The 144,179-nt window shown below is 35.4% G+C and overlaps 1 protein-coding gene across 1 annotated transcript; it reads left to right on the top strand.

The window, feature by feature from the left end:
- Nucleotides 1–78,113: 78,113 nt before the first annotated feature.
- On the top strand, nt 78,114–143,945 carry LOC108675606 (nephrin-like). Its single transcript, XM_047882211.1, has 15 exons — nt 78,114–78,220; nt 86,415–86,620; nt 108,026–108,136; nt 112,267–112,599; nt 113,797–114,093; nt 118,337–118,563; nt 123,055–123,238; nt 124,339–124,523; nt 132,016–132,124; nt 133,133–133,275; nt 139,648–139,804; nt 141,604–141,867; nt 142,352–142,438; nt 143,298–143,470; nt 143,889–143,945. Exons 1-15 carry the CDS (start codon nt 78,114–78,116, stop codon nt 143,943–143,945), a joined length of 2,640 nt encoding a protein of 879 aa, XP_047738167.1.
- Nucleotides 143,946–144,179: the final 234 nt, after the last annotated feature.

Here is a 144,179-nt window from a genome sequence, read left to right as displayed (position 1 = left end):
TGATGACCGCTTCATTGGCTGCACGCAGCCAAGCGCACGCCTTTGAGCGAGAATCTGCGTTGACACCTGAAACTTTTTACATCACTTGCTTCATCCAAACTTGAAGTGCAAAGTTCCTGGAGAAGTTTGCAGGACTTCACTGGCTTTCCTTTCATGGACTTCAGCAGTGAACATGGGTGTTGAAGCATTTAATGATGAAGCTGGTGAAAATATTCCTTCATTTCAGGCCTTCTGTCGGATACGAATGAATAGACGAAATTTTCTGCCATAGAGAATATGTTTAAATAACAAGTAGGGAATGTAGATCAAAATGATTAGATATGGTTTATTTACGTAATTATTGTCTAATTTCTGAAGCTGTAATAGTATTTTGATACTGTTAACGGCAAACTAATAAATTGATTGAAGACATAATTCAGGAATTATTGAGGAATTTTACGGATGAAATTGAATCTGATATTAATGCCGCTTATAAAAAAAGTATTAATTCTGAGAAGAACATGAATAAACGAAATGCTTTCATTCATTTTCGCACAGAAATTAGCAAATCATATGTTACAAACCAGTAATTTATTTTGCTCAACTTTGTTTCAAGTCTAAATCTAATGCTTCTACTACTTCAAAAATCAGAAATAATTAAATCAGAATTGAAACTAAACACTTGTGGGCTCATAAGCCTGCTTTTTTGAGTAATAATCTGCCTTTTTCATATACAATTTTTATTTACATTTTTCTCAGCTCAAATGTGTTTCTAAATGAGATTTGGGAAAAAATCAGAGGATAAGCATCTTGGCATTCGAACGTTGTCAAAACTCTTGGCTGTTCTGCCTCTTATTCCGAACTTGATGTTGAACTTTTGACAGCAGAAAGAGGCGGCCACTAATAGTTTTTTCTGATAACTTTCAAAAGTTTTTCGGAGTTTTCAAAAATTTTGGACATTATGTCTGGAATCGAATTTTCGATGAGCGGAGCTCGAGTGCGTCTGTGAAATTGGGTTAGTGGAGGATTACATTTTGAAGATGTTAAGCAAGTAAGAGTGAAGAGCAATTATGATAATTGAATGGTTGATGAAGGGTAAGGTTGATGAAGGGTAAGGTTGATGAAGGGTAAGGTTGATGAAGGGTAAGATTGATGAAGGGTAAGGTTGATAAAGGGTAAGGTTGATGAAGGTAATACTAACTGGAATTAAAGCCTTAATAATAATGAATTAAGATATCTTAGAATGACAAGTAACTGCAATGCTTGTGAGATGTTGTAAGGGCTTATCGGGTAATAAGATTTAACAAGAAATTGAATTGGCTTTCTACAATCGGATACCTACTGAATTCGTTCTATTGAATTCGATAATTGTCTATTCGAATGATTTTGAATTCACATTAAAATTTTTGAAAATTGGAATAGTATTCTCAAACCATAGTTGAATCCGATAAAAATGTTTACGATGGGAATTCTTTCTTCTATTTCCGAAGAAATTATCAACAAAGCTCTTTCAATTTCATATGAAATGAACTCGTATGGAGGGAATATCGAGCTCAAGAGCACGTACATATACATAGATACAAAACATGGAATATTGAAAGCACGAAAATTTCTTCGCAAATCGTCTGCCATTTTTTCACTGAACTGAAAAATCACCTAAAACACTAAACAATTTTTTGGGAAACCCTAAAAATATGGCCAAGCGACCCAATCACAGCGGAACGCCCTTGCCCAATTAAGGGGCGTTCATCCATGAAAAAATCAAACGCTTTTTTACAGACGTTTGGTAGCTTCCCCCCAAGATTTTCGTCCACGCTGAAAATTCTCCGTAGTCATCGCTGTATTTTTCACAGAATACGAAACAGTTTTTGCTTAATCACATAAAATATTTTTATCTGCGCATGCAGTGTGAGTCTAGCGTTGGTCGTGTACAGAGCAAACAGATGCCGTTGTTGTCAGCCATGCGTTAATGTCGGTTCGGGGCATCAAACAAGGTCGTTACGTGCAATTGCCTAGTTTGATCGCTCCCCTCAATTTGAATGTAGTTGTAGTCATGAAGGAATAACAAAGAACATTTTTGATGCTTTTCTCACGTAGAAGTAATTTTTTGATATAAGTGTTGATTTTTCTTGATGCACGTAAATGACGTCAATTATCTATTAATTCACTCAGAGTATAGGCCACGATGATGGGAACGAGTTTTTTTTCTGTAGTAGGTATTTTTTATCATCTCGTGGTTGTTACGCTCCTTAGTTTTTAATTTCTAAAGAATAGTTCTTGGTTGTTTTTAACACAAATAAGGCTCATCAATAAATAATATATTAGTTACTGTCTAAACTTGCGGGTGTAACATTATAATTTTTAGTGATATCCAATAACATTGAATTTTTTCTCTATAGTTATTCTAATCAAAATTCCCAGGCCTTGACACTAAAATAATTTAAATCAAGTTTCAGAGTACAATTTTTCATGATGAAAAGTAACATCTCTTTTTCTCATTCTATCATCAACCATTAAATCTCAACAAACTTTGATTCAAGTTGTTAAGTAAGACATAAATTACTGATTGTGGCTAATTGTGTTTGAGGTGTGAAGCATAAAATCTAAGATTTTCAAGCGATTGATCAAGCTCTTCAAAAAAAGCCGTTCAAATATATTAAAAAATAATTAAGGTAATGCGATTCACTATTTACCACGATAAATTGCCTTCTTATGTTATGTGCAAGCAGGCTATTGTACTCAGCGTTAGATTATGCCGTTTCGCATGCATTGTTGCTTTCGAAAGCACCAAGCATGAATTGCGATATTGCAAGGCTTTATAGCTTGCAAAGGAGAACTGATGTATTTTACTGAGCTAATTATATGCAATCTGAAAGCTCATATCTATTATGTAAATCATGGTTTATTGTGTGTGGTTGTATTTGAAGACGGCTAGGGAAAATATATAAGCATGTATCCATGATACCATTGTAATCAGGAGATTATATGAACCTGAAAATTTTTCCCATGAGGGAGAATAGGTAAGGCAATTAGCAACTGGAAAAGGATGATTGCACCATGAAGTTGAAATATGATTCCAAAATTAGTAATCAAAAGGTGCAAAATTTTTTCCATCTTGTTTTAAACGAGTTATTTGGGAGTTCTATGTATATATGTTCTATGTAAAATGTGTATTCCAATTGTTTTTATTTAATAGGCATAGATTAGCTGCAGCATTAAGTGCGAGTTTTGGAATAACGGCATAAAAAATTACTGGGATTTTCGATCCGATTGTATCCCTAACCTGCTTTTTGGAAATGTACGGTATTCACTTCAACGTTGATACCGTGCAAAACACGCTTTCTTCAATTCGTCTTCAGAACCTTTAAAGCGAAAACTGGAGTTGTCCAATAAAAATAAATTTCATAGACAATGTTCTAATTCATTAACAAAATTCTGATTTTCAATCGCGTCGCTGAACTCTTGATCAAGAAAATCCTTGAATAACTGAAAGGAATAACTATAAGAATCCTTGTCTCGATCAAGAAGATACAATTAATTGAACAGAATGAATGTAAAAAATCCTTGAATAACTGTAAGGCCTAAGTCTGGTCACCAAATGGCCTTGTTTAGAAAATCTTTGAGCAAGCGCGTCTGCTTGAATGAGCCTTGGAATCGGCGTTCAAAATCCAATAAACGTCTCGTGTTGACACTCAAGTCGATAAGATGGCCTTGATGTCCGGCAGCGCTCGGCATGATAGCTCCTTAAATTTCCAACATCAGAATGAAGTTGGCGTTAGCAAGCAATCGCACCTTCAATTATTCGTCAGAAGTTTTATGGGCTTGCAGTTATTGAAGGAGAGACTCAATCGTTTGGTGCATTAGCAAACGAGTGAGAATTGATGCTTGGAAATGGAATTTTTAGACACGGGGCCTATGTTTGTTAGTTTCTATGAGTCTATTTGTCGCGAAACCGTCACCTTTTTCAATCTAACGGGAATTGAATCACCAGTACCCAAATAATTATCGCCATAACACAATATATATGGAAACTGAATTAATATGTATTCATTCTAACAGTGAATTAAATTGGTTACACAAATCATTAGTTGAATGTTTTGTCGCTTGATTGTGCACATTGAAACATGATTGAAAAAATATAACTCAGTTTTCACTGCAGTGAGTGACAGAGAGAGCATTTTCTCGTCAACGAAAACGTGAAGTCACGGACAAACAGACGGACGGACGGACATGGCGAGCACAATAGTGCATTTTTGCCAGAAATTAGAAAATGCGCTAAAAAGATTTGAGGTAAGCCTGTTTCCACACTTTTAATTCATCACAATTGTTAATTTTCGATACATTTAAAAATGTAATTGTTTCATTTTTTTACCGTAAAAACACGGCATGATCTAAAAACGAATAGTAATGACCAGCTCGACATTTAATAAATTTTTTATATCTCGTGTAGATATTTTAATTAATCTTTACAATTTTAATTAATCTTCAAAATTTTAATTAATCTTTACCTAGAAGTAATTCTAATTTTCTTCTTAATTTTATTCACTTTTGCTTATTGAATGCAAGGACTTAATTCAAGCTTTTATTTTGATCTGAAGTAGCACTGCTTAAGTAGATATTTTAATTAACCTTTACAATTTTAATTGATCTTTACAATTTTAATTAACTTTACCTAGAAGTAATTCAAATTTTCTTCTTAATTTTATTCACTTTTGCTTATTGAATGCAAGGATTTAATTCAAGCTTTTATTTTGTTCTGAAGTAGCACTGCTTAAGTCCACTCTTTCAGCAGCTTCTGCACATAAACTAAGCTAAGGTCAAAATTCGCGAGCATTGCAGGTCGAGCGGACAGTATTCAGGGCTCATTTTTCTACTCCTTTACGCCAGGCAGAAAAATTTCCATGAATTTATGTCGGGATAATTAAGATCGGCTCGCAAAATCCACGGCAGAATAAAAAGCCGAGAATTTATTGCGACGAGTATTTTTATTGGACGGTTCCGAGCTGAAAAACAAAATATATGAGCGGGAATAAAATGGATGATGAATGAAGACTTTGCCCGCGATTATATGCACTTTGTGGCCTTAAAAAACAGTCATAAATGGCAAGTTTAATAGTATGAGAGAACCCGGAACAGGGGGATATTTTAATATATAATTTAAGTTATTTTAGAGCAATTAAAATTAAATAAAAAGAGGAGCGAACATATGACTCGGACTTCATGGTCACTTATTTAGTTGTTTATTAATTTAACAGCCTTTAAGGGAAGTTCATGAACTAATTTAGAGACAGTTAAATTTTAGAAGGTATAAAAAATTAACTTGAACAAATCGATCTCCACAAACACTTGAAGAAAAAATGGGAAATAATATTCAATGAAATTTTATACTGAATGTGTTTATGAATTAACCGAGAGACAGTTAAAGCTATAAACGAAAAATAACTTTTATTTTTTTTATAAATTTTACTTAATTTAATTAATATTAATGTACTTAATTTAATTAATTTTATAATTTATTTATAAAATTTAAAATATATAAAATTTTTATTTATAAAATTTACTTAAATTTTAAACCGAATGGAAAAAAACATAGCAAATTATGAGGAGAATGTTATTAGTTATGGGGAAATTGGCTCCTCGTTACGTTAGATAATCGGATTGGATTAGCAGACAAAGCTGACAGCTACTGAGATTACTTGAGATTACTTGAGATTACTTGAGATTACTTGAGATTACTTGAGATTACTTGAGATTACTTGAGATTACTTGAGATTACTTCTCCAATACCTCGCTGACTGCAGGTTCTGGTAGTCCAAGTAATCGGAATACGGTAATCTGCGGTAATCTAAGAAATATTCGGAATAATACTTATGTTGATGAATAATATATACATAGAATATGAATTATTTTTCATCATAGATTATTTCTGTGGATTGGGATTCTATGGATATGTTATAATTAATATTGACTCTGTATATGTTATTATTTAACGTGCACTGAGGGTTCTTCAACAAATTTGGTGTATTGATATTTACTGCTGTTTCATTTTGTTTGCTTTAATTTCTTATAATTGTACCGAGAAACGGGGATAATAATTTAATTATGAACCCCTTGTTCTACGTGTTATGACTGAGGGAAACGACTCAGTTCCCTCTGTGCAAAGCGTGTTTTTAAAAGGCTCAATTTTATTTCCTTATTTCCTCACAGTAAAGTGATAACAGCTTCGAATTTCACTCACCGAGAAGCCCTTATTGCAGCGACACCTTCCCTTCATTACGTTTAATGAAGCTCTCGTGTGATGTTCAGGGAAAATATCCCTCCAGTGAATAAAGCCTCAATTCAAATGGGATTTCGATGTAAACAGCGTCACTTCAAAATAAAAAAATATGCTCTCTTCTTCAGATCTCTAGTGCTGGTGTCCGTTGAATGCGGAGGGGAAGACTTGCATGGCAGACCTAGGATTATAGATCAGATATTAACGGTTTACCGTGGAATAAATACTTATTTATATATTTATTTATTTATATGTTTATTTAATTTTTCTGGTAACAAATTGGATACGGTTATTATTGACTCTGGCGGCAAGGTTTAAACAATAAATTTGGTATTTACTGTTCGATGTTTTGCATGACATGGGTTTTATTTTAGTTTTACAAAATAAAAATGAAGCCATTCATAGAAAATTATATTTTGTGTATCGTGATTAATTTCTAAACAATGATACGCATGATTAAACGCTTAAAAAGAGCATTATGAGAAAGTTTATTTTTCTGCTCGTGAGATAATTGGAATTGATGAAGGGTGTCGAACAAATGCAAAAATCAATACGATGTTGATTTTGGTGCCTTTGTCTGGACGCGCAAAATCTTTGCTGAGATGTTATTACTAATTCACTATAAGACGGTTTTCTCTCATAGTAAATACTAGGAAATCAGCCAATGCTTTTCGTCAAGTGATATATTTACATCAGTCAAAGGGTTTTACATAATATCTCGCGTCAGCCTATGTTGCAGACTCTACAGAAATACCACGATTCTTCTGTGTAACGAAAAAAATTTATGGGCCTTTTGATAATAATAACTCGATACCAAGCCAAAGTTTCGCGAACGACAAAATTATTCAAAGATTCTTTAACAAAATATACTAACTTGTCTGTATTTTTATACCAAATAACATCCTCGTACGCTAACGGGAACAGAATTCTTTGCCGACTTTAATGGCGGGTCTTTCTATTATGCAGGAAGAGTTTTTTATTCGGTGCTTATCCAGATTCAAGGAAACGGTGGCCGAAAACAGCTTCGACTTGACTTATTTGCATACAAATTGTTCTAAAATTTTTAAATGAATCTTTTGAAAGAGCGGCGCGTTTCGCTGGCCATTCCTGCGAATTCTTGGAGTTTTAGATGATTTTGCAATGAAATGATTTTATTTCAGTGTTGAAGAAAGATCTTGAAACACTGGTTAACGAATATTTTAATATATATTGGCTCAGCATACTATTGAAAATTCGTAATTACACATACACATGTATCAAAAATCACGTAAAGGAAGGAAAAGTAGCTTTGTTTGAAATTATTTAAATTCTGATCACGCTTTCAGTGGCACACAAGAAAACAATAAATATTTTGGAATCATCTCCTTCAAATCGACATACAATTTTCAACTTAAAAATGTTCAAAATCCAAATAGAACATAACTTGACCTCATTAGCTATGAATTTTTTTTATATTAGATTTGGTTTCTAAAATTTGAATATAATTCTGATCGCACTACCGTTGTCATGAATGAAAGTTTAAACAAGTTTGACCACGTCATTTTAGTTCAAAGTTTAATTTATTCTATTTCATTCGAATTCAGTGAAATTGTTCCCAAAACTGTGAATGTTCGCCATTAAACGGGATTTGTCATGTCATCATTGATGCTACTTGGAGCGCAAACACGTGGTGTCACTGACACTAGTGCAGTTAACGAAAGAAATTTCTAATTCTAGTGCTTCAAAATCGATACATAATAGACTAGTTCCTCAAAAAAATTCAATGCTTAATATCGGGTACTACAGGGGAACACAGTGAGAGGTGGATAAACGCTTAAAAACTTCTGCATATTACACTTTAAATTTTAACCGTTTAGGTCTCTGAAAAATGACTAAAACGTAATAGATTTTGGCCCATACAGGGCCATTTCAATATTAATGTCAACAAGATATAAAGCCATATATGACTCAAAATTTATAACATGAACTTTCAATTCGAATTTCAATTTCAAGTTATGCGAATGATCCGCTGAACTTATCTTGCTGTCAATTTTTGAAGCATATTGTAGCAGCAGAAAGCTTAAGGTTTTCAAAAGACCGGAAATTGAATCCAACGCTGCGTTGAAGGAATCTGGAAATCAATATTGGTTTTGTAACTGAATCTACAAGATATCAAATGCCCACCATCGACTCTGTCAGAAACTCATCATCAAATCTTATTTGAAGATTCATAGGATCAAGTTTCAACGTAAAGTGAACAGAGCGCTTAAATTCACGAATATAATCATGAACTTTAAGAAAATTCTGAAATTTATCTCAAAGTGAAATTTGTACTCGATTGAAAAATTAAAGTCAACGGTAATTTTTTTTAAATTAAACATTGCAATTACACCTTCGAAAAATTATTTTCGGGGTTTAAATACAAGGTTAAAATAAAGAAAATATTACCCAAGTAGTTTGATAGAAAAATTTCCCGTAGTTTCAGAAGCTCAAATTTCTCGACGAATTATGCCGCAGTTATTCGTCCCAATAACTTCTGAAACGCAAAAATTTCACAGAATCGCTATTTGAAATTGTTTTTCGGAAAATTCAATCCCAGGTCTTGAATTTTTTGATGAATTTGAACTCGCAATACATGAAGCTCTAGAATTGATATAGAGCAAAGTTCGAGTCAGGTTCTCTGCAACAGGAAGGTCTGCAGGATTTCTAATTGACGAGGTCACCCTTAGGTCGTGGTGGAAATCACAGAATTTCATCCATACTTTGAAATATCGAAATCTTTATGACGCTTGCGTTTCCGAAGTCCTATGTGTTTATATATTTGTGCTTCGACTCGGAGAATTCAGTGTGGAGAATCCGAGTTTCTGCTCGGGACATGTTTATGATTGCCCGAGGCAAAATGTAGCCGCTGTAGAAATTGCCAGAGTTGTTTGTTGCGTTTCTCACTCTGGCCTCCGTTCACCGAAAATGCCAAGACTTGTAAATGAATTGAGGCGAGTATAAATGCACACACAAATTCAGACTATGAAGGAAAGTTCGTTGCACAAAGATACTTTATACGTGCAATTTAAGCTCAAATGAAGGCTTTCAGTGAATGGTTTTTAGGGCAGGGAGATTTCGTATCGGAAATTTGAGGAATTTGTTGTTTGAAATATAGGGGATTTTGTGTCTTCAACTTTTACATTAAATTTATATTCGTAAACTGAGATTGGTTATCAGTAAAATAGTGAGGCGTGTTGCAAGAAAATGACAAAGAAAATCGTTCTGCAAGAATTTTATTCGTGTTAGATGGTAATTCGATCAAAGAACTACATGCAGGATGTAAGTAATTGGAATTTAGGATTTTTACCTCAAATATTTTACATGCGAGGAAATTAGCGTAAATTGAGATAGATGAGCCGCAGACAGGAGCGTTCATAAAAATACGCTATTCTTTAATCGGTTTAATGAATTTTTATATGGCATTTCGTATACAGAATATTTCGTTCAGCATATTCCTACTCATTAATTTCAGTTTAAAAATTCGACATAAACACGTATTCGAAAAAATTTGACGTCTTTTCCACGTTAATTGGTGAATTAATTATCAAGTTATTGTCAGAGGTTGTACTAATGACTTGAGCTCATAATATCTACCTGAGGATTGGGTTCGTTGACTAAGGTAGCGAAGGTAAGTAAGACACATCTCTCCAGATAACTCATCTTATATACGGGGTGGTAATACAGAGTTACGATACCACAGAGGTATAAACTAAGGCGCCGACCGTAAGGTCGGAGAGCCGAACGACACGTTACATCGCAGAGCGCTTATGAACAACTGCGGGGCCTTACTTACGGCCGCTAGACCTTATATAGGCTGCTGGCTTCCGCCCACTACTGAGGTCTTGATCGCGTGATCTATCACGTGTCTACCAGATGTTGACTCGTCCTCAATCTCTATCAGGTCAAGTGAATATTACGTCTCAATCAATCACATACAATTAATGATTTTTTTATAATGTAAATTTTTTTATAATTTTTTTTTATAATGATAATAATGAGACGCCAGATTGAAACCGGACATTACATTCTCACTCTACCAAGACGTCACAATCTAAATTATGCCATTAAAATTACTCGGCGTTCCTATTGTCACGCTAACCCTTTTCGGCCTCATAACTATGTTATATATTTGGTGCAATTACGTGCCCATTTTCCTCCCTTTTAAGCTTTCTTATAGGAACTTAATCTTTGTCAAATGCAGGAAATTTAATTTGTTCATTTTTTTCACGCTTAACATTCATTTGAGACAATAATTTGATACGAATATTAAAGTTTGATGATACTCGCCGTCATTAGCAGTTGTTTGGTTACTTAGTGAGATAATCGTTATTTTTATCCTAAAATTTTATCGTTATATTAAGCTCGATGGCATCAATATAATCGAGCTTGAAGTATCAGTGCTGTCATATATCGTTTAGTTCAAAAATTTTATTTATTCGAATCTTTTTTGCAAAGTTTTTTCTTTATGATGTAGCTCGACCTTCCTGGTTATACCGTTTCAATTGTACTGGGTATCGTGTTTCTATTAACCAATTAATATTATAACTTAGTTCATTATTAATAATTACACAATTAATTAATAACTAAGTAATTATTTAATTGTGTTATATATAACTTATCACATTAATTCTGTTATTGCATACTGAAATATACCTCACTGAAAAAAATATATATTAACTTTTTACTTTTTCGTTTTTTACTTTTAAATAAATTTTAGTATATTTGTATTACAAAAATACTATATTCAATTGATTGGCCTTGCTGCAATAACCTCCAATATGAACAGAAGAACCTAGTATTTGTGACAGAAATATTAAAATACATTCATGACTGTGAAGCACACAATATTTATGACTCTCTTTTTTAACCTTTCAATTAAGCATTTTTTTTGCATCATATTCTGTTACAACTCTAGCAAATTTTGTTGAGTTTTTGAAATAGTTTTCCGTCACTACCAATTTCTATGTATTTTTAAAGAATAATTTTTGTATCGTTATTTTTCTTTCATTTCACGCTTTAATGTAAATTGAAGCGCATAATCGGTCTAACATAAAAAATGTTCACATAATTGTGTCCAAGAGAACAATCTAAAGTTAATTTAAATTGTAATTAACACTTAAATTGAATGGCATTTCACACAAATTGAAATTTCGCGCCCTAACAATTCACTGCGATATCAAATGTTCACACAATGCCGCACTTTTTGCGGTCACTCGATTACTTTTACTTTTTCATTCCGTCATTTCCACATCATCCGAGAGTTTCCTGTGTTGCTTTGTTCACATATCATCCCCCTCAATCCGCTCGCATTTTCTGCAGCAATCGCCGCTCAGAGGAATATTTTCCAGGGAATAATTAACACGTTGAGAGGTTCTAACTCAACTTCTAGCTCGCCGTCAATTAAGTGAGTGATATTCAGAATTAAGCGTGCAGGGATCTCTGGAATGAAGAATGAAAGAGTCAGAGCAAGGCGGTAGTGAAGAAAAGATGGATCGTATTCCGGTACGAATGTAGGTTGGCGAGTGACTCGCTCCATGGAGACAATTTTGGAGCAGACTTGAAATGAAGATGTCAATAACACAAAACTTCATTTAAATCGTGAACCTTCTCCACTGTATCAAGTAATGTTATCGAACATTGACGGAATACTTCAGAAATTGTCCTGAAAATGTCATTGTTGAATATGTAAAATAAATTTTATCAAACACTATGAGATATGGTGACCTAATCATAATTTTTTGTTGAAATGCCAACATGAGCTTAAATAATCTTACAGTGGAGAGCCCTCTGAACCGGAAAAGCTCTCATTAAGGCTAACTTTTTTACTATGAGTATTTCTTCGAGTAATTTGTGAAATATTAGATTAGATAGGACTCAACCTACAACCTTGCTCTCAATTGGTTACTATTGTTGATAAATAGTTAAAAAAAGTTTTAAATGAATAGTTGAAACCAGTTTTCATAGGTTGGAAAACTGTTGAAAACAGCAAATTAATTTAGATTGCATGTGCTTTATCGTTAGGCGAAATTTTCGGGTGAAAAGCAATGAATGAATCAGTTTCACGATAAATCAATATTTTGGAGAGGGTATTCTTCTTTTGATTTCTGAAAATTAGGAGATTGTAGGAATGTTTCTGAGTATCTAGAAATTGAATGAATGTGTTAGGGAATCAAGAGATTGAATGCATGTTTTTGAGAATCAAGAGATTGAATCAATCTGAGAATCAAGGGATTGAATGATTTTTTCTGGGAATCAAGAGATTGAATGAATGTGTTAGGGAATCAAGAGATTGAATGCATGTTTTTGAGAATCAAGAGATTGAATCAATCTGAGAATCAAGGGATTGAATGATTTTTTCTGGGAATCAATGCATAACACAAATCGATGTTTTCATTAAGTGCTCACCTATCTGTAAATACTAGGGTAAAAACCATGAGTATAAATTAAATTAAAGCACAACTTCTCATTTTTTAGGGCAAAATCTGTCGCAAAGCCTTTCTAAAATTTTATCATGCAATGAAATTCAGTGTCCAGAGAGCCAACTAATTCGTTATCAACAATTTAGGACCCATGATTTTAAACGGCTTTCGATTGTTGGCGAACTTTAAAAGTTGCTATACATTTAGGAGTTACAGTTAGAATATTTTGATCCAAAGTGCACTAAAGTTATTGGGATTTAATAATTCATGTAAAGACCTTGGCGTTATCAGAGAGTCATGAGAAAATGTATTGGAGTGACTAAAGATCGTCCCGAAGTATCGACCGAAAGTCTTGAATCTCTGCCAAGTGCCACAGCCGCTCAGAGGTGTGACCGAGTTGCGAATTCTCAGCGATGCGTATAGACTTCAGAGACTTGAGACCCTATGGACCTGGAGATTTTGAGATAATCTATATAAGACTTAAATATTCTGGAATTTAGTGTTGTGATGCTTTAGAAACTTGATTTTAAACATTAGATTATCTGGCGATGTAGGCATTGTCATTTGAGTAGTCTGATGGATGACTACACCAAGTTGGATGAAAGTTGGATGTGTTGGATGGATGAAAGTTGGACGTGTTGGATGGATGAAAGTTGGATGTGTTGGATGGATGAAAGTTGGATGTGTTGGATGGATGAAAGTTGGATGTGTTGGATGGATGAAAGTTGGATGTGTTGGATGGATGAAAGTTGATACACTACGTGCATCAACTTCCAGCATATGGAGGAGGTCGTAAGATTTTGGAAACTTGATATACGACTTGAACATTTATGAATATAAGGTAGCGAAACTTTGCAAACTTGATGTAACACCGGAGAAAATCTAGAATATTAAAAATTTATGTAATACACGGGACATTCGGAAGATGGATGTTGTTGAGGTTTGATTTGAGTTGGATTTGTTGATTTGAATTGATGTTGGATTTGAGATGTTCAAGAGTTAGGGGGAGTTGATGAACTGTCTTAAAACGTTCAGAACCAATGTATTAATGGTCGTCCTTCATGAAGGTTACAATGCATTGCGGTAACTGCATATTAATGCGGAAATTTTCTCTATTTGTTTAAGTTTGAACATTAGATTCTATATGAAGTTTGGTGGATTTAATGTTGTGAAATAATTTGTATTAATACGTGCTTTGGAGCTTTTTTTATAACTGCCTACACGCATAAACTTAAAACAATTGAAGTTACAGACAAAAAAAAAACAGAAGGAATAAATCACTGGTTGCTTGAACAATAGCTTACACTAGTTTTTAAATCATACGATTTAATCTCCAAAACAGTCACTTAATATTATTGCATCACATGAAATTTTTGTCAACGCGAAATTCATTTAAAATATTTCTCATGCCGCCGTAACGGCCTCGAGATGACCCATAGTTTTATACCGCCGTATCGCCAGCACCATCCCTCTCACTCAATCACTATTGCCCAAACCTAAAAATGTATTGCCGCCATATTTTCGTATTTTTTACGAAGGATATTCGGCTCGCGAATGGTGGCAATTTTGAAGCTGAGTTGCTTTGGTTGGCTTCTTTCTCCTCCGCGTGCAAGCGAAGGAAGTATAAGGGAAAAATTCTGAGGTAATTTTTTGAAGAGAGGCATTATTTTTCAGGTATTTGTTTTCATAGATTATATCGATCTAGATTAAATATCAACAGGTGCACTAATTGTATTGTTTTTAGTATTGTTTGAGGTGATAAATTCATTACTTCAAAGCTTGAATCCAAAGTCTTTTTTCAAAAAAAATCATATTTTCCAGGAGTTATCGGAGGATTACACGTATACCAATTATTTCACATTCCAGTGAATGAAACTAGTGAAACTATATAACTTTGAGCTCAAATTTCATAAGGCACTCGATGAAAAAGCTTGACTAGGTCGAAAGCCCGCACAAAAACGTGATGAAATTGTCAGTGATGTATGCGTAATTTTAGGTACACTACGCAGGAAAAAATTAGTTTATTTATTGCTTCCTCGATAATTTTCATGAAACGAGAGATAAAATGAATTTTACATTTCTAGTTTTTACAATCATAATTTGTTATTTCTTGACCATGAGCAGAGCATATCTTCAGAAACTTGAAAAATCCAAAACTCTAGCTTAGATTAAAAAAAATATCTCTTACGTAAATTAAAGTTCGTTAAAATAGGTCCATTTCTAATCATTTGACAGATTTAATTCACATATACAGTAAGAATACCATTCAGAAGTGATTGTGAATGGGAATCTCTAATAGCCGGCAATTTCTGTGAGCCTTAAGCCCTGTCAAGAAGTGGCAGCCGCGGATGACGGGCGTGAAAAGATTTAAAAGTGAGCCGAGCATCTCTCATCCTCCGTCGCTTTCGTTTTACTATAAATAAAGTCGACACTACGCTCTTCTCAAATCCGCCGCGACATTTCCATCTTAGCCGCTAAAGTCATCGCAGACTCTTCATCTGACGTCAAAGGGCCGATATCGGCGCGTTAAATGTCAATAGCGTAGAAAGATTGACGTAGTAAATGCAGGGCATGACGTAGAAGTCCTTTGGGGGCTCAAGGCGAAATAGGAAGGTATCGGGAACGAAAGGTTCAAGTTTGAGCTTGAAAAAACGCTGCACTTTATTATGAGCTCGAGCTACTTCAAAGAGGAAGTGTTACGCCCTCCAACCCTCATCGTACCATGTCTGCTTAACGGATAACTTTGAGTTGCGCAAAAACCTAACTTAATTTTTGCCGTTTTTTCGAGCGACACCCTCCTTTCCTCGCCTTAATTAAACGTGGAAATGCGGGTTCCAACGTTTACTTTGTAGCCTTATTTTTTGTTGAAGAGCTCACAAGAAAGCGACCAGAAGGAAATTGTCTTGAAAATATCTAACAAGTATTTAATCAACGGTTCTGGGTCTCGCATTTCAGGAGCAACATTTTGAGTGTTTTCTCTCAGTGCCGCAGTGTAAAATTCATTCATTGAACCCCGGAAAGAAAATTAGAATCGTTGTTCATTTTTGACTAGGAATAAGAAGCAAAATGCTACATCATTTTTCTTGTAACTCAAAACGGAAAATTAACCTAGCATAATCTTTTTTTAGTTTCGAAAGTTTTCTCGAAAGCGGAAATTAATAATATCAACGCGTAACATGTAAAAAAAATTAATTATTTTCCTTCAATATGTCTTTTTAAAATATATTTTCACTATTACACTAAAAATATACATGTTTTAAATAAGTATCGGTTAATTTTCTTGATGTAACGCCGTAATTAATCTGGAGAGTCGAAGCTAAAAATCGAAGCTAAGAGTCGAAGCTAAAATTATAACACTCAGAATTGCTGCTCAATTAAACACTCGTTATATTTTTCATTGAATTGAATATATGTTTTATTTTTGTTAGGGTAGTCTTGTTCTTGTCAGAGGACTATAATGTGCTAAGTTCTAATCGGTTTGTTCAGTTGAGTTTTCGAACTGACGATTTCAGTGCAAGATCGGTTGCCTACATTTTTCTATTGTAGTGACTCTTAAATAGTATTTTGTCCTAAATACCAATCGTAGAGGCAGCTATGACCACCAATATTTTTCTAGTAAATATAGTAATACAGAATATAATACTTTTATAATGAAGAATGTTAGAAGCACCATTAGGCTCAATAATACAATTTAATTTTTTTTATTGTTTGCTCCAATAAAACAATGTTTGACATCTGAAAAAAAACAGTCTGGAACAAATTAATCTGGCGAACGAGACAAAATGTACATAAATCGAGAATTTTTTAAATGGATCATGTATCAATAGATAAACTTTGATATATGAAACTTCTCCAGGAAATAAATGAACTAAATTTCAGTGAATTAACTATGAAAAAATTGAACACCAGGTGTTTCACACTTTTAATTGGAATTTTAACGATGAATATCTTGAATTTTTGGTTTATATTAAGGTCAGAATGTAACCTCTAAGGTAATTTCCGGGCTAAAAATTAACACATCAATAGAGAATAGCGTGAGAATTGTGAATCAATTATTTTCCAAGCAGTTCGACTTCGCTGCTGGCATGATTTTAAATTCACATCAAATTGTTATTCAAATTACGAAAGCCGTCTTGTTGTGATGAAAAAATGAAAAAATTGAATTTCAATTCACTGCGTAATTGTTTGCTCATTGGGATCACCTGGTCAGTAGGATATGAAGCGATTTATTCGTAATTTTTTCAAGAATCGAACGATAAATATAGTGGTTAGTTTGAACATAAGAAATATCATAGAATAAAGTCGCAAAAATTGTCTGAGCTCGTCACCTGCGTGAAGGAGGGCGACCATCGTTTCACATTTCCCCCAAAAAACGGAACACCATCAGCGGGTCTAGAAAAATGTCAAATTTTTTTGAAGTTCACCCATCAGAGCGTGCGATTTGAATTTCACATCAAAGGGCAAACAGAGAACAAAAAACGTACCTCGTCGATTGAAGTCTAGGAATGAAATCATTTTATAAATTCTCGAGAAATCCTTTACTTGATTTTCTAGCAAGATTTCTGAGTGACTAAATACTTCCTACATGTAACTTTGGCTTGAAATGAACGGCCAGGTCAAGTTACCATGGTAATTTTGCCTACAGTAAATTGGGAGTTGAGAAACAGAAAATATTTCGTTGTGCTCATGAATTTCATAACTCATAAAAATGTGTTTCACAGAAGCCTTGAATTGGATCCAACCTAGACTTTCTCGATAATTACTTGAGGAGCAATAATGATGTTCGATGTGTAGTGTGATATAATTCCAGGATTTTTTTCTGATTTGAATTACTAGACATTTCTCTGCTCAGCTGAACTTGGAGGGAAAGACCAAAATATTATCCCTCTAAAAAATGGCTTAATCTTATACTTTTACAAAATAACTTTGAAAATAATTTCTAAAGTAAATCTGCAAAGATTATTACTTATCATTACATGCAGCACTTAGCCTCGAGATATAATTATTCCGATTGACATCCTATACGAACGTTGTTTTCGTCCTAAAGTTATTATTTAATATTGCAGCTACTTATTCAACTGACATGTTTACTCAAGTCTCTCTAACGAACAAAATTTTAAAAATATTTCCTGCTAGCTCACCACATAACAAGCATCGCTTCAATACACTGAAAGCTGGTCGCCAAGATATGACTTTGAATTCCACGAGTCGTCAGTCATCTCAACCCGTCATATCATATCATACTCTGTGGCTTTAAATTCCGAATACAAGATCCAAACAAGTTTTTATTTATCGTTTCTTCCGGAGTGCAGTGTTTACGTCATCTCAATTATCCTCTTCTTCCTTGTTTACTGTTAGAATGTTGTTCTCTGCTCGTAAGCGGAATTTATCCGATTTAACTGCGTAAAAAATGTCGTCATGATCATGGTTGTTGATCACGACTGTAGAACGACCACTAACTGATGCCTCTGTTTTCAAGAACCTATTACTTTGAACATATATATCTGTTATCCGTTAATAAGCTCCGCTTCTCATAACGAATCATACTCCATTGTCCTTCAGAGCATGCAAATCTTCATCATAAAATTTCTAAATTACAATCAATTTCTCACAATTTCATAAGAGCTCTTCTACTCATATTGACTTATTAACACATTTTTTTCGTGTTCGACTCCGCATTATTTGAGCCGCAATCTAAATGTCCACTAAACTTTAAAATAACCAAGTTGGCTTGAACTTTTTGCGAAGATAATAATTTTTTAATGGATCAAATATGTATATATAAATTGCCATTATATAATTTATTACAATTTTGTGAATAAAAGATTAGCCAAATGTACAAATATACTTACTTGACAGGAAAAATTGAAAATTAATCGACACTCATAATCATGTAAGGGACACTTTCTATCATGTTAGCCTTCTAGCAAACAACCACTGTAAAATTGTCTTCTAAATAACGAAAACAAAATTTCTTACATAATAAGTTGCCCACTTCGCGTACTTTTTCGTCTCAGTTGTAAACCCTATTTAACGACGGAGTGATTTCATATGGATCAGAATAATCTGACTCAATCCAACAAATTGAAATCTGATTTAAGATGAACGCATTTTTAATGAAATATATTGAAATGCCTGAAAATTAAGACCCTAAATACCAGTCTAATATGACTTTCTGCACCTTGAATAAGTCTCTGATCATTAATTAATACGTAGACTTTACATAGCAAAGGAATTTGAATAATTAATGGTTGTTCTTAGTTGAGTTACATTATTATGCTCTCATCTCCACATCACATCTTCTTGCTTTCTACAATCAACATGGCAGAATTATTATCCTTGCTTGCTATGCCCAAGACTCGCGCCAGTTTGTTTAGCAAGTACGTAGTCAGCCAGCCAGGCTTATAACCCTCAAGGGAGGCTTCCTTACGCTCACTGTTTGCTCTAAATTAGTGTTTACTGCGGGATTACGCCTTTCTCGATGGACGCTAGGATGTGTTGCGTATTATTACTCTTTCTTATGACCATCCTGCGTGAATGTTAGCTAAAGCCTAATGCTCCAGACCCATTTAAATGTGAATACAAGCCGGTTCGTGGGTGATGAGAATGATAGTATTTTGGTAACGGAGATGATTTGGGATTTGTAATACGAGCTTCAAAGTGGGCTGATTTTGAGAAGAATGGAATTATTATGCAAGGAGTTGTGCTTGTAGACTAAAGGTTAGATGATAAGGTTATGCAATGCGCTGAATGGCTTATAACCAAATAGTATCTGACACATGTATCAGTTAGTACAATTTCAAGGCACATAATATGTCTATAGTAATGATTTTTTATCAAGGAAAAGTGTATAGGTACTCGATACGTTCACACAGTTCATGTAAAAATTCACATTAGGATACATCCTCCATTGCTTTTAATGGAGGATGGAGGATTTATAGAGATTCAGATAGTTTGAGTTCTCTAGACATTACAGCATTTCTCTGAACTAAAATGGTTTTCATGAGTTTTTGTAACATTGGCAGGAATATACATAGCGATATACTCTCAAAAAGAGCAACCGGAAAATTACACTGCAATTGTAGTTCTTCTTGTCTAGCATATTAAATTTAAAAGACGGCATGAATAAATTTGGAAAACCATTTCCGAAAAAATATTCAATTTCACTTTTTGAGTTTATTAAAGCTGCTATTATGACATAGTTATCATAGACATAGCTTATCATAGCTGCTATTATGACAGTTGGTTCATTGGTACAATTAGTACAGTTGATATACAGGCTCTATGTATTATCCCCTCTACCTGAATTATCTCAAATTAATTGTTGCCCTGACTCTCTACACTTGTCATCTCTAATTTACTCGCTAAATTCTCAAAAAGAAAAAAACACAGCAGCAAAATAAAATCCTTAAATATCATACGGCATTCTCCTTCAAAAAGTATGTAATTGGTTATACATGACATTATCACGTATACAAGATTATTTCGATAAATGATGGCAGTGGAATTTTCTTTGCCAAAAATTATTAGATTTTCCTCTCCAACAAAAAAATTACGCATATCTGACATCAGACTGAACACCTTTCCATGTCTGTCCTGCATATGTAAGTTGCATAATCGCACTCGCATTATGCAAGCAGCATTGCCATAGATCACGCCTCTGGAACAGCGTCACACGTAGCCCTGATACGGTGCTCCTGCCATGCCGAGCTAAAAGCCGTAGTGCAGCCAATCTCCAACTAATGCACATTTAGATGCGCTTGTCACATAAAGTGCTCCGGTATTCCTGCTGTCACTTTCATGCTTCATTCCAAATGAATATCTGGTTTGAACGTAGAGTTTATGGACGCGCGGAGACGCTCGTGACTCCGTCTCACATGCAGAAGCAAGAATATACTCAGAAAAGTAAGAGGTCACAATGACCAAATAGTGACACACTCACAGTACGAGAAGAGAGCGGACATAGCTACGATATGTCCTTTTGGCCAGCGGAACTGGGTCCGGATGACCCACACAAGCACGAAAACTGCATCGCAATTTAGACAAGGTATACCTTATTTCTCTGAGAGCGCGAATAAAAGTCGGGGTAGAGGCTCGCGATGAACTCGTCTTGGGTGCATTTTCTCTAGAGGCAATATTTGTGAACGTGCCATGAAATTGCCTCGTCTGAAATCTTGGAATATTTGAGTTAAGTGTTCAGCTGGAAAACAAATTTACGGTGGCTTCACGTGTTTGTTTGAGATCGAATATTTTAGAGACCGTGCAAATTTTTAGGAGTGACTGCTTGGATGATGTTATTTGATTAACCATTCTAAATTACGAATCTAAATTGAAATTTTCTTGGAAATGTTCTGGCAAATTTGGCTATACGAGTTTTTTTGTTTCCTTATGATATCAAATTTTGATTTAAAATGCAAAATTTAGGCACTGAAGAACTTAGTTACTAGATTTAGGAAATTCTGATTTGACATTGTCTGTGATGGGAATCATTGTATGGTAACGATTTTGAGTGTTCACCAAATTAATACAAATGAATATGTTCGATGAATACATTAATTAAGTAAAATTTGAGACTAGAAATAAATAAATTTTAGTAAGAAAAATGGCATTAGCCATGGTTTTTGCTCGCCAACGGCGATTGTATCATTAAACGAATAACCGCTCAATAATCAAACATGATGGAAATCGTCGTATGAAAACTAACTGAAATGTTTGTAGTTTTTACCGTATACTTCTCGGCTCCAGAGGAGTTGCAGAGAGTGAGAGAAGTTAAATATACGTATATACACGTATACGAATTCACCTGACATTGTTAGTTTACGATAAACTTTTCTATGATTTAAATTATAAGTTTTTATTTTAATTTAAATGAAAATAAAATGTAGGACTAAGATCAGCAGTCAAAGATTAGGTTGAGTCCATGCGACAGATTATATATTATGAATGCTTTTGATGTCGAAGGCAAACCGGCTTTTGTACGAAGAAAGAAAAAACTTATATAAATACAGAATGTATCACAGGATACTCAGACTGAGGAAGAATGCATCCAAAGATATAATTAACTATTAAATTTGTTACTGTTAAAACGGAAAACATTGCCAATCTAAAGCGCCAGCTACTTGGGGATATAGACATAGATGAAGCTCTCATCTTGAGGCAGGACTAGGACCTTCACTGGCAGTGTCTTCAGTTTCCTCTCCTTAAAATGGAGGCTTTGTGGAAGTTTATAAAGAAGTAGACGACTTAGAGCAAGCAATGGAGTCTTCGCCTTTACCTCGAGATAAGACAACTGCACGGAAGGTATCTGCGAACAAACTGAGCAGTGGTTGTAGTGGGAAGCTCGTCTGATCTGAACAATATTGTAGGATGCTTATAAACCTGGCTTCGAAAGATCCATGCAAACGAAAATTTTGCAGCCAGATCAGAATGAACTTCGATATTCACATTCTAATTTTATTGCAGTCATTCTACGCGCAGTTGAACGTTTCATATCTGTTAGCGTTTGTGGTCACCCCATCGAGCAAAAGGCTTTGTAACACTCTATGCATTGAGAGGCTTTTATCCTCCCTATTTATTTCGATTCAACATTCCTACAGTTGCGTTTTCAACTCGCAGGCCTGCTTGGCTTATACAACATCCGCTAAAACTTATCATCTTCATATATCTCGGTGTTCATTCATTTACGAGTTAGGAATCCGCATATTAAGACGGGTTCAAAATAGTTCAGAAGAACATTTATTCAGAACCTTATGTGCGTGTACGAATTCGTGCGTTTTCAAACCTCAAATTCGAAAGAACATTTGCTCAACCATTCATGCGTTCGTTCGTAACAAACACTCTGAGCGTTTGTATGCACGACATTTTGTGGTCAACCTGGATGCATTTGAAAGCCAAACGCCTTTTGTATTACGTCGTCCTATTGTGGCTCGTGAGAGTTGCAATGCAAGTCTGGGTCACTTTAAGCTCTCGCTCTTATCAATGGCAGACACATTTCGGGAGACCTTGGCTGCCTCAGCTTCATGGCTCGCTTTACTAGAATGGAACGCCCGCCTTTCGGAGTCCTTTGGCTTTTGCTGGCTGCTCCACGTAACCAATCCATGCTAGTAATCCACACATGCGGAAGGCCGTCGGTGCCTCAACCGCCTGAGTGGGCGTTTCAGTTAGCGATGGGAATACAAGCTATTGTGGGATGTGGGCTGTTATATTGTATCTGCGGGCTGTTGTATTGTATCTGCGGGCTGTTGAATCAAGCATGCGGTATTTGAAGTATTTGTATGGTGTGCTTGATTAGGTGTATGGTATTTAAAGCTTCACTGTAGGCCGTTTGATTACACATGTATTGCCTGAAGATTCTTAGTAGATATATTTTTCTGTGCTTGCAGCATTTTTAGGAGGGAGTAAGCTAGAATCTGTTGATCACTCCGAAACCATATATTAACTGAGTAAAAAATGTCATCTTGATAATGGTTGTTGATCATGACTGTTGAACGGCCACCAACTGCTGCCTCTGTTTTCATGAACCTGCTTATTTTCAACATATTTATATGTTATATATTAATGGGAGGTCAAAAAAGCACGCTTCTCATGACGAATCGTACTCCGTTGTCCAATCAGAGCATGCCAGTCGAAACATTCGCTTGATCGATCCGATAATTCCATTCTTCAAACCACTCACAAAGATGCTGTTAGCAATAAAAAAAACGATGTATCTATAAGGATCTTCAGGCGATACGTGTGTAGTCAAACAGCCCACATTGAAGCTTTAATTTTCACACACCTAATCAGATACACCATGCAAATACTTCATATAATGCATGCTTAATTCAACAGCCCGCAGATATAATTCAACAGCCCACAGATACAATACAGCAGCCCACAGATACAATTCAATAGCTCGCAGATACAATTCAATAAATAGCCCACAGATACAATACAACAGCCCACAGATACAATTCAATAGCCCACAGATACAATTCAATAGCCACTGATTCAATACAACAGCCCACATATACAATACAGTAGCCCACACACAACAACAGCGTGTACTTCCTTCCTGAATGAGGTGTCGTGTGTCCGAAGCAATACTGTGAACCGTTCGAGCAGGCGTGTCGTGCTTGGATCATCTCTGAAGGTCTCTTGGTCAGGCATTTTATGCCTCAAGCATTCCTGCAGGCTGTTTGATATGGCGAGTGATGCCGCTTGAGCTGTTCGACGTGATGTCTTGTGGTGTCGGTAGCACTTCTATTGTTGGTTTGATCAGGCGTGTGATACCCAGCGCTCTTCGTGGGCTTTTTGGTCATTCGTGTGTCACTTCAATCACGTCAGCAGTTCAGATTAAATGTGCGAAGCCCAAATTGCCGACGCGGGCAGTTTCATTTGACGTTTCACAACAAAATTTGACGCGTGGGCTGTTTCATTACATGTGTTGCACTTTGAATGCCGACGCTGCAACTTCATAATGTAATTGGCACTTCAATGTCTCGCTTGGGTTTACACCGAAACGTTGTTATTATTATGATTCGTTAACTAGTGCAGAATGATAGATTTTGAGAATTGCTTGGGACAAGCCTATGAAATTGAAAAATTACATGTGAAAGTTAATGCATGCTGAATATACATAAAATAAAAGAATAATTAAAGAAATCCAGTTATCCTGTTGCTGCAATCAAAGGCAATCATCGCCTATTGTTACGATAGGGGAGCTTGAAATAAATTAGATCGCACTTTTTTTGCCTAATCCTTCAGTCCGTCTTATCAGTTTGAGAAAGCAACGAGCTCTCTCCACACGACCATTGTTCGGAGAACAATCTTGCTAGTCAATTCCAGGGTTCCCTTGAGATCCAAGGCTTAAGAAATAACGAAACTTAAAGGGACTTTGTGACTGCAAGAACCATTGTTTCTGACGTTCGGCGCAAAGGGTACTTGACTTTGAATTTCTTACAATTGAGAACTCGAAAGACCTGAATGAAATAATGCTCTCGAGGAAGCCTGTGTGCTGGAACACTGAATAATGAAGCAAACATTGATTGTTTCTATTCATCGTATCTGCAATCTTCACGATTTGGGCTGTCACCGAAGATGAATTCTCAATTCCAAGAGGTTAACGGTGCAATTACTGAGTTACTGTGACCTGTATGTAATTAGCAAAAGCGGTCATGTTCGAAGTAAGGATCCAATTTAATGCATAAATATGGGCTGAAAGTTTCTAAATTTCCTACTTGTTCACGTTTCCTCATTATGGCCTTGAGTATAGAAGTGATGACCTCCTTGGCATCACATGCTCCATTGGCTCTCACTTTGCATTTGACAGCCGTTAATGGCAACTTATTCGCAATTTTTTATTTTAAGAATATTGTGTCCCGTTCATTCAATGCCCGTTTGTTTGCAATGAACAAAACAACGCATTAAATTGGTGCAATATCCTTCTATCGTCAGACTTTAGTTCGGACAAACGTTAGAAAAGCCACACCACCTGAATTGTTGCAAAAATTCTCAAAACTTTAGACAATAAAAATCAGGAATAAGTTCAAACTAAAATTCACCGTGCACAAAAACGCACGCAATCTCCCCGGATTCCTTTTTTTAGGTGGAAATCTCTGTATTAAGCAAGTCATTACTCGTGGCAGCGGTCTATTGTCTCGAAGTTCTCTATAGTCGGCCGCCAAAAACGCCCCAAGCGGTCGGTACTATTCTACCGAGTCTGATGGAAGTTTGGATTCAGGACATTTAAAGCCTAGTGACGGAATCCACAGATTCTTTTTCACTGCGTAATTCAATGGACAGATCTGGAAGCTACACACAGAGAAAATTTAGCTAGATTCTAACATTTTCTTTCGTTTTTTTTCTATTTTATTTCGCTGTCTTAGCAGATGTGTAATTGTCCTGATATCGGAGGAGTAGGATATGGGAGGAGTAGGATATGGGAGGAGTAGGATATCATATCAATTGCCCGTAGGATATGATATCGGAGAGATCAAGTTTAATTCTTCATTCTACTATGAAAATTGAAAAAAATTGAAATGACGTTGGCGTTAGATTCCTTCTCAACGAGTTTCAATATCAGCTAGACACCTTAAAATTATTTGAAGCATTATTGGAACTTGATTCTGCTTTATCCTGTAAGCTGATGAATATTTATTAACGCGGGAACATTGGAAGCAGGTGATCAATGAGCGAGAAGTATTTTTATTCGAGAAGCAGGTTTGCATGTCGAAACTTTTCCTGCTCATGGACTCTTAAACGCGATAATAATCTTATTACAGATTCTGGAGTTCAATTCTATATATTCACATTTGAAAACTTCCTCCCAAATAAAAAATTATATCTTCAAATGACTCAATAATTTGTTTTGAGAGGATATAAAAAATTTGTGATCGAAGGAGATTTTTTTAGCTTATAGTAGAATATTCTAATGGTTTGTTGACAAGTAAAATACTTAGATTTTAATATTTTCTTCAATACGCCCCATCCAATAAAAATTTGACCAAGGCAAAAATTTGTTAGCAAATTTTTCCTTTGTCACCTGGGGGGCCAATACAAATTAATTACCTACAGCAAAGAGCCACCAAACGCAAAGCCATAAAAACTTGCGATGGTGAAGTATGAAATTGAAGACACGTTTCTCTGTCACATCATATCATTTAAATAGCATGGGCTCATTATTTGGATTAGGATTAGAGTAGGAGTTTAGAACGGTTCCATTGCCAAGAACATGACATTAAAACATGACAGGTTCTATTAAAGTATTTTCGAAACGACCTTTCCAATGCCATAATGTCGGTGCAATCTCATTTTTGAAGCTTAATTTTTTTTATAAAAAAATTTAGAGATTTAGAAAAAATAAAAATGGATAACTAATATTTGTGATTTTGGTGATGAAGTTCCGTGTTTTGGATTCAAGAAAAATTTTTCGGTTGTGATCATGATATGTGACCTGGGACATATACCAAGCCAGCAGAATATAATAAGCATTATTCAGTTAGGCGATTTAAATGAAAACGGGGAAAAAACAATATTTTTTCTTCTTAAAAAAATTATGAGATCGATGAAGAATTAAAAAAATACTGATCCTCTTATTAAAAATTTAATCAATTATTTTACGCTTCAAATTTTTAATGTATTTGTTTTTTTACCCGTGCCATCGCTAGGTTAGCTTTATGTTGAAGAACTAAAAAATATCACGAAGCGTCCGTCCTAAGGTCGTCCAACTATAAGATCAAGTCCTAGAAGCAATTCCTAGCGTCTTTATGCCGGAATGTTGAGGTGCCTCGTAAAGAAGCACCCGAGAGCTAACATTTTTCGTAATATTATTTCTTATTTTATAGGAATGTTGTAAGTTATGCGCAAGCCGTACATGCCACCTCGAGCCAGAGATAGAGCAAAGCAGTCAAGATTTGTTAGGAGGGAAAATTCTAGGCATGTCTCGTCAGCTAGAGTCATGCATTTCTGCCTCTGCCGTGATAAGCGCCAGAGGAATCAGCGTCTCGCAGTTGTCAGCTTTCTAGTTTTTTATTTGCAGTGACTAATGCTCCGCTAAACAGATCGCTCTCTGGAGTCTGCTTCCAAACTAACACTTATTTTACGTGTTAGTTGCAAGGTAACGAAGCAGTAAACTACGTACGTATTGCTTCAACGAATGTTTTACCATATTTCATTTTTTGACGGCACGACACACACGTTAAATGAAATTGGTTCTTGATAATTCACTTAAAGCAACCTTTAAACTAAAAAATTAGATTTATTGGGTATACGGGATTTGAATGGGTTTTTAGTCCAACGGATGGAATCAAAGGAGATGATTAAAAATTACACTGATTGTCTATTTCTGAAGCACAAGTTACCCAAGGTAGAAATATGTATTTTATGCAGATTTTTTTCTATGAACCATTTTTCTCCTTATCTCTAAAATTTTAGAAAAATGTCTTCGACTTCGCACATTTGAAAAACAAGCATGGTTTCTGCGCCTTGATAATACACGAGTGATATATTTTCATGTAAATTTCGTCCTCTAAAATTCTTTGATATTTTGAAACATTTCGCTGCCGAGTTTTTGGCTGTATAGTTATCTCGCATGGTTTCGATAAAACATACCAGCGGTCTTTTTAGTATAATAATTTTTAAGTTGAAAGTTCTATGGGTTTGTGTGGAATAAACTTGTCCTAGATTTCGTTCAAGTGATCAGATAAAACGTTTTCAGAAATCCCGTTTAACAATGTGAGAGGATAAGTGCAAATAATAGTCGCTATCGTGAAATGCAATTCTCTGTTGAATTCTGAATTTAGTCAGGATTAAAGTAGAATTCACACCAGTTCTGGTACCAGCTTTCACTGAAACCATAAAAGCACATGCCATCTTTTGTGGATGATATGGTGGCGATTATTCTCCAACCAACTCACGCATTTCCAGTCAAAAATCAGTGCTCCGCATTCTTCTCTACTGACGCTCGTTTTGGGCGAGCAACATCACGAATTATGGAAACGGATACCGTGGACTTTTTCGTGCGTAAGAATTAGATGAACTAGAGCTTGGGACCGAATTTTTTTACTAGGTTTTCAAAAAAGGAAACGTTATTATGTCCCCTGAATTTGAGCTCGCTCTTCTGAATATACGAGAGTCGCTTTAGTTAGCGTACGACCGACCGTTCCCTTGGGATCTTGCAGGGGCTTGTGGAAATTTACGCCGTCATTTTAATAATAAATTTCTGCCGCTGACAAATTTTCGATGAACTTTTGCTGGTCGTCGAGTGAAAAACGTGCATTTTTACAATCAATCTATTAATGGTTGGTTTCATTTTGAAGGGGCTAACAGCTTTAAAATTTAGCACTGGATGACATTTTTTTTAAATTCGATACATGAAGGAGTTTAGGGCGCTATAAATTAATTTCTTTAGTTTTCTTTCAAGAAATTTCATCGAATAATTATTTTGAAGAGACTTCTCAAGTATACAAGCCTACCTGGCAGTGAGTTTTACCCTGCTTAAATGTTGTAAATGCAAACTAAATTCGTCACACATTCGTTACTAATAGTTAGTCATCCGTATAAACCTTATCCATTGATATGGATTAGACTTAAATTATTGTTCATAACGGAGCAAACTCTTTCAATGAGTGCATTGAATTTTGGGAAATATCAAGATGAAAAGTGCAGGATTTATCGGCAAGAATTTTCAGCGCATTCGTCAATCCAAATAAATATTCAATTTTAAGACTTTGCTAGTACAATTGTCGGAAAACGCTTACCAAAATACCGTGTAAAAGATGATTTCAAAGTTACGATTTATCTAAATTATTCTGTAATAATAACGTTACATAAGAATGGGATTTACTCTGTATATTCAGTTTTATTTTCACTATCGACCTACATATGAATTCATCGATTGAATATTAAAAAAACTTAAAAATCTCATATGCTTGTGATTATTGAAAGATTAAGAAAATGATATGTTGGTTGGGTTCTGAAGCCTATAATAGTTAAAAAAACTATAATGATTATACAGAGAAAAATTTCCCTAAATGTCATAGTTGACAAGTAAGGTTCATTCACGTCTTCAAAGAGTTAACGCATTTATCGATTCTGATAATCTGGTCCTGAAGTTTTATTAGGCACACGAAAAAAAAACGTTCGTTAATTTGAAGGCCAAGAAAATACCTATTAACATGTCTTTGAATTAAAATTTTAATTGTATCTAAATTATTGCGCCACAAGTTTCACAATGTACGTTCAGACATTCATTTCATAATTATAAGCGCTCCTTAATTATTTATTCTATGGAGTCTTGAAAAAATATTTTATGCAGTATCTATACGTCGCTCGAAGTGCATGCATTAGCATGGGTATATATATTTTTTTGTGCAAGCATAAGAAAACACAATCGCACAAAAAGTTTCCTTCTTCCTTTAGCTAATCCCAAGAAAGAAAAGTGACAGGCATCGATGGTTGCAGGCACTCTGGTCGTATCGTAAATACCCTAAAACGCGCCAGTTCCCTCCACTGCGAAGCCGCTCCTGAGCACCTCAAAGAATACCGTGAAAACCTAATTTTTCTTACCCCAAAAGGCCTGCAATAATCCAAAACAGGTCAGCCACTGCGGTCTCAACTCTTCATGTTCATATGGCGCTTTCCCACACCGGATTCCCAATGTAAATAATGGTTAAGAGTCGGTTGCTTACGAGACCATTAACGTGAGATTACCTTGGCTCCGGTAAAAATATTCCTGCACAATAAACAGTCTCCCAAAAAGGCTACATCGTTACGACCTAGGCCAAACAAGGTGAATATTAGACCCTTTGCTGGCTGCTCACCTTAACCTTGTCGAGACACGCAGCCTACGCGGAGGCTAGATTGGACACGAAATTAGTTCTGTATTTTAGTGCGGTGTCAATTCCGCACAGCGATATCTGGGCCTATACTTTCAAAAAAGTTAAGAGATCGTAAGTTCATCAGCCAATCATTGACGGACTTTCAAGCAAAATCCACCAATCATTGACAAGAAAATAGAGCGTAAGTCCTTACGTTCACTTAGCAAGTTTTGAAAGTATGGTCCTTGATAGACATTATAATTTACTGTTTGAATTCAACGAAAACTTATGACATGAGATTAAATTTTATATGATTGATTGTGAAAAGTTTAATGCAGGCGATTCATGGATTTTCCTGATATTAAAGCTCTTTACAAAGAGAATTAGTAAAAATATCATTACAAAATATATTGTAATGCTATTATAATATATATCATTACTCTTCTTCAAATGAGGTGAGTCCTTGGACAGACATTGTATACATTTGATTTCAGATAACTTGCCGTAAATATGTTCATCCACGTAACAATTGATTTACGATTAGGAACTCGACCGGGGGCCATACTTACAAAATTCGCTGAGTGAACGTAAGTTCTTACGCTGTATTTTATTGTCTATGATTGGTGGATTTTGCTTGAAAGGCCGTCAGTAATTGGCTGATGAACTTACGATCTTTTAACTTTTTTTGAAAGTATAGGCCCTGAAGGACGAGTGCGGAATCTGATACGGAATGCTCATTGAGTAGCGATAATGGAACGGCCATTAGAAAAGTGCGCCTCGACAGCAAACGCACGCTGCTCATTTGTCCAATGCATAGTGGCAGCTGACTCGGCGGGACACAAATTTCGTGACTTTGCCTTTTATATGAAATACTCCCTTGCTGCTCCTTTCCTACAACATCTGGCGGCTTCGCGTGAACACAAAGCAAAAGTTTCCGTGAAGCACCACGTATATACTAATACTAACTTCGGGCATATTATCTGTCATTTGATCATAATTTTTGTCATACAATATATATACAAGACTCGATTTATTTGTTTGTTGCAAAAATGCGTAATTGGAAACCTATCAAAATCAATCCACTGATTTTGATGATTGTCTTCTCAGTTTAAAATCGAAGCGAGATAACTACAAATACAAAATACATATTGCTATTTCGTTTACGCATTTTTTATGGATGATATTAGGAATACTATACATTGTTCTGTCCAATCTGGGTAAAATCAAGCCAAGCGCTGCAGAGATGCAGTATGCAGTATCCCATTAAATGCCGAACATGGCCTAATGAGGGTAAGAGATGACTTGGCGAGTGAAGGAAAGCCTTCGGGTCTTCTATAACTTAATATTTATTTATTAAAAAATTTAATATTCTGAATATAATCCGGGACTAATGTTAAGAGCCAACTCATGTGAGTCTTAAAATACAGCCAAACGCGGGCCTTCGTGAATAAATAAAGACCAGTAAAAATTTATTTTCAGTCTCATATGGGTTATAGGCTATGTTATCCAGCAGGTGTACTTCATGGTATTTAGGTTTTCTATTTTAATATCTTGAATTAAATTAATTTTGATTATTGTTATAAAGTTCTTATTTATCTGATTGAAATATGAGGCGTGATAGGAAGTTAGATATCTAGCTGCGAGAGTTAGTTTTTAATTTTCGATTTTTCTTCTATTTTACTGTTAAAAAATAAAGTGATTTTTTCAACATGACAAAAATAATTTTTTCCAGTGCAATACATTAGACCTCATACAGCTTGGTCATGAATTACTTTCAGGAAACTTCAGTATTGAAATCGCTATCACTTCATGACACGTATTAGACCGTTAAGGAGTGAAACCGTCACTCACAACTTCATAACTTTAGCAGTGGCAGAATAATATTACAAACACCTAAACCAAGGTCTTGAACGGCGTTGGCTGAACGGACGAAAATCTATTAAAATTTAAGGACGTCTACAGTTCCACAGCTAGTACACAATTAAATTCAAAAATACTTGAAAAAGGTAGATGTAAAGTTGTTAATACTAGGAAGTATTTCCCCGCATGGTTGAATACAGGACCAAGTGTTCGCCGCAATCTCTATTGTATATGCAGACACTGCACGCCTCAAGAATAGAATTAGCGGCGTAATGAAGTGGACGCTTTTACAGTAACATCATCCGGCCTGCTTCATGCTGCCTTTGTACTCACCCCTCTCTGATATTAGCATTTTTTGTCCTACAAAATTGTCTCTTGTTAATACAATGCGACGAGTAAGTTGCCAAGGAAAGGAAGGTATTCAAGTATAATCACAGGAATTGGAATTCAGAGAAGAAAATAACATAATAGCAGTTTTATGTATTTAACGTATATACTTTTAATCCTGGTAGTTAAAATGTGATACAGGAAGATAACGGTAACTCAAGAGTCAATTAAATAAACCTTTAATGTCTTACAATTAATACCCCGGAGTTGGAGATCGAATAACACGATAAAATTTCAAGTTCAAAAAAAAAAAATCTTTTAAGTTTTTAAAACAATTTGCTTGCTTGCTTTGTTTTTGTGATTCATGTGATTGTAAAAAGAGTTTTCAGAGAGCAAAATCCAAAATATCTGTGAACGCAACTGTTCAGATATGTTCACGTGTACTTGTGAACGCAAAGAAAATCAAATTTGTTTCGACAAATTTTCAATCGAAGCCATTTAATCGATGAATTGGTTGCACGAAAGTTTGAAGCACCGACCGCTAGAAGTAATTCGACATCAATTTCAGGCAATTTCCTGATTAAATAGAACCTTCGAAAACATTACAGACTCGACAATTTATTCATTATCATGTGACACACGAAGGCCATTTAGTCTAGACAAAACACTGCCATTTAGAAGCTCCTTCAATAACACAGATCCAGTATACCGGTCTGGAGAACCTTTATTTAAATCGGATGATAATGAATCTCACAAGGGCATTCGCTTTAAAATTCGGCTACATACATAAAAATTACGATAGTTTTCTCACGCAATTTTTCGGAAGTAATAAATATTCTAATTTTACACGCCATCTTGCGAAATTTACTAAAAATTTATTTATAATAATTTTTTTAGAAGTGAATCGTCGGCATTTCGGGCTTCTATCACGAGCTATGCTGTAGTACGCCTAATTGATTGCGGTTTTTTCGGCCGGTTACCCTCATTCAAAACGGTCCATTCAGTGACCCTTCACAGCTCTCGAGGCAATTCACTGGCGGTCTTCTGGTCAGTGAGTACAGTTACAGGGTTCCAGCTATGAACTTGACCTTTTTACGCCACATTTGCATTGATTTTTAAATGGATTTTAGTCTGATTAAAAGGCAAATTATCATGTATGATTTTATTATATTTCTTGTATTTATTTGCGGCAAATTTTGGATCTCATCTCTATACTTAAATGTTCAACATATTAATGAAGGCAATGAATAATACTAAACACTAAATACAATTAATGATAATTGTATTTAGTCTGTATCCCTGATCTTTTTGAAATGCCTTAAAATGTATGTTTTGCAGTTTAAACTATTCGCAATGTCCATTTTATATATCAAATGAATATAATGGTACTGAAATCGGCGATTCGGTAAATGCAAGTTAAATAGTTCAGTTACTAATTTCATATGGCAATATCTAAGTGTTGCGAGTGCAGGCTCTCATTACGGGTCACTACATGTACAGTATGTATTATTGTGACTTTGTGACAGCGTTGGTGTATTGTGTGACCGAGTTATTTATTCTTCGCTTGTAATTAATCCTCCCTTAGCCCATTAATCAACGAGTATTATTTTAAAGCCTGCTTAATTTTAACAGACATTTTTAAAAAATTTTAAAAAGCTTCTGTTTAATTTCAATCACGGGATTTTTTTCGAGTAGCTTGCACTCACTTTTTCGGTGTTTTATTATACAGATTTTACCATTCCCCCATAAAGAAGAGGGAGAATACAAAAGAAAAATGTTCTTGAGTCACATCCAGCTCAAAAGTATTTTTCAATATATCCTACGAATTTATGCGAAGTTTGGAGCGTCAATTTTAATTCATCATATACTCCTATTCTTATTTAATATTACTCATCACAACTCCATAAGTACTCCTGTAAATGGTCGTGCGTCGCTTTTCGCTGATTGAAATTTTTCGAGCTTTGGCCACGCCGCATAGCAAAATGAATTTCCGTTGTTACAGTTGATGATTGCAAGGTTTCGTCTTTTTTGATTGTGTTGATACGTCATTAGTCCTTTTTACCTCAGCAGCCGCTCGGGCTAACACAAATTGCATGAATGTCCTCCAGATAATACGCACCTCTTATCTGCAATTAGAAATCCACTTTAATTAGGTCCCGATTAAAATTGGGACAGAGGACCAACTACGTGGAATAAAGGCGTTTATTCAGTGAACAATTAAGTTCCGATCAAAATTGTAACAGAGCCGTTAATTCAGTGAACGGAATGTTTAGGTAATTGAAATTCTGCATAGTATGTAATATTTCATGTGAAACGCTTGGGCCTTGAAATTCATATGGACTTGCATTTGACACATTGAAAATGTTACACAAGATATCGAACTGAATCGTTGCTGTAAAATAATTCAGTATACAATTTTGAAGTTAGTAATTAGCAGTTGAGGACAAACAGCGAGAAATGTATTGCCTGTTCTCGAAACAGCACCAGAATTATATGACGATATTACTCGAAAAAACAATAATTCGTGTATGCTTGCGCTGGAAACTAATGAGAGCTTTATCGTTATTTACAGTCGACAGTGCAAACAAATCAATATCGCATAATTCACAATCGCCATTCACTCGAACTGTAAACAGATTCGGTAATTAGAAAATTCCTGAGAGCAGTCATCGTGTAGTTGATCGAGTCGTTTATTAATTTGCCTCATAAATAAAGTCGCGATGATCATGAAAACATGTTTATCGCAGGCTTGATGAGCATTCTAATGGCGGTGCATGCTTCATAGAAATGCCGAGTGATGAAGTATGCAAATAAGGGCAGTTTGAGTAAACGTAACTCCAAAGGATTTATTTCTAGGCTTTAATTGGCGTATTAATTGGTGGGACACATTGTCGGATATTTGTAATTGCGATGAATAAGTTTTGCGATACGCTCATATCACTCGAAAAAAACGAGTGCATCCGCGTCTGTTATGCTTTTTATGGCCTCGCTCTAAAAGTCTTTGATGTTGGCTGTCACTCAGGCTAAAATTTTAGCGTTCGAATGAAACAGAATTATTTACCGGCCATCAAATTAAACTTGTTTATTGGACGAGAAAGAATGTTTTTTTTTGCTGTTGTATATACGGAATGAATGTAATATTTTATTCTCGAGATGGAATTGTAGCACGAGAACGTTATATGATTTCAGTACATATCAGGTATCGAAAGATACCTGATATGTACTTTTGAACTAAAAATGTTATAACTGTTGAACTAAAAATGTTATAAGTAAAAATTCCAAAAATATTCATGTCTAAACATTATGAAAACGTGTCGGAGGTAGGCTCCACCATCACTGCTCAAATTCATTAGAGTATCAAAGTCTAATAAATTCCAACAACAAAATTAACTATCTCACTTCTCATATCTCGCAATTTCTTGACTATTATTTAATGTTTTTCTATTTTATAATCATAATGCTTCACTTTTCATCGTCGCTTACACACTACATTATTTTTTATATTTGCAATTTGTATTTACCATTAAACTGCAGCTCAATTATCACAATGTTTTGCTTAAATCCAAATTTTATCAACCTCTACCATGTATCCATTCCGGCATTTAGCTTTCGCCGAGATTCCTCTCCGATTTCAAGTCGAAAAAGAGGCCACTTTTATTGGAGCCCTCCTTACCCCGTTGAGGCACGCAAGGGCTCTCGCAGCTTCTGAAGAAGACATAATTATGTTACGATCTTGCCGAGGAGACAGATTTGGTCTGTCGGCAGCCCTGCTCTCGAAGGCCGCAGGAAAAAGTCCTTAGGATTTACTCGCAAACGAACCGCCCTGGTCCAAATGGAAGGAAAAATTTATATACCTCCGGAGAAACGTTGATAAACTTTGGCTTTAGAATATAAGACAGTAAGAGGTTGATTTGCTCCTGCGCATTTGATGAAGTGTTTCGTTTCAGCTCAACAGCGGTAAACTAGGACCGATCCTTCTAAGCAAATGACGTTGTAAGAACTTTGTTTAAGAGTTGACTCCGCCTAAACAACGTTTAATACTCGTTATTTTAGCTTCCGATATAGCTGGTGGGATACACATGAAGAAAAATTCACGTTGAGCTTGTACCTTCAGACCCAACGTAAGCGATGATGACGTTTCAGAGGTCATTCGGATCGTTATTATCCCAACGCATCACACTCATATTAATGCGACAAATGATATAATTCAGTCTCGTCTTGCCGGTGCTGTTCGACGTTATATGGTTTGTTCAATAATCGAGATTATTTAGTTTCTCCTTTGCTGTTAGTGTGTATATGAGCGCTACCTTATTTATGTTAAATTCATCTTTCAGAGATGAACCTGCGAAGATTCTACCACAAGTGCCGTATTTTTGTTATATAAGCTACTGTACGGTTAACTAACTAGAATTACACCAACTGCGCTACATTTTGTTGCACTGCATGGATACTGTTTGGTATCCATCGAAGTATTTCACCACCGGCGCTACTACATCTTGCTATCTTTGATCATGAGCGACGAAGTTGGATGGTTCAACTACCCACACTGTTATCACACGAGCTCAATGTGCTCCAAAATTATTTATGAGTGAGTGCTTTGAGTTTTCCAGACTCGGTTATAGCTGTTGCACTAGACAAGATTTTCTATTCATAAACTAAAACTAAAAACCGCCCATGTGGGAATTCTTTCCTGTTAGTTATTTAATGCTGGTGCTTTCTGTGCTTTCTAGGTTAGTGTATTTGCAGAAGGCACTCATGTGAAATATTATTTTGAGGGATATCAAATTGAACTGGAATAACTTTTCATCCCTCAAAGTATTGAAATTATATCAGTATTTCCTACGATTAAAGAGGAAATCATTCTAGTGTATTGAAAAATATTTCAATAATTAATTTACCTAATTATTTAATTTATTTAAAATAATGCTGTGGAATGTTGATCAGTATCAAACATATGGGCCAGTTTGAAAAGTCTATTTTACAGATTTAGCTTCATTATTGTGAGCAACAAAACACAAACGGTGCTATATAAGAGCAAAATTGGCTAAAAGTTTGAAATTTCAGCAGATTTACGCTCTCATGGACTTCTAACAATGAAGCTCAACATCGAAATGAAAAATCTATGCTATCGGAACAACACTTTTCGGTCATTAGCTTCACAAATGAATAAAAATACCAGTTTTATGTAGATACTGTCGCCATGCACTGATGATGTACATGAACACTACTCACTGTTAACACTAGTCGTTTAAAAACAGGAAATTACCGATGAATCTCAAGCAGCACAATGTTTAAACTCGTTCAAGTTAATATCAAATAATAAATTCCGACTTAATGCATATACTTTTTGGGAACCATACCAGCATTTACGAGACGAAATACTGTTCCAAATAGGATCTAAAGTATTCATGTTTATTCATCCTACGCTTTTTCAATTCAATTTTTTAGCAGGGGCTATTTAATGAAAAAATTATTTGGATTTCACCGTTCATTTATTTGCATGGCTAGCACGCGATAAAGTTTGTTGTAGCAAAATCATTTAGGGTGGAGAGTATTAAATTAATAATATTAACCTCAATAATATTACGCTTAAGCGTAAACTGTTTTATTAGGAATGAAAAGTCTATTTATTAGCAGCATTTTATTGGCGTGTTCAAATATTGATAAGAACTCGCAAGGTACTAGGATAGCTGAGAATTTTTGTGGTAAATAACCTTGAAATAAAACCAACGCCCTAACGTTTATTCATAAAAAAAATGTGTGGGAGCCTTTCATATCGAATCATTTGAAGATAAGTGTAATGTTTCAAATATTTTCAACTTATAAAACAACATTAGAAATTCATTTTTGCAACCTCATTTCAATAATATTTTAAGTAACCCCAGTCTCGAAATGGAAGAGACTGCCCAGCTGCCTTTAGAGTGGCAGTAAATGTTTCAGGGAGACCCAACCTATAAGAGCCTGTAGTAAAACCTAACCTAAAAGCCTGGTGGTAAAACCCTCCTCTTCTAACCATTTTATAGGAGCTGACTCCGGTCCTTCGACACAACAATTTACTTTCCAGACGCGCTCATATTTGGCTTAAAATTCGTGAAATTATCGCTATAAGATTATTTAAATGGATGATGATAAAATTTCAGAAGCAAAACGAGAGGAAGATTATTGAAGATCAACCCAAGAATATTATCCCTAACAGGAGGCGAAATGAGGTATTATAACTAAAAGAATTTTATAGTAACAATTTTGTAACCCAACAAGCAGAAATTACAATAGTTAAAAAACAATTTTAATAAAATTATAATGTAATATAAAAATTTCTAATCTTAAAAATTTAATGTATATTTTCGTGGGACTAAAGTTATGTCATTTTTGATGACACAAAAATTTTTGACTGAATATACAGATGGAACAAATGAATATTAGATATTTGATCGAGCAGAGAGTTGAAAGTTCTAACATCCAAGAGTCATTTACATATGTATTTATCTTCCAAATATCCAAACTCACATGTAGCTGATGCTCATGCCTACAAACTTATCAATGATGTCCATCGTCTATGATTTATATTCGATTCTGATGTTGTGTAAGAATTGCACCCTCGGTGAAAACAGAAGAGATTACAGTTTTCATAATTTAATTTCGCACGAGCAACATTCGTTGTGAGTAATTAGTAAGACATGTGTATCTCTCCTCGCATGATTGATCACTAGTAACATCATGCTTCAACATTTACTACTACAGAAATGCATCCTAATAATGAGAAACGTGCCCCAAGTCTTGAAAATTTCCAGCAGCAGAACATGGAATTACGAAATTATGAAATTGCCTTTATGTTGTTAAGGAAATAATAATTTCATTGATAGAATGTCATTAATGATTTGCATTGTGAGACTTGTGAAGGTCCATCAAATGGCATTATAAAATAGTTTTGTAATGTTGTTTTATCTATCGGTTTTATTTAAGCGGTCATTAAGTGGAATGACATTATCGTATGGGAAGATAAAATGAAAATGCTATAAAATATCAGTATATAATACTACGATAAAATTATCATTCATAATCGAACTACATAAGTTTTAAAATTTTATCAGGTCTGGTAGCGTACGATGAATAGCTCAACGTTTTATAACGATAATCTAAAATTTGTGTGTTACTCTGAATGAAACGAAAAGTAATAGCCGCTATCATACGATCCATATGATTTAAAAACGCTGTCACTTCCCAGTAGGTTCTAATTATAATATCACTATAGATGTACTCATTATCCATATTAAAGGTACAAAGATATCTCAAAAATACTAGCTATGCATTGCACTCTTCCTTGTTGCACTTCTATTTGAAGTTCGTCAGAAAAAACCTACAGGTAAAATGTTACAACACATCTGTTCGAGCGCTTCCATTGAAATTCGTGTCTGATAAAATAATCGAGAATTTATGACTCTAAGCAAAAACATGACCTCTTGATTAAAGGCTCTTGATTAGAAACAAAACACTCATACTCTTTTCTATCCATGAGTAATTGAAATGTGCCGTGTGTTTCGCAGTGTTTTGCGTAGTGCGCAAATTTACATTGAAGCGTGAACACAATTTAAGCCTTTGAAGACAGTCGTTGCCATCCAATTACGAATTGCTATGTTGCTGGAAATTTCATTTAGTATTAATTTACATTGTATTAGGATCGATGTTTTTTTTGCATATTTGATACTTCGGAATGAGAGGTTTCATCCAGGCTGCAGCATGGAAATTCGAGTGTTAAAACCTTTAAAGCTATCAGTCGAAGGTACTAAAAAAATTTGATTTTTGAATCGAGCAGTAACCCTGACAAAATTCGGGGTATGCTTCAGCCTCTGCCCCAGAGTTGCTATGTTCGCGTTAGAGTTATTCTGGGTCAGTTGGCCAACTGATCGCAATCAGCGACTAGTCAGTACCTCCTGGCCGACTTTATGGTCTCTTAATAGTAGGGCACGAGTTGGCAGAATCCCCTCAGTCCTCTCACCAGGCTCTGGTAGCTGTCTGATTCGGGGACCGGAATGTTGACCAAAAAGCGAACATATAGAGAAGCTGATTTACGTTCGGTCCGAGTCCTAGGCGGTTCCTAATTCAGGGTTGCCACCAACTAAAAATTTTGATAGTGAATGAAGAAAATCTGAGAATAATATTGTATTAGAATGAAATTTTTATCCAAAAGAAACACTAACTTTAGAAATTTCGTAGTTGTATTTCGTAAGAAAAAGCATTTTGATGGTTAAATTTCTCGTTCACAATCGAATGTTTCAGCAAACTACCAAATAATAGATGATGATAAGCTTGTATAAATACGGCTCTAGTTAGACTTTGTTAGGTGATATTTTACTGAATGGTATTAATAATATTTTTTTAGTACGCACCATTTTGCGAAGAATAATTTTGCACCACACCCATGAGTTACGCCCCAATTTACGTGAAGTCCGATCAATGACTTTTTGGAGGTGCTTAAGTAACTAAAAAAAAAGGAACTTAAGAGCGTATGCGCTTTGTTTTTATAATTTATGATATCAATAGAATTGAGAATCATGGAATCGTTGATTATTGGATGAATATTACGGTAAACATAAAGCAAATAAAACACATCTATATTGGCCCATTCGGTAATAAATTTCGATACAGGTGCAAAATCCTAATCATAAGCCACCCTTTTTTGACTTCAAATTTCCAAATAATTTGTGTGAATATGATGGATGAATGGATCCACTCAATATAATATCGGAGCTAGTTGAATATTACTATGTGCAAAAGTTGACAGTTAGACAAGAGATTGAACATAGGAATATTCATTATTAAAATTAAATTAATGTGATTTTACAGGTAGGCCATTTTTTGGTTTGGTAGAAGGTGGTGCAATTAACATGGAGTTTATGCTAATTAATAATTTTTTCCATCAACAATCTCTTTAAATAATAAAAAAATAATCAGAATTTGATAACTCTTCAGGAATAAGCGAATCGACAGCATGTGGAAATTTGATATCAGTTGAAAGTTAATGCTCCTTTCTACTGTATGATTTAAATTTACAGATTTTGCTCGCTAGGAACAGATTGAATCTGTGCCTAACGCATCATCAATCTACAAATGAACAGAAAATGTTTCGTGCAATAACAAAGAACAAGAATTAGGGTAATATTTCCACCAGTAAATGAAAAAAAAATCCAAAAACACGAATTAAGGAACGCTGAGGTGAAATAAGCAACGTAAATGGAAGTTCTGAATATTATTATATGCGAAGGTTGACAGTTAGACAAGAGGTTGAACATAGGAATATAGGAATATTGAAAATAAATCAATGTGATTCTACAGGTAGGCAATTTTTTGGTTTAGTAAAGGGTGATACAATTAACATGGAGTTCGATCAGCCCCCGCTGAAGAGCGAGCATAACCGAGTCTCGCTTGCGGCGCGTCTTCCAGTTCCAGCAACTTCCTTCATTGCTTAAACTGGCAGAGTTCTTTCAAGCGGTAGATTAGGAACGCTGCCTAGTGAAGAATAGACTCGGAAAATGAGTAATTTTTGTTTTCATTCATTACAATTTCCTGATAAAATAGAAATTGAGTTGTTAATTTGTCATCGAATGAAATTTTAATTTTTGTTGATCTTTTATCACAAAGGGATCGACATTAGTTTCCGGTGTTCGAGGTTAATTTAAGGATGGTTAGTGTCGTGTGCTGTTTACTAACATAAGAATACTTATTTTTCGTTAAGCCTTTATTTTGTCGCTATCCCCTGGAGTCTGGTAAACTTTTGTTCTGAATTGAAATCATTTAAGTAACGTTTTTGCTGCTTGCATCGAAAGCGTCGTAATGTGAATGGATATTTTTATTCAGTATGCTGAATTTATTGCAAAGAAATTTTTGTTGTATGCTATCAAACTGATAGAATCTTAACTTAGTTCTGTGTTTACGCCAATAAGAAGAACACCATATTACGTATGAGGCAACAAATTTACTTAATAATTTACTAAATCTTAAAGTCAGATCAGCGTTTTACAGCATAGAATATTTTCGTTAGCCTTATATTATTTTGCTTCTTGCTCTCAATATTCCACATCTCATTACGAGTAAATCCTTCGTCGGCTTTTTGTTATGTTTTATAGGCATTTTCTGGCGGCCATTATGTGGTCGACTTAAGATTGACTTTATGTGCTTGCGAGACTATGTGGTCGACTTAAGATTGACTTTATGTGCTTGCGAGACACATAAAGATAATAATTGCCGAAATATTACGGTGCGTGAAAGCTCCGAGCTTTATGGTCGCCTCGATATTAGCAGACTCGACGTAGCACAGACAATCTCGGAGCTTTGTCCGTAATAGAGAAGTCTCCCTTGAAGCGACGTACGCAGCATTAAAAAATGTCTTACGGTGATCGTAAGTTTCCTGTGAAGGTTAAAGTGGAAGCACAGTCAGAAATGTTACAAGTGGCTGAGAGGTCGACAAATATTTCTAAAGCGGATTTAAATATTTACAACGCAAATTAAAGCGCAGTTTTAGTTAGTTATAGAACCCCAGTCTCTTGGAAACGTGCTGTAGCTCCACTTTAAACTAACTGCTTTGGGAATATAAAATTCTATTCGAATCTTTATAGGCAATTACTTGTAAACGCCATTCAAGATGAATTTATTGATTTAGAAAGAGGCAGCATATTTTTACTTGCATATACCCTGAAATAGGTCAACACTGTTATAGATGCATAAATTAGTGACCCATGTTATACTCTACACTCTACAGCAAACACGATGTTAAGTTTGATGCCCGTCAACTACACGTATATGCTCTTCCTACGAGTTTATTCACTAAAGCTTACTTGCGTCATCGTTATAAATCGCTTCGATATCAACATCCCAATTCTTGAATCAATTTAAATCAGAAGCGGGGTCTACAAACAGAGTTTCGACCTAAGAAAATCCGGAAGCATGGGAGAGATTTATTTTCCCAAATTAATCGTGCTAATCGCCAAATTTAATCCAGAAACATGAATAAACATAATTTATGAAAGTTCTAGAAATTCATATGATTTTTTTTCTAGTCTCATCAATTGAAAATATTGCTAGGATCTGGCGACTAGCAATATGTTTTGAATGAGGAATGAAGAAGAGTTTCGAGTCAGGCGTTTGGTTCAATATTTGGAACACGTTTGATTTGGAAGCAAAATGACCGATATTTTAGGTGCAGCCACTGCTGCAGTGTCGCAAAATCCAGAGTCAGCAACTTTCAACCGCTCATTTTGAGCCCTCGGGATTAGTTAAACGCGGGTTGAATTCATATTGTATGCACTTGGAAAGGGTTGTTTTGAACCATACTCTGATCGAGGAAAATATGGGTATGAGAAGGACAAAATATGGGAACATTTCTTTGAAAGAATTATAATTTTCAGAGAAGAATACATGTGGATCCTATTTATTTTATATCAGTATTTATTTTATTTTGACGTTGTTAACAACTTTGTAAATAAATTACGTTCCAAGCACTACTTCCGGTACTAATATAAAGGTAGGAAAATTTGAAAAGGAAACAGGAAGGAATCAAGTGCTATTGTAATTCTTACGATTTTTTTCTTCAACGTATTGTTATGGTTTGTGAATAGAAATGTGGTGCACGAGCTTCACCATTCAAAACGCAAATTAATTATGACTTTTTCTTCAATATGAATAGACAGAATAAAGTGACGTTTAATTTTTTCCGAGGGGTTTCCACTCACCATTGGAACCAATGTTATTCCCCTAGTGGCTTTCATGTGCAATCCAATTTCCAGCTACACTGACGCTCTCATTCAGAGTTTTCCTAAAATTTAAAAAACTATGTGAACAATCTCTCTGTATTAATATTTTTTGCCTCCCAAAAGTCTCATGAAAATCAATTTGTAGATCTTAAATTTTGCTTTCAATTCTTGCGGGAACGGGAATTTCATCCAAGAAAAAATTTAATGAATATTAAATGTCGCAAAAAAAGCGTCTGACAATGTAATAAATCCACAAATTTTGTATTTGTAGCGTAAATTTGTAATTGTCGCAGCAATTTATTAATTCTAAAACTTATAATTATCTACTATTCAACGGCAAAGTTTATTTTAAGTTGCATAGAAACAAAATCAGACCTCACTTTAGTTCAACTTAAGGCTTATTATAACAAGAAAGTTGAACTTATATTATACTCATAATTTGCATACTAAATAATCTCCAGCTTTCGACACTGTGTACATTTTTCTTATACCGATACTTAACTGTGAGTTTCTGGAAGCAATCGTCTATATATAAGTAAATTATACAAAGTTATTTTGAAGTCTATGATGATATTTTGGAATGCGAATAATTCTGCATTTATTTATCCAATTCATCACGTTTTATTCAAATTCATCATAGTAATTCACGACTATTATTACTCATTATTTAAAAGTACTCGAAGACTGATATGCATATAATACCCAGGTATGTACAGTGGGGGGAAATAAATATTCGTACACTTGAAAAATCGTATTTTAATGTATGTAAGTACACAAACTCAACAGGAAAAGTGATTTAAATTATGTATAGAGACGCATAGTATTCAAAAATACTATCAAAAGTAATTAAATCTCAATGCAACAAAAAACAATGCAACATGTTCACTTTTCGGGTGAAAAAAGTATTCGTACAAAACAATAAATCCGCAATATTTTAATTTAATACTTGGTTGAATACCCTTTATTCAGCTCAACAGATACCAGTCTATTTCTATACGTCTCGACCAATGATTTGCAGATGCTGACTGGTATTTTATACCATTCTTCTTGGCACACCACCTTAAGATTCTCAATGTTTGTTGGGGACCTTTTCTTAATTTGAATCTTCAAATACCGCCACAAATTTTCAATCGGATTTAAGTCCGGCGACTGGCTTGGCCATTCCATAACGTGTACATTTCTATCAGCGAACCATTTCTTTGTGGATCTTGCAGTATGCTTAGGATCGTTATCCTGATGGAAAATCCAATCACCAGGTAGCTCTAGTTTCTCAACAGAAGTCGTCAAATTATTTTCCAGGATGCTCTGGTAGTTTGCAGCATTCATCCTACCATCTATAAGTGATATGTTACCAACACCTTTTGCGGAGAAACAGCCCCAGATCATGATGTTGCCACCGCCAAACTTTACACACCAAACTCACCAAACTCACTCACTCACTCACTCACTTACACCAAACTCACCGTCTTTCCTCCACACATGGTGACGATAATTTCGACCGAAAAGCTCAATTTTTGTTTCGTCCGTCCAAAGAACCTTTTCCCAAAAAGCATAGTCTTTGTCCTTATGCTCCTTGCCGAATTTCACCCTGGCATCTCGATGTCGTTTCATTAGGAGTGGGGTCTTTCTTGGGGTGCGTGATTTTAATTCGTTTCTGTGAAGTTCATTGCTTATCGTTCGTTTGGTTACTTGAATCCTGAGGCACTCAGGGGACTTTGCAACTCTCCTCTAGTAATCTGTGGATTTTCTTGGATTTTTCGTCCCAATAATCTAGCAGATCGTGCAGAAATCTTCCTAGGAGCACCTGATCGTCTTTGGTTTTCAACGCTGTCACGGGTCTTGATGCGTCCAATGAACGAAGCAACTGTACTAAAAGGAACATTCAAGTGGCTAGCAATCTTCCTAAATACTTAAATCCGATTGAAAATTTGTGGCGGTATTTGAAGACTCAAATTAAGAAAAGGTCCTCAACAAACATTGAGAATCTTAGGGTGGTGTGCCAAGAAGAATGGTATAAAATACCAGTCAGCATCTGCAAATCATTGGTCGAGACGTATAGAAATAGACTGGTATCTGTTGAGCTGAATAAAGGGTATTCAACCAAGTATTAAATTAAAATAATGCGGATTTATTGTTTTGTACGAATACTTTTTTCACCCGAAAAGCGAACATGTTGCATTGTTTTTTGTTGCATTGAGATTTAATTTCTTTTGATAGTATTTTTGAATACTATGCGTCTCTATACATAATTTAAATCACTTTTCCTGTTAAGTTTGTGTACTTAAATACATTAAAATACGATTTTTTAAGTGTACGAATATTTATTTCCCCCCACTGTATATATGCAAGTTATATGCGTATAATTTCGAAGATTTACACGAGGATTTATTTTATAAATCCAAATGCAGGGCCACAACATCCACATAAGTCTGATGGCTCCACAACACCACATGCAGTGATCTCAGAGCAGCTGCTTCGGAATTTTCACTGTTCCCTTTACCACGTTTTACTGATTTTCACTTTCAGAGCTGTTAAACTGTTAGGTACCAATTAAACCCAGTTTAGGCAAGGGGCTTTATGGACTAGTTTCCAGAGAACCTACAAGAATAAATAAGAAGAAAAAGAAGAGTCGCTGCTTCTTCACGAAGAACTTAGCCGTCTTGACCGATCATGCAAATCTTCTCCCGCTCCTTTAGTCGCATCCTATAAATCACAAAGTTAGGCTCATAAATCAGACTGCATTGTGATTGGTGCTGAGCCAACCGGATTTTCCGTATCTACAGTCAAGACCTAAACTAAGGAAAGGCTCTTGTTTTTTCCGAAATTCATGTGAATTATCACAGGGGGGGTGACAAATTGTTCAGGCAAGAGAAGTCCGGGTGTTTATCGTAACAAATACCTGGGGTTTATACATGTAAAATTTACTCAGGAACCTAGGAAGGAATTACGTATACTACGAATACAGTACAAGTTAACCTTCACTCAAGTGAACTTCAACATAATTTCATACTAGAAATTTGCGTGTTTGTAGATTTTATGCTCACCTTTTTATTCATAAGGAGGAAATAAGTCCATGAGACTTGAGGAAAGCTTTATCCTGAAAATTACTGAAATGCACGTGAAATGAATATGACATGAAATAGGACAAAAGCTTCCAGAACGTTTTCTATCTCTTATCGTTTTAGAGAAGAACGCGCTACTTCGTTGTCTGCAGTAATTTCATTTGCGCAAGGCAAGATAATTAGTTGAGGTCAAATTGGATATGAACTAAAGCTTCTATCTCTCTGTGCAGTGGATGTCTCGAATAAAATCATTAACTTGATTTGAACACTGTTCTACTGTCATGCAAAAAATATCATAAGTTGTACTCATTTTTTTACAAAACATTCATCATCTTCACAAGGAATTTAAAAGCAAAGAAAACGCCAAGAAAATTCACCATATCGATATTGAAAACGTTTCGGAGTCCAGCTCCATCATCAGTTCGACTAAACTAAAATGAATAAAATCACTTTAAAAGTCAAAATTCAAAGACAGACATAAAACCTAAACAAGACCTAACATTATATCGAAATAAACAGGACTAGTTATGAACAACTTAGTCCTAGGGGTACGACAATAATATAAAATCCTAGCGATTTACTATTTCCAGATTATATTGATTTTATTCATTTTAGTTTAGTCGAACTGATGATGGAGCTGGACTTTGAAACGTTTTCAATATCGATATGGTGAATTTTCTTGGCGTTTTCTTTGCTTTTAAATTCCTTGTGAACTTGCGATTTAAGCAGACTAATGACATAAGTATTCATCATCTTTACAAAGGAGTCAGAATATCCGAAATTTCAATATTTTAAAATTTCCCCTTCTAATAAGTGAATATTTTTAAGTTGACTATTATAAAAGCTGCAAATTCAATAACTAAAAATTAACTTTGGAGTTCTCAGCTCAAAATCATTCCACTCAGAACAAATTTTCTTTACTTATTCTATCGTCCAATTTAAACTCCAAAGAGTTGCGTTTAAAATCCGTGACATTAAATTCAGTCAAAAAATAGTTTTCGGTAATTCTTCGACTATCCCAAACTGGGATTCTTTACGGTCTTGCCAAGTTGCAATTCCGAGTTCCCTTCCCAAGCAAGGCGATGTACTTTATTATGCAAAATAAAAAATCTGGAATGGCCGTCCATCAGTTGTTGAGTGGCCACCGATAATTCAGCCATGATTTGGCCCGACGTCGGGCGCGTGACGCTGATAGAACGCAGCACCGTGATGTGAATATCATGCAAATATAGAGAACTCGCGCGCCCAGAGTAATGGCTTCATCGCTAGAATCTCACACTGAAGAATACTTTTACCCTTATCCACTTGTTAATCCAGAAAATAATCCACAATTTTACCTCCAAAAATTTTTTAGACAAGATCCTAAAATTTTCATTCATTCAGTTTATTGACTAGAGGCTAATCGCAAATTTACCCCGCTCATTTTTTAGACAAGATGACATTCAGGAAGTTAAAGAAAAGGAGTTTATCATCATGCTAGTGAGAAATATAAATTTCAGTAACTCATTATTTCCAGGCAAACTAATAATAATTTTTCGCACATGCAAAGAAGTAGACTCCATTTCGTTCCTTTTCCAACGGTTATACTAATAATTGAAAACAAATTTCGTAAAATATCAGAAATAAAAACGCAAGTATACTTTATTTAAATTATTTCCATCATTTCCTCCCCGCTGCAGTGTTTATTGGAGCCACACACGCCATAGAATGAACATTCCAGAGGTCGTGAGTAGGTCGTGTTTTCGCACTGGATTCCTGATGGAACAACTGGCTTGTCTTCGCAGATTCTCTGGCGGCAAATTGTTTGTGCCTTGCTATATTATGCCCCGATAAAAATGGTTGACGCGTCGTTTGAATGAGTTTCAGCGGGATCTTTAAAGTTTCAAGACGGCGATTTCTCAATAAAAAAATTCTCGCCGAATGATATTGGGCCCCATGAGATGTGAAATTAGTGTTTTACATACCAGGGATTTGAAGAACCGATACAATCAAAGGATGTCTTTGAATTCACTGTAATGTATTCTTAATGGATATCTCGAGCCAATCGTATTTGTCTGCTTCTTTGGTAGTAACGACACACGTTTGATCTTTATCTAGGAGTCAATTTTTGAAAGTTGGTTTTTATTTTGGCGTTTAATGCTAATCCTCCTAAATTTTCCGACAATGACTTACTAATGAATCTATATGAAGGATTCATATTTCCATCTCATGGAAGAAATATTCCTTCTATCAACAATGGATAAATATTTTCTTCAAAAATTAAACACCTTTTGTAAAAACTTTATTAACTGGAGAAAATATTATTTTTGTCAAAAATTGTCTGATTTGAAACATGAGGTCTCATTTGAGGGACACACAACAATGAAGATGGCAACTACAACGAATAAAGCCTGCTTTCTTTATTGTTATGTAGGAGCTGAGGAAACATAGAGAAAGAGGGAAAGAAGATTTCCCAAGGGCCGCTTGTTGTGTATTATCTCGCCTCCTACGCCTTGTGCCTAGGGATGCTTTATACGCTGGACGAGGGTTGAGACTGACTTGAGGGAAGAACTCGACTGACTTGAGGGTAGAACGCGGCTGAACTGAGGGTAGAACTCCACTGACGTGAGGGTAGAACTCGACTGACGTGAGGGAAGAACTAGACTAACGTGAGGGTAGAACTCGACAGACGTGAGGGTAGAACGCGGCTGAATTGAGGGTAGAACGCGGCTGAACTGAGGGTAGAACTCTACTGACGTGAGGGTAGAACTGGACTGACGTGAGGGAAGAACTCGACTGACGTGAGGGTAGAACGCGACTGACGTGAGGGTAGAACTCGACTGACGCGAGGGTAGAACTCGACTGACGTGAGGGAAGAACTTGACTGACGTGAGGGTAGAACTCGACTGACGTAAAGGAAGAACTGGACTGACTTGAGAGAAGAACTCGACTGACGGGATTTTTCATTTTAATTTTTGAATAATCATATTTATAAATCCTTTGAATACATTCAGCGGCTGAGAAGTAGCAATTGAATTCCTTTGCCAGCTTACATTTTACGATAATTTAACTACCATTCTTTTTCTTCAAGATTACATTGAAAGAAAGATATTTGTCCAGAAACGAAAGACTATTTGAAAAATGAAATGCATAAATGTGCGTTGCTCACAGCATTAACTACAGGCCATGCATCAGAATTTTAGGAGAACTGAACCTTTGCCATAGTAAGATAAAGATTAAATTAAACTCTGTATAACTTTTATAGCGTCACTAATCTTTGATTTTTTGATGTTATGCAGAGTGTGTATGCTTCTATAGGAATAATAAGTCTTAGGTTCTTCAGGATAATTTGAAAACTTGAAGGAATTTCCTCGAACTGGCTATTCTTGTTGATACAAGAAGATTTTTCCAACCTTGTGGGTTTCAACCTCGCAGCCGAGTTGAAATTCCATCCCAAGTCATTTCCATTTTGCTAGTTAATAGATACGGGAGGCTTTAGTCTCGGGAACAAAGCTCTAATATTCAGGAGGCAATTTAGGAGTCCAGAATTCGGTGCGAAACTTGCCATTACAGCCACCAAGAACAAGTTTATGACGTCATCTCGTGCGAGATGACGAGCGCAGATGTGTCTCGTAATTAACGCATCACAAATGTGGCGTAAAGACGCTTGTCTATGCCTTGCTAATATCAGTAAACGAATATTAATTAATTCATAATCTTTATTCATAGGGTACTGACATGAGGGTATAGGTTTGTGAATAAAGAATAAAGATTGTGATTAATTGAAACAGATATCAATACATTAAAAACTATTGTGAAAGGAACAGAAATAAATACATAAAAAACAATTGTGAATGCTTCTAAAACCAATGTGAACACATTTAACACGGATGTGAATGCATTGAAAACATATGTGAATGCCTTTAAAACAAATGTAAATGCAATCATGTTGCAAATAACCAATCAACGCTCAGTTATCACATTCTCTGCTAAACGCGAATCGCAAAAATGACAACTATTAAAAAGATTTACCTACGTTTAAATAGAATTTACGGCTTGCTTAATTATCCGATTTTATCTACGTCAGTTTTGATATTATTATATAATTAGTTAACTAACGCAATCATCCAATATGGGAACTGATTAATGCAATATTGGGCCTACTCAACACAAGATATAGTAATTTGTTTACATGTATACAATAAACGCACGAATTTCATAATGATTTCCGCTGCAGAAGTTTTCTAAAATGAAATCTCACGTATTATGGGAATTCGAAATTCAGCAACATATCCTTTATTTTCTTTATTTTAAAAATTTTCCTTTTGAAAAAAGTATTCACTGCTTGTATCGTCCAGCGAGAGATTCAAATTTTTGAAAGAAGCTAATAAAAGTTAGTTCTGTCTGCGTGCAAGCAAATATAAAAAAAACACTTCTTTTGTTCGCATTAACAAATTTTTATGATGAGAGAAAACAACAAAGCTTATGCATCAGTCACTCTACGACAATCTTGCACGAAATCTGGCGAATTTACAGGTGCTCTCCATCGCGGTTAGTTTTTATGAGATCTCTGTTTTGCCGTGCGTCTTCCGAGCTGCTCCGCCAGACTTCCCTCGCAAAACTTCTGACAACCACAAATGACCGACATATGTCAGCCCAGATGAGGTAGACAAAAACATGTAACCGCAAACAAAGCTCTACATCAACTGCCTCTGCTAAAATGTGTATGGGTCAAGTCTGGAAAATTTGTTTCTGCGCGCTAGGTGCAACGACTTAATAGCTTTCCTCTTGAATACGAATGAAGCCAGAAGAAGAGAAGTAGTTAAAAGTCCTCAGTACCAAAATTTTGCCAGTTTGCCTCTATAGGACCCGAAATTACTATTCCTGAAGTTATACTACAGAAGGTTTTCTCGAAAATATTTTCCAACTTCTAGAGTAACTGTCAAGGAAACATGAGTTCCTAAATATGCCCTACACTTTTTAACACTTTTTTATACAGCGCAAAACGAGATTTGTATATTTGAATCATACAACCCAAGTCATATTCGAGGTATAACAGGATCATCGGTAACTTTCCAATGCATTTATTCAACAATTTTTGCTTTGTTGAAACTGCGAACAATCTCACCTACAGAAGTTGATGCTATCAATCCACCTTGATGACATCAATGCAGGCAATCTTCTTCAAGCATCACTTTTGCAAATAGCATCTCCTGACATTGCTTGACCTACCTGCACATCGTTGTTTTTTCGTTATGATAGGATATTATAATCGGCTTTATCTATTCTTTTAATCGGAAACTAGTCAACTTCGATTATAAAATAGCTTTGGTTTCAGAGTCTAGATCATTAGATATTGCCCACCGTTGGCATAAAGTAGTAGTCCTGATTTCCCTACTTGTCATGTTCCGTGTTTTACTTGGCTCGTAATGTGAGTAGATAACTTAGAGGTGCGCGATTTAATCTCATAACAAAACTATTTAAGTAGCCCGGAGAATTTCATCTGTTCCATTATAACGAATCCTTGTGCCTCGGTAGTTAAGAAATTCTTTCTTCCCTCACTCTTACTTGGCTTGCGGCCAGTGCCGCAACGCCACAAGGTTCTGGCTGCCTTCCATCCAGCATGTCGAGGCTCGGGTCCTAATGACTTGATGAATAGACGGCAATATCGCAGGTCGGCAGAAACACTGGGTTCTTGTGCTCGCTGGCAACATTCATGAAAGGTAAGACCTTACCAACAAATGGTCGCGGATTTCGCTTCGACACTCGGGTATCCTTCTGCAGGAATGTATAATTCTCTTGGGCCGCAGCGGAGATATTGAATATCAGATAGCGCTCACAGAGGTGCTTGTTGGAAGCTTAGAGGTCAGTTGTGCATTATCGAGACCACTCGAGACGTTGCTTGAGAATTTAAACAAAAGACATTGAATGCCAATTGACGAAGAAGAATGCTCAGGGGGATTTGAGGTCAGCTATGCATTATCGAAACTACTCGAGATGTTATTTGTGGATTAAAACTATAGATATTTAATAACACTTGACAAGGATGAATACCAATGTAGATGGGGGTCAGCTTTGTTTTATCGAAACCATTCGAGACGTTTTTTTGTGAATTTCAATAATAGATACTGAATGTCGCTTGTCAAGAAAAATTGTTCAAGGAGATTTAATGGGTCAGTCGTACATTATCGACAACTCGAGACGTTATTTTCGAATTTAAGCATTATATTGTTGAAAAAATGAGTTCGCAGAAAAATATGTGATGGAATTGAAGCGTTTGACGAGTGCTTGTTACTGACGAGTGCTGAATTTTTTATGTCTAACTAAGTGATTTAAAAAGAAGTTAGTATTGCAAACGGTATTTAAATCATTTAGCTTTGAAATTATTTTCATTGTATCCACAAGTTTGATTGTGGGACATTATACATTTTGTTCTCTGCCAGTTCATTATCGGCTGAAGCATAATCGCCTAAACTAAAATTTATAGAATTTAAATCATAAGAAACACTGCACATTAAAATATAAAGGTTGAATACTTTGAAGTATAAATGATCCGAAAATAGCATAGAATCGTACATTTTTGATGCGTTTGAGTTTTGATGCGTAAAATCCTAATAATGTTACAACATATCTTGATTCTTGTGAAATTAAGGAGCTTTCTATCCCGTAATTCATCAAGGGTGTCTTAGTCTTCGCTTGCATAATTGATGGTGGTAAAGCCATATATTAATCAGTGCCTCATATTTAGGCGAGAACAATTTGTAGCAAATATGACCGAGGGAAGAAATGGCAAAGCAGTAGATTCTTCTGCTTTAAAACTACTTGATAATATTTTTTTCTCAATTCGCCTGATTTTATTATATTCGTCAAAATTTTGTAGGGACGTATACGAACAACGACGAAAATTTTCTTCGGGTGAATATATGCTTTAAGGCACAATGTAATTTGTAAATAAAATGCACGTTGTGCGGCTAAAATGCTTAGCAATTATTATTAATCTCTGGTATTTTTACCTTGTTTTCAGAGTTTCATTAAACATATATGATTAACAAACATATTTCACAAACGAATAAAAATATTTCAGGAACTAGAAGTGCTAGAGAAAAAAACACACACAGTTTAAAATCAGCAGTAATAATTATTTCCGTGATATACGTGTCTACATCATGTCATCGAATAGTAAAAAATTGCCCTAACAAAATTCGAGGACGCCTATATATAGGCTTCGGCCGAATAGTCGCTACACTCGGCGCAAACCCTAACAAAATTTAGAGTCGCCCCAGCTTCTGGTATCCCAAATCAGAAGCTGCCGCGTCTGTAAATTTTCACTGGAAAGTCATTCAGGGTCTGCTTGGTCACCTAATTGATATCAGTTTCTGATTAGAATCTCCTTTCCGACTTTATACTCGCCTGACAATATGAAGAGGATTGGCCGAGCCGATTCATACCGAGCCAGTTAGCTACCCAGAGGCTGTAATTCAAACCCTGTGCCGCAGCGGACAGAGAGCGGCTGATTTACTTGCTCCCCGAGTCTTGGGCGGCACCTAATGTAGAGTTGCCTACCCCTAAATAATGGTAAGGAAATAATGCAGTACCTTTAACCAAAAAATTAATTACAAAATGGCATTATTATTTCGCCATGATATGTGTGTCTCCATTATGGCATCAAATATTGATTAGTGTTAGTGAAGTATTCGGATTTTTTCCAGAGTCATGGTCGAATTTTCCGACGTCTGAAATAATTTTCCCTTTCCTTTCCTTTTCTTTCTTTTAAATTATTTCTTATTATTTTTACGAGCACCAAACACCATTCAAATTCCAATTGAAAACTTTTCAAGCTTCGTTTCGACGAGTTCGAAGGAAAGTTGGGAGAGACAAATCAGAAGTTGCTTGATATGCGATAATCGTGGGCGTGGAAAACGAACTTTGTCGTCGCAAGTAACTTCGCCGTTGAATTCCGTAAGAAAATTAAATCTTTCAGTTACCCTGGCGTAAATCTGAGTCTCCCCTTAGGCTATGTTTAAAATACTCATTAATTGAATTTAGTAAAAATTAGAGTAGAATTTTCCAAGCTGGATAAGTAAAAATTTTTTATAATAAAATTAAATGTTATACAGTCGCTCTGAGTCCGCGAAGCTTTCAGAAGTTTAATTGGCTGCCTGAAGCAAAGTCAAAATTGAATTTGATTTGGAAGCATTACAGTTACGATGCATTAACTCATGAACCTGGTTTGAAATACATTGGTTCTTAAAGAAAATATATATGAATATACTAATTTGTATATTTAGGGTAGAGCCCTTCATTTAAACATGTTTGGTTAAAAATAATGCCGACAGACGAGACGACAGCAAATATGTCAAAAAGTAATTTCGACTGTTTAATTATTCAATAAGGAAAGTGTGACGTATATCTTGTCAAGTCTCGACTGAAAACAACTACAACGCTGAGGTAAACTACAGACAAATTCATTGCAATCAAAAGCAAACACTCATTTTCTCGTCTCCACCCGAGGCATCTCCGATCGGCACGGTTTTGTACTTCGGCAGCGCCTGCAATTCTTTACTCCTACCAATCGAAACTTCTGACGAAAGTTGAGCCTTTGCAATTGAAAAATAAAGGTGGGTTTCTTGTGCCTAAGCCTGGCCCATTGATTCTGAGTAATTGGTGGCCTGGTGGACAGAGAAAAAATACCTCCAGTTCAAATTTTGACTTTGCTCGACGCAGAGGCAATCTTGGTTCATTAAAGTGTCGCGCAATTAATGACGCGGTGCTAGAGAAAAATGGTCCTTTTCAATTGCTTTGGTGAAATAGTGAAACAAAACAATTGTTCGGAAAATTTTAGTCTACTTTATGTTTGAAGAGGTTTTGAGACAAATAACCATCAGTATTTCTAAAAATAAGTGATAAAATCTAATTATAGGTAAAAATGAAAATAAAAGTAATAATGTTGATGGTAATAATGAAAATAATAATAATAATAATAATAATAATAATAATAATAATAATAATAATAATAATAATAATAATAATAATAATAATAATAATATTTAATATTATTGAAAATTTAAAAGTAATTAAAGATTTAAATAGTTAATATGGCTTTTACAGATTTGAAGTCAATTAAAGTAGCGATTAGGACTTGAATGTATTTTCGGGCCAAGAACCAAACGACCCTCCATGGAGCTAAATCTCTGCTATAGCGGAATGAATTGTGCCTTGTTTGTAGCCACATTTATTACGAGATTAAAACGAATTACTGAGCGAAGCATGAAATGAAAAACATGGGACGTGGATTATTTGTTGCTAAATCAGTTTCGGATGATAATAGAAATAGAATGATAAATAAAATAGAAATGAAATAAATAGAATGGAATCCTCGAGCTGTAAAAAACTAGAATTAAATTATTGCTGAAATACTTGAAAATCATTTTTTTTCTTCTTGAGATGAAGAACTTTATGATCTAAAATAAACTACTTGAAGATGAATGTTGCTCCTTTATACTCCTATATAGATACTGACAGAAAACTTTTGTTACTGTTTCTTTTACTCCGCTCCATCTTCCAATTATTTCATTTTGATCGCTTTTCAATTTTTATCAGAGGTAAACATGATTTTTTTAAATAATTTTGAAAACTAAATTATTTGAACAAATTTTGCCAAGTAAAATTTTAATATAAAACAACTGCAAATCTCTGCTACTTTAAGAGAAGATTAAACTGGCTTCCTGCATTTACTTCTAGGATCGTTTTCCATTTCTGGACAGCGAAGGCCTTTCGAAATTCAGGCCGAGTGATCTCGTTCTCCGGAAGCAGCACTTTGGGCTTCCTTTGAGACCCACGCCATTTCGAGGTGACGACCAAAGGCAAATCCCAACATTTGCTCAATTCAATTTGCAGCTCTTGCACTTATCTGTGATACAACTGGCCTCTTTGAGGGGTTGTACCCTTGAACCCCATTAGGGGTTCACCCAAACCGCTGAAACCACGAACCCATTAGGGGATCATCCTAAATGGTAGAATTAAGCACCTAAATTAGGGGTTCACTGTAACTGCTGAAACTGCAACCCCATTTATTATTCACTAGTTATAGAACTAAACCCTCATTAGGGGTTCATCAGAAATGCTGAAACTATATCCCCCATTGAACCAAACAACTGGAAATACAATCTCATCAAGGTTTCAACTAAATTTCTAGAAATAAGATCTCATTAGGGGTTACACTGCTGAAACTACGATCCCATCAAAAAGGTTCATCGCAGTTGTTGGAACAACGACACCATCAGATATTCACTTACACGCTGAAACTATACGTCCCCTTAGAGGTTCACGTGATAACGTTGATCAGTGCTCACCTATTTGTTTTCCGTTTCGTCACGATGTTGGAACGATAATATTCTGAATAATTTTGCAGAGAAAGACATTGCATAACTAACCCAGCATTTGAATTGTGGATTCAAAGTCGTTAAAACGAACACTTGGTTAATTTCATAAAAAAATGAATACAAAATGGCACTTAACGACTAAATTGATGATTTCAGTTTATGTGAGAATCATATGTGATGCTCAAAAATAATTTATTATGTGCCATTAATGTCAAAGAAGATGCGGGGCGTTACTTTAGAAGCCCTGGACTCGGAGAAATTGCATTTATTTAGGTCCATGTTAGCAACATTCTTGATGTTCAAAGCTTTTCCAGATCCGAAAATTTACGTTATTTATTGTCCCATTCAACCTTTTCACATGATATCATTGAACATTCTTAGAACATTCTATACATGAGGCACAGGCCGTTAGATTCGAATTAGACCTTAAATAAACTCTCCAAGAATAAAAAAATTGTGGTCATACCAAGCAAAACCTTCAACATCTTCACACTGTGTCTCGAACTCGAAGACGTGAGGCCATGTGAGAAGTTCACATGCAGTCACTTTCAATATTTCTATATACCATTTATAAAAAAAATTAGATTTCTGACAAAACTTCCAACGTTCTTGCACTTTACCTTGAAGATCAAAATTCATGTGAAGTACTGGCCATTACAATCAACATTTTTATACTCTTCCAGGAATTAAAAAAATTTGGCAGACGGACTAAACTTTCAAATTTTTGCATCTTACCTTGAAGATCTAAATTCATGTGAGGTACTGGCCGTTACATTCAACATTTTTATACTCTTCCAGGAATTAAAAAAATTTGAAAGACGGACTAAACTTACAAGTTTTTGCATCTTACCTTGAAGATCTAAATTCATGTAAGGTACTGGCCGTTACATTCAACATTCAACGCAGTCGTATTCCTGCCAGCAGATTGCCAAGGCAAATTTATGAGTCGGTGCGCCAGCGAAGGCTCGACCACCCCCGGACCACTGTGGGAGCATTGACGATGCATGCGACGTCGGTAGTTTATAGCCATTGGATCCTGACGGAATATTCCTGAGCCCCTGGGTATAGTCTTCCGATAAAGACCTTGTAAAAGCTTGCTCGGAAGGATGCGTGTTTTGTTTTAGAAACTTGCACCATGTAATGATTTTTTTTAAGATAAATAACTACTAGTTTTCAAATAATTTCTGATTACAAAGGACTCACATGGGTAATTGCATGCGTTTCTCTTCATTAACATGTAACATTTGAATAAAGATTTTACGAGTTAAACAATCGAGACTAAAAAATTGCACGTGGAGTATGACTATTTGATTGACCCTGAATTTTTGATACGTCCTCTACAATGGAAATGGCGTGGGCAACGGTATCGCTAAAGGGACTGACACCCAATTATACTTTCAGTAGTTTGTGGAAAACTGTTGTTGCTGTGCACTTCTGATGCAGGCACTTCAATGGCAAAAACAATGCCTTGCTCGTGAATGGACGCGAATAACATTGTCGCTTTTGCACGCCGTTAACGTTTAATAACTGTCAGCGCGCAAGGAAATATTGTAATTAAAGTTTGATATATAAATAATTATAATAAATTTATTTCGATGGATTTGTTCACATGATGCCATGAAATACATTTTTCAACCGCTAACCTAGATTTCTTTAAAGACTTTATCCCTGTTATGGATATCATGAAAATAAAGAATCATTTAAGTAGTTTCCTAGGGCGAGTCTTCGGAAGCATGGTCTCTCTATAGCCTCATTTTCGACCATAAGACGCTCCCGCGGACACTGAATTCGTTTACAAATTGCCTGCAATGGCACGCACTTACACACTCGGTCTTTGTGGCCTATCGGCGGAGGAACTGAAGGCTTATGATGCAAGCTTACATGTTGTAGATGTTGGGTACAGATGAAGTGATACGGCAAGTTATTGCAAAAAATGGATATAATAAATAAAAATTAATTATCATAAATGGGATACTCGCTTGATTATATTTCAGACTGTTTTTTTTATTTGCGCTTTGTCATCTAAATTGATATCAAGTTGGTTGCTGTATAAGATGGTTGAGAGGGATTTTTGAATGAGGTGCTTTCGGAGAAAGATGAGTGGGGCAAAGTTGGGGCGAGTTAAGTAGGGTTTTAGAGTGGGGTGCAGTTGAAGAAGGTTGAGTGGGGCTTTAGAGTGGGGTACAGCTAGCTAGTTGAACAGTGGACCGCCTCTAACGATCTTTCCAAGAAGGTTGTATAGAATGCATCACGGTATTTCCGACCACGACATTTGCCAAAAAAGCATTGATCTATACTAAGATGTTTATCTTATGTTATTTTATTGATTTCAATTCTTTCTAAATTGAGACTTTTCTCGTGAAAACTTCTTACAAGCAAATAGTCAAATATAATTTTAATTTAAATTTAAGTTTAACTATTACCTTTGATTTTTATCAAAAGCGTAAGTTATAGAATGAAATGTTTCAACTGAGCAGATATTTTAGCACTTTTGATAATTACAGACGGTTTTAAAAGAAAATCAGAGACCTTTTAGCTAATTTACGACAATTGTTTCAATCTTTAGCTAATTTAATTTAGCTAATTTAAGACAACTGTTTCAATTACCAATGTATATCCTTCATATCTCAGGATGTATTGATATATATTTTATCTTCAATAATCTATTACAATTTGAGAAATTACCCCCTTTTAAAAATTATCAGAATTGTAATCCTGGCAATCCGTTCCAGACGATAAACCGCTGCGATTTCGCCTCTAGATTTGGTCTCCTCCATGCCACGTCAGCGGACTGATGAATCACCCAGCAGTTGTAATTGAAACGTCTTTTTTGCGTGCTTTCGGAAGGCGAAGAAATAATTGATGGGAGCTTTCATTAGTTGGAAGTCCATCACTTCCGTTGACCCACTTCAACGTGCTCTGGTCTAATTTTTGCGATTTTCCCCTTAGGTTCTTATGATCCGGGAGTAGAAGAAGTTAAGTTTTTTTGGAGAATCTGAAGTAGAAGCGAAAGTGCTGGAAGGTAACGAGAGGAAATTTAACTCATTGCAGTTTATATTTTGCCACAAAATTAACTTCAACTTGGTTGACGGTTAACTTTATTTCATGGGAATTAAATGGAGATTAGATGTCTATTGCTCCGTCTTTACCTAATAATAGGACAGACAAAGGCAAAATTAATTCATTTAGCTAGCCAAAAAAAGAAAAGTTTGTTGCGCACATCTCCACAAGATGCACTTATCGTTTCAACCGATATACGCAAAATTGAGGACATTATGTTTGATTGGAAAGGATTTCGCATCTCAGAAGGAAAGAAATTTAAGATTTAATTCCACAATCAATTCGTTTTGCGATAATAGCTGTTGTAAGTGGAAACATTTTTTATTTGACATGAAAATTCTAGCCATATTATAAAAAAGGGCTAAAAAGGCCTAGATGACCGTGCGTCAATCAACGGAGCTTATATGGAGCTTGTCTGAAATTTCTGTTGACGTCATCATCCTGGTAATCGGCAATCACTCTAATGCGGGCGACAGAAAGAAGATTCCAATAATATCAGAAAATTAGGACGCTTCAAAGATTTCCCAATAACTTGAAAATTTTTACTGCCGAGAGTGACGGGGAGGAGGAAGTAGCCTTCAAATTTAATTAAAACATCTTCCGGAAAAATAATTGCAATAAGCCTTGGCAAAATCCTAAAATATTGGTAGCTTCACTATTTAGAATATTTAATTTGAAGCAGCTGCTCTGCCAAACAAGACGCGATTGTATCAAATGCGTTTTGAGCTTTCTGTAATGAACCCGAGAACAGAACTCAGAGTAATAGGGCATTTTTGCTCTTATTCGTTCAATAATTTTGGCTTTCGTGAATATTAGGATATTTGGAACAAAAAATATCTGGCAATCAGTTTTACACGAATTCCTATGTTATTGACTGGCACTTTAGGATTAGATTTTCGTACCAGAAACTTGAACACTCGATGGTGTTCCAGAGAAAAAGTCACATTTGGAGTTTTTCGTAACTAAAGTTCAGGAACCATCTAAACATTCTTGTTAAGCTCAACTGGCCTCATGTTTAGGAACAGTTCTCTCATCCTCGTACCACTTGCCATGATTCCCTCCCTGGGAAATTGGGCTCATCGCACCGCGACTCTCATCAGCGGACACAGCAAGCCACTCGGCCGTAGCTTTCATTGTCAGTGGGAGGCGTGGATTAAGGTGGCCATGCATCATGGCAATTGCTCCTAAAGCTCGCAGCTCAAAAACTTATTAATATTTCCTATATTTGGTTCTTGGGAATTATTAGATATAAGTTTTCGCTTTTAACAGGATTCGGTAAGAGATTTTGTATATTTATTTACTGTGAGTTTTTTGAGTGTCACGTGAAACTTTTTGTGCCGCCTAAAATTTTATGGGAAGATAAGGTAATCCGTGTTTTCCATCTCATATGCTCTAAGGTGGCTGTTTATAATATATCATTGATATTAAATCTTATATCAATAATAGTTCCTGGAAAATTGAGCGCCGTAGTTTGCCTGTTTTCAATACAACAAAGAAGCTCTGTTTGGGCTATCCCAGCCGATTTGTTATTTGGGCGTCAACGGAAGCCAAAATTGTGACGCTTCTACTGTAGGGGCTAGGGCGCTTAGGCCTACAAGAGAGTGAGGAGAGGGAATTAGGCATGATGGATTGTCGGGAATCCCTTTGTTGGCTGAGTGGAGGGCTGTTTTCCGCCGCCCATTCTTGCTAATGGTGCTGGTGCCTTCCCTTTGTCTCTATTGTTCTTCCCTTTTCTCAGCTGCAGTCTTCTTGTCTTATTCTTCAAGATTCTCATGATTTGATTTCCACAGCTCATATGCATCCTCTTTGAATTTTTCTTCGAGACGGTCATGTGATGATTTCCTTCAACAGCATGTTTTTTTTTCGTCATCTACATTGCTTATTCTCGCTCTTCATCTCTCGCGAATTTCTTAGCCTTTGGGCGTCTACTCGTGTGATCTCTCTGTGTCTTCTCTTCTCATCTAATCATTTTACTATTATTATTTTCCTACGAACTTCACTAGCCTGTTCTTACTCTGGTAATTTTTCAGTTACTTCTACATTATCCTATTATCTACTTATTTTTTTCTTTCTGTGAACTTCCTTTATAATGTTCGCAACTTACTTTTGGGCCTGATCCTATTTTATAATTTAGAATCATCAATCTTGTGCGAATGAGTTTTGCAGAATACATAAATAACACTACTTTAATTTTCTGTAACAACACCTTACATCACTACGCTTTTCACTCGACATTTCAAAGGACAATTATCATCTGGCTTGAGCATTACCTTCCCGTAATATTTCTCATGTAAAAATAGGTGATGGGTTAAATTTCGTTGAACCTTTTTACAATTACGAATAGTTAAATATTCTTTATATTTCATTTATTGTTCTGCATACGCGTTCGATACTAAATTGCTCTTAGGTTAGTCAGTAACTAATTCATACAGGGCGGTTTCATTAGCTAAGCCGATTGGTGAATATTCATATAGCGAGAAAGTTACCCAAAAAATATTTAATTTAAACAAATTCTTATGAGACTAATTATGTGCATACAATGCGTAGTAAGTTAAAATAAAACACACAAGGCAAAATGTAGAAGCATATTAAAAATAAAAGCAGTTAATAATCGCAAAAAAGTTTCCATAGTATACATACATGGACCATTGTTGCTTAGTCGAAGATTTTTCTAACGACCGTAACTTAGAAATGAGCGATAGCTTCAAGCCACATAATTCTGGTAGTTAGAGCGTGTTGCCTGCGGCTCCATTGAAAGCTAAACAAAGCGTTCCGATATAACCGAAAGAAAGTTTATCAATGGCTGGGGGCCTTCAAAGCTTAGTCAACTTCTAACAAGTTCAGAGGCATAATTGATAGCTTTACGTTCGTTCAACTTGGATTACTAGAACGCGTTGATTTATGATTTCCAGTCGATCGTTAATTTTTTCCTGGATGACGGAGTACGGCTTGCTATGTCATTTCAATGGCGACGACGAAAGCTGATGAAGATTTTTTCTTTGAACTTTGAAATGTTTTTTTTTTCGACAAGTTGGTTGGGCGAAAGAGCTTCGGGTCTCCCAGTGGAGCGAGTTAGAGGCACTTGCGGAAAACAAGTCACCCTCGAATTTATGAATCAGCAGGCTGAAGGACCTTCATTCAAGGAAAGGATGAAAAATTATCCGTGGGTCAGGGGCCTCACTTTTGGAAGAGAAGGTACTTTGTTTCTCGATAATTCTAGCTCTTCTGAATTTATTTTCTTTGCCAAGATATGTTTTTTTCTTTTGCGATGACCCACGAATTATGTATGAAGACGAATGGAATTGATGGAACTTTTTCTCCACGAGATTATACTATATTTTATTATTACATGGGAATCTGTAAGGGAACACAACTTTAATTCAGAACAAATAAATAACTTGAATGTTTGACACTACACTGAAGACATGTATCAACTTCAGCGGAGAATTCAATAAAATATTACAGCATTATTTAAAAATTCTTTAACAACTTTCGTTTTTATTTTACAAATCATACGATCATTTTAATTTTATCACAGAACTGCTTTCATTGTTTTTTTTTTACTTTGTGTGTATGCATTTTTATTTCAGGAAGAAAGTTTAGTGACACATAAAACTTTACCTGGAAATGTTCAGTACAGAAACTACATATAATTTGAAAAATCTATACCTTTGCACAGAGATTGCAATTAGAGCTTCAGTTTTTCTTTATTTTGCTTTTCTGCTGATACCTGGAACAAGGATTCACTCAATTTCGAAATTGAATTTAAAGCGTTCAAGTTTTCGTAAATCACACAGTTCGAAGGAAATTACAGGAGAAAAAAGTTGACCTAAAGCCTCTCGTTGCAAGTTTTTGAAGATACCATAGAAATTCGAGGGTGATTGCAATGACAGTTGGCGAGGTTTTAAATCGTTTAAATGACCTACCAAGACAGCGTTAAGTGAAACGACTTATTAAATCAAGCCAAATAAATATCCTGCCTCTCCCATTCTCGAACTTGACTCTTGATACCAGAGTTCCAGTCATCGTTTCTTTTGCTGTGGAATTCTCGCAGAGGTTGAGGAAAAAAATTGAAGAATGGAAGGAAATGTGTCAAAAACAATGATGTCAAGAGTCCAAAGAAAAAAAGCGACTGGTTAAATTGAGATAAAGTTATTGTTGACTGTTGACTGTAATCTGACGTGGGTTATTTTAAATGTAAAAATTTTTGTTAGCATCATGGTGTTTAAATGTCTTCATCTTCATTTCGTCTAGAATGAAACGAAATGAGCTGTTTTAATATAGTTATGGAGTAGAACTTGATTATAACATTTTGACTCCACATTACTGATTTTAACTTAACTGGTAGAAATAGAGAATTTACGGAGATTTACTTATTCGTGGGAATTTTTTTTACACTTTAATAAAACATTGTCATTATCTAATAAATGACTTCTCTGAAAAATTTAAACTGTTAAGGAAATGTAGAATTTAATATGACACCAAAATTAACAAATTTTCTTGAATATCCGGGTATTGGTTTTCAATTGGAATTCTTTCGTCGAATAGCGTATAAAATTAAATAAACCTATCAATTCATTTCGTTGAATTTTGATTTTGTGTTCCACAAAAATGTAGACGAATTCCAAATATCGATTCTCTTCATCCGTCGGAAAATGTATTGATCATTACCGTGTATTTAGGGGGTGATTATTTCTAAATTATACGAACCAATTGATTCACCACACGAAAAAAACAGCACTAGGATACTTTGGCAGGAATTATAATTTATATATATTCAAACAAATAAATTGCTTGTATAGTGGGATACATTCATGTCCTACTTGGCATTAAAACATCGAAGTAAAAATAATTCCAAACAATGGGCGATCCAAAGCTCGCATAGACAGTGGAAGATATTTATTTCGTCACCACAAGAGCCTTAGATTTCATCACATCCGTGATAGTTATTATTGCTCGGGTCGTCATATGGTCTCACCAATAGAATAGAATAGAATAGAATAGAATAGAATAGTATAGAATAGAATAGAATAGAATAGAATAGAATAGAATAGAATAGAATAGAATAGAATAGAATAGAATAGAATAGAATAGAATAGAAGTGTCAGCATTGAAGAAATAGGCCCATGGCTTGTTGCCGGTTCTTGAACTTTTCGTGACTTAATTCGCAAGGGATCCTGCCTTTGTAACACGATCTTTCCATAACTAACGATTGATTGAGATAGCTGCTGGACTGATTGCCTGGGGCCATACTCTCAAAACTCGCTAAGTGAACGTAAGTACTTAACGCTATATTTTCTTGTCTATGATTGGTGGATTTTGCTTGAAAGGCCGTCAATGATTGGCTGATGAACTTACGATCTCTTAACTTTTTTTGAAAGTATGGCCTCTGGTCCGTAATTTACTAGGCATTTTAAGACTGAGCATATGCTCCTGCATAGCTTCGTCTAGTCTGTTCTTGAAGGCGTTTAACAACAAGGCAATGAGAGAAAGAAGTTCTTTACAGTAGCGTGCAGTTCTTCTCTACAGCGAGTAGTTTTTCCTTGCAACAAGAAATTCTTCTCTGAAGTGAGCAGTTCTTCACTTAAGCATGTTATGCGACAATGCAGCGAACAGATCTTCTCTGCAATGGATGGTTCTTCTCTGTTTGTCTCTGCAGTAAGCTTTCTTTATCTGCAGCAAGCTTTCTTCCTCTGCAGCATGTTTTTTTCCTCTGCAGCGAGCTGTTATTCTCAACAGTGAGCTGTTATTTTCTTAAACGAGCAGTTTTTTCGAAGCAGCAAAAGGTTCTCCTTTGCAGCGAGCAGTTCTCTGCAGCAAGCAGTTCTTCTCTGCAGCTGCAGAAAATTTATACGAACATTTGCGCTGTGCTGTATTAGACAGACGCATCAAGACGACGCAATTTGTCTGCTTATCCGCCGTGAAATGACACTCCCTACGACGCTGCAAAGGCGACAAATGTTGCAAAAACTGGAAGCATCACATTACTGGTGCATAAGTTGGCTTTTTGGAACACAAGATGTGACGTTGAAATGATTCTACTTTTGAATACATCTTGAATTTCATTTTCCTGCGATTCGGGTTGCTTATTTACCAGAATCGTATCAGTATAATATGAAATTTTGATTTATTGTTTTAAACTTTGATAACTTTTTAACATTTCATTTTCAAATGGAATACGCGAAGCATAAACCCAATCGAATTTTACGGCACAAGATAAAAAAGTCTTTCCTAAACCACTGATTGAATTTTGCGATAAAGGTAAAGCTTCCAACTGCCACTCAAAGACCCCGCAAAAGAGAATCTCTCGCCACTGATATTGGCGGTTCACTTCGAATGCTCTATTCACGCGGTCTTTCCAAGACCGAGATTCTGAAGTCATGTCAGGTCTTTGGCTGGCGCTGCCTTTGCAGCGAGGTATCGTACAGCTCTTGTTGGACGCACGATGCACAAAGGAGAATATAAATGACAGTATTGCAAGCTCCATTGAATGCCCCAGACGCAAAATCAATCACGTTGATCATGTTAAGGGAAAAGAACGATGGTGAGATGTAGTTCCTTTCTCTGCCCGCAAACTTTAAGAAATCGAAGGGGTTTGAAATATTTTCAGTTAATTTTGTCATCAGACTTTCAACTAATTTCGCTGTTTTGTGATGGATATGCGAGAACATTTTAAATATTTACAGAACCTATCAACAACTCATTATATAATTTTGATGTTATTAGGAAATTCACGAATTTTCGGCCACAAGTGCATACATACTTTGACAACGAAACTTCATTTTTCAAAAAATTTATTTAGAATATATTTTCCCTCACTACTCACAACTGATTGATTATGTTATTCCATTACGATTTAAAATCTTTTTGTTCTGGACGATTTTATTGCGTCTCTGTTAAGCAGAAAGTATGATATTCCCCTCATATTTACGTGATTGCCTAGATTTGATCAGGAAATATGCACTCGATCATTCAAATTTAATCATCGTTATCTTGTACATATTAACACAATAATTTATTTCACTCATTTGAGCTATGTTGTGAGTCAAAAATATTGGATGAAGTCCATTGCCAGGAATTTGAGTTCCCAATAATTAGGACTTTTTGTCTTTCTATTGCAAGAATTAGAATTTTTCAAAGCTTGTATTGGCCTGAAGAGCTTGTGTGTACATTTTGAGTTTGCCGTAAGGATTAAAGAGAAAGTGTCAGGGATTTCATTGAACCCCTTAGTAGAGCTTCGATTAATCAGATCAGTGGTCAATGAACCGCGACATGAAATGTCCCCAGATATTTCACTGTAACGAGGCGAGCTAAGTCTCCATATCTCTCTTGCCCTCGGGACTAGCTTCGTGACACTAAATTGTATAAAAAAATCCTTCAAACATGTAGTAAGATATTTATTGTAAGAAAATATTAGACAGTTTTATCATATACATTTGTGTTTTCAATCGCACCTGCGTAACACATTTATCCCTTAAGGGTCGTCAAAATTTTATTTCTCACAATGCAGTTCTCTTCAAAACCTAGAACTGAAGCCTAAAGCCGTGGCCGACATCCAACGATCCCAGTTTCAGAACCCGTCGTATTTTTTGGCTCTGAAATGAACGAACTTTATATTGATACGGGAGGCTTGAGCGAGCTGGCAACTGCATTCAAAAGAGAGGGAGTCGAAAAATTGCACTTTTAACACTGAATTTCTGAGTCGCTCACAGAGTCAAGTGCAAACAAGGGTAAACAGAAGTTTATTTGTGGTGGGGAGGAGCGAAGCAAACAGCCGTGATAGTGTAACCCCTGCAACTAGAACGATGTAGTGCATGCAATTAGATGACTTGACGTTTTTTCCTGCATGTGATGCAAGGAAGGGAATGTTCCTCGAAAAAAATGTGAGGGTAGTTGGGTTTTGAAATGTAAGAAGAGATAAATTGAGTGGCTTTATGGAAAAGAGAACCTAAGGCGCGCTTTATGTTCTGGGATATATTATTCATGTATTATGGGATTATCGGAAGTCTTGCATTATAGGATGATATAGCCATATCAGGTCGTTGAGAATAGTTCCTTCGTCGCAGGATAAATAATTGTGCATGATTAAAAATTAATATTAAAACCGGTATTCAAAAGTTGTAATACATTTAATCATTGTAATTTGTAATACAGGATCATATCTGAAAAGATAATTTTAGTTGCGCACATTTAATTGTGATTTTACTTTAATTGAAATAGTTGAGGTCTTATCATATCCAGGACTCATGTATCAAATGTTTAATTATTTTAATTCGTCGCTCATCGGCCAAGTACTGATAAGAAGTGAACAAAGACATGCAACTTGCGGAAAGAATAAAAAAATTGAAATGTTACGTGACCAAATTTTATTTCAGTAAGGCGCCTAAATTTGCATATTGACTATAATTTTCAGCAACTTTAAAGTTATATAATTCTTCAGATAATCTCTAAACACATTTAAGGGTTTTCATTAGGAAAATATTTATTGGTCTTAGATATATTATTTTATTCTTTCTCAACCGTTGCAAAGGCTGTCATTTCAATTGTTATTATTGTTTCCTCGTTGTCGTAATTGTAGTGAAGTCATGAATATGATCATAATGAAATAATTCATTGTATAAATTAACCATTCAATTTATTTTCTGTTTTGGTATACATTCTAGCCATCAATTATATAGTTTAATTTTGAACACTCGTAAATTAATTGGCCATCATAGACCAGCGGGGGCTTTGAGTTAACTTTAGTCCCTCAAATCACCTAGCCATGAGGGGCTTCAGTAAGCCCGTCAAACAGAGTGGCCCCTCACAGAGGGGCTTCTACAGGCCCCTCACACTACCTAGCCCGTCAATGAGGGGCTCCGACCGACCCCTCACACTACCTAGCCCCTCAATGAGGAGTTCTGACAGGTCACTCAAAATGCTTAGCCCCTTAACGAGGGGCTCCTACAGGCCCCTCACACTGCCCAGGCCCTAAATGAGGGGTTCCGATAGGTCCCATAAAATGCTTAGTCCCTCAATGAGGGGTTCCAATCGACCCCTCAAACTACCTAGCCCCTCAACGAGGGGCTCCGATCGACCCCTCAAACTACCTAGCCCCTCAACGAGGGGATCTGACCGACCCCTCAAACTACCTAGCCCTTCAATAAGGGGCTCCGATCGACCCCTCAAACTACCTAGCCCCTCAATAAGGGGCTCCGATCGACCCCTCAAACTACCTAGTCCCTCAATGAGGGGATCTGACCGACCCCTCAAACTACCTAGCCCCTCAACGAGGTGCTCCGACCGACCCCTCAAACTACCTAGCCCCTCAACGAGGGGCTCCGACCGACCCCTCAAACTACCTAGCCCCTAAACGAGGGGCTCCGACCGACCCCTCAACCTACTTAGCCCCTCAATGAGGGGTTCCGACCGACCCCTCAAACTACCTAGCCCCTCAATGAGGTGCTCCGACCGACCCCTCAAACTACCTAGCCCCTCAACGAGGTGCTCCGACCGACCCCTCAATTAAACTACCTAGCCCCTCAATGAGGTGCTCCGACCGACCCCTCAAACTACCTAGCCCCTCAATGAGGTGCTCCGACCGACCCCTCAACCTACCTATCCCCTCAATAAGGCCTTCTAAGCAGTTTAGGGCTGTCACGAATTGTTCTGTCGCGTCTTAGTCTTGTAATTCGAGGTTTCCATGTTGGTCTTCAGCAAGTCGACGCGAGTAATTAAAACTTTTCCCACTGCAACGCACCACCTCTCTGATTCTCTCGCGATTTAATACTCAAATGGGATTTTTAACTTGTATGGAGTTCCTCAAATTACCAGAAGTTGTTTCTCAGAGTTAATATAGTTCTTACGAGCAGTTTTTATTGAATTTAGTAACTTTGACGTTTAGTGCTACATATTTGGTCTTGTGTTATTTTTTTCTTGAAAAACAATGCAAGTTCAGCGAAGAAATATGGTACTTAATAGAATGGAATTATAAATATTGCATTGAAATGTTTTTATAAGTTTAATAAATGTTTTAGTATGTTTAATTTAATAAATAATAATAAATAAATATTATAATAAATAATAAATCTGGGTACAGTTTCTGTACCCATATTTTTATTTGAGTACAGAGTTTTTAAGCAAATCTTCACATCGTTACGGTTTTAATACGAAAAATCACTGCAGATAAGAACAAAATTCGCTTCACGGTATACGCTTAAATCAATTAACTCGAGTATACATCAACATTATTACCGATGCACATGTCTTCAGGTATATAAATTATTTATTCAAAACATGAAATGTTTTGAAAATCGAGAAGAAAAAAAATGTAAACTTGCTGTTTTTGAAAAGAAGAACTTACCCTGCGGAAATTAGTAGCGTACTTTGAGGCAAGTTAATTATGCGAAGAAATAGGTTTTGGTACAGCGGAGTAAACCGAAGCAATATATTCTCCTTCAACGAGGTATTGGAAGAACTCGTTGCTGATTGGACGCTAGAGAAACTCGCATCATCCAATAGCAAGGCTTGTCAGTGTTCCATACATACGAGGGCTCTCTAATGAACACAGAAAGCTTATCGTCTTACTATAGAGTTTCGTTTACACACACACAGGATGAAGTGATCTTTGTGTGACGTGTGGGGATGTTGTATGTCGTGTGTGGAGGTTATTTCTAACACAGGGCGATGTGATCTTTGTATGAAGCAATTGGAGGTTGTATGTCGTGAGTGGAGGTTCTTTCCACTCACACAGGATGAAGTGATCTTTGTGTGACCTGTGTGGAAGTTGTATGTCGTGTGTGGAGGTTATTTCCACCACGGGGCGATGTGATCTTTGTACGACGCGTGTGGGGGTTGTATTTCGTGTGTGCAGTTTCGTTTCCACGAACACAGGATGAAGTGATTTTTGTGTGACGTGTGTGGGGGTTGTATGTCGTGTGTGGAGGTTATTTCCACCACGGGGCGATGTGATCTTTGTATGACGTGTGTGGGGGTTGTACTTCGTGTGTGAGTGTTGCTTTCCACTCACACAGGATGAAGTGATCTTTTTGTGACGTGTGTATGATGTGTGTGGGGTTTGTATTTCGTGTGTGAGTGTTGCTTTCCACTCACACAAAATGGTGTGATCTTTGTATGACGTAATTGGAGGTTGTAAGTCGTGAGTGGAGGTTCTTTCAACTCACACAGGCTGAAGTGATCATTTTATGGTATGTGTGTGTTTTATGACTTTGTATATCCTCTTTCCACCCACACAAGATGAATTGATATTTGTGTGACGTGTGAGGAGGTTATATTTCGTGTATGAAGGCTATCATCTGCATGGGCACACAGAATGAACTAATCTTTGTATTTCGTGCGTGGAGATTGTGTCGTGTTTGCTGCGTGTGTAGGTTCTCTCCAGCGCATACATGAAGAACAAATCTGTGTATGTTTTGTGTGTGGAAGTTCCTCTAAGCCCAAGGCTACTTCAGTAATAATAAAGCTAAAATTCTACTAATTTACCTGCATCTTTATGCTCATGGAAATCTTTATGCTTGTTTTGAAATATAATATTATAAATTTTCTCTCAGTATCAAAATTTTAATATATAATTAAAAGTAGATCAACAATTTAGTAGACATTGCAGTAAATTCATAAAATTATGCATTTGAGGATATACCTGTTTCACAGATAACATTTTTATTATTTTTGATTTTGTCTATTATAAATAGTTTCCTACATTTTTTGTCTGTTTTGCCTCCTTCTTGTTTCAGTTAATGAAAAGCTTTGTTTAGAAATAGAAACATACACTGGTCCCTCCTATGAAAATTTGCCTAGCAATGTTAGACGATAACTACAGTTGGTTATGACATAAGATAAAAACGTACATAAATCCTTCCAATAAAATTTAAATTTTCCTAGTCATATTGGACAAAGGTTTTAATTAAAAACAGAACATAAGTAAATCCATCATATACATAAATATTTTTTCTCCATATAAGGAGAAAAATTTTGTATTGAACGATTAAAGAAACAAAGGTAAATGTTTAATGAAAATATATTTGCTTTATATCAGTATCGATAATCATGAAATATTGATTGAAAAGAAAAATCCACGTGAATATTAGGCTACTCTAACACCAGTGCAGAAAATCTACCAAAAATATAAGGGAAAAGAAGCTGGTTTATGTTATGGCTTGTTGCTATGGAAGCGACCGCTTGCCTGGAGAGCTAAAAGAAGCTCTTCGGTGGCGTGCTCGGCCCCCGGCGTTCCTGATAAGATATATTTGATGGATGGTTGCCAATCTGTCCTTTTGGTGGTGCCAGAAAAAGGCCTTGGTTGCGCCAGAAAAAAGGCCTGTACTTTAAACTAGCCTTGAGAAACCGACGTTCGGCAGGCAAAGTCTTGCATGGTCCTGAGGAATAAGAGAAGATGTAAACAGATTAGATGATGATATCTATACCGCACTATTGGTGCCGACACAATTTAAATAGATAGTGAATAGTTAATTAATTTTCATAGAAGAAAGTTTTGATCCTTTATGTTACGACTTTAATGAGTCATTATAATACCGCCATTCGTAATGATTTAGCAGTGAAGGAAAGCTCCCACAGGAAAATCAGTGGTTGAAATTAAGGTGTTATAATGACAATAGTAGTAGGGAGGTGACAATTGAAGAAAATAAAATGTTGGCTTTGATTCATAAATTATGTGATAATGATTTCACTTGAGTTGAGCCACTCGAGATCACTGAAGTTTCAAAATATTGGTTTCCGTTTACCTGTTATAATAGAGTAACGCCAAAATTAATAGATTTTATTAGGAAAATCAAAATTTTGCACTCCTAGATGAAGCCTTTTGTATATCAATTAAAATAAAGATTTGCTGGAATCAGTCTCTTCTATTTATCATAATGAACTTACCGAGTTCCGATCGAAGATATATTAAATTTGCTTTGACTGCTGAAAGTACTTTAATATCAACTTTCAGTAATCCTTATTTCGCCAGCATAAAATAATAATTTAATTCTCAATGCAATCTACAACCTAATATCTCTACGGACCTCCGCAAAACCACACCGCCGTTCTGGGGTTTCATAGAATTTGCATAATGTCGTGCATTGCGAGGGCTCCGCTCCGGGTTCAGGGTAAAGATGGCTTTAGTAAATGCGCGACTGTAGACAGACAAGTAATGTGCGTGCCATTAAATGTGATATATCTTATTTCCAAGCCCTCTTAATAGAAAGGCTCTGCAAATGTTCTATTGCATGTTTGATGGAAGGGGTTATGGAGGAGGGTCTTTCGGGAACATGGCGAATGGAACGCGCATAAGTCTAACGATATTAGAGTTGAAAAATTTCTACGTCATTCAAAGAATAGATTTATATTCTCTATATTATATGTATATGATTGGTGGAAATTGTGAAAATATTCTAATGCAAAGGTGAAAGGAGGACATGATGCAAAGTAAAAATTATCATTCTATCATAATTTATTTTTAAATTTTAATGTTGCAATATTGACTTTGAACTCTTCCAGCCGTTGAAAATCTAAACTAACAATAATATCGGTAACACGATTTAAAACGTAAAGAGAGGTGGGGAGAATCGGATGCAACGGCTGAATTCGATGTAACAATGTACAAGGTGATTAGTTTTAATTTTTTTATGCGAGTCGGTAAATAATGTGCTTTTGATTTTACTTTCCTTTTTCATAAAATTTATTCAAGTGATTATAAAAGTTCAATTCAAGCTTATGATGCCGAAAGCAAAATTAAATAATTCTTTACTAGAGACGTACACTTGAGTTTCTTTTGTTTATAATATAAGTGTGAATTATTTATACCTTGTATTTAAATTGACGATTCATCAAAAAATATTTAATTAATTACAATGAAATGAAATGGCTTTGAACAAGTGATTTTCAGGTCATTCTAACAAAACCACAAATTCTCATGTGATTGTTTACCATTATGGTCTGCTCTTTCATTTGTGTTTAATTTTTTCTGCTATTGTATCACAAATTATTGGCCTGCCGTAGGAATCCTTAAGGTAGTCTACTTACTATATCCTAAATAAAGAGCTAGTTGAAGGCAGACTACACTTCGCTACCAGCAGGTCTGTTTAATATAGGTATCCTAAATAATGAATGTGCTGTATAGGCAACCTAGAATTTGCTATCTGCTTATATATTTACCAAGTACTTCATTTTTTGAGTACAGGGGTTACCTTACAATCTGCCACCTGCCGGCTTAAGAAAACTTACCTGTGTTTCTCAACAAGAAAAGTTTTATAAGGTTTTTGTAAATGGATGAGTTTACAAAAATTTTCGCCTCTCATGCTTTTATACTTCTCTTGATTGTTAATAAAATTCCAGAAGAATGTGCAGAGGTGCTTTACAGTTTACACTACTGCTTCCTATTAATTAAATAATAAATATTTTATTGAGACGAGTTGTCACAAAAAAAAATCGTGCGCAAGTTCTGGCTTGATTCGCTATGCAAAAACATTATCGAAGTTATTTGTCATCACGATGCGTTTATGCAAAATTAATGAGAGTTGAGCTTCCAATATATAGTGCCCGAGGCTATGCCCTGATGGTGGCTTATTGGACTCGTTATATACGTTGCCTTTAAACCCTGTGAGGCAAAGTTGATGTAAACTGGCATCTCATCAGTTTAAAATATATATTCGAGTAGGAAATACTGTTTTATTTAGACTTGCTTAATTTTAGAAGATTGTTAGGATAAACTTAACTGTACATATTTGATAAGAGTAAAGGGAAACTATTTAAGGAAACGTGAACCTTAAATTGAGAATAATTGGATGCGAAAACTCAAATTGACCAGATCATATATTAATAATGTTTAAATTTTATTCCCCTGCCAACTAATGTTTTTCAATGAACTTAGGTATATCCTACATGGACTCATATACCTAAGTATAATTATTCATATATTTAGTTCTGATTCGTCTGACACACATAAAGTCAACTGGCATCGTACAACGCATTTTTTTAAAATGTGTCGAAAATTATATAAATGCTAAATTTTTAGTACTGCAATCCCTTAAATCTGAAACAGCCTTAAAAATTACAGGTATATAACTATAACCGCAATCACTAATATTTTTTTCTTTTCATATGCGTAATTTTGGCTTATTTTTCTTTCGAATCAAATCGAGTCCAACAGACTTGAGTGAGTCAGTTGGACTCGCTGTGTAATATAAAACCTTTTTAAGAAACATTTTATTAATATTGGTAATTTTGGACCAATCATACCTTATTTTCCTCCTGACCCGAGTCGAATCGACTAACTTGCCTAAATGACTAATGCATAAATGACAAAACCATACTAATATTGTTCAATATCCCCGTCGTACCATTTTATTAATTTCTCTCTATTTCTCTCCCGACTTTAATCTAATTCAACTAGCTTGCATACCTAAGTGACCAATATGAAACTATTAAAAAAACATATTCCTAATTTCACCTTAGTTCCTTTCCCTTAACTTTCTTTTGCCTTGCTTGAGTGGCTAATTTATAACCAGTCAATAATCCTTATTAATATCGATAATTTTCATAATCACAGCATTTCTCCGTTTTTAGCGCATTTTGTCATTTATGGAAAAAATGCACTATTGTGCTCGCCATGTCCGTCTGTCTGTCTGTCCGTCCGTCTGTCCGTGACCTCAAGTTTTCGTCGACGAGAAAATGCGCTCTCTGCCACTCACTGCAATGAGTACTGAGTTATATTTATTTTTCTCCGGGCTTGCGTCGAAGTGAGACGAGCGAGCTTCGATCGTCGTGCTGGAGCTAGATGGACACCAGAGTTGCGTTCTATAGAGATGCGGGACGACATTAGCATTTAGAGGAACCGTTTCGTGATGCACGGACGTGTGACTATGACCCATAGCATGTCAATAATATATTAAATTTATTTATTTATTCTTTTTGTACATTTATCTTGTTTTCGCTGAAAAGTTCATGAGCAACGGGACTATAAATACTCTCGGTAGTTCCAGCCTTAGTTTAAAATTATAGATGATATATCTATCATTTTGTGAAAGTGGCATTATTGATAATCTGGAACCTGACATGAGTGAAAAATTATCAAAGTAAAAAGAAAAATAAATTTGAATCCGAATAATGCACATGCTTCTGCACGGGACGCGATGCAATGTCTAACAATTAATTCCTTTATTTAATATTTGTGTATTTATTTAGTTTAATGCAAGGTTCGATATCTTGCCAACAAGCATACATTTATTCATATTTCATCACCGTAAATCATTTTTTTGTGTTTTTTGTAATATACGTTTTTATTCCCTGGCATGAAAATGTACTGTGTTCTAGAATATGGGATTTTGTGGTCATGTGGCAATTTCGACTCGTGTGTCTCAACACACAATTATTTGTGTGTATTCATTTTAAATTGAGCTGCGGTGTGTCATTGTGTGTAACAATGCATGAATTGTGTCCTAGAATATTGGATTGTGTGTGACAGTCTCATATCAAGCGAACATTTCCTTAGCACTGGCTAACGGACCGGCCCGCTGGTATTAGACCGATGGTAGTAGACCGCTGGTATTAGACCGCTGGTATTGGGCCGCTGGTATTAGACCGCTGGTATTAGACCGCTGGTAGTACACCGCTAGTATTAGACCGCTGGAAGTACACCGCTGGTATTAGACCGCTGGTAGTAGACTGCTGGTATTAGACCGCTGGTATTAGACCGCAGGTATTAGACCGCTGGTATTAGACCGCTGGTATTAGACCGCTGGTATTAGACCGCTGGTATTAGACTGCTGGTATTAGACCGCTGGTATTAAACCGCTGGTATTAGACCGCTGGGATTAGACCGCTGGGATTAGACCGCTGGTAGTAGACCGCTGGTATTAGACCGCTGGTATTAGACTGCTGGTATTAGACCGTAAAGCAGACCTTCAGTTGCTGTGACGGCTGGTGATATGAATGCTATAACAGTTGCTCGGTTAATCACGGAACGTTGAGAACATATCTATAGAATTGGTATTAATGATAATTGCATAAAAACTTGAATTATAATCTCATGAATTTTAATCACATTCTATTAATACTGATTTTTTTTTTCTATGGACAATAATCGCACATGTATTAATACGAATAAAAATGTAAAAAGCGGCAATTCGTTAAGAAAATAAATCAATACTAATAGAATGTCAAAATATGTTAATTAGTTAATTAATTAATTTGTATATTGTCGATTTTTAGGGAGTGCCATAAAATCGACATGATATCGCACTATACGGCAAACAGATGAAAATGGGCACAGAAATTGGCAAAAAATAAATAAACATTAGAGTCTTCGAGCATGGACAGACGAAGAAGCACTTGTAAAATCTCAACTGCACTCATCATGTGCTACATTAATGGAATAATACTGTGAGATAAAACGACGATAAATCGACGTATGACATGGCAGATATTTTTGTTTATATTTATCTCACTCCACGTTAAATTTATTGATACGGTAGTATAAAACGACATGCGGAGTGACTACACTTTTAATTTCTTTTTACGGGCCCAGAAATTTAAATTTTTTTAGAATTAAATTAATTATTAAATTAAATTAATAATTAAAATTAAATAATTAAAAATAAATTGAATTTTTTTAAATTTATTGATACTGCTAAATAAAACTACAATAAAAGTAATGTCCAAAATTATCCTTTTTTCCTCTCAGGTCCAGTTTCTAACGTGACTGCGGTGATGGAGAGCGAAGTGACGCTTCCTTGTAACGTCACCACAAACTATGATGACGACAAGCCTGTGCTCATCATGTTCTACAGGAACGACTCTGGCACTCCTATTTACACGTGAGTTATCATACGTGGCACTTCTATTTACACGTGAGTTATCCTACTTAACATTTTATACGTGAACGACTCTCCTTACACGTGAGTTCTTCTACTTAACATTATACATGAACGACTCAGACACTCCCATTTACACGTGAGTTCTCTTAATTAACATTATACGTGAACGACACACACTTCTATTTCCACGTGTATTCTCTTAATTAACATGTTATACGTGAACGACTAAGACACTCCTATTTCCACGTGTATTCCCTTAATTAACATTATACGTTAACAACTCAGACATTCCCATTTCCACGTGTGTTCTCTTAATTAACATTATACGTTAACAACTCAGACACTCCTATTTACACGTGAGTTCTCTTAATTAACATTATATACGTGAACAACTCAGACACTCCCATTTACATATTAGTTCTCTTTAATAAAATAGTGTGAACGACTCTGATACTACTATTTAAAAGTGAGTTTAACAAGTTTCTACAATTAAGAATGAATGGAACTCCTACTTATGAATTAAATTGTACCCTCATATATCTAAGCCACATGTTTAACGAGAATAATTCCATCTTTAATTTATAAGCTTGAAGATGGCAAGCCATGTTCTTATCAGGAGATTCAAATGCCCGAATTTTCTATCAATGTTTTTTTTTTCAAACCTGTTACCAATAAAGACTGTAAAATCGTTACTAATGAGCGTTTTCCGATATTTTTTGCAGAACATTACAATTATAAAGTCTCTGACCTGGCATGCTCAGAATAGCTTTGTTCTCAAACAATTACTAATTATTTCCGCTCAAATTGATTCCGATCAATACAGTGCTAAATTATTATAAATAAAAATAGATCGTTGTCTCTTATCATTGACTTAAGTAGGTGTCAATTATTTTCATGGTACCGATCACATACACGTTTCATTACAAATCACACACGCGATTGTTTCCATATTATAATTAAGATTTTCTACGTTATTTCTACGAAGACACAAAAAAAATCCCTTGTATATGCCTGCCTGTGTCGCGCTCTAAATGTACATCGGAAGGTTCTCTTCCTATGGCGTTTCGGGCTCGCCTCCAGGCAAACAAGATCCAGTTTATTGTCTAATGCACAAAGGGGTGCTAAAATTTAGGTCTTTTTGAGAAGCCGTTTTCCGTCGGGCGCGTTAAAACGGATCTTTGATGCGGCACTTGCCGCCCTGATCTGAGACTTTTCAGACTGATTTATTTCCAGCTGGATTTGGTGTAATCCACTTTGATCTATTGAGATATGTAGTCTGGGTAACATGGAAAGAGATGGATCAGAGCGCGTCGCTCAGTTGGATCCTAGTGGATGGATTTAGTCTCGAATTCGAGATTCCTAATGTTTTAGAATTGTTAGGATAACTGTAAATGCTCTTTTTCAAATTGGCGAAAATACAATGATGATAAAATGATTTTTATGTATTTTTGTATAATTTTATTATATGTAAGAATATATATGTAATGCCATGTTATACCATTAATTTATTAATGTAAACATAGCAATACTGAAGATACTGACAATTTATTTTTCGCGATTGAATGAGACATATCGGAATGAATTCGTCAATTTCTTTCTGGGGCTTAAAAAATAAATAGTTGAATTGTAGCGTGTTTTTTTCATTTCTTTGGCGAAGAATAATTAATGCAAAAATTCACTAAAACCAACAAAATTAATTTTCCAAAAAAAACATTTTCAAATTTACTTGACATTTGATACAAATATCGCCATCAGTATCCACTACTCCATTGCACGACATGAATCTCATGATTGAATTGCTTCTGATTTGAACGAAGGGATCATGCCAGACGATTTCTATGAAGTGATTTATTAAGGGGCAGTGACCGAAAGATCTATGGGCTCTCTGATCGATGGCCTGCAAGAAGGTGAAGGCTCCGCAGTAAATGGTGCGAAGCAGCAGCACATGACTGAGATCAAGATGCGGATTGCAGGCCTTTGCAATCCGCATGCGGATTGCAAAGGCCTGAATCCGCATGCGGATTGGATTGGATATATTGAAGTAATCCAATAAGTAATCCAGTAAATACTGTCCTTGAGATCGGATTTATTGAAGTTTCAGACCAAGATTGCTTTCTTTATTTACTGTATGTGCTGTGTCACCGCGCAAAATAAATTAAAGAGTTGTCTAAATCATTCCTTGTTTTCGATGATCCTGTTTTTTGTCACGTTTTATTGAGTCATGCAGTACGAAAGACAATAATTCGAGTAGTGTAAAAATTTACTAAAAATTAAATTATTTCATCATATAAAAATTACTTTTAGGGCACTAACATCCGCACGGCGACCAGAAGATCTTTCGATATTTTTCATAGAGAAATTTCAAGTTCAATTTCGACTTAAACTTGATAATTTCTAAGTTTGACAGATTCATGGGTGAATTTATTACTATTAAATATATAAAATATCAAATTAAAAGCAATTAATTGATGAATTGTTAATAAATTTACCACAAAACAATTGTTTGTGGATTTTATTAATGAACACTCAAAAACATAACCTCACCGTGACACTTTGCCATCAGAAATGCAAATAATTTTACCCTCTCCCTCCTAACATGAGTAACCGGAGAAATATTGTCACAAGCCTACTTTGCAAAAAAAAAAGTTCTAGTGAGCGCAAAATGACTTTCGCTGATGGTTACCGCCACGTACGACAACTTTAAAATGTTTACATAAACACTCAACAGTTTACATATAATTGTATGTTCCCGGAGAGTGACATACGGCGGTAGAGGGTTAACATTTGAACTCATTGTTTAAAATCTTTTCTACGCATCTTATATATGTGCTCCTTCTAAACTTTCTGAACGTGACAATATTTCCTGCGCAAGTTACGTCATCGACCAGGGCTTGGCTGTAGCTTACTTGCTACAGTAAACTCAGTAAACTTACGACTGTTTCCTGTACTATACATAATACAGCTGGGCACCAGGAACGGTGTATTTCCTAACCTGCTTTGTGAATAATACACCGCGGTAAAAGTATTCGGTTGCAGCTAATACGCTGCAAACCACAGCGGAATAAATAACATGAATAATGATTATAAATTTTCCGTTGCTGCCCGTTATATTCATTATAGAACTAAGTGCCATCAGGGACCAGTTGTTGTTTATTTAGACCGGCAGTACGAGTAATTTGCATAAACAAATGGGAAGAGATAATACGCTTCTCTAGCGCAGCAGCAGCGAAATATTGATTAAAAGCCTCACATATGTTAATTGAAGATATGGAATTCATTATTGTCGTTATTCCGATTATTATAATATATATATATAATAATAATAAACAATACAATAACAATATATACAATACAATAAATAAATAAATACAATATACAATACAATATAACGACAATAAATTCATTATTGTCGTTATTATTTATTGTCGTATTGTCGTTAAACGCCTTGCAGGTATACTCTGAACGCAGATTCAACAAAATATAATTTCTACACGCTCATGGAAATCCCTTTCGGAATTCATACTCAACTTCATAAAATATTTATTACATCATTCGAACGAATTGTTTATGTTTTTTGTCAACTTATTCGCGTGAAAATAATCATTTAACTTGAATTTTTGCCCGAGATGTCCTCTCTTTGCAATTTATGTTGAGTTCAGGGCTGCTCGGCCTCATTGGTATGATCACCACACAAAACTATTATTCATTCTTTCTATCGGCCATTAAACATTACTCTTCGGTCATTCTCTAGAACCGGTAAAAGTGAATTTGAAGATGAGTAAAATTTAAAATAAAATTTCGAATATGTCATATTTTTGGCTATATCACCACCAATTTACATTCCCTCGCATACATGTATCACGATTGTTAATTTATTGTCCAAACGCTAGTAAGTTTAAAATGAACACCGCTCGATATCGTAAATCATGAAGGGATACTCCTTTAAAAATAGGATAATTTTATTGGCTCAAGGCGCAAACGTTTGAGAAATGTATTCAAACTCATCCTACCACAGTTGAAAATCGTGCCCACACTTCCGTCGTAACTCTGGGCCATATTTCCCTCAGCAAGCCATAGGCCCATAAATTTTCGAACGCCCCTTGGAAGTACTCCTCACTTTTTCTGCCCACAAAAGATTTTACGCGAGAAATCCCCATCAGATAAGAACGACAGCGGGGGTCATTTTTCGCGAGCAGGAGACGCAAAAGCTCGCTATTTTGTCTCAAGCTAAGCATATTAATCAACGTCACTGGCTATTTATCCTGGACTAAAGACTTTTTGATTACTGCACGCATTTGCATGGCCCCGCCTCAAGCGTGCCAAGTTCGCAAGAAGTTTCTTGTGTCCCTGAATTTCTTCCTCTTTGTTTTAACGATTGTTCAAGTGATTGAATTTTTCTTCCAGTTGTATTTTAACATACGAGGCATTGTCTTGAAATCACGAGACATTTATTGTCTGACTATCAGTCGAAGAAAAGCAATAACAAAAATTTGTCCGTTAACATTATGATTGAAAAAAACTAGTTTTTTCACTTATGCCGTAATATGCGTAATATGTTCTCCCGACTTTTAAGACGCATCTTCAATAAATAAAACTTGTAGGAAAGAAGCGAAAAGGCAACGAAAATGAAAAGACATTAAGAAAATCTATTAACGAGGTACTATAACGTAACAAAAATTTCTACAAATTTATCGCTGCATCAGTCAAATCCATGTTTGAAAAATTCTTACGAAAGACTGTTTTGAAAAGTGGCAAATCTGGTTTTTAATCAACACATTGTTGCTAATAACTGGATTAACAGTGCAATCAAGTAATTTATAGCGATAACCATTAATAAACAATAAAATCTATGCGATCAAATGGCCTGAGTGCAGGCTATTCGACCATGACCTGGGGCCATACTTTCAAAACTCGCTAATTAGTGAACGTAAGTACTTACGCTCTATTTTCTTGTCTATGGTTGGTGCATTTTGATTGAAAGGGCGTCAATGATTGGCTGATGAACTTACGATCTCTTAACTTTTTTTGAAAGTATAGGTCCAGGACAATAAACTTAAGCACGATATGTGCGTTCGGTTCTGATGAGAATATTTTATCTCCAGATTTCTCCAGTTATCGCACGCTAACTGATCATCGTTTGGTACGGATCATGCACTCAGTGATCAAAAATTACAGATTTTTAATATAGCGGAGCCTATAACTGAATGAAAACTTGAGCTCATCTCCGTGATTGACAGCTACTGTGAAGAACTAAGTTTTTCACAGTAACCACTAATAAAAACTAATACGACTTACTGTCGTTGAAAAACTTTACGGGGTTTAAAGATGGAAATTTAATTCAAAAACTGATTTTACCATAAAAATTAGGTAAATTTAATAAAATTTATTTTACTTATTATTTGATTTGGGTTTTTCGAATAAAAGACAAAATTTTTATAAAAATATTTTCCTCATAGGAAAATCCCAAGCCGTGACTTTTTTTCATTTAGAATTTATTTGAAAAAGTACGAATGAATTCTATCGGATTCGGCTATTATTATTCAACGATAATTGGACAAATCCCCTTGACATTCGGTCGAAAGTGAATCTTTAGGTTTAAATCATTTAAATTAGGTTGCAATAATTAAGGATTTATTGTTTTTCTTCCTGCTAATTCGTTCAGTTTGCCGGTGAGAATCGTTTTCATTGCAACAGGTCAATACATTAGTTTAAAACAAGAAACTATAACAGTTTAATGTCGTCAATACATTAATAGTTCAAAATAAGGAGCCATCTAATAATAGCGTGAAAATACAACAGTTCTCAATACGAAGCCATATTAGTTATAGCTTGTCAGTACAGTAATTCAAACTAAGTATCCATCTTAATTATAACGTGCCAATACATATTGTTCACGCTAGGAATAGAGCGACTTTAATCCGATCTTCTGCCAACCGTCCGTGAATTGTTCCATCAATATTCTAGTGCATTTACGGAACAGCTTCAATAAATCTTATCAAGTGCCGGCATCTTCAGTATTTACATACTGTATTCATTTGTTCTCTCCAATGAATCAATGAGAATGTGTAGTCGAGTCCAAAACTAAGATTGGAAAGAGATTGAATGGAGATTATTCATTGACGTGTACACATCGATTACTCGTGACTTAGCATAAGAATTTCAACGTTCAACGGCGATTGAGTCCCATTTTGATAATAAATATCAAAATTGGACTCAATCGGCGTTGAACGTAGAATTTAGTATACCCATCAGTATTTTATATCATAGAATAAGATAGGAGTCACATACTATTTAAATATAATAGTTTTTGCCTATGCATTCCCTATAAAAAAAAAAGATTCTTCACATGGTACGTACGAAGAAGATAGAGAAGGATTCTGAAGAGATTTGGGGTTAAAATATTTATTAGGGCCAGGGGTAAAATTTGACTAGTGAATATGTTTTTTCCAGTCTATTTTCCTGAAAAACTTTAATTAATACCAAGAAATGTCCTGTACCGGACAAACTACCCAATTAATCCATTGTATAGTATTATATCTTTCTTGAATTTTCGTGCCGATTATTTGATCAATGAATCAAGGTTACGGTGGAATTTAAGTTTTATAATTAAGTCGTTTTAATCGACATTTTTTCCAAATTTCAGAAAGAAAAGAATGTAAGAAAATTGTTTCCGAGAGTTTTTAAAATGCTGCATAAATTTAGTTTACAGCGATAAATCAATTATGATGAACAATTGATCGATATATTTGAAAAAGCTTAAAATTTCATACGATAAAATTTTCAAGCAAAATTTCAAGCATTTATTCGTCTTATCCTAAACTTGTATCATCATCCGGTTTGCATTGTAACCGTTTGTATTAGTTTCAAAGCAATTCTACTTTACCTATGGCATTCCTTCAATTTTCGATCTCGTCGCATATTGTTGAGCAAGTTCAAACTTTACTGCATCCCTGTTCAATGTTGTTAACAACATATTTCACCCATCCTGTAATATTTTTCAATTATCATGACGTTGTCACACGTGACTGTGATTGGTCGAAAGTGGACCAATCAAGAAGCATGTACGCAGTTCTAACTTTTATACAACGTGGCTCTGGTAAGCAATTTAGAGAAGTTAAGGCCAGGGTGCAGTAGCTTGCTGACTGTCCAGGCAGTTTAAAGGGCAATTTTACTGAAACAAAAAGGAGCTTTCCCCTCGCATGTGGAGTTTGAGATGACATGTTTTATTCAGGACGGCACTCTGCCTTTTTTTGGACGCCGGCTTGAACTGGTAACTTGTTGTCCTGTGTTCGTTTGCTGCAAGCTTTTCGAGAGTAACGTGAGAGCATTCGTTAAAAATTTATTAGCCAAGTTTGTTCTAATTTGCACCTCATAATATCGTGTCGTGTAAAAAGGAACTTCAACTTTTGCAGGTGAATTAAAAATTTGGCAATTTCTATATTTGTACAATTAACTTTTATAAAAAAGGTGGACCATTGCTTCGGCCATGCATCCATCCAAAGAAAATTGGAGGAATTTCATGACGCAAACGTTTATCAGACAAGGGCCTCTTATTTTCGACAAGCTCAGTCGTTAAATATATCGTATCAGATTTTTCTACTATGTTTTTCTCGATGTTTATCCATCGAAAATGTGCGTTTTAATCGTGAAAGTAATAACTTTTTCCAGTCTGGTTTCAATGCACCAATCGGCGCGTTTGAGCTTTTTTGAGAGAGAGATTGCAATCAGGTTGCTTATAAGATGCCTCAGACAACCTCACGCTTATGCCTCGAATGTTTTGCTGGTGCTGGACAAAATACTGAGGAGAGCGTAAATATTCTTTGCTCCAAAGGATCTTTTACCATGATTTTTTTCCAACAATTCAGCTCAGTAGAATCAAATTTAAAAATAGATTTCAGCAAGTGATCGTTTTTTTATCAGCGCGTCATCAGCGACATAATTTTTTTTACGAATATGCCATTCGTTTCGTATCCCTAAGGATTGAAATATTTTGTACATATTTATAAATTTTCAACCAAACTTCTCATTGGAGGCTTTTTACGATGGACTTACCACCCACTGATTAGATTTAAGTGTTATCGCTCCACCTACACTAAATTCAATCAATAATCACAAAATGTTGTTAAATTTATCTAATTTTAAATTTATGGATTTATACTTCGTGCTTCAAATTTATTTTATTATCTATTCAAAGGGTGGATCTGCGAGACCGCAAGCGCAGTCAAGCAAAACATTTACCTCTACTGGCTCATCGCAACCGAGCAACTTTCGACCTCCACCGCGGTCGCTCCGGTTTGAAATTCCGCACTGTCTGGAGTACGGATGAAGGGCTGTACCGCTGCCGGGTGGACTTCAAAGTGTCACCCACGCGCAACTCATGGATACACCTCTCCGTAATTGGTAAGTGAATTGGAAGTTTATTTTGTTTACAATTCCGCACTGTCTGGAGTACGGATGAAGGGCTCTACCGCTGCCGGGTGGACTTCAAAGTGTCACCCACGCGCAACTCTTGGATACACCTCTCCGTAATTGGTAAGTGAATTGGAAGTTTATTTTGTTTACTATTCCGCACTGTGTGGAGTACGGATAAAGGGCTTTACCAACGCCGGGTGGACTTAAAGTGTCGCCCATGTCGCAACTCTTGGATACACCTCTCCGTAATTGGTAAGTGAATTGGAAGTTTATTTTGTTTACAATTCCGCACTGTGTGGAGTACGGATGAAGGGCTTTAACAATGCCGGGTGGACTTAAAGTGTCGCCCACGCGCAAGTCTTGGATATACCCCTCCGTAATTGGTAAGCGAATTGATATTTTGTTTTGTTGACACCTGAATGACTTGAATATATCTATGCCTGACAGGTTTCAAAGTGTCACCCATATTCAGCGCCTGGAGAAATCTGTCCTGAAAGTTTATGTCAATTTTAATTTAAAGAAACTGATTTGGATTAAATGGGTATATTAGAAAATTTTCCCATTTATTTAATCTTCGTCGATAAATTAGTTTTGTCGCCTTGTACATGTTTATGGAAAATTATTTGGGAACCTTTCTCCGCATAAAGTTCATGAACTGAAATCTCGTGTTTCGAGAAGTGACATGTTTAAAATGATCTCAACGATATTTAATTTTAATTAATTTTTCATCAATCTATACTGTAATCATTGTATAACTATGACTACAAATCAATATTAAATGAACTCTCGCAGGAGCTTTCATTCACAAGAGAAAAGGAAGAAGGGATGCTTTAATGTGATAAAAAATATTAAATTATAATTTATGATTGAAATTTTGATTCTACACTTTATTAATAATATAAAAACCTAATTGCTCAAACCAATTCTGTTTTTTACGCGATTTCTTGCTACTGCCCACGAAAGCAAAACTTCAGATAAAACTTCATATTTCTGTAGTCAATTGACGGAATGGGCATTTAGCACATCTGCTTTATGATTGAATTAATGCCCCTTCATATTAACAGTGTTGTTTCTTATTTCGAGGATGGTCTACTAGATGTATTTTTCAGAGATATTCATTCAAGTTTTAAAGCTTTATCGCACGTGTACATAATTTTGACATTTACAACAATTTTATTTCGACGTTGTTAAAATGTCATTACAACAAGAAAATGAGTTATGAAAATTGAAATTTTTACTGAATTAAAATCTTTAATCAATATCATACATATATGAAATATGATATTACTGAAATGTCAAATATTTATTTCTCATAAATTGCAACATATGACCGTTTAAGACATGCCACATACTTTCCAAATAATAACAACATATTGAATTTAATGGACAAAACGTGAAATAGTTCCTAATTTAATTTAAGCTTATCAACTTAGTAGCATAACCTTAGAGGACAAGAAACTTATTTTTTTGTCGTTACTAAATCTCTCGTCTGCATGAATTTCTGTTCATTTGACGTTGTCAATGTCCATTAGAGATAATTTTATGAATGTTATTTTAGGATTGTATAGAGTTGGCTCCAATTTCCATTATCTTTATCAGTAAGTCCATAATGTTCTGCTGTACACACATTCTTTAGCAAACTACTTCAACTTGGAATCTTGACCACGTAAAAATCTTTATCTCTTCCTGTGATTTCTCTCTCATACAATTTTTCTCATTCATATGAATCCATTAAATGCTTATTTGATTTTTCTCGTTATTCCAGCACACAATTTATCTTTCAGGTAATACCTTCATGGGCGCCATAATTTTACTCCATCTTTAGTCTTAATAAAATAAAATAATTCTACTACGACTGGTAGCTTTTACCTCGTTTGTTCAATGATCTGGAATATTTGAGTAGCTGGCTCTTCTTATTGGCTTTTGGTATCGGCTCCCTCCAGTATGAGGTCCGCCATACATTACTAATCCTATCCCCGAAGTTGGGAGCTAATAGACTTTATCTTTTGGCAAAAGACACCCTTTGGAAAACTTATAAAGATCCAAGGAAGATTTTTGCGCAATGTGCCGTGAGGAAGTGAGAAGGATAAGTCGTTATCTCTCTTTTTCTTGAGTCTGCCTTATCTTCTTAGCAATCCTAGCTCTTCATAAGATTCTGTGGCTTCCATTCAGTAGGGATTTGTAATCCTTTCTGTCCTAAGGTTTCTTGTGAATTATTTTCAAAGAATTTATTTCTACCCATGAATTATACCCACTTGCTTCTACAAAAACGTAAATTTTCTGACAAAATTTTGAAATTGCGCCAAATTATTAATATACTTGCCTCATTTATGATTTTTCATTCGGTTATTTGAAACATCACAACGTCAACGCCACCAGAAATTTTACGTACTAGACCATTCTCTTTCGGTGACGCTCCACAATTTTCCCCCAATTTCGACCCGCTGTTTATTTTTGCATGCAATGACGTAGTCAGTTTTTTTCTAGGGCTAAGGCCTTCAATTTTGCCTGATGACGCCGGGGCTACGATTGTCGACAAACGCTCGTCATTTGAACGTTTAGTGAGGATCTTTCGCTGTTTTATGGCCGAGATAGCGTCGCTTACGGAATGAGCAATTGTTTGCTGCGAAGTCGCTTGTCCTCCACCAAAGCAACTTGAACATTTTACTCGGATAAAAAGAAAAGTCAATCTAAGGGAAAGTCACAAAACCAATTTTTATTCCTTTCAGGATGGATATTGGATTTATTTTAAAATATTTTTGACAAAATAGGCATTTAATGACGGATTGAAATGAAATACGTTAAAAGGAAATGCATATTTACACACGGTGCTGAATTTTCCACGTGGCTTAATGCATATTGTAGAATTGCTTCGTTTCTCTGAAAACAAGTCACCAGGGAAATTTCAAAGCAATTAAAGTCGATTTTCCTGCAATTAATTATGGTTCTAATTTTTTACATGTTGGTAAAAATTGTCTGTGCTAAAATGTATACATGCGAAATTTCAGGCTGCGTATGACTTTAATTTATTTTCAAAAGCAGAGGTGCTTTTTTGAACAATTATTGTAATTTGTTAATACATAAAAGTTTCACATATTTCTCAAATATCAATAATTGAAGCCTCAACTAATTTCATCAAAATTACATCCAATTCATGAACCGCTATCGAACGAATAATATATTAAGATTTAATTTGTTTTTCAAGTTGACAAGGGACTTCTTAAAATTTGTTGTTGCGAAAAATTTTATCTCGACGAATAATGACTTTCATCGGGTTGAAGATCGTAAGAATTAAGCAAGATGCTAAACAATACCTGAAATTCATTTCGCTAGTCTTTGCAGCATGAACCCAGACCATGAAATCTTTGATTAGAGAGAAACTTGCTTTAATAATTGAAGAATTAAAATTTTAAAGTTTTATTATGAATCTTGTTGAAATATATAGTAAGTAGAATTAATAGGTCATATTGGCTAACTGAGGACATATTTTTTTATCCACTTCACGTCGCAAGATATAACTTCGAGGAGACTTTTGCATCAAGGAAATTTCGTAGAATTGCTACATTTAGCTAGCTGGATCCAATAATATTACATTAATTTGTATTTTTTTGTGCGCGATCGAATTTTTGATAAGGTAAATTTATTAATATGGCTTTTATTTATTACTTGAAGTAATTTAAGGCTGAAAATTAGAGAAAAAATATTGGCCAGCAAAATTAGTCGTTGAATAAAATTGCGATCCTTTTTTGCGAGCCCCTGCCAACCATTTAATAAAATATTTATTAACCTGCTATATAAGTACTTATATCATCAGTCTGCTTATATCGCAAGTTCACAAGGAATTTAAAAGCAAAGAAAACGCCAAGAAAATTCACCATATCGATATTATCGTTAAACGTTGTCTCAATAATGCGTTTAGCTCATATAATCTGGAAATAGTAAATCGCTAGGATTTTATATTCTTGTCGTACCCCTAGGACTAAGTTGTTCATAACTAGTCCTGTTTATTTCGATATAATGTTAGGTCTTGTTTAGGTTTTATGTCTGTCTTTGAATTTTGACTTTTAAAGTGATTTTATTCATTTTTAGTTTAGTCGAACTGATGATGGAGCTGGACTCCGAAACGTTTTCAATATTGATATGGTGAATTTTCTTGGCGTTTTCTTTGCTTTTAAATTCCTTGTGAACCTGCTATATGAGACAACTGGGTGCAAGACTTGCTAAACTTTCTTGATATAAACAGGATAAATAAATAACTCATACAACATGCGTTTCATCTTGTACAAGATGCAATTTTTTACAACTTCTTGCTCCCAATAAGCATTTATGCTCCGTTTTTACTACCGCGGCTGCATTTTTTTTAGTCTTTGGCCGTTCGTGTTTCTGAACATTTTGGCGGTACAGTCTTTTTTCGCACAGTGTTTCTTGTTATGTAGCATTTGTTGGAGTCTTGCAGGGCTTAAATATCTTTCCTATTTTGTTTAGGATATTACAGCAGTTTAGTGCTATTGCTACACCATTGTGATCTTGTAGCATTTTTAGAGGCATTGAAAATTTTTGCTTCATTATTGAAGTCTTGGGATACTGGTGGGGATTTGCTGCGTTTCAGATGTTTTGTTGCATTATGGCGATCTTGCAGCATTTCAGATGTTTTGTTGCATTATGGCGATCTTGCAAAATTTCAGATGTTTTGATACATTATAGGGCTGTCTTACATCATTTCAGATGTTTTGTTGTGTTAAAGTGGTCTTGCAGTTTATCAAATGTTTGTTTTTCTGCATTTTGACGATCTTGCAGGATCTCATACTTTTTTAATTATGAAGCAGTTCAGTTTTTTTGCAATATGGCGGTGTAGCACACTTTGAGGGCTGGCTCATTAGTAGTCAGATGTTTTCAATGTGTCAGAAATTGGGACTTGCACGGTACCATTTTTAATAATTTTTGTTCAGTGTGAGGAAAGGATATTAAGTTTGAAGTGGTTTCCGCTGCTCTCATTATTCAATCTATTTGAGAACTCGGTAGATTAAGATGAGTTGAAAAGGAGTTTCGCATCTTCTTCTACTACAATCGTTGAAACCATTTTTAGCATCATTTATAAGATGTCTAGATTTGCCACTTCAAATCTGAAGAAACAATCGAAACTATTACACTTTCAGATCTCAATATAGCTTATTATATTTGATGAAACTGAATGGAAATCTTCGTGATTTCGTTATCCAATATAATTTATTATATTTGCTGAAACGTAATGGCGAGTCAGAGCAGAGAGAATGTGGGAAACTTTTTGCCCGCTGAAAACCCACCGTTGATTTCTAGTAGTGTTCACCCTCGGTAAAAATCTTCTACTGCTCCACTTGGTGTTAAAAACACCAGGAATCATTCCCAAATGAGAATTTTGATGAATATTTCAAGCGTAATTGCCTAATTACGCCCTCCTAATTACCATGATATTCTAATTAGGGATATAATTAGTACTGATGTTTTACGTAGGCTATGGGTAGTTATACGTGAGGTGTCTTCAGGGGGCCCCGTATCCAGGCTTTATCTCTGTGCAAACTTTCACTTGAATGTTGATTGAACAATTTTTCCAGACCGGTTTTTGTACGGAACAAATTGGAAGCTCCTCTGGATAATATGACTGGAATTCGTATGAACCCGAACAACCTGCATTCTGAAACCTTTTTTGCATATTAATTTGGTTTTGATTAAAATGTTGGATTTTCTAACCTAAATATGGTATGGGAAATAAGCGGTTGCCAGATGAACGAATAGGCAGGCTTGATTCAAATATTAGGTTTGTTAAAAACATTTTCTACTTATGTTTGGCAACTTATAAAAGTTTATTAAGTAGAGTTTCAACGAAATTTTGAAATTGTATATCATGCAGAATGCTTGTTATTTAATACTTTTCCAACATTACGAATACATGAGCACACGCTGATGTCGCTATCATTTATTGTTCTTCGTTAGATTTTGCAAAATAGAAGCGAAAATATTTTTCAAAACATTGTACTGTATTTTTTGTTTAAACTTAATTTTTCCCCAAAACCTCACGCTCTTTGATGAACAAATTAAGTTTTTGTGCGTAAAACTTAAAATTGCAATCCATCAGCTCAATAATTTTTGTTTTCATTATACTTATGCATAACTTTGTGCCCATACTCTACTGTTCATGTGCTAAGACATTGCTGTATAGTATATACCATGAATATTCAGTCATTTTTTATTATTTATTTCATTTAATTTATTGTCAGAAAGTTACTGATTTTTAATGCTTTAAAAAAATGAATCCCCACTTTAATGAAATTCTGGGTAATTTTCTGCCATCATTGAATTTTTTTCTTTTGCATTACCTGCTGTAACTCGTGAACAAGACTTACATGCACTTAACAATACGATCTGCATCTGAGTTTCAAACTGAAATCATGTAGTTTACTACGTTATTATGATTACGAGAGGTTAACAAAAAAATAAATTAGTGATGAAATTTATTCAAATGAGCATTTTCTAACAGATGATTGGCATTTATTTTGGATCTATGCCCGTCTGCAAGGAATTTGCGATGATTTAGAAAGATTTTCAATATTACAATTTTGATATTAGACGTCTGGAGCATTTCCTTTCAAAGTTGTTTATTTTTACAGGTATCATGGATATTTAATGTACAATAATATGATGCAATTTTTATTAGTATTATTATCAATAGTGACGTTGTTATTATTATTATTAATATTATATTTACGCTCAGGTAAATTGCAGAAATGCTGATGTTTAAATTTCTCGAAGCTTCACTGAACTTGGCTTAGTATCCCAAGTATAACTTTAGTATTGCATATATTCGCTCATCATTGCAAATTAATTAGCTCCACTAAGAGATTCCGTTATGATATTCCATGAAAATTCATTTTAATTATTCTAAATAGAAATTTGACTTTATTAATCTGCACATTTTAAATTTTGCCTCAGTTTTGAGTGAAAAATTATGTTGCAAAATAAATTAATTGTTTCGGTCGCATTTAATGTTACTTTCATGACCCTAAAATATTTTTTTCACACAAACTCATTGTATGCGCTGTAATGAAAGCTTGTCTCCAGCGCCTCATGAAACAACGATGTCTTAAAATGTGGCTTGCTAGGCCTATAGGCGTCTTAAAATGTGGCTTGCTAGGCCTATAGGCGTCTGAAAATGTGGCTTGCTAGGCCTATAGGCGTCTGAAGTGATGAAGCTCCTACAGGCCTGAAGGGTATACTCCCTTGTGTCTATCAAACAAGTTTTCGTCTGAACTTTCATGAGGGCGAAAGTTGTGTGCCTTAGGTCCAGTTTGAAGGGGAATTACTTCTCCGATGAAAAGCGCTTAGCCTTGAGGTCATCTTGAGCTCATTAAGTCTGTAGTTAGGATGAACAAGAAATAGCCAGTAATTTTGGCTATGATAATTTTCTTACCTACATACTCATTAAGTCTGTAGTTAGGATGAACAAGAAATAGGCAGCAATTTTGGCTATGATAATTTTCTTTCCTACATATATGGAGGTCAGTATTAGTTGTATTTAGCCATCAAAATTTAATATACTTAAAAGGTTTATGCTTAAATGGTATTATGATTTGTATTCAGTGTATAATGTCATCATGTCAATTTCCATCAAAGTTTAATAAGTGGAGTTACAAATTATTGAAAAGAAAATTACAATAACATCGTTGATATATATTTACAAATTAATATTATACTAATATTAATATTATTAATATTAGTATAATATTAACATAACCAATGGTAATTAACACGATTTTTTATACGATATTGTAGAAAATCAGCAGTATTATGTTACTTTTTACATAAACATAAGGAAATAGAAGGGAATGGTGTGCTTAATTAAGGTTATGCATCTGCAATTACATATGTCATTTGTAGCAAATAGATAAAATAAAGAAATCGAATAAACATAGATGTTTGGTTTGAAAGACTAAATTTTGATTGAGAAGAGGCTTTAGGCATGAATTTATGGTATATTACTTGCAATTGTTAAATTCATTATGGCTAGACAAGAATAAATCGAGAGCCAAAATGTCCTAGAAACCCAGAAAATTTCGAAACTAAATATATCACATTTCCACTAAGAATTTTCGCTCTGCACCAGGCGTACAACTTTTTCCCAGGCATCGTTTTTTGAGGGGAATATTATATTTACCTAATTAATTGCCAATATTATTTTAAGGATTTCGATTATTTTCAATATTATACAGCTCAAGTCAATTATATGTTCATTTAGTGTCGTTTGAATATGAATTTGATCAGAATAATTTCTCATTTTAAATATGTTAATGGTTGCGATTATATCTCTAAAAATGTTATCATGATAACTCCAAGCCCATTATTATCAAGCGAGTTTTATAACAAGGTAATTATATATAAATATCATATATTATAAAAAACATATATACGAACATAAATTAATTCCAATTATATTGACAGAGTTCGATTGGTGATCTTTTAACATGTACAAATATAGTATATATAACCCAAAATTTTTCGTATTACCTTTTTTTACGGTGCGAGAAATATTATCAATTTTCTTGGGTATCTGACATCGTAAACCTCTAACGTTTGAGCGTTAACAAAACAGGTATCTCCAAAGTCAATAGTATCCTTCCCAATAACTGTTATGCTTAAACGTTACAAGTTGACTTCAAAAATTACTTCTTCCCGAAAACTTCCAATTGGAGCAGACCTGTAAATGCTCCTGAGATACCATGGCTATTCGGACCGTTCTAACAACACGATATCCTTGAGATTCAACGTAACCCAAAAGCAATATCCATCCAAAAATTGGTCCGATTGAACTGTTTCCGCGTTGTCTCTTTATTTATTTGTAATATACACACACAATATTACACAAATATTATCTTTATCGGTCGTTGGGCTTCAAAACCGCAGTGTTTCCATTTCAATGCCAATTATAGGAAGCAATTCAATTTAGAATGGCACTAACAAAACTATTCTCGATTTTGGTGCTCGGGCTACAATGCCCGCTGGAATTTTATTTGCTCCAGTAACAATATTGTAGTTAAATGTTCGTAGCAGCGCTTCTCGCGCTGCAGGTCCAACAAACTGAAACGAGGGATAACCAGCGTAATGTTTTTATTGATTCAACCTTGTCGACTGAATTGCCTTGATTCTGAATAACCACACTTAGCTTGGTGCGTGATATTCCCTTGTATTTAGGTACAAATTGTTCAAAATTCACTATGGATGGGTTCTATAATGATTAATGTACCAATGTGTAGGCATGTTGCTTCTTTGCTTCTATATATAATTGATATATTCTTGCAATTAAGTTTCAATTCTTGAACTTGCGATATCAAAGTGTTTCAGTCAGACAAAATCAATATTGATTTTTTAGGAGACTCGATATTTTAGGGAATGGCTTTTCCTCCTCGATGATGAAAAAGCAAATTATTTAGTCATTGTCTGCTTTTCAAGCTAAACTCACCAGTCACAGACGAGAAATCCACCGCTACGTGCACTTGGGACGATACGTGTACTCATGCGAGTTTTGATAGCACGGCCCCTGTAGCATCAAGTGAATTGGACGTCATCAGCAGCCATCTTTGGGGTTGCTCTCTTCAAGCGCTTGTCTCATTTCTATGTTAACGACCTCGTTTATCGACAAACTGCAGATGATGGCTTAGACTTGGCCCTCAGCAGTCAAGTTCTAGTTCATTATGCGTTCAAAGTCGACCCGTTCAATACAACGTGCAGGTTAGAAAACTTTTAAGTGTTTTACTAAGTAAAAAAGCACCTTACTTCCTAAATTTGAACGCCTTCGAATCAACAAAGGCTAAAACAAACATAGAGTTTTCGTTTTTGACATGACTTCAGCCAGGCAGAAAATGCCCCATTTGCTTCAATTGCAAGCTATCAAACTTTGACAAAATAACGTGCGATGAAAAACTTGCTCGGCCAACTTCCTGAGGAATTTAATGTCCATGGCTGACGAAAGAGAACTGGCAAGATGGACTTTCGGAAGAACCTACATGCTTGGAATAATTTAGAGAGCCTTTGAACTGCAGTGTTGCTTTTGCACATGTTAGTTTCCGAAAGAGAAACTCTTTTTATAATAACTTTTTGTTGTGATAAGGTTGCAATATCTTGTCATTATTTCGTAGCTCGGTCTGAAGTAACGAAAGATTTATTCACATGGCTGGTTAAATGAAAATAAATGAGTTGCATATTAGCTCGTTAAGAAAAAAAAAACTGCCAGAAAAAAAGACATAAATCGGTCCAAACTGACACAAAACCATTAACATTGGTAAAATGAATTTTTCCTTAGGGACAATGCATTTTTTCGGTGGCAAATGGGAATTTAAATTTCCAGTATTCAATTCTATATCCTGACAGCTTCTCCCTGCGCGCGCAGAACGCAAATTACAGTGAACTTCGGGGCAGAATGCGAGGCAGAATAGGAGGAAAGTCTTTATTGTTTTATGACCTCAGGCGTGGACTTTACTTTCATTTGAGTGACGAAGCTCCGTTGACGACACACTAGCTTCGTTGGGACTTTAAGAGCTGGCAACGTTGCATAGAGTTCAAGGAGGAAAGTATTGTTGAGAGAGGATTTATCGTTAATGAAGAGTTTGCTGTCTTTAGGGAGGATATGGTATTGATAGGGGAGAGATGGGGCAGTATGGTATGGTTGAGGGAGGATTTATCGTTAATGAAGACTTTCCAGTCTTCAGAGAGGATATGGTATTAATAAGGGAGAGTTGAGGCAGTATGGTATTGTTGAGGGAGGATTTATCGTTAATGAAGAGTTTGCAGTCTTCAGGGAGGATATGGTATTGATAAGGGAGAGTTGAGGCAGTATAGTATTGTTGAGGGAGGATTTATCGTTAATGAAGAGTTTGCAGTCTTCAGGGAGGATATGGTATTGATAAGGGAGAGTTTAGGCAGTATAGTATTGTTGAGAGAGAGAGTTGGTAGTCTCCAGGGAGGATGGTATGGTTAAGGAAGATTAGCGGTATTTTTAAGAGTTAAGGCCGGGTAAGTTAGCAGTCTTCAGGGATGGCGGTATTGCTAAGGGAGAGTGGCAGTATTCAGGGAGAATGTTATTGTTAAGGAAGAGTTGATAGTCTTCAGGGAGGATGATTATGTTGTTGAGGGTATAGCGGCAAATAAAGCATCAATAAAAATTAAAAATGCTAACTATAATAATCAACTTCAAATGCCCAATTACAATAATATAAAAATATAAGCCGTGTGTTTTCTAAGTAAATGTTCTAGCTTGTCTCGAGATTCGGACTTGGATATATTTAACAGTACAAAACAAAATATAATGCAAACAAGAAAAATCAATAATAGGCCATGATTAATCGTAATTATGAACACCTCTAAATACCACTACTGAAGTGAAACAGAAAATTATCACAGAATAAACAGATGAGATAATAAAGTAACGTGCATCTCAGTGATGGAGCGCACAGCAATGAAGAACAAAAGCAAGGTGACGTGAGAGTTCACTCAACACTAAAATGAAAATACATGTAACCTAGCTATTAATGAAACAATTATTGCACGGCGTTCCTTTACCATATTCAGGTAGAGTCGGCAGTCTTCATTGAAGGTAGCGTTGATCCGAATAGATCCGAAAATCTCGCGAGATCATTGAATTGTTGAGGGATAGTTTATTAATGGTCTTAACTAATCAAAGAAAAAACATTTTAAAATACAATCACATACCTCCCCGATTTTAATGTTTTCTCAAAACAGTAAACCCGACGGTCATCAGCATAATTTTTCAAGGTCAGCATCAGTTCTAGAATTCAATTATTTTAAATAACGACCGTTGATGTGAAGCTCGAGTTGCTTAATGTGATTGTCTCATGAGGCGTCGCTATGTAGGCTATGGCTTCATAAATTACGCTCATTTCTTTTCAGGCTGTCATAGCCAGAAAAATCTACGGATGTTCCTCATATCAGTCGATTACTTCGCGGCCGACCGGCCGAATCAGATCTGATTATTATAAGTATAACGCAAGTTCTGACATGTTTATTAAGCTCTAAAGAAGAGATTGGCTTCAACGGCCTTTGGGTAACTTGGTGCCATTTTCTCGGCGGCAAGAGAAGTGATTTTCATGAATTCTGTTGGGCTCTTGGTCTGGAAATATGTAGAGAAGCTCCCATTACTGGAATTGCTCTTGGCACTGGAACGTTGCTCTGCGTTATGGAAATGCCCTAATAATTTCCATGAAATATTATATAAATATAACACAAACTGCTCCATGCAGTACCATTTATAGGGTTTTATGTCAAGGCAGCCTATTTTTTAGCATCGTTTACTGGGGAAAGTTTAGATACATGTAACTGTATTTTAGGTGTTCACACTAGTAAATGTAATTTGATAATTAAAACACGCAAATCCTCACAATTTTAACAGAATGGGCCAAACTTTTGAAGCTTCCCGACTAATTACATGCACTTGATGACGAAAGTTTGGATTTACGCTCTAAATGACCTCCATTCAGTTCAAATTTTATATTTATATTTCTAAAAGATCTTCCGCAATAAATAATTGAACTACCAAGAGAGGCTGTAATGGAAATTCGATAACAGTTATGCGCTGTAACATAATAATGCATTTGTTAGAAAATTTGTTTGACTGTCGAACGAACGTTTTCCGTTTTACGTTTTATGTTTTTACTATGTTGATTACTTAATTTAATTGGAAACCAAAAGTGTAAAAATGATTGCCAAGCAACAACCTCCATCGTGTTTGAAAATTTATTGTATCAATTTTCTCAATTATAGTATAGCATTTACAATATCGTTAGGGTAAAATGGATCGAATGGCTTTAAGTTTTAACGACACGGAGGAAAGCAAACGCTTTTTGCTAAGGTTCTCATGGCTTGAACCTTCATTTTTTGTCGCACTCCACTCATATGTACTATTATTTTCTGGCTGAATTGCCTTTATTCGTGAGTGATTTATCAAATTACGTATTAATACACTGCACTTATTGACTTAAAATTGGCGTCTAATTCTTTTTCCCGCCACATTTATTTTTCAACGTCTATATATAGTAGTCGTAGTTACAAAATTACCTCGTCTATTGCCTAACCTACAACGTGACATTTATCTCATTGCCTTTATCTCTATGATCCCATTGCATTTCTCATGGACGCCGTTGCCTTGGTAATGCCATCGCATCCATCTCATTGCATTTATCTCGGTGAAGTCGTCGCATTCATCTCATTGTCTTTATCTCCGTTAGAGTCGTCACATTCATCTCATTTAATTTATCTCCGTGGAGTCGTCGCATTCATCTCATTTCATTTATCTACGTGGAGTTGTCACATTTATCCCTTTGCATTAATCTCTATTACGTCATCACATGTCTCATTGACGCTGTCATCTCTGTAATGCCATCGCATTTTTCTCATTGCCTTTTTCTCTGTGAAGTCGTTACATTCATCATTGCCTCTATTTATGTTAATTCATAATATTCATCTCATTATCTTTATCTCCGTGACGGAGATAAATCAAATGCATTTCTTATGTTATCATATTCATTTCTTCGCTGCCGTTTGCTGATGCCATCTTCTCAGTGCCATGTGTCGGTTATAATGCCATGCCACATTAGGCAGGATGGTGCCACTGTAGCTGTGCCATCACAAGCAACGATCTCGTCCAGACCAAGTGGTGTCAAATACGCGTCCTGTGTGGCTTATAATAACATCACCCAGGGTTATATTTTACCTAATTGATTAGGTAAAGTGTGGTGTCAAATACTTGTTCTATGTGGCTTATAATAACATCACCCAGTATTATATTTTACCTAATTGATTAGGTAAAGTGTGGTGTCACATACGCATTCTGTGTGGCTTATAGTAACATCACCCAGGGTTAAATTTTACCTAGTTAATAAGGTAAAGTGTGGTGTCAAATGCGTTCCCTATTTGGCTTACACGAATAATAATATCGTTATCCCTGTCACATGCTGGATATATACTTAGCTAATAAGGTTAAGAGTGATGTTAAATGCCATCCTGTGTGGCTTAAAATAACGTCATATAACGTGCATATATAACTTAAAATAACGTGCAATTCTATCAATTATTGGTGAATATTTTACCAGATTTATTATTTTATTTGTGACAAGTGTTGCTGGAAATTTCACCTGACCGTATATTTTATATATGCATTTGTTTAATATAGTATAATATAAAATATTTAATAATTAATATTATTAAAAATTAATATAATCAATCAATTATATATGTTAGGTATGGTGTCATGTGGTGCCAAATACTCTGGTTTATAGAGACGTAAAACAGGACTCGTAATAATGGATATTTTACCTAACTTAATATTGATGATGTGTTGTTGTGAAATACGGGTCCTGTACGGCTCTTAATAACTTAACACTTGAATGTGTTGCTAGATATTTTAATTAACTAACTAGGTGAGGCGTAGTGTTGAATACTCATTATATGGGGGCTGTGAAATACGGGTCCTGTTTCTCGATATTTCACCTAACTATATTATTATATAACTATATATAATATATTTTATATATATAACTTATATAACAATATTATTTAAGGGATAGTGTGAAGTGCGCATCCCATGCACTAAGACAGCTGAATTAGTCATACTGTACAAATGAACATACACTTTCTCCACGTAACGCTGATGCGCCCTTTTTCCGGGTCTAAGTGGGTCAGAATGACCCAAACATGTCAAAAATATCCTCGCTATTTGAACAGAATCCTACTTAGTTCTCTGAGTGTGTGGCTTATAGTAACGTCTCCCATGACATGTGCTGCTGGATATTTTACCTAATTAATTAATTCGATTTAATATAATTAATTAATCTAATCTAATTAATTAATTTAATGTAATTAAGCAAATCTAAGTAATCTAAATAATTAATCTAATCTAATTAATTGATTTAATTTAATTAATTAATCTAATTTAATTAAGCGAATCTAATTAATCAATTAATTAGATTTGCTACCGAATTTGAAAAGTGATTTTCGGAAACATGACTGGGGGTTTCATTGAAGAGACAAAAGAATTAAGGCTTTGATGATATTCTTAATCCTAAATATATACGTAAAAATGATTCGACTTTGACAATTTTGTCATCTATAATTATTGGCTTTCAGTTGATGTAATAAATATAAGGCGCTTAATCTAGTCAACTAATTATTATCTTGTCTATGCATTTTAAGATAATAATAAAGGGTTTAAATTTTGACTTTGTTTGAAGTAGACTAAATTTCAGAACAATCTTTGAACTGCAAACTTTATTTCAGCTGCACGTTTGAAGTATTTTTTGACAGTATTTATTTTTTAAAAGCACCTGAGGACGCCGAATCAATGTAAAAAATAACTTTGGAGCAGTTCTGTAATTTCTATATAATTTCATATACAATTTCAGCGAAAATTACCCATTTGAATAACGTAATTTTTATACTCATTTGATCATACACATCAAATTGGAAATGTTGGTAATCTTATCGCACAGAATTTTATGCATATGCTTTTACCTAAAATAACAATAATTAGTCTATTTCAATGCTAAATTTGGCCTTGAAATAAACAATCAAATGAATTTTTCCTTTTGCCTAATTCTTCCGGGGCTGGGAAAGAAGCCTTGCTGTGTTCGTGGTCTTATTAAAGAGACGATGGGGAGGCCTAAGATGAAAGCTTTTTGGTCTGTTCTACAGAATTCTTATAAAAGACCTATTTAGGCTTAAAACTTTTTGTCCTACATTTTATACCAGAAAAAAAGCTTAAGATTGCATGCGTTTAAACTCCCACTCCTCCTTACAAAAACTTGAATGCCTTGGTGCTTGAAAATTATGCACGGTGGCTGTTGAAAATTGTGAATTATTTTCTCTTATTAACTGATTAATGCGAGTATCCGTTTAAGATGAAAAACAGAAAATATTCATTTTTCGTGCTACATTGATCTTGCTTGTTTATTACTGTTTAATGCAACAAATAAGTCATTTATTAAAATTATTAGTAAATGACTTAAATTAAATTATTAGTTTCATGTCAATGTGCCTTTGCCTTGAATTGTATTTACATATTTTTATTCGTTAGAAATGAATGTGTTGATATTAATAAAAAATATGATAAATTATTTGTATAAACTTCTATTTGTAAGCGTTTTATAAAAAAATTCTGTATGGCGAATCAAGATTGATTTTGCTGGTTTATAATTTGTTATGAAATTTAAGAATACTTCATGGGCTTGTGAATACGTTCCCGTTTTTTGTCTCTAAAAATTTCATCATACCTCAAATCTTCCATGTTTTTTTTCAATTAAAGCTCGTCGTCAAGGTCGTAACCTGGAGATTATATTTTCAAGGCCGTCTCTCAAATTCAAGTTGAAGACAAATTTTCTAGATTGATCCGGAGTGACATTTCAAATACGCTTCAAATTATTTTCGAAGTCATAGCTGCTCACAAGAAGAATACTTTCTGAAAAATGTTATGATTTTTATTTTAAATTTTCAGATAAATACAGGCAAGCAGGTACTCGTGATTAGTCAAGAATGTATTTATTTACATGGTGTACCGTAAACAGAGTTCTTATTTGAATAAAAATAAAGTCAATGTTTTCATGCAAGGTAAAATATATCTGAAAAACATCAGCTAAAAATCGGTGTCTTTCGCGTGAATGGATAGAATAAAATTTAGTCATCAATGTTTGACTATTTCTTATAACTCGCCAATCCTTCTCTTCTCAAATCTGTAAAAAGTTTATTTGCGCGACATGTCTGGAATTTTTGCACCATAATTATATAACCATTATTTAGGTATAGAACAAAATCCTTGAGCATAATTAAGCTAGTTTCAATGGCCAACGATGTAATCATCAAACGTGTATTCAGAATTTAAAAACTTGTATTTCTGAATATCCGTCTTATGAGAAGTGAGTTATATGAGGTTTCTCGCTATTTTACTCGAATACTTGGTATGAATTCAATTTTTCAAACTGCATTCTTTCAATCATTAAAATTATTTTATATCGTGTTTAAAATTTTTTGTTTTGTGTAATTCTGACTACAAACAATTGCAGCACTAAAATTCATCAACAAAACAATGTAAATTTCTAAACAAGCCATCAAAATTCAACGTGAGCAGGAAATCATCAAGTAATGATTAATGAAGTAAATTTTAATTGACAACAATTTCAGGTATTTTATTATGAGTATGAATTTTTTTATATTTTCAAACTTAACTCGAAAATCAGACAAATTAATTAAAGCCTAGCGTCGATATTTAAATTAAGAAATAAAGGAACATAAGTTAGTCCATATTGAAGATAAAAGAAGTGCTTGACGGCGACTAATTCCTTAAACTGAAATCCGAAAAATGTAAAAATATTCCTGGACCCAAGACGACGATGCTGCGAAAATTACGGGTATAACTTCTCTATTTTAGGTCGCGACGAATGACTGATTGCGAATTTTGGGAGCTCACTCGCTTTCTCGTGCACTTCTCTGCCAAGTTACCGAACAACAAACTTGCTGAGACGGCAAGGCCTGGAGAGCCTTTGCACCCGGAGGCTTTTAAGGCCAAACTCAAAGTTATAAGTCCGTCCTCCTGGGTTTTCAACCTCTTACAAAAAAATTAGCTGCGTCTTGCAAGCGTAGCTGACTAGGATAATATTGAGGTCGCTGCTAAGTTTGACCATTCTCAGTCCTGAGTTGAAAGATTAACTTTGAGTTTTTATTTTTGAGCGCGCCACTAAAACTTGCTGAATTATTCAGCATTGAATTCAGGGCTTCGTTTGACCCTTCTCAGTAAGGGCACCTCCCTTTACTCAAGAGTAAAAAAAGCAACCGTGTTTTCTATTATTGAGCAGGTCACCAAAATTTGATGAATGATTTAACATTGAATGCTGTGCCAAGTTTGTTCCTTCTCAGTCCCGAAAAACAAGGTTAACTGTAGTTTCTATCACTGAAAGGATCAAAAAACTTTGTTGACTTCTATAAAATTAAATTTAGTGATAAATTTTACCCTCCACGGAGGTTAAAAAATTAACTGTGGGTGTCTAGAATTGAGCGAGTCAATAAAATGTACTGAATTATTCAACATCATCTTCAGCGCGAACTGAACTTCTTAGAAACGACATGAAATGAGGCACCTAGCACTGCACGAAGAACTGAAATACAAACGAAATATTATTTGTACTATTCATCGTAGTACTGAACCACCCGTAACTTTGTCACCATGGGTTAAAATTTCACGCTACCTTGATAATTTATTCAGCTGTACCAAACATAAGAGCGTGAATATAACATAATCTGAACTTGCGTAATTAAAGTTCGCTGCAAACGTCTTAAGGTGCAAATATTTCCTTCATTGTCAGAAGGAAATGATGTTAAATTTTAAACTCGAAGCTCAAGTTGATTCTGTTTAACTTTGAAACTTTCTTCTAGTGAGCCTCCACGTTTCGACTTTAAAACGTCAATTTTAAACTTTAAATCTCAAAATTCAATTCCACACTTGCTGTTCGGAAATCACGAAACTTTTTCTACCGCTAGTGTGCAGAGCAAAAAAAGTCACTCATTGTTCGCATCCCATAATCTCTTTTTCCTAGTTTCCTTCGGGGAGCTCTTGCAATTACACGAGCTATTTGTTCACCACTCCGCACTCTTACTTTAGAACTTGGCTCGGAACTTTTAATTGGCTATCATAGAACAATGACTTAATCTGTCCCGAGCCTAAGCAGACCGACGTTCTGGGAGTTCGAATCGATGATAACAATGCATATTGTGAACTTGTTATCCTGTTTATAGGGCAAGCTGTTGGAACTTGATTCGATTAAAATCCTTTTTCCGAATTTTCGCAGGGTTTAAGTGAATTATTTGGTGTAGGCTACTTACCCCTCGACGAAGCTCATACTGTTTGTGTTAGATTACAGTTTGTCAGGTTTGCCTCGTGGAATAAGTGATGATTGAAACTCTTATTAATCGTATTTTCTTACGGAGGCAAACACAGCATAATTGAAACAACATTAAAAAATTACAACACAAAATTATATTGCTGATGTTTTTACAACTACAGTACAATGCTAATTCACCACTTTTCTTTTATCTTTTCATGTTCCCGTCCATTGCATTCAACGCAAACTGAAGCGATCGGCTAAAAAATAGTTAAATTTAATTTTTACGTACCAGTATGAAAGTTTAGCCTGAACGTGTTATTTAGAGAAGATATTTAAATGAGTATTCCCTGCTCACTCAATGTTTTCCTATAATATATATGTGTATAAATCATCATACACGTGCCCCAACATATGAGGCTCTGTACCGATCTTGGCCTTTTTGCCATGTTTAAATTAAGATCGAAATTGTATTCATCATGTCAAATAGTATCAATGGGTAGAATTTACGTTTGAAAAATGTATAATAAATGTTCACATTTCGAGCTTAAATGTGCATACTCGTTGTTCCGACGTAATATAACAAGGCTGAAGTGGACTGATGGAAATTAATTTATTTAAAAAGCCTTATTCATGATGATATCTGAAGGACGAAACAAAAACCCTGTTTCAAAATTAATGCGAAGGAATTTTAAACGAGCATAGTTATCTCAAACTTGATTGAATTGATATCACAAGAAAGCTAGGTAGCCAATTTCATTGGGGTACGTCTTGTATAGGTGTTTTTTGTTTCAAAATCCCAACAATTACATTTTATTGTCTTGGCTCGTCATGGTTCGGAATTGTCAGTCACGATTCGAGCTCCCTCATTGTATCCCTCATTGTATATTGCTTATTTTAAGATTCACCTGACAAAAAGTTTCATTGATAAAATGAGCGTCAATCACGGAAACTAGTATAGTAAGTTTAGTCATAAAATTATTTTGCTTTAATGCAGGGTGGCTGATACAAGTATAGATGCTAATGTCAGTACAGTGGGAACCTGTGCACAAGGCCTTACTATTTTTTCTCCGACTGTATAGTTAATGTCAACGTACTAACAATGGTATACTATGTACAAGTACATAACCACGAGTATCCTAGCTGACTGGTGTTGTCTTATTGTGGCACCTGGTTATTTTAAAGACATGTTGTTTCCACCTTCGGGGATCTATTATAAACAGTGAAATCAGTGTCTAGAAAATCGGGATACTTGCTCCGAAAATGCACTCCTCAGATTTCAAAATGCACGATAAATGCAATTTGAGAATCCAAGGTTAACACTCACTGACAATTTCTTTTATACATAGTAGGTTCGGTCTATATAAGGGAGTGACTTATTATAGGAGGGGTTCAGTTTCCTGACTTGCTGATCGTATATGATACACAGGAGGCATAATGTCCAACTGATTATTACAATGGTGGAATGACGCTGGAAGATACAGTATTTTTTGTTTATATTGAATTCTCTCAATAAAACATCACTGAGGTTTATTTTGGCACAGCCGGAAACATCACAATTTTTTCGGTGCGGCCTAAATAAGCACTGGGGTTAATCACTACGGAACCTAAAATGTAATGGCTTTTTATTTATTTCGGCACAAGAAGAAATGTCCCTTGATTTTATTTTATCACGACTTAAAAATCGAAAATATATATTTTTAAACAGCCCAAGCAGAGCGGCTTCTAGTTTTGCGTATTCTAAAATATCACTTTTTAGAATGAACGACTAAATATTTCGTTATTTTTAACAACGGTGAAAACTACTGAATGTAATAACTGTTAATTGCTAAATGAACGTAGGTCAATTTGGATAAACCTAAGTAATCGAAATAATTTCATAAGCTAGGTAGTCATTTCTCGTAGTACACATATTGTATATGTAATAATTTTATTTAAAAACCCCAGCAATCACATTTTTTGTAAACTAACCACGTTTCGAGAGCATTTTTATTATTCTCAAGTTATGCATATACCGTTTGTAAAAGGATTTTAATGGATTATACACATGTGATTCGTCTTGGATTGTACCGATGTTTAGTAATGCATCATACCAGTGTTTTATGATAGATTATATCGGTGTTTAGTAATGCATCATACCAGTGTTTCGTAATGGATTATCCCGATGTTTAGTGATGCATCATACCAGTGTTTCGTAATGGATTATACCGGTGTTTAGTAGTGCCTCATACCAGTGTCTCGTAATGGATAATCCCGATGTTTAGTAATGCATCATACCAGTGTTTTATGATAGATTATACCAGTGTTTAGTAATGTATCATACCAGAGTTTAGTAATGTATCATACCATTGTTCGTAATAGATTATATCGGTGTTTAGTAATGTATCATAACAGTGTTCGTAACGGATTATACCGATGCGATGTTTAGTAATGTATCATACCAGTGTTTCGTAATGGGTTAGCCTCATCCATCACATGATTGTTGCAGTGCCGCCTGACAGCGTTCGTATCGTGGATGAAACAGACAGCGAGAAGAGCTCAATGATTGGTCCTTACGTGCTCGGTCAAACCTTGACGCTCAAGTGCATCGCTAAAGGAGGTAAGAAATATCGTTAAAAATAACGTTAAAATACCTTTTTTTCAGTTTGCTGTTTCTGCCTTTATCAGAATTAATGATTTTTTAATGTAATTTGTCCAAAGAACGCAATGTCATTTATTTAGTTTATTCATGTGGGATAATAATTATTCTAGGCTAGTTCGAATAAATGTATGTTGGTGAAGTAATCATGTTTAAAAACGCAGAAGTGGACTTCCGGGAAGAATTTAAACATTCTTCACAAGTTCTATGATAATGATATAATTTATTTAAATGACATATTTTATCATTGTTTGATGATTTAAATAATCATTTAGGTATAGATTGTGTACAATGTTATAACGTGAGCACTGTAGAAAGTAAATTCATTATGTCGTTAATATGGAAGGTATTTCAGAAATCTGATGCAGTGCAGAAAAAGCACCGAATGTAATTATTAGTGCCGCGATGCCCGTCATATAATTTATAATAATAAATAAATATGCCCATTTTATATGCTAATAAATTTATAATAATATGCCCATCATATTATAAATTAGCGTGGCTGTGTATCCATCTGATCTTTTTTATACACTCTCGCTTAATATCGGCTTTTGTTTTAAATCGCTGCAGGTCGAAGAAACTTTTTCATCGATCCTAAAAAATGTTTGGAAACTCCGTACGAACTTTCTATATAAGTTCCGCAGATAGCATTTCCTGAAACAAGGAGCTGGAAAAAGTGTCTTCTTTGACTTTTGCTTCACGCAAAGGTTTTTTGAAAACTCCAGTTCGCCATAAATAACAAAATTTGTGAAAATCTCGCAAGAACCGCAGACTTTCCTAAAGTCACATCGGTTATCTTCCTGTCAAACTTATTCTGTCTCTGAAATTCCTTTGAATGCCCAAAAAGATTCCATCACGGAGTCTAAAAAAACGTAGCCGACGACGGGAGCCTTATTTCTATATTTTTTATAGAAGAGACGAATGTCGCAAGTTTTTAACAATGGTTCCGTGTGGAAAGAAATTCATACTCATTTAGTAGGCCTCTTTTACAAATTTAATTCACGGCTCGTACACTTCACCTATTGTTGAAGCCGGATCATCGATTAAAGGAATTGTTTAGTCGAATTGTTCATTCCCAAATTTTTCCAAAGTGATAGTTTTCATTAATATTGAATTTGAAGTATTTATGGTATAAACATATTAGGTATCAAGTTTTCTTGTTTCTTGTTTCATTCGAACTATGCACGTTCTATCACAGAAGGACTGAGATTATATGACATACGATTGCACGATTGAAAATTAATTCAATGTTTGTCCCAGAGCTTGTGTAAAAGTAACCTTTGTTATTAAATTATGAGAATATGATTCCGAGCATTTGAATACCAGAACTTTTGTACTTGAATCTTGTATTGTCATCACAAAACAAAACCCATTTTGATTGTTTCAGACCTGTATGTATGTCAAAATATTTTCTACATCTCAATCTTTTTGCTTCATATCTTTATGAAAGCCCATATCATGACGATATCCAGATACAATATCCATCCAGGAAATATAGAACGTACAATACGCATGCAACGCAAGCAAGCAAAAATATTTTCGATCCGTATATTTGTTGCTTACTAGCTTTACGAAAGCCCATATCATGTCGGAATCAAGATGCAAACATGTAGAAACTCTATCCAGGAAATACTAACACGTACAATACGCAAGAGACGAAAACATAGTACACAAGAGACGACAACAATCAGCCATGAACTGCTGTTCTCGACAGAGCTCGGCAGCTATGGGACTCAGCGGCTGCCGAGTCGAACACCAAACTTGCGGCATTTCCAGCAACTACAGAAACGCACAACTCGATCCTACAACTTGCCAGAGCGTGACCATGCAAGCCATTTCGTGCCAAGAACGGACACATCTCTAAGCTTAGATATTCAGAATTTGCGGCTAACTTTCTGATGAAATTGTAACGTGGCGGTTCCGCGAACGCAAGGAAAGTTGTAGCTGCTCTCTGTAGGTATAAGATTTGGTCTTAAAATTAATTAGGAATCACTTTACTTTGCAAGATCGTATACCTAGGTTTATGAAACTGAGAATTGAGATAAGAAGTGAGGACAAAAATATAAGCTAGTGCTTCTTACATGCTTCTCAGTGAAATGCTACTAAATATTTCTTCTATTGTCGTCCCTTTTCACGTGCCTCAAATTTATGTGCTGAATAGCAGGTTATAATTTGTTTTACTTCCCCTATGAATTGAGAGATTTTCATTTCGAATATACAGTTTCGTACTACCTTGCAGAAATGTATTTTATTTCACACCAAAAATAATAATTTGATCACTTCTTTTCCAAACAAGATATTTATTAACTCGTTTTCAATCATCTTTTCTCCTTAAAATGTTTTTCTAACCATAGTTAAATGCTTCCTTGAATATTGTTAAACCAGTAGAAAATTTTGTCAAATGCATTTCCAAAAAATTGAATTTAATTCTGATCTTAAAGCCGACATCATTTGAAACTTGGCCTCTGCTTTCTGGAATCAAAAATTTCACAGAATTTCATATATCAGGACTTTGACGGACGTGATAGCTTCATGTTCCTTTAAATAGATCAGTTACACGTTATCGGAGCCTTTTTATTCGGTATTGCTTCGAAACCTGGCACATGACACAAAGCCAATATAAGAAGTTCCCTGTTATTTAGATTTGAAACAATTAATATTATTTTAGAAAGACATGCCGGTTTCCCTATAGAATCAGCAGTGACTGATTGAAGTACTGCACTGAAAACATCAAGCTTAAATACGAAAACTTTAAAGTTTCAAATGCTAATAATATTCGTATAAATTACTTGTATAAATCAGAGAAAGGAAAATGTCATAATTCTTGGTATGGGCATCAAAAACTTGTTGGTTTCCATGCGAAACATTCCTCAAGCGTAAAATATTTAGACTAGCCTCCCAATGGCTGACCGCTTTCGCTTAGAAGAATCCGTGACATGAACCGCTTCAAAATATAAGATTTCGTACCTTAATTTTCAAAATACGCAGCATAAGTTTTTGTAGAAAAATAATCCATGGAAAAAGCTTTTGCTAGCTGTAGGGATTCGTACCAAAATCATCAAATGCCCAGGAAGAGAATTGGTAGGAAAATTATCTATGACAGAAAAATGTGAAAAGTTTTAGATTTCGTTCCGCAATCCTCTGAATAAACTACATAAGCGTTGGTATACGCTGTCCAAAGTAGGGCTTCTTTTATCCAGCATTATAACTGCGTCGTGCTGGGCTCAGCCTTTGGCCTTTGATTACAGTTCTCTTCAAGTCGGCCTCGGGAGATGCCCTCTTGAAATGGTATCTATAAATACGCTTCCAAGCGAGCGCGCTTGACCACTTTTTCAATTTGGTCTGTCAAGAGAGGAGGCATCTCAAGAGTAGATTTGGAATGTTTGCTTCAACGAGAAGGTGAGCTGCAAAAGGAACTTGCCTCCTTTTTCTCGTCTTGAGCTCGTCGTAATATTGCGCGTCCTAGAATTTCAAAATCAGCCCGGCGAAAGGAAGAGAGCTTGAACGACTGCCAAAATTGACCGGATTTCGCAATTTCTCGGATTGCGAAATGATGAACCGGAGATTTCCGCCGTTGTGACTTGCTTCAAATTTCATCCAAGACGTTGTCAAGAAATGAAGATAATTGAGAACCTTTTCTCAGTTCTCAGTGCTAAAATGAAATGCTTCAAGGCATCTTCCTCTGCGACTGGCACTTGTTCATTTGACTATTTTTTCCGATTCCAACTTACACAAACTGAAATTTTCTAAAGAATTATTTTTCGGCTCATCGTTTTGTGAAATATTGAGTGAAAATTGTGGTAGAGCAGCAATATTGTCTTCAATATACTACTGTCGAAATTTGCAAACCCTTTTCGATAATGAGGTGCACGGTTCTACTTGTATTCTTTTAAATATTTTAGACCTTGAAAGAATCAAGGATGTCACTGGAACAAAATTTCGACAATCTTTTGGTTTTGTTGGTAAAAGAGTAGCATGGGGGCAAGGATGACGGTTTGATTCGAAGTTTTTTTTTCAATTCGATAATGGTATGTACAGTTACAAATGCACTATGAATACAAAATTTTATCTTTCAATTCAAAAATTTCCAGGTCGGCCACCTCCGAAGCTAACTTGGTGGGGAGGGTCTGAAGAAATCCGTGGCACGCTATCCGTAATTTCCGGGACTCCTCCACCATCCAGTTCTGGCAACACCTACAACAATGATGAGCTGTACCCAGGCCAACGTACTCCTTCTTCGGCAGGAAAATACAGCGTCAAGACTGACGAGGGTGTTGTGCCAGGTACCACAAAAATTGTCAATACGTTGACGATTCCATCGCTGCAGAGACAACACCTGCATCAGAGCTTCGTGTGCAACGCTGCGAACAGTGACCTCGAGAAAGCTGTACCGATCACTGCGGCAGTTATTGTTGATATGACACGTGAGTTAATAAGTTATTTATATTCTAAGCACAATTAAGAAGTACAATTTCATCTCTATATGAAAGATATTATATGTTGTTAGTTTCATTGAAATATAAATTGTTAATATATACGTTGCAAACTAAGTTCAGGATAAAACTAATGGCTAAAAGAAAATTCAAGCTTTTTATGATTATTTAAAACAGATACACGTCAGAATTGTTATATGAATGATAACCATTAAGTTTGGGAGGAGTTAAATGGAATCGCGAAGCATAGATGGTGCAAATGTTGTGGGAGGAAATGCTCGAGGGAAAAAAATATTGTTCGAGCTGATATCGTACATCGCAGCGTAATTATTTTCATTAAAGAAGCTATTTTTAAATTCAAAGAAAAAATTTTTTATTTCCCACTTATGGGCTCTTACCCATCTGCTGTCATCATTCGATTATACTACTCGAGATTTTCTAAAACACTACCTAAGTATTATTGTACTAAAAAAATTTGTAATTTACCACTTCTTTCTTTGTGCTTGTAATACTCCATTATTTAAAAATATTTCATATTAAAATTCAATACATTCAGTCATGGCAAAACTGCCAACTAACTTCCGAAATAAGAAAGATCGAGGATGATGAGCACCAGACGCTGCTGGGTATCCCAGGGCTTGTTTTGCAGCACTCCTTCTTATTAATGTTTCAGTCTGGGACCAAAATTTCTTTTCGGCGCGTCAGGCAGCGAAGCTTTGAAGTTTAAGTGCCTAGAAGCACTCGCAGCGAGATTATTGGCTGCATCTGATGCAGGCTCATGCTGCAGTGATATTCTGATGCTGGCTGATGCTGCAGAGATGGTGTAGATCTGGAATATATGCTACAGAGATGTGCTGAAGCTGGCTGATGCTGCAGAGATGGCGTAGATCTGGGATATCTGCTACAGAGATGTTTTGAAGCTGGCTGATGCTGCAGAGATGTGTTAAAGCAGGATTGTGCTGCAGAGATTGTCTCGGTGTAGAGTGACTTTATCCGAGATATTGGATTCAACTCACTGGCTCAAATATAATTACAATCTAGCAACCTCAGCTGCTGCAATAGTCTGCATGGTGTAATTGCCGATACAGAGTTTTCAGTGGCTTGTTCAAGTGCTTCAGAGATTGCGCACTATTGATATGCAATTTGTTATAACGAAAAAAGCCTATCATGTTCGTTATTTATCACCAGTTCCACCGATGCTAATCTCCCTGACGGGCATCAACGGTCCCGTATCAGCAAACGTGGGCACGAAAGTTACGTGTCGCGTGGTTGGCGCTCGTCCCCAGCCTACCGTGACATTCTGGCTGGACGGTCGACCAATAAAACCGAGCAGCGAACGTTCGTCTCACGATGGCAACGTAACTGAGAGCTCGCTGCTCTTTACGCCAACCGCCGAGGATCAAGGGAGATTTTTGTCGTGTCGCGCTGAAACCCCGGGACTTCTGCAAGGAAAACTCGAAGATGGAGTTAAGCTCGAAGTTCATTGTGAGTACTGCGGCCTTTGAGGCCTGCAATTCAATTTATACTTGATTTATAATAGTTTATTATTGATTATAACGAATTATTTTTTATTAAATATTGCAATGGTACTGTCAGATGAGGAGAATCATACTAATTGACATCCGAGATTGAATTCCAAGCTGTAGTTGAAACATGTTCAACTGTTTTATAACTGTAATAAGTTATAAAACCGGTTGAACGCTTCTCACCTGAGTTTCAACAGACATTTTTGTTTTCCGACTCGGTACGTAATCCTGCATAGCAAAATAATGAAATAATTCTTGCCACGGGCAGCAGTCAAGCATTTGTAACTCGAGACCAAATGAGCGTGAATTTATGCCAACTTGTAACTTATAATCACAGGATTTGTGAGTCAAGAGCACCGTCCCATCCGTTGCTAAGATAGATTTGACAGGATGCAGGGGCCATTATACTGTGCATGGATGTTTGTATTATGCCTTTGAAATTTGATGCTGCGGTCCATTTGTTGTTCCACGCTGCCAAATATAATTGGCCTCGAATTTAAATGAACCTCGACTTATCCTCGGGATTTTATTGGCAGTTTTGAAATAGCGAATTATTGGATATGGCGTGCGCGGTTTAGCTGAAGGCAGTACAGGTGCAACTCTATATATTTGCAAGTTCTCATATTCCATTCAATTGTGACAACAGTTTATTTCACGATTGTGAATAATAATGGGATTGACAAACTACAAAGAGCGTGACTAACTTGTAGTTGCATTTCTAGTTACAATATTTTATTTATTTTTATCACTGCATGGGTTTTTGCCCTAAATTTAACAATGTAAAACGAGAATCGTATGCTTTCTCTTGACCGTTATTTTATCAAAAGACTAATTTGATGAGTAGTTTATTTAAAAAAATGAATACAATAGTTTTTATGACCTCTGCAGAAAAAATGTTATTTCAATTGTTTTTGAAGGATAATTCGAGTCAATTTTTAAACATACAATATTAATAATAGAATATGGTAGATAAAGTTCAACACTGAAATGCATGTCGGAATAATTTATAGAATCGTTTGTTGATACCGAAATTCGGCGATCTAAATTAATGCGGCGTTAATTAATTCTGTAGCGATTTTTGATTCGGAGGCGGAAATTCTATGTTTTACGACCGACTTTTGGTCGTTAAACCAACTTCTGAGAGTTGCCATCAACCGTCTGGGATCTGTTCTTTTACGACATTCTTGCGTCGACGTCTGGCAATCAAATGTTGATGAAGTTATAAACGGAGACGTTGCATAGGGCAAGGAGGCCTCGAGACTAGAAAAAACTGACAAGAATTGTATGTTTTTTCCGGTATTTTTTGGCGGCCGGTCCTTAGAATACGGACAAAATTTTGCGGTAAATTTAGTGTTGATGAGCGCATTGTGACTGTTTATACTACAGACAGAAATTCGTTGCTGGATTTAATTTGATTTGGTGTATTGTGAATGTTTAAAATACAATCAAAAACTTGTATATCAACAAAAATGATCAGCTGGCACTTTATCGTCTAAAATTTAAATATTTCCCTAATTTTCTTGTTAAGCCTCATAAATCTTTTAATAAAATTAATTTTTTTATTCACTCAGTCATTGGGAATAAAATTGACACTCAAGTGACACATCAATAACGTTTAAAATTAATAATTTACTTCAACGCTTTCTTGTGAGCAAATGCAACTTTGCTCTTATTAGGAATCTTTATTACTTTCCGATGAATCGATAAAAATTTAATTTCATGATTTAATATGGATTTGAATTATTAATCTAAGATAAAATCTACACATTATTTTGTGAATGCATTCACTTAATTATATGACATTTTATATATATTCAAAAACCAATCAATGTAGGTGTATTGAAAATTTCAATCTTTTATGAATTTTACTTCAATACATTCGCATTATCCCTTCCACTCATAACATCAACTTAGTGAATTAATTTCAGCGAATTGATCAAAATAGTTCCGTTATATTGCTGTATTTTGCGCTGAACATGGCTCTGGTGTCCAAACCGTCTTATTACGAGGATCTCGTAATAAGACGTAAAAGATGTAATGTAAAAGATGTAGTGTAGACGATGTAACGTAGAAGATGTAATGTAGAAGATTTAATGTAGAAGATGTAATGAAGAAGATATAAGGTTGAAGATGTAACGTAGAAGATGTAATGTAGAAGATGTAATGTAAAAGATGTAATGTAGAAGACGTAATGCAGAAGATGTAATGGAAATGTAATGTAGAAGATGTAGTGTAGAAGATGTAATGTAGGAGATGTGTTGTAGAAGATGCACTGTAGAAGATGTAATGTAGAAGATGCACTGTAGAAGATGTAATGGAGAAGATGTAATGTAGAAGATGTAGTGTAGGAGATGTAATGTAGAAGATGCAATGTAGAAGATGTAGTGTAGAAGATGCACTGTAGAAGATGTAATGTAGAAGATGTAATGCAAAAGATTTAATGTAGAAGATGTAATGTAGAAGATGCACTGTAGAAGATGTAATGTAGAAGATGTAGTGTAGAAGATGCAATAGAAGATGCAATGTAGAATATGTAATGTTGAATATGTAATGTAGAAGATGTATTGTAAAAGAAGTAATGAACGTCTCGTTATTACATCTTCTACGTCTCGTAGAAGATGTAAGAATTTTTTGTCTGTATCTTTGAAATTAGATTCATGTATATAGTGCAGTTTTGAGCAATAAATTGTCTTCATAATGCTTTTTCAATCATAGTTGGTACGGATATAACCGACTCACGATAATAGTGTTACGTTTATTTTAAATAATTAGAGTTTATTGCCATGAATTATACATATTATTTTACTTGGCTTTAATCCACGAATTTCATTGCTTATGATTAAAACATGTAAATCCCTTCAACTTATCACTGAACTGTGCACAAATTACTCGACTTGCTTTCAGCTCCGAAAAACTTGAGGTTTTAACAACACAGCCCGATTCCGTTTGGGTTTATATGTATTAGATATATTCGCAGTAAATATATATTTTCAATTAAACTTTATCTTTGTCTTTATATTCCGCATACATGTGCAGGCATTTTTCAGTTACAGAAAAAAATTATGAAGAAAGAAACGTTGAAATGAATTTTATATAATTAGATTGGACCTGAATCTAAATCAATTCAAGTTGAATTTTACGAAATTATTTTCACGTGCAGAAGTTCCAGTAGAGAACATATATATAGCTTTAAAGGAGTCTGGAATTAAATTAAAATATTTCATGTGTTTTCAACTGGAATGATGGTCTTTTACATTCCAGTGGTCTGAAATGGAATGGTGTATTATATTCTACAGTGGTCTTAACTGGAATGGTCTATAAATGAACTGGAATGGTCTATTACATTCCAGTGGTCTGCATTGGAATGAAAATCACTGAAATTAAAGTTTATTTCACTTGAATTATTTCCATGTGCAGACATTGCAGTGGTTAATTAAATTGAATTATTTCCATGTGCAGACATATCAGTGGTTAAATAAATTGAATTATTTCCATATGCAGACATCGCAGTGGTTAATTAAATTGAATTATTCCCATGTGCAGACATATCAGTGGTTAATTAAATTGAATTATTCCCATGTGCAGACATAGCAGTGGTTATTTAAATTGAATTATTTCCATGTGCAGACATGTCGGTGGTTAATTAACTTGAATTATTTCCATATGCAGACATGCAGAGGTTAATTAAATTGAATTATTTCCTTGCACAGACATGCAGTGTTTAATTAACTTGAATTATTTCCATATGCAGACATAGCAGTGGTTAATTAACTTGACATATGCAGACATGCAGAGGTTAATTAAATTGAATTATTTCCTTGCACAGACATGCAGTGTTTAATTAACTTGAATTATTTCCATATGCAGACATAGCAGTGGTTATTTAAATTGAATTATTTCCATATGCAGACATAGCAATGGTTATTTAAATTGAATTATTTCCTTGTGCAGACATACCAGTGGTTAATTAAATTGAATTATTTCCATGTGCAGACATGTCGGTGGTTAATTAAATTGAATTATTTCCATGTACAGACATGCAGTGTTTAATTAACTTGCATTATTTCCATGTGCAGACATACCAGTGGTTTATTAAATTGAATTATTCCCATGTGCAGACTTACCAGTGGTTTATTAAATTGAATTATTTCCATATGCAGACATAGCAATGGTTATTTAAATTGAATTATCTCCACGTGCAGACATACCAGTGGCTAACATATCGCTGGGACCTCGACTAAACCGCCACAACATCAAGGAAGGCGACGACGTGTACTTTACTTGCTCCATCCACGCATCACCCCCGCCCACCACCGTCCACTGGTACCATGATGTGAGTGTCCACTGGTACCGTGATGTGAGTGTCCACTGGTACCGTGATGTGAGTGTCCACTGGTACCGTGATGTGAGTGTCTACTGGTACCATGATGTGAGTGTCCACTGGTATCATGATTACCGTAACGTCATTACTATTTAGGAGTAACCCGACGCTCTAACTAAACCTACGTAATCGTATATAGTTTTTACTGTGATATGAGCATGCACTGCAGTGCCATAAAATGTAATATATAATAAAGGTGCAGGTAACACATGTTTTCTATAATGAGATACGCAACTAATCATTACGAAAGCATGGCCTTCAATGATAAATTATTAAACACTTCGGAAGGATTTACAGTTGGCAGATGCCCAAATTTGGGGGCGCATGCCTCTGTCGTGGTCATATCAGATAAGAGTGATCGATGTAATCCATTGACCCATTATAGCCCGCCATTAACACTACCATTTCGCATGGCAATGCATCGCAATGACCGTCATTGTCGTAGAGCATTTCGAATTATCGTTTCGAAGTTTGCGTGAAATGTTAGCGTTGTTGTTGCTTCGGTTTTCGATCAAACTTGAGTTTGTGACAATTAAGCATTCCACCTTTCACCGGAGCCGCTTTTTAAAAGTTTTTTTCAAAGCCTGTGAAATATTTAGAGCTTTGCTTTTACTAGCCAAACGTATGAGATGAGTTCGTTGCCAATACCCAGGCAACTTTCATTTCTGATAAAACGCAAAGAAGGTTCATGTTTCTTTCATTTAAGCCTCCCACTGCATTCAGTACGAAACTTCGATTGATGCGCTTGATAGAACAAGGAATACATTTATTAAAATGATTTAGACCAGGCAAAAAAATATCAATAAATATTTATAAATAAAGACAAAATGACATGAAAGTCATCTGGAAAATACATTTTGCTTTAGAATTCGGCTGCAAACTGTCACGCCCTTGATCGATCAGATGAGTTAGTTATAAAAATAATTTTCCTGAAATCTACGTTTTTCCCGAAGCAGTGGTAATCATACCTCATCGGATCTCTAAATGCAGGATATAATTTTACCTACTATAAATAACAGCGCAACTTTGGCATCATTGCCAGAAAATTCATGGGTAGCCACCGCTCAAAATTCGTTGCGAGTCTAATTTTTGAAGCCGAGTTTGGTTTGAAGCGCAAATGGAAGCGACGGAATACTTCATATTCATTGTGTAAACAGGGACGGTATCAGCTACAGAAGCCTGAATTACCATTCATTTGCATTTCGTTTGAAGGACTTGGCACAGCGATCGATGCTACCCAATTTTACGCTCATTGATCAACTCGGCAAAGTAACGTCGAATTTCTACATATTTCTTTATAGGAAGTCAGACATTAAAAAAATTAAGAGTCTCCATTTCCACCAGACAATGAATAACAAAAATTTATCTTTGTTATTCCATCTTTGTCTCAGGGAATGAGATTGTGACCGGCATGAAAATTTTCACATTAGGCTCCCGTGCTTTAATATTTATCGAAAGATCAACATGATTTAGGTAGTGAATTATGTAGATTGATTCCACACATTATGTTGGTAATTTTATGAATGAGAAGCAGTTGGCAATTTTGATTTTATGTATCTTTGTTTTGGACCTGACTATCATTATTTGCCATTCAGAAATCGTAAGATTAAGACTGCTTAAACAGTTGAAACTGTAATCGCTCTTCCGAGTTGTTTTCATGAAATTTTCTACAATATTATGGGCATTATAGTTTTAAACAATTCAATCTTCCTTATTGATTAACGATCGTAATTTTTAGATATTTATTTGAATTATTAGTGTGGTTCAACCCTAATAACGTATATACATGCACACTAATACAGCTTATAAAACAATATATCATCACAAACTCTCACTTAATTTTGAAGGGAATTCATGCATGGCAGGAGAAGGGAAATCATTTATTCATTCATATTGTGATTTCTTGCTGATGTAGAGACTCAACGGCATGGCTATACTTAATTATAACTATATTATGCGTTTCATCGGATAAGTCATATTACGATTCCGCACCCGAATTCATATATGAAGAATATTCTATAGTGAAGCGATTCAAGAAGCATTGTTAAGGTGGCATCAGACGATATAGGACAGCGCTACAGTGCGACATGAAACGCCGGTGAGAATTTTTAGGGATTCTGGTGGCGTTTGTGGAATAGCCCGGGATTTTTGCCTCGACTGTCTGTGGAATTTAGTGGTGAGCGACGAGAGTTTGGGACCGAAGTGCTAGATTTCTAGTGTTGGTATAGCGAATTTGATTATATTAGCGGATTAGCCGGAGAGTTTGACGATTTTTGTACAATTTTTGCACCATGGCTTTTTAACCTTCTATTTGATGGCTTGAGGATATTTACCAAATATCGTTCTGTGCATTTCGATCTCCAGCTTCTACTCTGCGCAATTCTCATTTTATTTATGTATGAAATTGGTTCAACTTAGGTTAATAATTTCGTTCATTTATATATCCTGTGGGTTTCTATGAACATAAAATTTGTGCAGTGCTGGAAAAGTTAGAAAGCTAGATCGCCGAAGCACCAGGCAGAGAATAAACATGAATGATAAAGATTAAAAACTAATTCATGTAAACAATTTACAATATTTTATTTTTAATTTATTTATTTACAATATTTTATTAATATTTTATTACAATATTAATTTGACGAATTTCCTGACCGTAGCGGATGAAGTTCCCTATTTGTAAACCAACGATAAATATTAAGTGGGTTCAAATTTCTTCGTCTATGTTATTCAGTTTCAAAATTTTATTTATATATATATTTTTTTTTCGAATTATACTGTAGTATTTCTTCTCTAAACAAAATGGCTGAGACGGTGTTACAAGAAATTCAAGTGTTAGATAAATTTATGATTCGAAACTTTTCTAAAATTTCGGAAAATTTGGACTTTACATAATTTGATCGATTTATTGCAATTAGTATAAAGTTCTTATCGTCCAAACCGCTATGAAAATTACCAGATTTTGATGCCCGAACTCGAAATTTCACAGCTATTTAAGCCAACAACAGAATATACCAAACTAAATTTCAATAAACTATTCAACGTAAAATACGTAGCTGTAAAATCATTTTTTATATCACTCTGGCGACTAGAAACGTCTTCCGTTACAAGACAAAACATCGTCCAAAAACGCGAAAAAATAACAGAGAAGACAGGAAGGGCAGAACGCTTGTACTCGCCGATAGATGAAAACGAAATAAACAAACACTGGAGCGGTAAAAAAAATCCCTGGCTTTAGTGGAAGAGTTTTCGATTCGAAAAGTGTCGGATGTGACTGGAATTCTTCGGTGATTTTAGAGCAGCATTTCTTTCAGTGAAGGGGAAAGATAATTCGGAACTAACTCTCGTTGAATTGAACCAATGAAACTGTCTTTCATTGAGTTTGGCATTTAGAAATGGAAACCGAAACTACGCGCGTTTTTCAAGTGTTTTTTGCAATTTATTGAATAAACATAATATGATGTATTATTGTTATATGTATCGGTACGATGGATACATTATTTATATTATCATGTTTTTTGTGATAATATGGATTTAAAATAATAATACAGTATACATATAATAGCATTTAATCCTTGAGATCATATCTCATTGCTTGATAAAAGATTTCATACAGAATATGCATCACGCTCTGGTATGAGCATTTTTATTGCTTGTATAGCTTTTTTGAATTTTTTTCGGTGGTATTAATTGTTAATTGATATTTATAGTTCCCGATCTGTCTTCTTATACAAAATTCGAAATTTTTACTCAATCAATGTAATGACGTTGTTAAATAGTTCATTAGCACTGAAAGCATTGATAGTTCATTCTCATTGATAAAATTTTCAATGAAAAGTGATTAATGCTCTTGGTATTTTTTTGCATATAAAGCTTCTGGTTTCTTATTCGTTTTAAGCAATAAATTTTTCATAATACTCGTGGTTTTATTTCTAAATTATTTGACTGGAATTATAACATTAACTGTATTTAAACACAAGCCTTTTTTCATCTTCCTAAATACTCAGTCTAGAATTATATATAAAATTATACCAATGTGTATATATAATTTCAAATAAATTTGAATATGTTTTGCTTGCAGAATATTCAATTTTCAATCCTATGTCAGATTCATTATTAGCTCATCTCTCAACAACTTTGAAATAGGCATCTCATTTGTTTCTACCTGCGAAATATCTTTTTATAAGTGCCTGGTATATGCATTCATGCAATGTCCACTTCATTCATTCTCATTTTCATCCCTTATTACTTCCTATTTACCGGTATTTTTCGCCCGATATTGTTTCTCAGAATATCCGGGACGTATTCCAACATTAAATTCTTCTCTCCCAATCGCCCGTATTTATCCTCCTTGCCTTTTTTAAAAAAATCAACATATTCCAAACGATAAATTATTCACGCATTTCCTCTTCCAGAATATCCACCTGCTAGTATATCCAGGGCGTATTCCTATATTAAATTATAATATAAGCAAAGGTAATAAATAAATAAACAAATTTTAGACATAAATTAAACAAATTCTTACCATATTTCCGCTTGCAGAACATCCACTTGAGTCCGAACTCGAGCAGCTCTAGCGCAGTGTCGGCCAGCGGCGGAGTGTTGGTGAGCAACGTAAGCCTGCTGGTGCACAGCGTCGGCCGCCGCTCCATGGGCGAGTACACGTGTCGTGCTACCAACACTGAGGGGACTGGATCTTCCAGACCTTTCCTTCTCGACGTCAAATGTAAGTGCAGTTGCATTTATTTTGAGCAGAATTAAATTTTTATTGATTCGCACGTGGCTTCATATATTATGTTTCTTAATACAATATTTGTAATAATATTCTTCATAAGTATTCATAATATATTCATGATATTCTTCTTATTACTATTATTCTTATTAATATTGATGCATTCTTAAATGCTGCTATTGGCATTGTATCATCTCATTGACCATTAAGTGACACCATAAAATAATTCATCAATGTATTAATTTTGTTGGAACGCAAATCAAAGTGATGGGGGTTTTTCCATTGATCGCCGAGTCATTGAATTATTCTCAAATTAGGCAATATTGCAAATTTTTGTGCAGCAAATTCATCACCTTCACGTCTCTTTAATTTTCACAATAATTTATGTAATTTTAGGAAAATTTTAAAGAATCCTGTTTCCCCGTTTACCGAATATACGGAGGGGCTTTTCATAGTAATTTTAAGAGAATTTTAAAGAATCCTGTTTTCCCGTTTACCGAATATACGGAGGGCCGAAAGGGCTTTTCATAGCGGCCCTAAAATGAAGTGGTCCTTATGAAGACGTGATCTCTCAGGCGGTTGCCCCAACATCCGAACAATTGACGCTTCCAAATGGAGGCAGCAATGCTTTCTCCTTTTATTGAATTCATTAGGAGCCTCCTACGCATTATCGGATTTTCAGAAACACTTGTTCAAGGATTTTTTTGGACAGTCGTTTCCTTTGGTACGGGAACTTTGGTGGGTTAGATATATCGGTGAACAATATTGGTGCTATGTTTCGGTTTATTCAAAATTTTGATTTGGAAATTCCGCTTACGAAATGAAAGGGAAAGGAACTCGTAAATTACTCGGACCTAGTATGATAAAACATTTTATTTACATTTTGTAATGATATAGCTTCAGCTTAACTTAGATAACATTTTGGCGTTCAGTGAGATTTTCTTACAATTTTTTGTTGGTCAAATGTTTTTTATACTCGTTATCCATATTAAGTAATGATCTAGCTTCACCTTAACTTAGGTAACATATTTTGGTATTCATGTAAATTTTCTTAAAAATTTTGTAACTCAAATACTTTTTTCTCCTCGCGACAGACAGCCCAATATGTCGCTCGGCTCAGAAATGGCAGTACGGCATCGCTTATGAAGAACAAGCCAAAATTCTGTGTCAAGTCGACGCAAATCCACCGCAAGTGGCTTTCCAGTGGACCTTCAACAACTCTGCTGAAATTAGGAGACTGGCAGAGTCGAGCATTGTGAACAACTATACGGTCAGCGAGGTAAGTGGCTTGTTATTGTGACTCTCCTCTTCAGATAATAAAGACGCTAATAAAATCAATTCTTTTTTTTTGTTGGAATGGTGAGTGTGGGAGGCCTTTTAAAAAAAAAAGACACTAAATGCCACCCGTTTCCCGAACGTCGATGATTCTTGACGATGTGATGGTCGGTAATAATCAGAATTACCGATTAATTTCGCTTCCAATGACCGGACTACAGCTATATATAACGAAACATCATGTCTATGTATATACTAAAAAATAATGATGCTCCATGCATGAACAATTTTACCATTTATGACACCAATTATTTTTTTATACTTAGACTTTAACATTCAGTCGCGTAGTTTTGAATCGCATTCAATTTTAGTTAGTTGATGCTCTAGTTTCTCGAATATAGTTCCTACTGTTCCTATCCGAAGTTCCTAACTTAAATAATCTAAGAAGATTACTGTTTAATTTTGAAATCATTTTCAGTCTAAAGACACTTACCCTTTGAAGCGAAAAATATTATATCGACTAATGTTTAAAACAAAATGATTATTAATGGTTATCTGGGGAATATTTTGCTTTCATGGACTCTCAGTGAATATTCTCAAAATGTATGAACTATTTATCCTATATTTGGTATTCGGTTGAAAGAATATTAATTTTTTCCTTCTTAACACTCTTCCGAGAGAGCATGATGACTAAAATTATTTTTCGCTCATCGGTCACGAAAATTTCCATGACATGAATTCAGTGCCAGACGGAAGAGGCTTTTTCTGTCTCTGTTTACACGGCGTAAAGCGTCCTCATCAGTGGCTTGCAGCCACCGTCTTTTATCCAATTACCGGCGAGTTCTCTCTCACTTGGCCTGATCCTCGCCATGCTGAGTCAGCAAATAGCCAACGAATTGCCGACGTGGTTGTGATGCCTGAAATAAAACAGGGAATAAACCGCGCTTCTTCGCGTCTGTCGATATATTTTGCAGCTTCTTTCGGGCTTTTAAAAACCAGAGGCGCATCGTCGGCAATCAAGTGGCCACCTAAAATTCAGCAGAAATTTTATTGAGCAGGAAATTAATGCGTGATTTTTAAAAACCGTTTTAGCAAGGGACAGCACACATAATGCTTATTATTTTGAAACTTCTTCCTGACCTAATTAACTGAATTATTCTCGATTAAAGTTATGTCGATTCGTAATTGTATGCGAATCATCAATAAATTTGTATGATTTGAAAAATGTTCTCAAAATAACTTCTATCGACGTTATGTAAGTAATTTTTTCTCGTTGTCAAGGTAATCAAAAATTTTTTTTCGAAAATCTTACGAATCTCCCCATTCAAGTTTCATAGTAGCTCATATTTTCAAGTCTTCGTCATACTGTTCTATTTGTTAACGATGTCGATCTTTATTTACTTCAATCCTGTCCCAACCAACGTCGTCTTTAGGTTATGCCACGAATTGAATCGACAATTGTCCATATTTATTATAGCACTTCAGGCGCACTCCTCAGAACACATATGATAAATCACCCACAACGTAACGGCATGCATCCGAGAGGCGTTGCTTGAGGAAGGCCGATACCAGTAACGGCTTTTGTGTCATGGCAATGGCAATGTTTTCCTTCACTGTTGTTTATGCGACGCGCCTGCTGATGGTCACGACGACACGTGCTGTTTTTCTCTCGCCTGCGTGTTTGCTCGTAGATAAACAGCAAGGAAATAGACGAGCTATCTGTGCAGATATTGGAGACGTTTTCCGTACAGTGAGACGACGCCGCTGCGATGTATACTTCATTGAATGATGCCTTGCCGCTTCGGCAGGTGTCGAATGATGCAGTTCTTCTTATCATTCATATATATTGGTACTGTGGGAAGCGAAATCGAGTATATATCATGCTGCCTACATCTTTTTGTTGTGTCTGTTCAGCTTCACCGTTTTCACATTTCGCTTGAGAAAGACTCGAATCGAGAACTTCGCCAACTGAAACTTAAACAGTATTTTAAACTCGTAGTTCTCACTATTAGATTAACTGCTGACAGTGAATAGGGAATTGTTTCTACTGAAAAATATAACTAAGAGAAGCTGAAATTATATCAATTCGAAATTAAGTATATGATAAATGTTGAATGCGGTGGTTCCAAGCATCATGAGGCCTAGAGTTAACATAAACATTTATTTTAAAGAAATGGTTCATGTTCTCGAAAATCTTGTTCATTCTTTCTTGAAATGTAAACAAATGACATTAAAACCAAATTCATTATCATCTTACCAAACGTCTTATTCGGGACGAGAATTATTGTAAACATCTCAATTGCTATAAATGATTTTTTACTTAAATTTTTATGTATTTATGCATATTCATCAGCCATCATTTTCTCTAGCCCTGCATCTTGATAAAACTGGGACAACTTGAATTTCAACTTTAAACAAGCGCTCCCAGCTTTTAGCTTCGCTTCATTGATTTTATACGTTAGAGGTCATTTTTCCGCCATGCATTAAATCGCAAAAAACTAATAGTCAGATATTTGTCCTTTTTCCCATTCGCTCGCTTCCGTAGGATCGGGTGCACTCAAACAGTGGAAAGTAAGGTCAGGGATGCTTACAGGAAAAAACATACCACGTTTTTTCCTGTTCTATTTCGAGCCAGCACATTTTCACGTTGTTTGGTCAAATGCAGCAGCCCGCTCATTTTCTTTCTCTAGACTTCATTTGTGCAGAAGACACTTTTTTTCCTTACAGGTTGACCACAATATCTCTCCTGAGCAGTCCACTAATGACCCTAGTAAATAGAACACCCTGCCAAAATTAAATTGCTTCCCATGGTCCACAAAAGTTACCGTCTCCTTAAACCATTTAGTTTTTGTTGGCTCAGGTTACTCAGGCTTCCAGCTCGAATTAGAGAAAAATTGTACCGGCGGGAACCTTTCAAAAAAGCTTAAGCTTGCCAAAGAAGGTATAAAATGTTTTTTTTTTTTTCATTTTGGGAAAACGGGGAAAAGGCGTGTTTGGTTAGTTATATACTTGATATAACTAACCAAATATAGTACCACGTTGCGTTATTATGCGTTATTAGAAATGTAGATGACACGGATCTTAACTTCTGAATAAGTATTAAAGTAATTAATTCAATTAAATTGGAGTTGCTGATAACAGGCAAATTTTATAATAGACATAAAAGAAGTCGAAAGCTATGGAAAAACGCATAATGCGTTTAAAATAAATATAAATTATTTGTGCTTTATGTATTTTAAAAACAGTTTTGATGCTCTGGTTTCCGATTTAATGTCAACTTCCTGGTCAAAAATGTGCATTATACTTTGAATTATCAGTCAGTTTAGAGCTATTATGCTGTAGAGATCGGGTGAAAAAAAGCAAGTTACTTGGGATCCTTTCAATAATGTATTTCAATGAAAATGAGATATCGTAAATAGGAAAATATATGATGTCAAATCAGCCTCCAAGATAAAAAGAATATATACAGATTTAAAGAACTATACTACGAAGTTCAGCGATTTCTAAAACAATCAAAGAATATCGAAGGCCTTGCACGGTTCAGGCTTTCGATTTGACGCTCCTAAGTTTCCATTTGTGAGCTTGCGAGGACTGAATTCGTCCTTGGATTGCGCCTAAAACAACTCCAGTGAGCGCCTGCAAATGTCGGCGGTATTTGTCGCCATTTCACGTGTTTGACTGCGTTGACGTTGGTGTTGATTGTTTGATTCGTGTTGACAAACCATGATCGCATGAATTGGAGATCCTGCAAAACTGCTGGAAGAATTGTATGAACGCAAAATTAAACTGACAAAATTGGATGTGTTATTACAGCGGAGTATAATGAATAAAATATATTTTTATATTAAACAAAAGTTGAAGGATTTAATGTCTTAATAGAAATTAAATCTAATTTCCCTAGAGATTAAATTTATTGTAATAACATGAGAGATAGCCGGTGTCTTGTAGCTCCATTCAAACTCATTAACGGTTTGGAATGGAGACCAAATGATCAAGAACTATGCACTTTAACTTTCACTCTCATTAATTTTTATTCTGAAAGATTATTCAACTAATTTTTGTTCAATTTTATGACGGAAATAAAAGAATAGTTTCACATTTAATGAAAATTCCCAAAAGTTGTCTGGTTCCATATAGTAACAGTTTAATTAACGTATAATTAGGCAAGATTTTTAAAGTTTTTAAATTCTTTACGTACAAATGATATGTTCTCTGTATGAAGTCATATAACCTGGTAGGAATACTCAAATATGTTCTGATTAAACTGAATGCTTGGTCCTTAGCATCAGAAGTTTAGTCCGTTCCGAGTAAGGTGTCAAGAATATCTATTCAATGTAATTTGATTCTGAAGAAACTTTCTGTTTACTTCACTTGTAGAATGTTTCATTGGCTAAAACTTTCATCTCAATAAAAATATTTAAACTAGTTAATTCACAAAAAAATTATCTGCAAGTTGTCATTCATGTTCAGTACCAAATTGTGATGAAATCGGAAACAATTTATAAGGAACAATTCTATTTTTGAAAATCGTCCATATGGTAGCATGTAATTCGATTGATTTGTTTTATTTTAATTTTCTTCGCCGCCTTTTGATCTTTTCACTCAATTAATCGCTAACGTTCTACGCGTCTTGCAATCATGATAAGCTAGTTTCTTTTCACTAACTTTAAATCAGTTGTATAACCTCTCCGGCTCATCGCTCTGTCGTTGTTAAGTTTGAGCCTGGAATTTTTCACGGCTTTAAACTGCATTGCTGTGCCAGGCTGAGAGAGCACTGTTACATTTGCCTAATCTGCCACCAGATGCGGTAGTTCCCATGCAAACCTTACAAAACAAGACCAATGGAGTGCTAACTCCAAGAGCTAAAGCTTCACACTTTTTTTACGAAATGCGCAGCATTTCATACATTTTTGTGAGCGCTGAGAACAGCGGTGTTATGGTCGTAACTTGTTTAGCTGAGCCCTTGCGCTGACCGAGTGATATTTTTTTATCACGGAAAATATTTGAAGTGTGTAGTTTATTCATGGAATAACATTTTATATCAGCGCAGATACTATGGATGTTTCAAACGATAGCTAGGTGGGAAATGGATGATGTGGGTACGTTGTATGCGATCGGTGTGACTTCGATATTCACTCTGTAAATAATCTTCGCGTCAAGTGCTTCCTTTATCATCATCAGTTACTCGCCAATAATTCCCAATATTGGTGCCGATTTGAGAGTGTACCTAGCTATACACACCTGGGAATTTTTACCGTGTTTATAAATGTACACCCAGTCTCGCTACTGTTGATTTTAACGCTCTTGAATTCTCTTCTAAATTTTTTATGTGTATATACATTCGTACGTTACATGCAAGCAATGGAGCAGAGTAGAGAACACCGTAGGGAAATTACACCGAGTGGGCCAGGCAGTGCTTACAGTTATCCTTAACTCTTTGAACGACCTGAATTCAGGCGTATGAATGAGTCAAGGGTTTATTAGGATGACTCGGGAATGAAAATGACGTGGTTACATGGAGTAAACATACGTCGTGTGTTCTCGATTTATGTCCATACCTGGATAATGATGCTTGGCGAAATTTAATTAGCTCATATTCCGGAACAGAATTTGTGAGCAACATGAAATTGTTAGGAATTCAATTAACAACGTAAGCAGCAATGATGCCAAAATGCAACTTCACACACTTACATCCATATAGGTGCCTGCTTGCAATTGAAGCACCGCCATCTCCATTAACGCAACCCTTACGGATGTTTTTTATAAACCACTCATTGTTCGTAAGCCTCTCATCGCATAACCTTCGCCTAATAATATCATAAACTTTGTCATATTCATGGATAAGCGATGCACTTTTTAACAAATTTATCCGGATAGTTCACCTTGACATTCGCCGGAAGCGCCGATGCAGCGCGCGTAGTGCAGTTGGTCCAGAGGTTCGTACTCATTGTTCGTAAGCCTCTTATCGCATAACCTTCGCCTTATAATATTATAAACTTTGTCATATTCATGCATAAGCGATGCACTTTCTAACAAATTTATCCGGATAGTTCACCTTGACATTCGCCGGAAGCGCCGATGCAGCGCGCGGAGTGCAGCTGGTCCCAAGGTTCGTGATGTTCGAAGACCCCAGCTTGTCCGCTGCTGCGCAGACAACAAATTGAATTTTCATACAAAGTTACAAGCAACTTTTTACGGAGAAGTTCCTCCGTTTTGTCGACGAAATCATTTTATGTTACGCGTTATTTTATCCTCGTTTCTTTTGCCCTGTCTGGCAACAGTGCTCACTAGACCGGCTGGTATTTTTTCCCTTCCGCACGTTTGTTTTTGGGTTTTGAAAAAAGCTCTCGAAATCGCATTTACCTCGGAAGCACTAAGGTCTTTTACGTTCGAGCAACGACATCCGGTTGAGTAAATACGAGTTTGTCGACGCCATGTTTTATGAAGGAAAAAAATTAAGCTCCCTGTACGCTTTATCAACGCTTTATATGAAGAAAAAATCAACGCTCCTTAATCAAAGGCTTTACAATTAATGGAAAAATATGGCTTTCTAAATTCGCCGGCACATGATGCGAGGGCAATAAATGCAATTTATTTATGCTACTATTTCACCTTTTATTATATACATATATTACAATTTCAGAAAGTTCACGATTTTTAATACCAATTTTTCACTTTTCAAAGCAATGGTTTTTTAGCACTCGTATAACTGATATTTCTTTTCACGGCTTCGCACCGATTTTTATAAAATCGCGTTAATGAATGTGATCCGAAATCTTTTATTATTTTCAATTTAAACACTCCACTTTTGATTCAAGTTGTCGCATATTCAGCTATTTTTATTTGCAGTTGCCGTACACACCAACACTTAAGCTTGCACGTATCGTACACTCCACTTTTGCTTGCAGTTGTCGTGCACTCTACTTTTGCTTGCAGTTACGGTACACTCCACTTTTGCTAGCAGTTGTCGCACACTCCACTTTTGCTTGCAGTTGTCGTACACTCCTCTTTTGCTCGTAGGTATCGTATACTCTACTTTTGCTTGCAGTTATCGTACACTCTACTTTTACTTGCAGTTTTCATACACTCTATTCTTGCTAGCAGTTGTCGTACACTCCACTTTTACTTGCAGTTGTCATACACTCCACTTTTACTTGCAGTTATCGTACACTCTATTTTTACCTACAGTTGTCGTACACTCTACTTTTGCTCGCAGTTATCGTATACTCCACTTTTGCTTGCAGTTGTCGTACACTCTATTCTTGCTTGCAGTTGTCGTACACTCCACTTTTGTTTGCAGTTGTCGTACAATCCACTTTATCTTGCAGTTGCCGTACACTCCGCTTATGCTGGCAGTTGTCGTACACTCTGCTTTTGCTTGCAGTTGTCGTACACTCCACTTATGCTGGCAGTTGTCGTATAATCCACTTTATCTTGCAGTTGTCGTACACTCTACTTTTACTTGCAGTTGTCATACACTCTATTCTTGCTTGCAGTTGTCGTACACTCCACGCAGCGCACTGGATTATGGGCTGCTGACATGTCAAGCCTCCAACGCCGTTGGCCGTCAGCGGGAACCTTGTTTCTACACTATTTTCCCGGCTGGTAAGTATTACATAATAGTTTTTACCTTTCATTATTAGGACAAAATTTTGGACGAATTTTTTGACGGTGCTCATTTTTTTGCTGCCACTTGAGTGTATTTATTCACTTGATATTTCAAATAACGATCTACATCATTCTGATAAACATCTTGAATCAAAATTGATGGCTGCTCTAACATCATAATTTTATTTGAAGTTTGTTCAAAAAGGCTGAATGAGGCTCATCAGAGGTATCGGATTCCTACTGGAAATTGTGCAATGAATAAATAATATTTCTTGACTCCCTTTACAAATGTTGGCTCAATGTTTGAATGGATATTCTGAAATAGGCGATGATGTGACGTGTTAGGGCCACCGGCTTTCGGCCGGAGCCGCGGCTTTAATTCGGCTGTAGCTTGAGCTTAGAACAAGCCGGATATGAATTAAACGGAAACGAATACAGTAGCCGGAATGTATTTGTACGTTTTGAATATTTCTCTCTCAGAATTTCTTGACTAGTGTTCTTAGTTTGCTTGAACGCTGTTGACCGAAATTGTTCACTGAACAAGTCGCAAATACCAACAGAATACATCCAGGTTGTGCGTTGCCACCATTGCAATTTTTTATTTAACCTGCTGTAATATCTGTTGTGAATCAAGGTTGTGTTCGATTCGAATATTGAGAAATGTGCAAAAACTAAACAGTTAATCTGTAATTATGCTCTCTGTTACAGTATCTTGTGTTTGAACATACTAAACCAATGGCTGAATGAAAATGATAATAGTTATCAAATAGATCGGATGCTCCGCAAAATTTAATCTTATGAACATTGCTCTAAGTTTCATTTGAAATGTTTACAGCTTCACTTGAAGTTTTTTGACTTACTTTCTACGTTTAAGTTGTAGATGAACTCAAAAACAATTTCAGTTCATCGGTCAGGTCAGAGCTGCTTAAAATGGCAAAATTTTGTCATTAAATTTCCTTTTTAGAATTTTTTTTTGTAATAATAGTGTAAATTTTACCTGTGCAGGTCCTCCGGATCCGCTACAAAACTGTACAGTTATTAACGAAAGTCTGGACTCAGTGCGCGTACAGTGCGTGCAGGGTTTCAATGGGGGACTGCCTCAGAGTTTTGTCATGGAGGTGTACGAGACTCAAGGCAATAAACTCAGGGTAAGATAATATTAAACTACTTATTCTGAAATTAATCTTGCCTTTTTCTATTCAATAGGAGAAATTTCCTATAAATAGATCATGGGCGTTAAAGATATTTGCTCGACTATAAGAACATTGAGCTTACTTGATTCTCAGGAAAAATAACTCCCAATACTTACCTACAAAACCTAAGTTTCAGGACTTCCTTTACTGCGGTTTTTGTTATTGGCCTCAAAATATTTCACTGTTTTCTCTCCATAAAATTCTGTCCAGTCTCGAATATCGAACACATTGACGAATGCTAAACACGGCATTTGCGTATCGGAAACCTCATTACTGGACGGCTGAGGAATAGCAAGCAAGGTCCTGGTAAAAATTTCTCGTGCTTCATCCCGGAAGAAAATCTCGAATTTTTCCAATAATAACTAACCATATTATGTACCCCAACTGATAGTATATAAGATATCCAGGTTATGCACTGAGATAGGTTGTACAAATAAAGAATATGCAAAGTATCATAATAATTTTATGCCAAATTTTGAAATGAAAAAAGTTTTAAAGGTTTTGCTAAAATTTAAGTTTATGTCCAGGCTCTATGAATAGCTCAGGGCTGATAAAAAGAACCTGAGATACACTTTTTGAAAGAGTGAAGTTCTGAAGTCATAGTCAGAACTTCATTCTTCATTGCTTCATGAAGGAATGGCTCTTTAATTGTACAAACTTTTGGCCTTTCAGCAGTTTCGAAAAAATACCTCATTCAAATTCAAGTTTTGACAAACGACAAACCACTTTATGGCAAAGTGTTATTATTAAGATGAAAATTGTGACTAAAATATATGAGTGACGTTCGAGTGCAATCCAGAAGTATAAATAATATTGCAATATTCTTTTAATCTGTTAGGCTCAAAGGCCATCTTAACAATATATTAAATTTTCTGTTAAAAAGACGCTAAACTAAAATGTTCTTACTTTTTAGCAACATTTTTAGGTTGGTGAAATGTATGATATTGTGCTGGGATACTTGGTGTTTTGCAGCTCAGCCTGTACGAAGAGAATTGGGCTGATATTTTTTTAGCTAGGGAAAGTCTGGCTTTTGTGCAGGCATTGGAACCAATAGCAGAGCCGTTCATTACTCCTATTATTGCCTGAGGAGTTGCCAAGCTTCTCCTTATTGATCAGTAGGCCAAAAGAATTTCTCTATACAAATGGTGAACGATGATTGCCTTGCATTATCTCCAGTGGCTCAATATCCAATAGTGAAGCGGAAAAGCCCCAAGGAAGTGCCATTGAAATGAAGCTAGAGTATCGAGAAAATGTCTTCGAAATTACTTCATAAAACAGGGCCGGCTCTGAGAATAAATTTGGCCGGTTACAATCACATTCTATTGTCTATCAGGTTTAAAAAAGCGCTAATTGCAGGTCCCTACCTTGTCTTCAGATATTCAGCTTTGTTTATGACTTTTTGTACATCTCATTGCTTATTTACTTACATGATGTTTGGAACTAAACATGGAAGCAGGTTTTAGGATTATTTAAAAATTTATAACACAATAAAGTGAAACTTGAAAGCAAATAAAATGCGCCAAAATTTCCCCATATATTTCATTTTAAAAACACTCTAAATATTCGTATCTCCATTGTTAGGGATTACAATAGGGTTCGTTAAATTTGTCATCTCCGTTTCGATTCACCACCAATGACTTCGCAAATGAATGTTTACTTGTCATTGTCATGTGATCCACCACAGAGGTTAGTGCTAGCATTGCCTATCTAGTTCATCTTCAGTGTTGATATAGTGGCGGCCTTTCTCGTGATATTGTGTATTGTTATTTATGTTGTTAACTATTTATGTGTGTTATATTCATTTGTTGAAAGGCAAGGGTTAGAAAGATAAATGGTTTACAGTTTTTTAATTTGTTTTCTTGTATTTATATTCTTTTGTAATTATAGTTTTTAGCTTATCAGTTTTTACTCATCCTTTTATTTGCGATCATTGGTCAAGTGTTCGGTGTCAGGGAATGCTCATTTATTGATTAGTCCCCAACACCTTGTAAAATCAATTCGAAAGCTTAAATGGACAAAGAAGATATTGAATCCCAATGCAGCCCCAGAAAAGTGATATAACGTCAATAAATTTGCTTATTAACTATTTATACCGGATGAAAACTGCATGCGCTGTCTAATAAAAGATTTCGTTTAGAAATATTTAGAGATTCCAAGATCCCAAGTCCGAAGTTATAAGGTATTAGCTAGAAATTTTGAATTAGATTCCGGCACTGTAATTAATTCTATTATGTGGGAATACATGCGATCTGAATGTGGTGAATGTGCATAAAGGTTTAATGGAATGTAATTCCTGCCCAAGTGCTCTGCCAATCCGATGTAGAAATAGCGTGGGGTATGTCGATTTCAAATGCGCGCAATTATATTTATCAACCATATATATATGATCAAATAAAGACCAGAATAATTATAGATCTCTACAACTGAAGCACTAAGAATTTAACGTTTTTGACCGATATACATTCAGGTTAACGTGTTATTCTAATAACACTATTGCTAACTCCACACCATGTTATCATTACTTATCCATTTTCGGTATTTATCTTAACTTATTTAGATTTATTTTCTCTAAATCAATACTGAACAGATAAAATTAATCTGACATAAACACAGGTCACTAGGTGAGATTTTCGACAGGCAGAGTAGTTGAATGTACGTTGCGAATGTCCCAGTTTTTCGTTCATGTTCGTTATTTACCGGTATTCTTTAACGCATTTTCTCATTTAGGGAAAAAAGGTGCTATTGTGCTCGCCATGCCCGTTCGTCTGTCTGTCCGCCTGTCTGTCCGTCCGTGACTTCACGTTTTCGTCGACGAGAAAATGCGCTATCTGTCACTCACTGCAGTGAGTACTGAGTTATATTTTTAGCGCATTTTCTCATACGCACTATTGTGCTCGCCATGTCCGTCTGTCTGTCTGTCTGTCCGTCTGTCTGTCCGTGACTTCACGTTTTCTTCGACGAGAAAATGCGCTCTCTGTCACTCACTGCAGTGAGTACTGAGTTATATTTCCCACCCCCCCCCCTGCAAATACCACCAAAAATCCCCCTGCAAATACCACCAAAGATCCCCCCCCAAAAGAATACCACCAAAAATCACACGATCAAAAACGCCTGCATGTGAGTAGTGGCTGCCTCGCGGATACGGAGACAGCGTGTGCGTTACGACAGCGCACTTTAATTTAATTATATTTAATTAATTTAATTTAATTTAATAATTTAGGCATGATTTCAGAAACAAGATCCAAAAGTAGAACAAGTTAACACCAGGGCAATGAGTAATACCAGCCGCTCTTCTGTTACCTCGGAAAGTCGAAAAAAAAAAACTTTAGAACTTACACATATTTCACCACGTTTTTCTTAGTTTCGCTTCGTCTCTGTCTCTATGTCATCAAAATTTCAAACCTTAATTTAAAGAACTTCTGAAAATCCTAGAAACTTGAAATTTGGCATGCATGATTATGCTGCCTAACAATTTAAGATGTCATCATCAGAAGTAATAATTTAAATTTCTTTTATTTTTTTTTAATTTAAAAAACCTAAAAATTCATGGTTGGGAATCGCGTTTTTTTGCCGCTAAATTTTACAATTGTTAAAATTGCTAAACTTAAAGGTAGAAAAAAAATATAAAAAAAACATTAAAAAAAACACGTTTTTCAGGTGGTTACAAAACTAAAAACCAAGAAATAAAATAAATAAAAACTTTTAAAAACTACGTTTTCTTAACGGACAAAAAAGAAAAACATTAACTCTTACATAACATTCTACATAACATTAATGTTATTCACGAGTTAATGTTTTTTTTGTGCGTTAAGAAAACGTGTTTTTTAAAAGTTTTTATTTGTTTTATTTCATTGTTTTTAGTTTTGTTCCCACCAGAAAAACGTGGTTTTTAAAAATGTTTTTTTTTTATATGTACTTAGTTATCCAAGTGAACAGAAATTCTAACAAAAAATAAACTTAGGAAAAAATTACCAAGTCGGAATACAAATTCAGAGTATATAGTATTAAAATGATGCAAAGTGGAAAGCTAAGATGTATTATATAGGTTTGGACCCAATTAGATTTTATGCGAAATAACCATAAGCTAAGTATGCTTGTGATAAAATCTGTAGAAATAATTTTTTTGGTTATCAGCAAACTGGATTCGAATGCTTGACTTCGCAACTTTTCAATCGACGAATAAACAAGTATTTTGAATTTCTAGCTTAATCGTGTATTGAATTGTCTTTTGTTTCAAAACCAAAAACATAGATTAGTCTCTAAAATCTACCAACAGACACGAAAAACGGGTAATTTCACAAGACGTTAAAAAGTATCCGCATAAATCTATTGTTTCTGAAAGAAGGATAATAGTGATTCAATTTTTTACATCTAACGAATTCTAGATTGGTTCTTAACAAAAGTAAGATGTCTATTTAGCATTTAATGCTCGGCGAGAATCGATCTTATATGAATAATATCGAGCCAAAAGGAATTTTAATCAATGTAAAGTTTAGAGAACAGCTAAAAGAAATGAAGGACTGAATTTATTTTTTAATAGGGATTGAATGTCGGTGGATTTTCTCAATCTTCCTTAGAGTTGCACGTGATTTACCTCTCAAAAAGTGAATAGTTGGAGAACTGCATTAAGAATCCCGTGATAAGCGAGCACAAATTTGGGCTCTTCGATCTTTTGAAATAGGCCAATCATTGACTAATCTTTTCGAGATTACCTCAGATATGGGATTTAATGGACGAATGTCGGCATCGTTAAAGGGAATTACGAGTATTTTTGGATCAATCCGATCACTGACTTGGAGTTATTGACCTATGAAACGGATTTAAAAATTTTTCGAACAGACAATCGTGAAATCTTCTTTTCATGTAGCGTATTTTCGTTTAGGAAGCAGCAGAATTTCTGTAAAAATGCACGACCATGGCATTAAATTTAATCCCTTAGTACATCCATAACTAGCGAGCTGACTACATTTTCAATGATGGCTGAACAAAATTAAAAAGTCGCTATCTATTGTTCAATCAAATGTTATTCGTAAATTATTGTTCTCCAACTTCCCCTCGGAATTTATGTAGTTTGACATATCATTAGTACATCAGATCAGAAAGAGATGCACTAAATTCTGAAATATATAAATAATCATATTTGTGAACCTAAATCAGAAGATCGATACACAGATTTTGTAATTGAATTACTTTTAAATTCGAGACTGCTCATATTTCATTTAAAGATTCAGGATTCAATTCAGAAAGAACAGAATCCAAAGAGAAGATTAGTGTGAATGTTATCTAGTTCTTATGCACTCTCAATTGTGAATGGATAAATTTGCCTCCTTGTTACCTTGTTGGCCATATGTCAATTTTTACTTCAACATCTGTTTTCCGAAATGAGTCTACTCTATTATTCATATACGAGTATAAGATATTATATAAGACTCACTCTTCGTTGATTAAAAGAAACTTAGCTGACAAATGGAGCGTTCAATTAAAAAATGTCATCTCCTGTTGAATTACTCGTCGCCTTGGTTTTGTCCTGGTAATAAATGAAACTGAAGCACAGCTTTGCTTTGACTGATGGCAGCCATGTTGGAAGTCACAAAAACGACACTTGTTCCCTTATTGGCCCATTTAGTTCAGAAGTTTGGAGGTGTGGGCGAAATTTTTTGTCGTGGCATGATTTCGTGGGTGCCTGCATATTTAAACTCATCCTTCATATGAACGATACTTAAGATTGATGTGTGTGCGAATTATGTCTGTATTTTCAGTCCGTTAAATTAAATTAATTTCTGCAATATCTATCAATATTCTTTGGACACCTGTAGTTAACGATCATTAATTTTTTGGTAAAGAGATGCAACTCGCACTTCTATAGCAGAATTTGTTTGTATTTTCCGACTATTCCCTTATTCATTTATTACTGATGTGTTTCGTTTAGCGGTAGACGAGTTTCCATCACATTGTCTTCTCTTTTCAGAACATGGAAAAATTTTATTGATGTGTTATCATTTTCATTTACTTTTCTGTTTTTATACAATTTTTATTAATGTTTTTTTAATTTTATTGATGTTTATTTTTTGTATTTCACATTTTTATTGATGTATTATGACACTTCATTGACAAGGGTCAAAAAGGTTTATACGTTACTCATTTCATAAGACGGATATTTATCATGGAATGTTATTCACATCATAAAACCGAAATTTAACAAAGTACTTTATTTATGCCGAGGTTTAACAAGGTATGTTATTTTCAGCAAAAAATCAATATTTACACAAGCTGTCCCCACCAAAAAACTTTGAATTAATGTACTTAATGTACATTTCACTATAACAGAGCAACGTGACCAGCAAAAGTCCATCGTTCGCCGTGAGTCGCCTACAGTCCGGCCTACGTCTCACCATCAAACTCTACGCAGCCAACAGCAAAGGAAAGTCGCCTGAGCGCGTGCTTATGGCGCTCACGCTCGGTGACAGCGCTGAGAAACAGACCAGTGAGTGTCTCCGTATTCACATTGAATGTACTAAATCTCATTCAATTTGTTTTTTCCTATCACTAGTCCACTGTCTTTTATATTTTTAAGTCCTTATTATTCATCTTCATCAATTCCTTAACATCAGTAGAAAACTCATTAATCTTTTCAATTGCATTTTATTTCTTCTCATAGGTCACCTTTGTCCCTTTCTTCTCTTTCGTTTTATATATTAACTTGTTCTGCTTTATCTCTAACAAAAACATCTGGAAAAGACCGAAACGCTGCTCCAAAATGAGAGCTTTTATTGCACGGTCTGCCTCATACCTGTGGCGAACCTAGCGATAAGTTTCATTTTTTTCCAATTTCGAAAATTGTATGTGGCAGACCAAAAAATCAGTTTTATATCAATGTTCATTCACTTACAAAGATCTTAAAAAAATTTGCTCGTTTTCCTGTGTTGCATAAATAAAATAATTTCATTTGTAAAGTCATGGGGAGCTCGCAATTTAAGAGTAATTCAAATTAATTTGCAATTTAAAATCTTTACTGATGGGAGCACGTGTTTTGTTCAGATGCTAAAACGCTTCGTTGTTCAGTAATTTTCAATTCCTGCCTTAACTCTAATAAAACCAGTGTACACAATCAAGGTACAAAAATATGAAAGACAATCACAAAAAAATGTCTTTTAGAAATGACGTGAATTGGTTGGTTTTATTTCTGCGCTGAATTCATTAATATATATTTTTTTAACTTTTTTTACTCAATTCTCTATGTAATTAGAACAAATGATGCAGAACATTTTGAAAAGATAATATTGCGTCGCATGTTGTAATATTTTCCAAGATAAGTGCTCGTAAATAAAGTAACTCCGTATCTATGAGCGTCATGAGGAATCATAAATACCTAAAGATTTTATTGTTTTCAGTTTCTGCATGGTTAAATTAATGGTTTTTCACTGTGCATTATTTAGTATTTAAAATTTGGATACTGAATTTCAGGCATGGCCGATGGAAAACTTGTTATTAGAAAAAGTGATCACTGTAGCATTGACACCAAATTACATTTCTTTAAAGTAATTCCAGGAACTATTCAAAAATTAGATAATCATCAATAGCAAAAAAAAAAAAACACCTAAAACGGTGCGACCGACCTAGATATGCATGACGCATCTTGTTATTTTTCATGCAAGTTGGAAAGAAGCGCGCTCGGTTTCAGTGATAGTTTGATTAAAACAAAACATCGTTCCCTCGCTCCGTTCCAAAAACTCTTTGATGTTCTCTTTGATACGCGCTAGGCTATTGTTGTTGCAGATGCAGCTGCGCTTGCGGCTGTTTGGATGTGCCCATCGTCGCATTTTGCTACGATGTTTACTGAAATGTGCTCATGTTTTTAGTGCCGTGTGCAAACCTAAATTTTCATGATGACGTCAGTTACGATGTATAGTGAAGTATTGCTTGCGGCCTCGAATTGCAGCGGAAGATGATTATCAATATGTGCGTCTGCATACTAGGTTTTAATGATATTTGTGTTTGGATAGATGTTCCGTTGGATAAAATTTGAATTTGCTGCTTAATGTGTGATTCAATTTTTTTGAAATCGTATTTTCAGATAGCATTGATCGTTATTAAACGTATTTTTAACCTAGTTTTTGAATTGTGCTTATTCCTTTTGCTCCCTGGTTTGTAATGTAAACATTTTAAATTACTACATTACTACTCTTATCTTCCGTATCCTGCACAAACAAGTGGGAAATTTTATTTTCAAAAGCTCCCCATTACTATTAACTTATTTATTTACTTCATCTCTCATTGAACCAGGTATCCTTCAAGCAAGTGAACTGCCCTCCACGATGGAGTTGTATCCTTCTCTGCCAGTCATCCTTGGTGTGATTGGCGGGATCGTGATCGTGTTTGCTGCATTTGTAGTGGTTCTGCTCGCCAAGAGGCCCGGTAGAAATAGCATTAAGAACTCCATAAACCAAGAAGACTCAAGGCTGCATATCCTGAAGAAGGACGACGGCAGCACCAGCGGTCGTCAGGATGGAGATGAAAGAGACCCGGATGTCATCCCTGAATCCCGAGGTGAGTCTAAAGGATACAGGAGGTGACAGAAAGAAGATCAAGATCTCTTTGGTGCTTGAGATCAGTGCAGGTTCATACCCTTGTGGCGTTATAATACTTTGTCGTGGCTGTTATAACGCTTCGCAATCGAACCGTCAGGCCAATAGATTGCTTGCAACATCGGCCTCTCTGCCGTCTTGTAATGCTTCCTTTTATTGCTGGCGCTGCAAAGAATACTTGAAGTCGTTCTATTTGTACTTACAATAAATAAGTGTTAATGTGCTATAATGATATGAAATTTAATATTATTTCACTCCAATCTATTTTCAATGAATAACTGGTATAAAATTTCCAGCAACACAACTGAATTTCAAAGTTTTGAAAAAAATCTGATTTAAATGGAACCTGAATTGAGTTTCATCAAAAAATTTTTATTTAAATTTTAATTTAATTTAATTTTTAATTTTTTTTAAATTTTTTTGTAAAAATAAAATAATCAACACAGGAAGCCGCGTGGACTGCAGCAGTGATCACAATCATCCACTAGTGGCGGATGTGTCAACTCTTTACGGAGAAATGATAACTCAACAAGGTAAGGTCGACTTTAAACGTAAGTTTATTCCTTTGATATACGTTTATTCCTTTGATTTACGTTTATTCCTTTGATTTACGTTTATTCCTTTGATTATTTTATTCCTTCGTCGCTAATTAAGTTAAACGTATTATTCTTTTAAAACGATTCTTACGTTATAATGTCACTAGCTTGCTTGAAGCGCAGATTCACTAGAAATTTAAAAGCGAAGAAAAATCCACAAAAATTCAGCATTTCTGAATTTTTGCTGAAATGCTGAATTTTTGTGGAGTTTTCTTCGCTTTTAAATTTCTAGATTCTTACGTTGTTATATAGATTTTGACATTGGTTAGTTTTATTTCTAAGCTGTAGAACAACAGACAAAGTTATAGATTGTGAATATGATGATAGGTTACTGAATTATTGGGTGGTATTTAAAATTGTTTTCACCTCATTCGTCCAGTTACTGGTGATATTTTATGAAAGGGAATTATGAGTTATTCGTTACTTTAAGATGTGAATGTACACGTATTTTACTCAGATGCGTGCTGAGGGATATCTTTTAGAACAAAAATTATTTCAAATTTACGAAAGTTCTATTGGCCTGAAATTGGCGTTCCTACCCAAAAGACTTTAATCTCACTCAACAGTCACATGTGACCTTCATATATTACTAACGAAATAATCATGTTTTTACTTGGATTTGTGAACTGTTATTATAGAAATTTAGGTGTCATTTGCGAAGATATAAAAGTTTAAATGCTCTAAATTATTATTTGATGAGGTATAAAGTTTATTTACGAATTAATTCTAATTTCAGGCATACGTTAACCTCAATCAATACATCAATCTCTCTCAATTAAATAAATATTGTTTACAGGTTCAGCATCTAACGCCATTCATTCGACGAATAACGACAGTGGCTCATTAATGCCAGCAACCAACGCCCATATACACAACGATCCCTCGAACAGCAACAGCCACAACCAGCCTCCACAACAGCAGGAGTTGCAACACATACTTCAACCTAGTCCAGTGCAGCTACCCAACAACGTACTTGCCCCTCAACCTATGCTAAGTAACCAGGCTCAACAGCTGCAGCAGCAAATGCACCAGCAACAGCAGCAGCAAATGCACCAGCAACAGCAGCAGCAAATGCATCAGCAACAGCAGCAGCAAATGCATCAACAACAGCAGCAACAGCAACAGCAGCAAATGATCGTCAACGTTCAACATGTGAATGATGCTCTTCAACCTCTGCAACAGCAGCCACCGCAACACGTCCATCTCGCAATGTCCGTCCACTCACCGAGCTCTCCTTGCTCCCCTCAAGTCGTTGTCAGTCCACGAATAATTATGAGTCCGTCTCCGATGCTACCCTCCGTTCAGCAGCCGACTTCACTGCCATCTCATTTCAATGGTTCTTTCCAGACTCAAAACTGCGTTAATCCCAGCACGTTTTTCCACCAAGGTCACGCCAACAACCGACTTCAACACACACAAAGTCTTCAGCACAACAGGCCGGTAGCTCAAGACCATGATGCAGATAATAGACTTCATCATCAACAGTCTCTACCAGAGAGAAGTTACTTCTCGCCTAACGCCAACAATTATGCCAACGCTCATTTCATGGACAAAAACAAAAGTTTAAGTGTCCAGACGAAGGTGTCTTCTCCTCAAAACCATGTCAACAACATTAGACTAGAAGACGCTGGACATGGTCCGAACTTCATGCAACAGCAAGAGCAACAATCTCCCCAAC

This window comes from Hyalella azteca, unplaced genomic scaffold, assembly GCF_000764305.2.
Source record: "Hyalella azteca isolate HAZT.00-mixed unplaced genomic scaffold, Hazt_2.0.2 contig9910, whole genome shotgun sequence".
Classification (NCBI taxonomy): Eukaryota; Metazoa; Arthropoda; class Malacostraca; order Amphipoda; family Hyalellidae; genus Hyalella; species Hyalella azteca.
The sequence above is the reverse complement of the archived record's forward strand: the minus strand, read 5'-3'. Positions and strand labels throughout refer to the sequence as shown.

Coding starts and splice junctions, on each gene's coding strand:
- LOC108675606 (XM_047882211.1), top strand. CDS start 78,114: ATGGAGAGCGAAGTGACGCTTCCTTGTAACGTCACCACAAACTATGAT. Junction 124,524..132,015: donor ACAACTATACGGTCAGCGAG/GTAAGTGGCTTG, acceptor TCTTGCTTGCAG/TTGTCGTACACTCCACGCAG. Junction 139,805..141,603: donor CAGCGCTGAGAAACAGACCA/GTGAGTGTCTCC, acceptor TCATTGAACCAG/GTATCCTTCAAGCAAGTGAA.